This window comes from Magallana gigas, chromosome 3 (assembly GCF_963853765.1).
Source record: "Magallana gigas chromosome 3, xbMagGiga1.1, whole genome shotgun sequence".
NCBI lineage: Eukaryota > Metazoa > Mollusca > Bivalvia > Ostreida > Ostreidae > Magallana > Magallana gigas.
The window spans coordinates 29,176,584-29,320,762 of record NC_088855.1 but is presented as its reverse complement, the minus strand read 5'-3'; the positions used below and the strand labels follow the sequence as shown (position 1 = coordinate 29,320,762).

At 33.7% G+C, this 144,179-nt stretch overlaps 7 protein-coding genes, 1 long non-coding RNA gene and 4 other non-coding genes across 26 annotated transcripts; 8 read left to right on the top strand and 4 right to left on the bottom strand.

The window, feature by feature from the left end:
• Positions 1–5,740: 5,740 nt before the first annotated feature.
• LOC117693092 (uncharacterized) lies at positions 5,741–7,872 on the bottom strand. The gene is made up of 6 exons (XM_034483232.2): positions 7,755–7,872; positions 7,345–7,383; positions 7,149–7,223; positions 6,656–6,781; positions 6,493–6,522; positions 5,741–6,387 (listed from the first exon to the last, which is right to left on the bottom strand). Exons 1-6 carry the CDS (start codon positions 7,800–7,802, stop codon positions 6,337–6,339), a joined length of 369 nt encoding a protein of 122 aa, XP_034339123.2. The 5' UTR covers positions 7,803–7,872; the 3' UTR covers positions 5,741–6,336.
• Positions 7,873–36,225: 28,353 nt separating this feature from the next.
• Positions 36,226–39,948, bottom strand: LOC105329664 (uncharacterized). Its single transcript, XR_010712010.1, has 3 exons — positions 39,620–39,948; positions 38,013–38,218; positions 36,226–37,141 (listed from the first exon to the last, which is right to left on the bottom strand). It is a non-coding gene; the product is annotated as an uncharacterized lncRNA (long non-coding RNA).
• A 472-nt stretch (positions 39,949–40,420) lies between these two features.
• On the top strand, positions 40,421–56,285 carry LOC105329663 (AP-1 complex subunit gamma-1). 10 transcript variants are annotated; one of them, XM_034483226.2, is made up of 23 exons: positions 43,725–43,742; positions 43,867–44,056; positions 44,565–44,612; positions 45,907–46,117; positions 46,302–46,426; positions 47,144–47,285; positions 47,529–47,702; positions 48,030–48,125; positions 49,612–49,692; positions 49,806–49,904; positions 50,089–50,144; positions 50,462–50,575; positions 50,703–50,843; positions 51,069–51,123; positions 51,263–51,475; positions 51,912–52,039; positions 52,228–52,332; positions 52,594–52,750; positions 52,873–53,005; positions 53,092–53,184; positions 53,321–53,481; positions 53,691–53,789; positions 54,010–56,285. In XM_034483226.2, the coding sequence occupies exons 2-23, from the start codon at positions 44,049–44,051 to the stop codon at positions 54,109–54,111; spliced, it is 2,541 nt and encodes an 846-aa protein (XP_034339117.2). In that variant the 5' UTR covers positions 43,725–43,742; positions 43,867–44,048; the 3' UTR covers positions 54,112–56,285. The 10 variants fall into 10 exon arrangements, with proteins under 10 accessions (XP_065935239.1, XP_065935238.1, XP_034339120.2 ...); XM_066079167.1 differs by lacking the exons at positions 43,725–43,742; positions 43,867–44,056; positions 48,030–48,125 and adding exons at positions 40,421–40,464; positions 48,179–48,274; XM_066079166.1 differs by lacking the exons at positions 43,725–43,742; positions 43,867–44,056 and adding an exon at positions 40,421–40,464.
• Positions 56,286–57,785: 1,500 nt separating this feature from the next.
• LOC105329662 (E3 ubiquitin-protein ligase MIB2) lies at positions 57,786–70,436 on the top strand. 2 transcript variants are annotated; one of them, XM_011430995.4, is made up of 20 exons: positions 57,786–57,927; positions 58,790–59,032; positions 59,342–59,513; positions 62,019–62,128; positions 62,258–62,455; positions 63,578–63,720; positions 63,890–63,994; positions 64,159–64,263; positions 64,406–64,568; positions 64,936–65,096; positions 65,333–65,481; positions 65,574–65,730; positions 66,240–66,394; positions 67,397–67,526; positions 67,647–67,749; positions 67,843–67,922; positions 68,156–68,328; positions 68,631–68,857; positions 69,112–69,248; positions 70,298–70,436. In XM_011430995.4, exons 2-19 carry the CDS (start codon positions 58,828–58,830, stop codon positions 69,162–69,164), a joined length of 2,589 nt encoding a protein of 862 aa, XP_011429297.3. In that variant the 5' UTR covers positions 57,786–57,927; positions 58,790–58,827; the 3' UTR covers positions 69,165–69,248; positions 70,298–70,436. The 2 variants fall into 2 exon arrangements, with proteins under 2 accessions (XP_011429297.3, XP_019923358.3); XM_020067799.3 differs by having other exon boundaries at positions 57,801–57,927; positions 58,748–59,032.
• Positions 70,437–72,213: 1,777 nt separating this feature from the next.
• Positions 72,214–80,208, bottom strand: LOC105329659 (epimerase family protein SDR39U1). Of its 3 annotated transcripts, XM_066079165.1 has the most exons (7): positions 79,945–80,013; positions 78,700–78,777; positions 75,666–75,790; positions 75,330–75,415; positions 73,558–73,679; positions 73,140–73,292; positions 72,214–72,765 (listed from the first exon to the last, which is right to left on the bottom strand). In XM_066079165.1, the coding sequence occupies exons 3-7, from the start codon at positions 75,678–75,680 to the stop codon at positions 72,356–72,358; spliced, it is 786 nt and encodes a 261-aa protein (XP_065935237.1). In that variant the 5' UTR covers positions 75,681–75,790; positions 78,700–78,777; positions 79,945–80,013; the 3' UTR covers positions 72,214–72,355. The 3 variants fall into 3 exon arrangements, with proteins under 3 accessions (XP_065935237.1, XP_065935236.1, XP_011429294.3); XM_066079164.1 differs by lacking the exon at positions 78,700–78,777 and having other exon boundaries at positions 79,945–80,208; XM_011430992.4 differs by lacking the exons at positions 72,214–72,765; positions 73,140–73,292; positions 73,558–73,679; positions 75,330–75,415; positions 75,666–75,790 and adding an exon at positions 76,877–78,214 and having other exon boundaries at positions 79,945–80,068.
• A 42-nt stretch (positions 80,209–80,250) lies between these two features.
• Positions 80,251–116,254, top strand: LOC105329658 (E3 ubiquitin-protein ligase AMFR). Its single transcript, XM_011430991.4, has 13 exons — positions 80,251–80,671; positions 82,331–82,423; positions 82,712–82,876; positions 83,380–83,573; positions 83,809–83,941; positions 85,151–85,284; positions 86,301–86,411; positions 105,592–105,773; positions 106,718–106,827; positions 111,737–111,862; positions 112,122–112,339; positions 114,643–114,747; positions 114,845–116,254. The coding sequence occupies exons 1-13, from the start codon at positions 80,384–80,386 to the stop codon at positions 114,987–114,989; spliced, it is 2,004 nt and encodes a 667-aa protein (XP_011429293.3). The 5' UTR covers positions 80,251–80,383; the 3' UTR covers positions 114,990–116,254.
• On the bottom strand, positions 91,426–118,134 carry LOC105329656 (serine-rich adhesin for platelets). Of its 3 annotated transcripts, none has more exons than XM_011430988.4 (3): positions 118,004–118,134; positions 101,890–102,383; positions 91,426–99,243 (listed from the first exon to the last, which is right to left on the bottom strand). In XM_011430988.4, the coding sequence occupies exons 2-3, from the start codon at positions 102,335–102,337 to the stop codon at positions 91,556–91,558; spliced, it is 8,136 nt and encodes a 2,711-aa protein (XP_011429290.3). In that variant the 5' UTR covers positions 102,338–102,383; positions 118,004–118,134; the 3' UTR covers positions 91,426–91,555. The 3 variants fall into 3 exon arrangements, with proteins under 3 accessions (XP_011429290.3, XP_011429292.3, XP_011429291.3); XM_011430990.4 differs by lacking the exon at positions 118,004–118,134 and adding an exon at positions 110,354–110,478; XM_011430989.4 differs by lacking the exon at positions 118,004–118,134 and adding an exon at positions 102,783–103,005.
• Positions 118,135–124,129: 5,995 nt separating this feature from the next.
• On the top strand, positions 124,130–126,658 carry LOC105329655 (GPI mannosyltransferase 1). The gene is made up of 5 exons (XM_011430987.3): positions 124,130–124,352; positions 124,905–125,434; positions 125,653–125,911; positions 126,103–126,204; positions 126,349–126,658. Exons 1-5 carry the CDS (start codon positions 124,194–124,196, stop codon positions 126,517–126,519), a joined length of 1,221 nt encoding a protein of 406 aa, XP_011429289.3. The 5' UTR covers positions 124,130–124,193; the 3' UTR covers positions 126,520–126,658.
• Positions 126,659–128,460: 1,802 nt separating this feature from the next.
• Trnag-ucc (transfer RNA glycine (anticodon UCC)) lies at positions 128,461–128,532 on the top strand. Its single transcript has one exon. It is a non-coding gene; the product is annotated as a tRNA-Gly (tRNA).
• A 3,180-nt stretch (positions 128,533–131,712) lies between these two features.
• On the top strand, positions 131,713–131,784 carry Trnag-ucc (transfer RNA glycine (anticodon UCC)). Its single transcript has one exon. It is a non-coding gene; the product is annotated as a tRNA-Gly (tRNA).
• A 581-nt stretch (positions 131,785–132,365) lies between these two features.
• Positions 132,366–132,437, top strand: Trnag-ucc (transfer RNA glycine (anticodon UCC)). Its single transcript has one exon. It is a non-coding gene; the product is annotated as a tRNA-Gly (tRNA).
• A 1,153-nt stretch (positions 132,438–133,590) lies between these two features.
• On the top strand, positions 133,591–133,662 carry Trnag-ucc (transfer RNA glycine (anticodon UCC)). Its single transcript has one exon. It is a non-coding gene; the product is annotated as a tRNA-Gly (tRNA).
• The last annotated feature ends 10,517 nt before the right edge of the window (positions 133,663–144,179 follow it).

The following is a 144,179-nucleotide window of genomic DNA, read 5'->3' as shown; positions in this document are numbered from 1 at the left end:
ATTTACTGGTATATTGAATCTATGTAAACAAAAACAGGACACGAGCCTTGTTTACAAGACAAAAAATTGTGAGCCCATTATCTTGCATATAACTCAACGATTGACTCTCAAATTTCATTTGTTCATTAGAAATGCATTCCTATAGCATTGTAAATAATAAAATCAGAAAAATATAATTTGACCTAAATTGTGACCATGTCCGTTTAAGATTTAGCAATTAAAAAAAATTGGACACAGTAAAAATTTAAAAATTGAACTAAAAATATGGTTCTACATACATGTATTAAGCATTGTACCACTTTATTGTGTAAAGCGTTAAATCTCGCACTTGCGTGGGATATCATCTAAGTTCACTGAAAATGAAGGCATTTTTCAATTCCTCTGTGTGTGTGTGTGTGTGTGTGTGTGTGTGTGTGTGTGTGTGTGTGTGTGCGTGCGTGCGTGAAAATGACAATGTCGTGAGCCGAGAAGCCGTTAATTTAGACGTCTGCATGTCTACCTCCTGCTGCAGCTGGGCATCAAAGACGTCACCTGCACGTGGTAAAACACATTTGTCTGCTTGATTAGCGAGTCCATACCTGTTAACAAATGACATTTTGATTTTTTAACAAAGGCATGTTTGACCTATAAAAAAATTTCTACAGATATTGAATAAAATTAATTTGACATTTTTTTTTCAATGACTTACATGTACAAAGTACAGATTAAATATCATTTTCTGCAAAATACTTTTGAACTCGCCTTTGGTGAATTGTTTGTTTCAAATTCATTTTTATAGTTCTTTACATATTGCCATTTGATCGTTTTTTTAGCTCGCCTGATCCAAAGGCTCAAGTGAGCTTTTCTGATCAAGATTTGTCCATTGTCTTTTGGCGTTGTAGTTGTAAACTTTTCAACCTCTTCTCCAGGAACAATGGGTGGATTTCAACCAAACTTGAGGAGCTCAAATTTGTGTTGAAGCATCCTCAGGTAGTGTAGATTTAGATTTAAGTTTGTTCAAATCATGGTTCTTGGGGTAGGGTGGGGCTAGGATGGGGAAAAAGGTTTTACATAGGAATTTAAAGAGAAAAATCTTTAAAAAAAATCTTTTCAAAAACTATTAAGTCAGAAAAGATCGTGTGGAGGCATCCTCAGGTAGTGTTGAATCCAGTTTGTTCAAATCATGGTCCCTAGGGTAGGGTGGGGCCAAAATAGGGGAATCGAGCTTTGCACAGGAATATACAGAGATCACCTTTAAAATCTTTTTCTTTTTTCAAAACACATTAGGCCAGAAAAGTTCTTCGTGTGGAAGCATACTCATGTAGTGTAAATTCAGCTTTGTTCAAACCATGGTTTTCGAGGATAGGATGGGGCCACAATGTTGGTTGAAGTTGTACACTGGAATGAATAGAGAAAATCTTTAAAAATCTTCTCAAAAACCATTTGGCCAGAAGAGCTCAAATTTGTGTGGACGAATCCTCAGATAGTGTAGATTCACGTTTTTTTTTCAAATCATGATTCCCAGGGTATGGTGGGGCTACGAATCGTAGCCTACGTAGCCTATGATGGGGGGGGCTGTCAAATGTTTACATAGGTAGTTATAGAGAAAAATCTAAAGAAAAAAGCATTCAGCTAAAAAATCTGAAACTTTTGAAAAGGCACAAATTGTACAGATTAAAGTTTGATCAAACCATGATTCCTTGGAGAAAAGTGGGACCACAAAGGCGGAATTTTATAGAGGACTAGAGGAAATACAGATACTAGAACAACAAAAGGGCCTACCGTAAATAATTATGTGTGGAAAAAATAGAAAAATTTTTTCTTAACTTTTTGTGCAAGATCTACTGTACTTAATTGTCAAGATATTTTGATTTTTATACTGTAATATATTCAGAGTTTATAGTTATTGTTGTTCAGACGGAGGATTTATCATTAAAACAGTTTTTCGCCCTGTTTATACGATAACCTTTAGTGGTTCGGTGACATCAGTGTTTGAAATTACATGAGAATCACATGAGATTTTAGTGAGCGTGTTATTATGCACCACCACCCACTACCCTTTCGAAGAAGTGAGGGCATATTGCTTTGCTGCTGTCCGTCTGTCTCTCTGTCGGTCGGTCGGTTCACCAACAGTTTTCGTTCATTTTTTTCGCAGAGGTTGCACATGTTGTAATGAAATTTGGTATACAGATTTATCGTAATAATATCTAGATCAATTTCGATTTTGGGTACGATCGAGTAATTTTAGACAGCGTTATGCCCCTTAAACGTATACAGTTTTCGTTAATTTCCTTGTTAGGGTTGTACATATTCAAATGAAATCTGGTGTACATATTTATCATTTTAATATCTAGGTCATGCGTGATTTTGAGTACGATCGAGCAGTTTTCGACAGAGGTATGTCCCTTGAGCTTAGAAAAATTCCAAAATTCCAATTACATGTGTATTTGGGTCAATATAAAAAAGGCAGCTAAATAGTTCAGGTGAAAATCATAAAAAATAGTAGATTATTCTGGACCTTTATTGAACTAATAGTAATAATATAACACTGTATTTTTCAAAAAACATATTTTCCAAACAGTAGCTAATGTAGTTTGGTCAAAATGTTCTTTTGAAAATGAACAATAACTGTTTTTTGTCATTGGTGTTACTTGTAAACAATACACTGTACATAAAAAATAAGCAACTTTTGAAATGAAATTTGAAGGACAAATAAATGTGTAATAATGTGACTTAGCAAGAATAAAAATTCACAGCATTTATTTTTAATAGTAAGTTACTTTTTTCAGCTTTTTACATGAATATGAGACAATCTTGTAAGACATACCTGCTTTTATATGTTTTAACATAAAAATGGCAAAAATAATCAAAATTTCATAACATTCAATCCATCCAGAATTTCAATACATTTATTATCATGATTTACAAACCCCAAAATACATAAAATTAAGACGGAAGAACATTTATAAGACTGGTTACTCCAATGACTCGATAGTAATACCAATGACAGTTTTAGTAACGCCAATGACTTTTAAACTAAAATTTAAGTCTAAAACATCTCAAAGAATTAAAAAAAACCCCTTAATCTTTCTTACATTAACCTTTCTTAATTACAAAGATGAAAAAAATAATAAGTTTAACTCTTTAAATGGGTTTGCAAAAGTGAAAATTGACAAAGTAACACCAATGACATTTGGTTACCCCAATGACAAAATGCATTGGTTACGCCAATGACAAAATGCAAGCATACATAGATTTTAATTAACATTTTTCTTTCATATATTAAAGCTTAACAAATGCTTGAAAAAAAAAACCATTCAATTTGATATCTCCACCTACTAACTCAAATCATTACTCAGCATACATTTCAACGATTTTTGCTAATTTTTCACTTTCAACAACATACTTATATCCATGCAACTCTAATTGGATCTTTAAACAAACATCATTATATTATTGTTATTTATTATTAGTGATTATTTAAACTGACTTGGCAACTATCCTTTTACAATTTATACTAGCTTCATAAAATAATCAATATATTATAAAAGCAAACGTGTTTGTTTTAAATTGTTGCTAATGTAATTGGTACATATTACATGCACATGTCATTGGCGTTACCATGCACTTTTAAATTTCGTTTATGAAATAAAGAGAAAAAATGGATAAACTTTGAATATTTTAATTGGCATGTATATTATCCTTTTCTATTTACCAGTTTGATAAAATAAAAAGTTTATTATCGTACAAAGCAAAAATTCATTTTATTATACTTTTGTCATTGGTATTACATGCACATGTCATTGGCGTTACTATTGTTCTTAAAATTCTCTTTTTTGAGGTAAATAGCAAAAACATGATAATCTTTGAATATTTCAATTGACATGGATGTTATCCTTTTCTATCTACCAACTTAATAGAATAAACATTATGCTATTTTACAAACAAATGTTCATTTTATAATACTTTTGTCATTGGTGTTACATGCACATGTCAATAGCGTTACTATTGTACCTAAATTTGTTTTTAATTAGAAAAATTGTGTTTATAAATGAAATCAAATAATATTTATATTAAAATTTAAATTGATTAAAGTTGTAAATTAGAAAAGAAGATCAAAATATAAAAGAATGTATAATTAAATGTATACTTTCTGTCAGTGGTGTAACTTAACTCGTCACTGGTGTTATTTTGTAGCAGTTACACCAATGACAGTAACACCAATGACAAAAAGTACATAAATGGGCTGCTATACTTAGATACCCTATGAGAGTGAAAAAGGTCATTTGCACAGTGTGTTTAGTAAATATCTTGAAAATGTTTAGTATGATTATCAAACTTCTATCTACAATTGTTTTGACAAAATTGCTACAATACCAATGACAAAGCATTATTGTATTTCTTACCTTTTTGCCATCAGAAGCTCATTTTAATAACACAAACCACGAAACATACAAATGGCGTCTGCAGTTTTTTACAGGAAGTGATGTCTTGCATCTCAGGACTAGTTATGATGTCATTTATCAAGAATGACAACTCTTTTCCAACAAAGCAAATTCGGTTACGCCAATGACAAAGAATTTATGTACAGACATATTTAATATTGTATTGGTTTTAATGGGGGGTGGGTGGGTGCATCTTTTTTACTTTAAAAAACATTCCTTATGTGTCACATATATGTGTTTAATGTGTTTATACATCATATATTTTTGGGGGTAATATTTTAAATGATTTTATAAATATTTATCAATTAAACAGAAGTGTATTTCTATTGACAGAGTAAAAGTGGCAGATTTAGGGGTTTAAATTCTTATATTTATTAAGATACATTTGTTTTTTTTTACTTTTTTCTTATAGCAATAGAAAATATAAAGTCCATTATTTGTTATATGATAGTTAAATGATGGTTAGATAATAAAAATAAAATTAAACATAGCAGTGACATAAATAGCTGCCTTTTTTTACATTGACCCATTTGCAGTTTCCGTTGCGCCTATTGAAATGAAATATGGTGTACAGAATTATCATAATAATATCTATTGCAAGTCGATTTTGGGTACGATCGAGCAGGAGGGAGGAATAAATATTTCACAAACATCTCTTGTTCAATTAAAATCTTCATATTTGGCCAATTTTAAAGAAGATTTAATAAGTATACTTGTTTAGCACTGAACCACCTTAACCTTAGGCACAGGGGCATCTTATCTGCTCTCTGTGATATATATAGCAGAGCGGATAAGATGCCCCTGTATTGGACACTTCCATATTGTAGTTCTTACTTTCTCTCGAAATAAACAATAAAATCAAGTATCATATTAGTTACCTAACAGGGTGTTGCATTTGGTTATAGTGTAACTTTTGAATCTGTAAGTCACGAGGTTGAATATCAATAATGAAAATTCGAATGTTATTATAGGAAGAAAGCGAAAGTTTTTTTTATTTAAAAGCGGGGGTGGGAACATGTAGCAAGTGTTTGTTATGCTAATGTGGCGTTTAATGATCGAGAGTACTAACGCGTGCTTCCCCATTCTCCCATCATCCGAGCTTTACACTCAAACAGTAAAGCTTGCTCTAGTTGCAGAATAATGCTCCCGTAACAACTATCTGTATATGGTTCATGACATGAAACAAAAAAAAGTCGTTACCCGTAACAGTTATCTATATAACATGATCAAAAACGCATTCCAACGACTAATATAAGGCATACCTTATACCAAATAAAATGGGATAACATTATTTCTTGAAAATTAAGTTGATGCTTATTGTAATTATGATGAAAAAGAATTATTGTTTTAATTAATATACATTATATTATTACACGTATTACAATTGTGCAATATCGGTATATGCAATCGGTAATATTATAAAACAGCAAACATCTTAATATAAAATTTTATATTAATCTTATAAAATAGAAATTTTTTTAGAAAATAGTAAAAACATTTGGCACTCCATAATTCCATCATTGCCTTCATAACGAAGCAATTTTTCTCAACTTCATCATCGATATCATGGAAACTATGACATCATATTGTTCATCACAGCGTCATCATCATCATCATTTTTCGTCATCAACATGGCACGATTAAGGAGCAATCATGAATGTTTCTTAGGGTTTCAATTCGTTGTCATTTATCCATCCAGCACAGGAGAGATCGCAGGATTTAATTTACGTGCAATGTAGGAGTTCATTTGGCAGAGCAGTTCCTCGGGAATATATCAGCAGCACTTTCAGTTCACTGGTTGCAATTTTAAAATGGACAATTACTACCAAATGTATAGGAAACCAAAAAGCATTGCAAAATTATACGGATAGTTTTCAGTCGAGCAGTGGGCGGATGAATTCGATTTTCCACTTTAAAGAGAAAGACGGATGAAGATGCTGACAAGGTCGCGGTCCACATCTGTCTGTAAGAAAAAAATGAATTTATTTAATTTAAGGTTTATCAATTTCGAGATATTTGCGTCCAACTTTTTTTAATACAAATATGATTACAAAAATTGAATACTCACACATGTGTTCCCGATATCGTTGTTTTTGGTCTAAAACAAAAAAAGATAAGCAAAAATTAAGTTATAATAATAAATGATATCTGTTAAAAAGAAAATGATGCATATATGATGCATTAAAGATTCTGTCGACCGGTTTAACTAAACAACGCCCTATGTATCTTACCTTCTTTGCATGTGTAAGTACGTCATCGTCCATCTCGAGAGAGGAAGCGCTTCGCTTCTTTATCCAATTGGGCAGCACCATCATTGGAGCTGAAGGTTTTGTTTGTCTTTTTGCCTGTCCCCTCATCTGCAACAGACATACTTCTGATTTTAAAACGTCTTTGATATGAACAACTCATTTTAATAAACAACAGCCGAATGTAAATTTTAAAAAAAAATCAAATTTGACATTTTTCTGATATTCTGTTATTTTTCTGATATTCTGGTACACGAGAATACTTGTAATACTAAACAGTTAAGCGACCGAAACATGCATCTAAAATTTTATTTAAAAATAAATATTTGAGCTTTCTCCTTCCAAGATTTATCATATGTAGAAGGGGTTTTTTTCGGGGTAGAGGGTACAACTTGGGTTTTCTTATTTCTATGATCGATCCCTTAACGCAATATATACTTAATATGTGTGAGCGTATTGATAAACGCCAAACACTTACAGCTTTCAGGATGCTTCTGGTAGCCATTTTTTGGTTTCCATATATGTACCAACTGGTGTCAGTTTCAATATCCATCTGTAAAGTGATTTAATACGAACAATATTTTTAATTTATATGTAGGAAATAAATAAGGGCAACATGTAATGGGGGTAGAATTAAATAATAAATGTATGATAATAGAGGTACATGTACTGACCCGCTCAACTGATCTGCCGCAGGAATCAAGAGTTTTCGCCTTAAATTAAATTAAAAACAGAATTATCACTATTTCTGCACAGATTGCAACAATTTAACAATATGCAAAAGTTGATCAATCAATAAGATAACTAATTAGTATGGGACTGTAAATTTAACCCCCCCCCCCCCGAAAAAATCACCAAAAGAAGTTTTAGCTAAAGTATTTTAGAGTGAACTTAAAAGTATAAAGCAATTAAACTTTTCGTGTGTTTTGCAATAAAAACAAAAGTAGTCTATATGAATCAATCTATGGATGTTTTTGATCCGCTGTCATTTGCGTAGCAGTAGCTCACACGGGGACTCTAAATATTGAACTTTGATCAGATTTAGTGAACTATAAAATTAACAATAATTGTGAAGACAAAATACCTTTTTTGCTACAGGCTTGCAATTTGCTTGGCCTAGTGGTCGTTTCATTGTAAAGTTTTCTCTCCTCTTCACAATCAATATAGCATAGGTTGGTAACCGCAAAGGCTTATGACATATTATTGTCAACGTCATCTATTTATGACGTCATAATCAACATTCGGCAAATATAATTGTAACGGTATTTTCGCATTTTTCAACCTTGGAAATTTAGGCTTTGGCATTCTTATATTTTGAATAAAAATTCTTAGTTAATTGAATGAAATCAGACGCAAAATTCTGATTGATTATTGAAAATAATCGAACAATAATGACATTAATATCAAATTTGAAATTGTTGAGTGTATGTGTGGGTTTTTATATCAAAATTATGCCTGCTCCTTCTGTGAGTCTAGATTTAAATTCCAGTCAAATTTGTTAGTTTTCTCAGTGGATTTTTCCTTTTGAATGTTCCGAGTGTAATGTTTTTGGGGTTGTTTTTTTTTTGGGGGGGGGGTCGTTTCTGTAAATTGAATATTTTTGCATCCTTCTATACGTTTCTTTGCCGTTAAAGTTAATAGAACTTTGCTACTATCGATCTCAAATGATTTAAAATAGGATGGTGTCAACACACTATTCCTGATTACATGTATGAACAATTACATCTATAGTATATTTACAGCGTTAATTTCTAAGGAAAATAAGTTTAATAATTAATATTAAATTATTTGTTCTTTTAACTAGAAATTTTAATTGAGTTTTTTGCGAGGAAATTAAGAATAATCAAAACACATAACTAGTCTTATAAAAATTGATTTTAAATGTTGTTAGGCAAACTTTGATTGGTCAATTTCAACAAAAATGGGTCTCTGATTGTAACGCATCTAGTGAAGGATTGATTTATAATTTGTATACCAATAACATTTTTATACATGTACCTAGAAATTACACCAAGAAAACTATTGCTACATTACTGGTAAAGTTTGGGCATGTTCTTTTATAAATCAACACCATCATGCTGATATGCAATTTAAACCAGATTTTTTTTGTAAATCTGTTATTAACAGAAGAAAAAATACCGAGTTAAGTACCGAAGCTTCCTTAGGTTGACTTTTCCTGATCACGAGAAAGGTTCAATTTTTGTGTCAATGCCAGTCTGAGCGTACATTAATTATTTAAACAATAAAATGCTTTCTTTTATTATTCATTCGGGATATGAAGGTAGCGACATTGCAGGAAAAATACATAATCCGCGTTAGCGGGTTATGTAAATTTTTCCTGCAATGATCGCTACCTTCATAACCCGCATGAATCATCAAAGAAAGCATTTTATTGTTTATATTAACATTTTTCTTTAACTAATTAATAAACTGATTATGAAAAGTTAGTAAAATTCACTAAATTACTGTTAATGTACAAAAGTACGTTAGCTAAAAGAAACAGAAAAAATGGTCTCCTGTAAGACTTTGAGTCTGGCATCGTCATGATTATTTCGTGCAGTCTGGGATTTTACTAAGGTCGCTGTAGGTTCAGACCAATCGATAAACAGGGCGTGTCACTTTCAGTCGCTGTAGATTTCGACCAATCGATAAATAGGCCGTGTAGATTTCAGTCTGGCTGTTTCTATAGAGCTATGAATTAACTATAAGTCTCCGTAGGAAATAGAGGAAATTATGCTTGGTAGATGTAAATATATCGTACATGTATATATGTTTCTTAAAAGCAAAAAACGCAACAACATATCTAGGAAAGACAATTAAGGCTAATGGTCATTCGTACGTCTTAGGAAAGCTTTTACAGACAACCACGTGATAAATTATGAATTTGTAATATTCTGGAATGTGAACGATTTGAAAATGATATGGGAAAATGGCAGTTTTAGGAGAAAACATTATTTTCAAAATGTTTGCAACATTCAAGTTTTTAAATTTGTTATCAGAAGTCAAAAGCGCCACAGTACTTTCTACAAAGTTTGACAAATAAGTCGTTATTAGATATTTGATCCGCCGTGTTGTGACGTAGTGTCTTAAAATGTATAGGATACAGAACCAAATACGATAAGAATGAGTAATAAACACTCGATCACTTTTCATATTGTAAACAAAATTAACAAGTCGTTTTTAATTATTTAGCAAGACCTATCATGGGTTTATCTCAACATGGTGCGTATTTGACAAACAATTTACAATCAAATGCGCTAATATATTACACATTCATTGAACAATAAAATGAGAAAGTTTGTAATTATTTAAATTTATAATTATGTTGTGCTGATTGTAGTTGCTTAATGATCAGCATGTGTCTAGACAACTAACTATCAAACGCTCCAAATACGCCTCAATGTTCAAATTATTAATATTGGATTCAACTTCAAGTGAACTCCCACTAATTATGTGTATCAAGTATCTCTTCCAAATAAGGTTACGCAAATATGAAATAGAATTCAAATTTAAAGATACCGTTGGTTTTGTTTTTTGGGGGTTTTTTTTCTTTGTTTTAGATATTCTTTTTTTTTTCTTATTGAAGAAGTCATATCCACATCTACAAGTGTAGAAACAAAATGATAAAAAAAAGCAAACAAGTTTTTTTAAGTAAATGGAGAGCATACAGATGTTAATGGTTATTGATTCAAATTCGTTCAGATGTTGAATGCAAACATACGTCACGATTGTAAATTATTTGGGATAAAATATTGATTATTCATTCTAAATTTCATGTATTCATTTACCAGGTTATTTATAATTAAGAAGATTGTTTGATTTAATTCATAGCTTTTTAAGCAATCTTAATGAGCAATACAATCTGAATTTTTTCTTTCAAATATATAAAGTCTTGGGAATATTTCAAAGTCGTTTATTCTTGTATATATATATATATATATATATATATATATATATATATAACAAGCACAAACATTGCAATAACTCTCAAATTGACATATACCTGCCCATAGTGAATGATAAAGATATATATAAAGCACAGAGAAATTCACTTTTGTTGGAGCTCCACCATCCGCCCCGACCGAGGCTTGAACTCACGACCTCTGGAACCCATTCTCCTAGCAGTGAGCGGCCACCGCGCTCCCCACTCGGCTATCTAGGCAAGACAAAAATCTTGCTAGGTTCCGTTCGTTATCGAAAGCAAGATTTTTGTCTTGCCTAGATAGCCGAGTGGGGAGCGCGGTGGCCGCTCACTGCTAGGAGAATGGGTTCCAGAGGTCGTGAGTTCAAGCCTCGGTCGGGGCGGATGGTGGAGCTCCAACAAAAGTGAATTTCTCTGTGCTTTATATATATATATATATATATATATATATATATATAATCAAAAAAGAAAAAGAAAATGAACAGTTCCAAAGTTTCTATTCACTAGCGCTTTCTGGATTTACATCCTTCTTCAGGTGAATGTACATAACTTATGTACGTTCACCTGAAGAAGGATGTAAATCCAGAAAGCGCTAGTGAATAGAAACTTTGGAACTGTTCATTTTCTTTTTCTTTTTTGATTATTTATACTGTGTGATATCACCTTTCACTCATTTTGGATTATATATATATATATATATATATATATATATATATATATATATATATATATATATATATATATATATATATATATATATATATATATATATATATATTTGTTAATTCATTACAAACACAAAATGTTCTTATAGATTTTTTACTATTTCTACATATAATGAATTACGAATTTTATGATGCTGCATAATCTGCCAAGAAACAAACGCATAATTCACAGCAACAGTCATCATAAATATTGATGAAGAAGACTGCCATTCAACATAATGTGTGCAAGTGTACGTGTACTAGTAAGTTGTCATTGTAAGTAAACTTTAATAACAAAAAAAGATTTCTATCCATGAATGCCTTTTATTATTGATTTTAAAGTATCGATTTACCATGTGTGTAGGTAATCTTCGTACACGGAAATACTGTAAAAGAAAATTCACTGCGGGCTTTACTTATTTCCTTAATCAGTGAAATATTTTGTGTCCAATCAAAACTCTTTAAACTTTGGTCTAAGAACGATGAACTAAGAACTTATGCTCTTTTTTAAAATTGTTTTCATCACAAGTGACATTTACAGATCATGCAATTACAATTATATATAACATTTCATATATATATATATATATATATATATATATATATATATATATATATATATATATATATATATATATATATATATATATATATATATATATATATATATATATATATATAAATATATATATTTATATATATATATATATATATTTATATATATATATATATATATATATATATATATATATATATATATATATATATATATATATATATATATATATATATATATATATAATTTTATATATTCTCGTGATATCAATTATATCTTGTTTCCTCTTAGCAACAAAATTTATAGATTATTTAGATCAGTCCGTCTGTCCATTTTCCTTTCCCTTTGGGTGACTCAATTTAGACTCAAATTTCACCTATAGAGTGTCCATGGGTAGAGGGTGTGCAGTGATCATGAACTATTTTGTGTCTGTCCGATGCTGTAAAGAAGAAAAAAAAGGAAAAACTCGTTTTCCCCTTACTCCCTTATACTCTGAAGATAGCCTGTGTGTTGGGGGTAAATACATTTTTTAGTGCATTTATGCGTCTAGTGTGATGGGGATCAAAATATAGATCCTTTCATCCCTCCTCGTGGCAATGCACGGAAAATGGTACCTAGCGCCTTGGGCAAAATTAAAGGGGGTCCCGGAGCAGCAACCTAAAAGGCCCTAGAGATGCAGTATGTATGTGCACCGGCGTGTGGATATGCCCTAGCACTTATAATATTGAGAACTATGAGGCGGGAAAAAATCAGCCAGCATACATGTAGCGAAAGAGATGGAAAGATACAATCTTGAAGTTTTGTGTTTGTGTGCAACAAGATGGACACAGGCTGGAGAAATAAAAAAAATTCTGGTGAAACTATTATATATTCAGGCCATGAAGTAGAACATGCACCGCATACTGAGGGAGTTGCAATTATGCTGTCAAAACAAGCAGAGACAGAGAAGGCGTTGATTGGATGGGAACCAATAAATTCCAGAATAACAAGGGCTATGATTAGAACATCAAATAAAAGAATGAACTTCAATGTGATAATTTGCTACGCCCAAACCAACAATGTTGATGGGCAAAAGAAAGAACAGTAGATTTTATACGATACTACAAACAACTATGAGTCATAAAAAGGAAAGAGAATTGGCACTTTTGATTGGAGATTTAAATGCCAAAGTTGGTGCTGAAAACCTAAGATTTGAGAGAGTCACGGGACAACATAGAATGGGAAAGATGAAAAAAAAAATCAACTTTTTGTGGATTTTTGTGCAAAAAACAATTAACCTAATCATCGAAGGTACAGTCTTTCCACATACGAGTATCTATAAATCCACATTAGTATCTCATGGTCATCGTACAGAGAATCAGAAAAATCACATGTGTATCAGTGCCAAGTTTAAATATCTTTTTGAGATTAACGAGCAATGAGTGAAGAAGATGCTCCATATGATCATTTCCCGCTAGCTTGAAAACTCAAACTTGGATTCAAAAAATGTATGCAAAATAACAGCGAAATGAGATATGATATAGAAAAATTAAAAGATGGTAGTACTTCAAGCTTTTATCGCAAAACCAATATCAGATTTTGCAGGACCAACATACAGAAGATAATGCAGTTAAAAGTAGCTGAACAGGTATTTAGAAAATGATTAAAATAGTGTGTGAAGAGGAAATGGCTCTTTCTTTGTAGAATCGGATCCTTAATGTGGGCCACCCAACTCCTCAAGATTTTGATTTTAACGAATGTTCATCTACATTTTCTGTAGTTTCTTTAACTAAACTTACAGCTTTTCTAGGCAAATGGATTTCGTAAAATAAATCTTTATTTATATCCCATGTAAATATTCAACCCCTCATTGTGGCCCTACCCTACCTCCCCCTCTCGGGATCTTGGTTTGAACAAAATTGAATCTACCCTACCTGAGGATGTTTTAACACTTGTATCAGCTTTTTCACCAATCAGTTTTTGAGAAGAATGATTAAATATGTTTCTATTCCTATATAAAAATTTGACCCCCACCCCCCTACCCACAAGTTTTTTAAATTTTACTTACTCTCTCTCTCTCTCTCTCTCTCTCTCTCTCTCTCTCTCTCTCTCTCTCTCTCTCTCTCTATATATATATATATATTTACATTTTCCAGTGTCTTTGATAACACTGCGTATCGATTTTGTACTATATAACCCATAATACAAATGACGCCAAATTGAGGCGCCAGCGGGGTTTGCTTATTTATATCTAAATATTTATTCGTACGATGGCTTAAAATTATATAAATATAAGTAATAAGGAATCATTCTTTGAATATTATGAGGTGATAATTTCGGTCGGGGCGTGATCAAATCTATCATAAAGCCCCTTCAGGCTTTATCGGACTTTGTTGCATGTTAACAAAATACTAATGTCAGGTTTATTCCCTGATCTGTGGACAAAAAGTTGTATTGTACCAGTACACAAAAAAGGTGACATCGATGATGTAAGCAACTACAGGGGTATCTCTATTGTCAGTTGTTTTGAAAAACTATTTACAAGTGTTTTAAATAATAGAAGCCTAGAATGGGATAACAAATACGATATTTTTTGACTGATGCTCAGTTTGGGTTTCGACCAGGACTTAGTACAGTAGATGCTATATTTGTTTTACAATCACTTATTAACAAAACTCTATGTAACAAAAAACGTCTATATTGTTGTTTTGTGGATTTTCAAAAGGCATTTGACTCTATTAACAGATGCAAGTTATGGAATAAAATATATAAAGTTGGTATACGAAGGAAATGATTACAAGTTATACAATCACTTTATAATAATGTGAAGTCATGTGTCAAATATGGTGGTGTTTTAATTGATTACTTTAGTAATGACATGGGTCTTATGCAAGGTGAAGTGCTATCACCACTACTTTTTGCTTTTTATGTTAACGATTTGAGATAAACTTTATAAAAAACAATTGTCCATCCATTGAACTACAAATGATTAATATTTTCCTGCTAATGTTTGCAGATGACATGGTATTGATTGCTGAAACCCCTGCTGGGTTACAGAGTATGTTAAATACACTTAATGAATATACTATAGAATGGGATCTGAATGTAATTGTGTCTTAAACAAAGGTTGTCATTTTTAGAAATGGTGGGAAAATGTCAGATCTTGAAAGCTGGTCATACAATGAACAAAAACTAGAAGTTGTGAATACTTTTAAGTATCTTGGTAAGTTATTTAACTTCAATGGAAAATTTTTACAAACACAAAAATATGTAGCAGATCAAGGACGGAAAGCACTTTTTGCAATATTAAACACTATGAAAAATTATTCTTTTAATGTTGAAACTCAATGTTCTGTATTTGATACGTATGTACATGGTATTCTTTCATATGCCTGTGAAATTTGGGGTTTCCACAAAGCACCCGATATAGAAAAGGTACATGTCAATTTTTGTAAGAGAATTCTTGGGGTCAACAAAAAAACTACAAATAATTTATTGTATAATGAACTGGGTAGAGTTCCTTTGTATATTAGAAGAAAACTACGAATTTTCAAATACTGGTTAAAAATTAAAAATACAAATAACATTATCTTGAAGGAGGCATAACGATAACTGGATGGTTTCCATACAAAGCGAGTTATTAAGCATGGGTCTAAAATATTTGTTTGACGAAACTTGTTCGAATCAATGTAAAACCTACAAGATAATTGAGTGTAGAATATTAGATATTTATAAACAAAGTTTGATGTCATCTTTTTCGACATCTCCGAAGAGTAGGTTATATCAACATCTTGTGGATAATTTTTGTTTGCAAACTTATCTTAGAAGACCGATTAATTATACTTCAAAAAAATTTATAAGTATTTTTCGAACTTCATCACACTCTTTAAATATTGAAAAAGGTCGACACCACAAGGTGCCAAGAAATGAAAGATTTTGCAATCATTGTAATAAAAAAGATTTAGAAGATGAGTTCCACTTTATACTCATATGTCCTTTTTACGCCGAATTACGAAAGAAATATATAAAGAGTTTTTATTACAAAAAAACCAAGTGTTTTTAAGCTAGCTAAACTTTTAAGTGGTAACAATACAAAGGAACTCAATAATTTAGGAAAATATTTGTGTAGCGCTTCCAAAATGAGAGCGCAGCATTGTAATAATACATGTACTACAGTCTAAGCTACTTATCATACATTTATGTCTATTCATATCTTAAGATATGTACATGATTATATTGTCTTAATATGTCCACTCACTTACTGCACATTGCACATTTGTATATAATTTTATATGTATTATAATTTGTATTCCGATGAGTTGTAAAGCTCAAGGATAATAGATTGAATTGAATTGACATAACTATCTTGAATGTCAACATATTTATCTTGCATGTCGACATAATTAATAGAAAAATAACTTGCACAAAAGGGGCAGAGATATGTTAGAGAAAAAATATGTTTCGAATGTTATCACTCTAAAACGAGTAATCAACTGTACTATAAGATATTTTAGTCGAGGATCGTTGTAACAGAGTATGGTGGCATATTTCTGCCCCTTGTGTGCAAGTTATTTTTCTATCAAATAAGTCGACATGGAAGATAAATATGTTGACATGCAAGATAGTTATGTCGACATGTTGGTATGCAAGAAAAGGAAATAACAGAGTGATCGAGAGTCGAGTTCTCGAACACTCGTTGAAATTGTAAACCTATCATAATATATTTTATTCCAACATTTAAATTTGTTATATATATTAAGTCTTAACGCATAACCATTTATAAAGTAATATCTTATAATTTCATGACATGGAACGAAACAAGTGTTTGAGGAATAAGTAATTTGTTTACGTTTTATATAAAGTTTACAGACTATAGTCTGTCCCAAGATATTTATGCTGCACATTTGGATCATTTTTAATAAAAATACACATACCTATGAAAGAAGTGCAATTGAAATCGAAGAAAGGGAAAATTTTGAAGATAACCTCATTCACATATTATCATTTATCCCTCGTAAAAATTCAAAGGAACGAAAACAGATTTCCTACGGATATTCATAATGGGAAATGATGACATCTTTTCTCCATTCGGATGTCACTCGAAATACCTCGCACAGTTTTTCAACGTTATCATTGGTCGACAGTCAAGAAAGCACTGGAAGTACTTTATGAATTTCATCCTGGAAGTGGCCCTGGTCAATACATTTCTCCTTTGGAAGATGACCTCTGCTGTGGTGAAACCAAGGAAACATTATTCTTTAGGTGATCTTCATGTTGATGTTGCCATGAGTCTTATTGAAGATTTTTCTAACAGGAAGCAGCCTAGGCATTTAGGAAAACACCTGATCACAGCAGCAGGTTTGAGTGAGCATCACAGCATGAAGTTAGAACGACCTCGTGGACAGTGTAAATGGTGTGCAAAAGAGGACAAGAGGAAGGATGTTGTTTATGGATGTGACAAGTGTATGGTACATCTTTGTCAGGGTGCTTGTTTCCAAGCATATCATGTGCATAATCAGCTTCTAGTTTTGTAATGAATGCATATGATGATCAAAGTTTGCATATTACAGTATTCATTGTTACTGTCATTTGTATCTTTATTGTATGTCACATAAGTAACTGTATTTTTTATTTGTTATATTTCTCCTTTAGAAGCAATTTACTTATTAGAAATTAAGAGAGAGAAAGAAAGAGAGAAAAAGAGAGCGAGAGATTTTTGATTATAACTTCTAATCTGAAAATGTTAGAACATAATTTAGTGATACCATATAAAGCACATGTATTATATGGGATATACGGTAGTTGATTGGCAAATAAACAAGAATGTATTTTGAGGGAAATTGCTATTTTTGAATGGATTTTATAAAATCGAATTATCATAAACATTTCAAGATTTAGTACATTCATGTTAGGGTTACATTTTACTAAATATTACATGTACACATGTATATAAACATTTGAATACTTTAGATTTGGAGTCGCTGTGAATTTCAAACACATCAATGTATTTGTTTATTTTTTGTTTACTATCATTATACCATATCACATTTTTTTCTCATCAAATTTGTTTTAGTTGAATGTATCAATGTCTGCAAATTGTCCATGAAATACAGCATTATAATCATGAATGTATTTCAAAGGTTTCCTTTATTACTTAATAATTATTTGTCTGTCTTCTAAAGAATTACACTGGTATATCACTATATGCGTTTAGGCTCATACATTGACATAAATTTGAATTAGTGCTGGTATTTAATGTGTGTGTAATTTATTCCATTTACATGTAGTTAAGAAGTAATTTTTTTGCATATAAAGTGATCACACCTAATATAGAATTGATTAGACTAGTGTATACAATGATCTAACAGTTTTTATAGGTTTCCCAATGTTAATTCCTGCTTTGTTAGATACGCTTACTTTGACTGCATGAGCTTACTCTCCACATGAAACCACTGTCTATTCTTGTCCAAGCTAAGATACTTCAGGGGTTACCTTTGATGTTTTGTGACATGTAAACTGGTTTTCAATAAAATGTTGCCATCTTCTTGCTATTACCACCCTTTGTGTAAAGTTTGATGGCTGGCAAACAGTGTGTTCTTGAAATATTGTTCGTTATTTGATATGGACAGAACTATATGTAATAATGTAATAATACATAGAAATTAACCTTTGACCTTTTAAAATTAATGATATTTGGAGAGAGAAGGGGTATCAACTTATAATCGAAGTTTTATAATTATCAATAGAGTGCAAGATATCAGATGGTCAGTTAGATATATTTTACTATAACCATTTAGAATACATATTTCTGTTATCATTTTTAACGGCGCCAACGGTAAAAAAGGAGAGCATTTAGATGCTAAATGGGTAGATTCAAAGGTTAAAAAATACTATAACTAAATATTTTTAGCACACGACATGGATAATTGCATAAATAATTGATAAAGTTTCTTTTATAAAGTATTTAACATTAACGCATGTTTAATCATAAAAACACTCAAAATACATCAAATGTTGTGTTCGTGACCATATTGTGTTGCCATGGTTACCATAAGGTTGTGACACACAACATAGTATGAACCCTTGGTATCTGACCTTTCATAATATATATGGGATACCTTATGTAAAGTCTTTCAGAAAATGTCATAAATTTCATTTTAAAATTGTTTGCTAAATTCATGCAAAAACTGTCAAAACGGTGGCCGTTAAATGGTTAATGCAATGCAAAATCCGCGTAGACTATCTATTTTTAGCCGTGTATTGAAACCTGAGAAGCTAGAGAAGGCGTTTCAAAAGGGAAATCTTGGGATTTTTTCATAGTATTGAATGAACATCGTATGAATCAAAGGGTATTTATAAATAACGAATAATTTAAGAAAATTGCGGCAAAAATATCTTGGGACAGACTATAGATGACACACATACAATAGTGGTATAACACTTGAATTACCTTCAGTTGTTAACTTTTATTTAGGACATTTCTTTCGGCGACAAAAGCCGTTTGTCATTTAAACTCTGTGGTTTCATCATCTTTTCGTGCAAATTTCGTCACTTCCTGTTATCGATGTTTGCTAATTAAATGTTTTGATTAGTTAACTATTGTGCATGTTTATTTATCATCATGCGAAGTCTTAGGAATGAAAATTAAAGTTTATTTGTTGATTATCAGCTAATACTAAGTCTTACTCGTGGAACTATATTTGTTTACCCTATATTTGCTTAATTACTCGATAATAATAAATGCCTCGGGCTCAAATGATGTTCATTCATAAGTATGAAAAATTTCCAAAATTTCTCTTTTGAAACGCCCCTGTTAGATTATTAGGTTTCAATACACGGCTAAAAAATATGATGTCTATGGAAATTTTGTATTGCAGTAAGCCCGGATGATAACGTTGATGTATTGCGAATGACTTCCGAATGGAGAAAAGATGTAAGCATTCCCCAATTAGAAATCTCCGAAGAAAATTTGTTTTCTTTACTTTGAATTTTTACGAGGGAAATATGATACTGTGTGAATTTCATCGATTTCAATTGCACTTCTTTCAAAAGTACCATGTGTATTTTTGTTCAAAATCGTCGAAATGTGCAGCATAAATATCTTGGGACAGACTATAAGTGTTAACAAAGTCCAGTAAATTCTTAAATTCTTGTGTGTTTCCTTTAAAAAAAAATCTAGTTTAACATATCAAACATGGTTTCATATTTTAAATTTGAAGGAGTGTCATTTCCCGCGCTTGCATATCCTATGGGATATTATCTAGTATTACATTATTTTCCTAATTTCTAATTAAAACGCCTTCTCGGTATTCATACTGGTCTAGTCTACCATTAACACATTGATGTTACATTTTTCAATCAATATGTTTTCATAAACTTCATAGTTTTAATTGACATGTGATCGCCGCGTCTAGGGTTGAAAGTGAAAACAACATTAATGCGAAATTATTATAAACTATTTAAATAATGAATAATCACATTAACTCAACGAATAGACAAACATAAAAATAATATCAATAAATTGATGCTTCGCTGATTTAAAAAAACACTAATCAATTAAAAATTATACAATCTATTCCAGTGTATAAATAAATGGAGAAAACTATGATTAAGAAACAAAAAACAGTGACGAAGAGATAGATAGATAGATCGATCGATCGATCGATCGATCGATAGATAGATAGATAGATAATCTAACACATTATATTCCATGAGAAAATTACAGCACTTATTTACACTACTTTTTTTAAAAATTTCCGTGACGAGACGCCCTCCTAGTTTTCATGTTGGTCAGGACTATCTCATTATAAACACGTTTTTGGCATTCAATTTGATATTGTTATTTACTTTAGAAATAGGTTATTAGGTTATTAGGTTCGAGTATATTTAAAAGTGAAAATGTAATACTCCACTAATTGGTATTAACAAAGTTCAGTAAATTTCTTTTAAAATTCTCCTTGGTTCCTTCAAAAGAAAATCTAGGCTAGTTCAACATATCAAGCATCGAATCATATTAATTTGAAGAAATGTCATCTACCGCCCGTGCTTGATTTAGTCTTACATTATTCTTCCTTTTTTCGCTAATTAAAACTTCTCAGTATTCATACTGGTCTAGTCTACCCCTAACACATTGCTGACATTTTACAGAGCTCCATAATTGATAAAGTTTGCACGAGCAAATGAACCAATGAGATGGTTTTATTTATATTTTTGAAAGTGAAAACAACACTGATGCCAACTTGATATATTTACATCAATCGAGTATCGTTCCCTCTATTTCTTACGGAAATTTATATCTAATTCATAGCTCTATGAAACAGCCAGACTGAAATCTATACGCCCCGTTTATCGCTTGGTCAAAATCTACAGCGGCTGAAACTGACAAGAAACTGACAGGACAGAAATCGACACGCCCTGTTCATCGGTTGGTCGAAACCTACAGCGACCTAAGAAAATTCACGGACTGCACGAAATAATCATGATGTCAGACTAACAGGAGATGGTTTGGCTGTTTCTTTTGGCTAATGTACTATGTACTTGAACAGTATTTTAGTAAATTTTACTTACTTTTTATAATCAATTTATTAATTAGGAAGAAGAAAGATGTAAATATAAACAATAAAATGCTCTCTTTGATGATTCATGCGGGTTATGAAGGTAGCGATCGTTGCAGAAAAAAAAATTACATAACCCTTAACGCGGGTTATGTGTTTTTTGTATGTTTGTCTGTAAACTATTCACATTCTTTTTTAATACTTTTTTTCAGAAAAACTAGGCAAAATTTAATCAGACTTAGTGCAGAGCATTCTAATAAAAAGGGAATTCTTAATTTTTAAGATAAAGGACAAAACATCGTTTAAAAGGGAGATAATTGCGAAACAGTGAAAACAGAATGTGTGTCTTAAAAATCTTCCTCTCAAATAAAATGTTTCAGTGATACTCATTGAAATATGCATGGAAAAACAGTCAAATTTATAATAGATGTTTCCAGATGCAAAATTTCTGTTCATGTGTTTTGATTCGTGTTTGAAGATCTAAATCTTAATATAATTAAAAAGATAGATAGATAGATAGATAGATAGATAGATAGATAGATAGATAGATAGATAGATAGATAGATAGATAGATAGACCATTTTACTCTTAATATTTCACTTGGTGATAATATCATTCTCTTAATTAACACTCCTTATGATAGATTTTCATAATTTCGCTAAATTGTCTAGACTACCACTTAACACATTGCTGACCGTGATCAAAACCACGTAATTAAATAACAGAAAAATTCATACGATTGTTTGGTTTTTTGGGTTTTTTTTTTTTTATTTACATTTGTTCTTAATACATAATTTTTCAACATAGATGTATAGGATCTTTAAATATAAGTAGATATGCACATTTTCATACAAAGTATTCGACATAAGTCTTATAAGTAAAAAAAAAAGATATTTGAAAAAAAAAACAACATAAAAAAATGATTGACAAAAAGGTAATGAAAAAAGGTTTCAGAAATGTTCAAACATGTATATTTCACTTTTAGTACAGCAAGATATTGCCTATGCTAACATGAAGGGCCACAATCTACTAACTACAAGTCTCTAATGCCCCATGTTAGCAAGACAGCGACCACACCTGGTATGTGGACCTGTTGGCACCTATTTGTATAACAAAACAGATATAAAAAAGATATATAAATATATATATAATAAAAATAAATTATGTATCCTATTATATGAATTATAAACTGCTTCTTATACGCTTTAAAAGGATTGCAAAACTGCTTTGTGACAACGATTTGTAGACCTCAGAGAAAAAAGTTAGTACATATTTTATATGATTACATATTTCTTGAGGTTTTTCCTCTTTGTTTTCAATTCTACAATACATTTTATACTTATATATCTTACAGGCAATCAAAGAATCAAACTGTTAAGAAATAGTGTTTTCTCATTCTTTTCAAAATAAAAACCTATTACTACTGTTTTCCATGATACATCAAAATTTAAACATTTTTGAACAGTGTCCCATATTTGACTTACATTCTTACATCTCAGAATGAGATGCTCGTTGTTTTCCTTTACATCTTTTGCAAAAGACACACAGATCATTTTCAACAATTTTCCATCTTTTCATCATTTCTCTATTACATAATAAATTGTTTAGTAGTCTGTAATTAAAGTCAGATATTTTTTTGTCTTTAATGGCTAAGATTTTTTGTTCATAAATAGATTTCCATGATTCTTTGGAAATTTCAAAAACATTTTTATAGTAAAATTGATATGTCATAAATTAGCTTTGAATTAATATCACAGATGTATACATGGTTTTTAAAACACAGTTCAAAAGACGTTTTTCCGAATACAATGTTTTCATATTGAATATCTGAACAATCATATTTTTGAAAACATTTTGAAAAGATCGTTTTTATAATTACATATTCACATATCCAGTTTCTTTTACAGACAAGATGGTCACTAAACCATTCTGCAGGTTTCAAACCATTTTCGTTTACAATATCGTTTAAGTACTTAATACCACTTTTTAACCACTCTTTAAAAAATGCTGGTTTGTTTTTTAACACAAAAATTTTATTACACCATAGCGGTTCTTTTAATAGTGCGTTTAGACTCGTGTCTGATTTAAATTTCTTACATTCGTTAAAAAAGACAAAAGTTTCTTTGTAAAACAGGGGAAAATGTTCTATCATTTGATAATCATGTAAACATGTTACATCGGTTTTACAGAGATACTCAAAATCAAAAAACATTTCTTTACACAGACTGTCTACAAAAATTGATAAGGAACTGTTTTTTCTGGAAATGTGATTTATCCAGGACACTTTTATTGATTTAAGTTTCATCAGTATATCAACAATACCTATGCCTCCATCTTGAATTTTTCCTATCTGAGTATTTCTTTTGATTCTGTCTTTTTTATTCCAAATAAAATTATATAAAAGACTCTGTATTTTTTTCAGTATACCTTCATCTGGGAGGTTTAGAATTGATCCAGTAAATCGTCAACAATTTTTGTCCAATTTTTATTGTAACACATCTCTTTGTTTTGATCTATAAAGATTCCAAGAGTTTTTATACATGTCTTGTTTACTCTTACATTTTCTATTTTTTGTAAAAAAATTTCCAGGGACCTGTTGAGAGACATTCTGTTTTAGACATATTTAGTTTCATACCTGATACTTTACTAAAACTTTGTATTATCTCTAGGGAATTTTTCAATGAAGCTTCGTCTTTTAAAGGGAGAGTACAGTCATCTGCATGTTGTATAATCTTTATCCTCTGAATCATACGATTGGTTAATATTTCAAGATGGATGTATGTATCATAAGGTACATTTGACCCCACATCATAAATATTTTTATGTAGAAATTTTTCCTATTTTCTATATATTGTATCTTTATATTGTAATATTATTGTGTTTCAAACTATTTCTGGAACAAAATGCTCAGAGAGTAACTAAGATCTTTTTGTCACTATAAAACCCATTTCGCCGTAAGGAAATATTTTCTATCACTTGATTATCTATGGAGGATAATCGTGTTCAAAAATCCAGACATGTAAACTTGTAAATCCGAATATGCAATCGTGTTGATGTGCGAGCCTGAGTATGAATATGTGTAATTCTGATCGTGTAACCTATAAAACTCGGGCATATACACGTGTAAGAGTTGATTTAGTTCCTTCGTATAATGCTCATTTTGCAACTTTATTGTTTACATTAGTTAATTAAATCTTCAACCTTGCACACTTTCAGTCGTAGCTTCTGCATTTGTAACTTCAGGCTCGGCAATAGCAGATCAGACATGATGTAAAGTCTACAAGTTAGTCGAATTTTGACATGACCTTATATTGCAACTGCCTTGCTGCGGGAAAAGGCATGCCGTAATCGCCGGAATGGACAGAAATAAACATAATATTCAGCTAAACTGTTGCAATAAGCTTTTAATGAACCACACCTTTTCTATCGAAAATACCGGTATTATTTTTAGAAAAAAAATATAGAGGTATGATTGAAACTGGACCGAACAGGAAGAAGTTGCCGAGATGACGAATGCGCTAATTTCCGTAATATAATTCTCATTGTATTATAAAAGGAAATGCCTAATATCTTATTTCTCTAAAAAAAAAATTTGACATGTAATTTAAACTGGAATATAAGTTAATGCGTACTCTTTTCTAGAAATGAGACGGATCAAGAAAATTTCTAAGGGGGTAAATATATTTTGAGCGGCATGGGGTTCGAAGACCACCGTGAGGTCCCGTGTAACTCCATTGCTTCCGAATTCTTGCCATATATGAAGAATTTTGAGAGAGAATTTTTAACCGGGTTTCCAATTATTGAAATAGTAAAAATGGCGAGCGGGCGAGTGGCTTCCAAAAAGGTACCCTTATTGTACCGATAACTCCTCGAACAGTTTTCAAGATAGGAAGTTGTTCTTTTGCAGATCAATTATAAATATATCAGAGGTATGGAAATTGCTAGGATTTTGATTTCTGATAATTTATGAAAAAATATCAGCTGTTGAACTAAGTCATTTTTGGGCAAAAACATTGCATATAGAGTACCCCATTTCTTTGGATAGGTAGTATAAATTTATCAATTCAGGATTGACAAATGGATTATGGATACTGGTCACACAAAAGAAAACCCGGTTTGCTGTCACATTGACAGCTTTATTCTTTTTTTTTTCTAAATTAGTTAGAATAAACAACATGCAAAGATTTGGAAATTTTTTACGGAAAAATTTATGTTACTTTACATGTATTTATTGCTGTGCAAGTGAAAGATAAATAATAACACAATCTTTAAAAATAATAATAAAAAAAACCAGCGCATATTTTTGTGCGCCGTAAATTGAAGTTTTTACTATGGGAGGCACTGTAGCTCCCAGGTCGTCCATCCGAATTTTTTCAGACCGAGAGCTACATGTACAGACCTGTAGCTAGTTCACAAGTGGCTGTAAAGCTGTATTATGATAGCTCTCCGGAAATTTTTTATCAACCAACTTCACAAGGTTAGTCTGTACTGAACCGACATTCAGGACGTCATACTCATATCCCGTAATAATTGCTTGAAATAAAAAAAAATGACAATTTTTACCTGCATGATAGGCTTTTTTCTCTATATATTGCCGACAATGCAATGAAACATTTCTTCAAATAATTTATTCACATTTTAATTTCACGACAGTTAACCTTATCTTTGGCATTTTTATTTATTTTTTTAAAGAGGCAATCTCAAAACCAGTGTCTTTAAATAGTTTGTTTTTCTTATCGATAACTTTGCAAATCAGCTGGCCGCCCCGTGTAATTTTTCGCAGGGGGGGGGGGGTTCTTGTCCCAACTTTATGGTAGCGATAAGGATGCTTTTGGAGATATTTTCTTAATTCAGCCGATGCCGATATTTTAACAATTTGTTGCATGTACTCTAATTAACTTTATACACGTGTATTCAAACAAAGTCATTAAATGTAATTTTTTTCAGTTCTAAGAAGATATCTGAAGCCGATCAAATTCTTCACTCGCATCTTTTATACATTCTCTTGATGAAATGTACACCAATCTCAAATTTAATTTTCCAAAAATAATACTTTCTAAGAAATGTTGTTATCCAGAGATAATATGATTTTAGGCCTACCTAATATTTTTTTTTATTTACTCCGTCCCTATTCCGGCGATTACGGCATGCCTTTACCTGCAGCTAGCCTTTTTCTATCAGTGACGTCACTGTTTCCATATATGGTCATGTCAAAATTCGACAAACTTGTAGACTTTACATTTGTCAATTTGTAACATGTCAGCTGTGATATTTCAGAAACGGAAATAAAAATGCAGGGATTACAGATGGAAAGTGTGTATTATAGTAGCAAGTTACATGTAAATTACAAATAGCATTTACAGCTGCAATTAATAAAAAATAAGCATCTGTAGGAAAAATTAGATTGAAGGCCTGTGGGGTCAACTCTAAAGTGTTTATCCCTGAGTTGTTTAGGTTATACGATCAAAATTACACTCATTCATACTCGGGCTCACACATCAACACGATTGCATATTCGGATTTACAAGTTTACATGTCTGGATTTTTTAACACAATTACCCTCCATAATAATCTGCTGCATAAATATTCACACTTATCACGGCGATGAGCGAAATATCTATCTAGTTACTTTAAGGTCAAACAAATTTTACGTAACAAAACACTTTTCAATTAGAAACTTCTGTTGATGTACGAAGGAGATTACTGTATATCATTCTCTTTACGCTTCTGCATATTACATTAGTTTTCCTGCTTCTCTAACTAAAACGCCTTTTCAGTATTCATACTAGTCTAGCCTCCCTCTTAACATATTGCTGACCTTTCACCAAACTCCGTAATTGAAAAATTGAACAGGGCATTTGGTTTGATTATATTTGCATGTGCAAATGAAATAATTATATGGTTTTATCTATATTTTTTCTGTCCATATGTATTCGTAACCTGCTTACTTGTGCTTGACCAGTCATTGTCGCATCTTAGGTTGAAAGCGATAAAGAAAACCCATTGATGCCAAATTAACATTTATAAACTTTTTTTTTTTAAATGAACAGATGGGATCCTTCGAGTAATGTTCTCTCAAATTAAAAAAAATACTAACATCAGAAACTATAATAAATAATCCAATGTATAAGAAAAGGGGAAACGTAGACCTTGGAACGGAAAACAGCAGAGATGCATAGGTACCCCGAGGTAATGATAGACCTTCATTTTATATTGGGTTTTCTTAACTTCCGGGACTTAACGCTTTCTTAGTTTGAATATTGGTCAAGACTACCTCTTAATGAATACATTTTTGGCAATCAATATAAAATTTTTATTTTATTCAAAAATAGGTTATTTGATTCGTGTAAATATAATACTCTACCAATTGGTGTTAACAAAGTACAATAAATTCTCCTTGGTTCCTCGAAAATGTTATACTGTTTTGTATATACACAGAATAAATTATATATTACATACATAACTGCTTTACCCTCATCCGAAAGAGAGAAGATCTGAAAACTATACATTAAGCGCTTGTGTTACACTATTAACCAGCCTTTTCTTTAATACACTAATTAGTCATGGACTCATTGACAATTAAGAATTGTTAATTACTATAAGACACTACCATCAAGCCTTATTAGTACCCTATTATTGGAGACAAATGGATGCCCTTGACACCATGATGTATAAACAATTATTTTGTGTTGGTACGTGATCAAATCTTCTCAGAAGCCCTTGCTATTTATTTCTTAAATGTAAAACTTTAATTTTGGGAGCGAAAAATACATAAAAGCACGCATAGTCTTTTTGTCAAGATTAGTCAAGTACATGTATTTTCTGTGAGGGGCTAACTTTCAGAATTTATTACCCGTCATAATGAGAATTCAGTTTTAAGATACATTGTGCTCAGTATTGCAACACATTGCCGTGGAGATAACCTGGCTAACCTAGCTGGTTTGAACTTATTTTATTGTAATAAATTACAATGGGATTGGATACAATTTCTAAAACTGACGTAGCCCTCTCCCTATACAATAATTTGCATGAAAATTTTTCACATGCAAATAGAATGTCATAATTATATATGTGTACATAGATATAAAGATTCAAAATGATTTACAATAAAGTATCAGAAAGTACATTGTGGTGCAAATGTAAACAAGTGATCAAAATCTTTTGGAATTTTAAATAAAAATGAGAACTAACACTGTGCCGGATAATTATGCCAGTGCCAAGGTGGCATTTTTGCACCCGCTTACGATGTAGTTTCGGAAAAATCCATGTATACCAAATGATAGACCATTGTCTAGAGAGTATATAGCCATTTTTGTTTTTAGTGTGCTTCACCTGACAGGTGAGATATTTACCTTTAAAAATTAATATGCCATAGGAAAATGATAATTCCCACAGGAGAATTGATTCTCCTACAGGAAATATTGACAATCCTATAGAATTTTTAAAAGTCCTATAGGAATTACATTATATTCCCTATAGGAGAATGGTATTTCCTGTAGGAATTTGATTCAGACATGTAGTTTTCCTAAAGGATATTAATTTTTCCTATCGGATTTTATCAAATCCTATCGGAATTAAAATTCCTATAGGAAGTTCTTGTATTCTGATAGGAAATTTCAAATTACCTATAGGAATATTGTTTTTCCAATGGGAAAAATTATTTTCCTATGGGAAAAAATATTTTGCTATAGGAATTTATTTTTGAAAGGTAAATATCGCACCTGACAGGTGAGATACAATGATAACAAAGGTGGTTGTTAACTCTTTAAGCAATGGTCTATCATATGGCATGTTTGAATTTTTCGATATATGCAGCTTAAGCGGGTGCAAAAATGCCACCTTGGCACTGGCATAATCATCTGGCACAGTGTTAACTATTTGGTCTAAGGAAACCAATAGATCATTCACAGTCTACTAAGTTTGTCATCTCCGGCCCCAAGCAAAATATGAGTATTAACAATATTTAAATCACCAATGCTAAAAACATCATTAAATATTCGTCTCTGGCTTCAGCATTTTAGCACACGAGGAAAATAATGATATGCGTCTTCAACCTTTCAACATGTACATAAAGGACTTTCAATAATATTATATTTGAATAAGTTGCAATTTAGTACATGTATGCAGTTATGGCGTAGTTAAGTGTAAATTATTTTTTGAATCCTGTCTCCAAAAGAAAAATATGGTGGTGGGGTTTTTATTGCGTTTAAGATATCGTCACGTGTGATAGCATTAGTGAAGGTCTTGAGTAAATCAAGCTCCCTAATATTCAGAGGTAACAAAACAAAACAAAAACGGTTCAAAGCATTGATGTTAAAGCTGAAAAAAAAATTAAAACAATTAAACTGGCTTTCTCACTTCCGGTATTAATGAGCAGGTTTTCTAAATGGAAAGATGATTGTACAGTAGCCTTTTTCGAAGAGGAATAATCCCATAAATATATAGTTGGGGTTTTTTTTGGCTGAATTTTCTATGAAGCCAATATATACCGCAATATGCAATTTTATAAGGCGTTGTAAATGGGTCATTAAAAAAAACTTTGATATAAATTTTAATATTTGACCAAACCAGGTAAAGATGAGTTGACCATTTAGTTTTTATTTATTTTATTTCCAGTCTGTGTTAATAACCCATCAAAACATTAAGTTCGAACAAAAATTAATAAAATCCAAAGCACTGCGTTTTATAAGTACAGCCTCTTTCGATAACCTAGTTACTTCCCCTATTTGACTCTCCAATACTGAAGGTACTTACTTCCGGTAGGTAAAGTTGCTGGCGCCATTCAGTGTACGTGTATACAAAAAACAGAATATGGAGTCTTTTGATAAAATGACGAAAAAACAACTGATTGAATTTTTTTTAACAATGGTTGGCAGCCAACATTTGGAAATAAACCGGAACTTGTACGATGAGCTAGGGGGGCGAAGGAATTGGGATTGGGTCTAAACAACGATAGGCCTAGCGACAATTTGATAGTATCCCTAAAGGATAGAATAATCACGCCGCTCGGTGAAAACTTACCGGTTCCATCGCATCTAACAGAAGGTTGGGTAACGGACTGTGAGCATTTCCCTGACCTAACGGAAAACGAAGTTTACAACTGTCTTGTGTTAAGTAAACGTACCTTTGATTCAAACCAACAGTCTGTAAGGTGTCAATTAAAAGCCAGAGTTTTTTATGATGAAGGTCACGTTCAGAATATCGAACTTGATTTAGTTTTGAAAGACTCTTCACATTGCATTGTAAAATGTAACTGTTTACCATCAATTCCTACCGAAGATAAAAACAAGAAACCAGCATACAGAACCTGGGTGTGCTTGTCAAAAGTCACTGGTAGAGTCCCCACAGCGGAATGCAATTGTGTTGCAGGGTAAGTAAAACTAATAAAAGTAAAATTTCGAGTTTTCTTAGGAGTGTGCATAAACCAAGACTGCATGGTATATACTATAAAAGTATCTCATGGTTTATTTATATTTGTTGATTCAGTAAAACATTTAATTATAAAATAACTGTTTACAAGCATTTTTTTTAAATTTGACATGACACTGAGAATATAATTAAACAAACTTTCATCATATTTTTCATCTGGGATGAAATTTACCATTTTGAGACCGGGAAATAATAGCCCCGTAGGTCCCCTGCACTGCCCTGGTATCTGTTTGATGCACACTTCAAAGATAAAAGAGATAATGGTCCGCCCTTCACCCCTATATCATTGTGAAATGCTAAAATATGACAAAGTTTGGGTGAGCTAACTGAGCTAACTGAACCCTTGTAGGGGTCATAGGTGCCCTCTTACGCTTATTATGAATACCTCCTGAGGTCCTCTACCTAATCCTAGTGTTTCCAAGTTCTTGTGGTCAATCTCAAGTGAGATATAAACCCTGAAATGAGCCAGAGCCCCTGGGAGCCACTTGGTGGTAACCCTACAGCCCAAATTTGAGACCAGGAAATAATAGCCCAATAAGTCCCCTACACTGCCCTGGTATCCGTTTGATGCACACTTCAAAGATAAAAGAGATAATGAACCACTTTTCACCCCTATATCATTGTGAAATGCTAAAATATGCAACGTTCGGGTGAGCTAAATAATCTTTTGTTACTTTTCTCCAAGGTTCACGTCAACCCATGGCTGACACAAAATAATCCGAAATTCATTTTTGGATTTCTTACGTTTTGGTTTTCGATAGAGGGTAATTTTTTTATGAGAATAAAATCACAATGTAAGAAGTCTGACCGTCCCATTTTTGTAATAATACGAGGATTTTAATGATTTTCGATCATGTTATTTTTGGAGAAAAGTAAACAGACTTGGGGATAAATTTTTATGCATAAGAATAGACAAATACCAATATTCAATGGAATTCATTGGACACAAACGCATAAATATTTTTTCCAGGCGAGCTTTACTGCCTCTGATGTTGTCCATGCTCAGAGAAATAATTCATGCATAAATCTTCTTGATATTAATTGAAATATGCAGATAATAAAGTAAAATATAATTTTCTGTCCGAGTACTCTCAGTACTTTGATGAATTTCCTTATTGGCTGCTAGCTTCTACGGGCTTAGTGGCTGCTGTTGGTGGCTGCTAGCTGATAACATTCGGTTAATTAACTTATAACAAACATCCATGTATATTCATTCAAAAAGTAATAAACGTCGACCAACGCATTTTGTATTTGTAGAGGAAACTAATTATCAGGTAGGAAAAAACAGGTGTGTTTTTTACACAAGAGTTTTGATTTAAAGCCGGATATAACTATGACTTATTCTCGTGCATCTGATCTCTTAGTTAATGACCCACTTTCTGGTCTTTTTCTAGCCCACACATTTCTCTTCTTTTAATTCGGAATACTTTAGTTGTTGAAGATTGTAAATAGAGGTAAATTGATGAAAATTAAACACTTTTCATCAAGCTTTAATTTTTTTTTCTTTTGAAATAAAGAAGAATGTGTTGGGCATCTTTTTTCGCTTTTCTCTTTGAATAAGAAATGGTATTTCACATGATAGTCTAATCATAACTAATGTGCAAATAAGGTCTTCCAGCTAGAAGAATGACAAAAGCTTCGTTAGAATATTTTGTTTCCACGCAACCCGGGTGAAGTATTGATTATGTGATCATGGCTGCTCACAACATTCATAATGGTAAAACTTGTGGTGGACAGATTTTCCGCAATTGTCTTTGGTTATGAAAAGACGTATAAATTTATGTAATGTCAAAATCCAAGCCATGTGCAAATAAGGTCTGCCCGAAGAATGACAAACGCTTAGTAAGAATATTGTTGACGTTCGATGGTTTTTTGCAGTTTGTGTCAATGAATCAAGTTTGCTCACATAATACGTGTAGGTACATTCATTCATAATTTTAAAACTATTTAATTCTCAGCCAACGCATTTTGCTTTCTTGAGGGAAAATGTAATGCAATTGGTTATCTCTCAAATTTATCATGGTTTTTTTACTCTGCAATTCTTTCTAAACATAATGCAAAATTATAGATAGATATTTTCAAATTCATTTAACTTTTGACAGAATATTTATTGGACCTTACCACCAAGAACATGCTCACTCTTACATTCATTATTGATTCTCTCTCTCTCTCTCTCTCTCTCTCTCTCTCTCTCTCTCTCTCTCTCTCTCTCTCTCTCTCTCTCTCTCTCTCTCTCTGGGAACTTTATGTCTCTAGATCATGATCGTTTCACAAAAATAAAGATAATTTACTGTTTAAAAATCAATTTCCTCTTCATCAAAAAAAAGATGAAGGTGAGTTTCTATTCTGTTCAGTAACATAAAAAATAAAAATAGGGCAGCATAGTGTATGCAGACAATATTTGTTTTTTCTTTTACAATACCAGTCAGACCTTAAGGCCAAGTCACACCAAGTTGTGTTCCCACGGCGTGTTCACGGCGTTGTTAAATTCATGGAATCGCCGTAGGATCGCAAGGAAAATTCAGAAAAAATATACAATTTTATTTGAAAATTTTACAAATGAAGATGTCACGGCGACCGAGGCGTTCTTACGGAATTCCCACGGCGTGTAACTGCGTTTCCACAGAGTTCTACTTGGCGATTGACTGCGCTCTCGCTGAGTATCCGCCGAGCGCTCATGACGTGCTAGGAGTTTTTACCGCGCGTCCACGGCGTGCTCTGCGCGCTGACTGCGTCCACAAGACGTTCTTTACTTTTTGGTAGGTTAATGTTAATTTGTACAATTGTATGGGAAACAAACAAGAATTTACAACTAGTAAATAAATGATAAAAAAAATTGTTTGTTTTGATGAATAGGTAATTGAAACGTAACTACTTCTAAATATTTCGTGAAGGACTAGGACAAAACTCTTAGTAGTCAGGTCTACAAAAAAGTTCCGTTATTATTCTCTGTCCCGAGTTTTTGCTTCCACCACTTTTTGCTTGATATTTCAATAATAGTAAATACCTTTGGGCTTAAACAACGTTTATCCACTAATATGAAAAATGTCCAGATTATCTGTTTTGAAACGCCCCCTCTACCGCTTCAGGTTTCAATACACATCCCAAAATTGAAAGTCTACGGAGATTTTGCATTGCATCAGCCATAAATAAGCCCGGATGATAACGTTAAAAAATTGCTCATTGTATTCCGAGTGTATTTCGAATGGAGAAAAGATGTAAACATTTCCCATTATAAATCTCCGTAAGAAAATTGTTTTCGTTCCTGTGAAATTTTATGAGTGAAAAGGGATAACTGTTCAATGAATATATCTTGGATATATTCCCTTTCATCGATTTCAATTGTATTTCTTTCACAGGTATGTGTATTTTTATTAAAAATCATCAAAAATTGATGGAAGCAGAAACTTGGGACAGACTATAGTTGTTAGAAAACATACAAAGGATGTGAAAACACCAGAACCAAATGGCATAAATTTCATCTACGTCCTTTGATAGGTCCTGGAATATTAGCAAATACTAATATTTATATAATCATCCACATCCAGCTAGGCTGCGTTCAAGATCGTAGCTGCTACGTAGGGCTAGGTAGTTGAACGGTAGGGTAGCCTAGCCGCTACGTAGATATTAGTAGCCTAAATATTTTATGCTAAGCATCAAGTTCAAGATGGCCACCTTAGTTATCACTTTGTAACAAACATGAAATCTATTTACTTAGTGATAATTTGTTCATCCTTTAGGTTGAATTGAATATTAACATGTATATTTCCGCTTGAAATTAACAAATTATGTCGATATATTTAGTCTTTAGTTGAATATTTCCAACTTCAAATCTGAGACTTAGCGGCTAACCTAGCGGTCCGTTTAATAGACCTAGATATCTACGACCTAGCGGCTAGACTAGCTGCTACGATCTTGAACGCAGCCCAGTTTGATATTTACTACATCGCTTGCTGTTGAACAACAACCATTGTTCGAGTTTTCGTGGTCTTGATGACAACGCACTAGAAACGCACTGGGAGCGCGGTACAAACGCTAATAAACGCAGAAGAAACGTCAAGAGAGCGCGATGATCGCAGCAACAGCTATTTGGGGTCGTTGTGTGAACGCAACCAAATGAAAAACAACTTGTTCAAACGCTGTGGAGAGCGCGATAGAGACGCAGTGAGATTCCAATGGACTCCGAGAGGTCTCCGTGCAAGGCTCAATTGACTTATTACTGCGTCTACAGTGCGATTAGCTGCGTTCCTTGAGTGCACCGACGGAGCTGTCATGGCGCTGTTGGAGACCTTACAGCGCTGTCACGACGACCTCACTACGCTTCTACGGCGTGTTTATCAGAACGCAGAGCCACGGCGCGTACTTTGTGCATGTTCTAAGTGCGCGCCGTCGCATGGCGTTCTAAAATGTTCTGGGCGATCCCACCGTGACGAACGAAGATGCCGTTGCGTTGTTACGGCGCTGTAGGAGACTCTTCTGCGTTCATCTTGGCGTTTTACATTATTTAAGGACGCAGCGGAATCGCCGTGAGGATGCAGCTCCGGTGTGACAGGGGTTTTAAGTTGCATTAATAGCCAACAGTGTCAAATTAAGGTTCACAGATCCTCAGCCTCAAAGTATTTTTTCATCATAAAAATGTAATTTATCTTCAAACTTTATAATTGAAATAAAATAACAAGAATTTTTTTGATTGAAAAGTATCCATGCATTTTACGAGAAGTTATTGCAATTTGGCCATAATGGATATAATGGAATAAATACAATGTAACGTATACAAGTTGAGATCAAATAAGAAGAATAAAAAAAAAAACGGTTATACCGGTGCATCGGTGGCTTGAACCCGTTTAGCTCTAGGTACATTTAGTAGGTCTCCGTGAAGCCACTAAACAAAGTACCGGTATTTCATTGAATGACTTTGCGTAATGTTAACTAAAAGGCAGCTTTATGATATGAATAAAGAAAATCCGTATATTTTAGAGTTATCGAACATTGCTGAGGATCGGACATTGTTAAGGCTGATTTTTTAAAAAAAATCATCTTGAGACATGCTCTGTCATCCGTCAGTCCGCCAAGTAAGATGCGAATGGGACGAGCGAGGAAAGAAACCTGGACGTGATTAATTGCTGACGTGGTCACATTCAAATGACGAAAGTTGTACGTAAAAGAAAATCGATGCATCAAATACGCCTCTTCAATCGTTGAAAAGCCCTCGTGACTCATTTTTAACCGAGTGAGGTTTTAAAACAAGGGTCATTTTTAAAAAAAAAATCAATCACAATGTATATATATACATCTTCACTAGCCAAGGGTTTTCGGTCCACTCTGCTCCCCATAAACGGGAGCAAAGTGGACCGAAAACCCTTGGCTAGCGAAGATGATATATATAATACTTTAAAAAAAACTAAATCAGATTGAACATTAGGGGATTTTCTTTATTGAATAATAGGTTGTGGCTACAAAAATCAAATCTTACGGATGACTACTGGCGGTTACCCCGGAAAAGTCAAACTATTCCAATATGCTTTACGTTAGATAAACTAATTGATGTTGTGATTGTTGTTAGTGGTGATGTTGTTTTAATGGTGGTGATGTTGTTTCTGTGACATTGGTGTTGTTTTCAGTGGCGGTGGTGTTGTTTTCTCTGACATTGGTGTTATTTCATTGCGGTGGTGTTGTTTTCTGAAACGGTGGTGTTTTTTCTGTGATGGTGGTGGTGTTTTATGTGATGATACTGTTGTTTTCTGCTGCGGTGTTTATGTTTTTTGTTCTGGTGCTGTTTTAAGCTGCGGTGGCGTTGTTTTCTGTTGCAACATAGTGGTGGCGTGTTCAATGGCGACGGTGTTGTTTCAGTGGCGGTTGTGTTGTTTTTTTGTGGCGGTTGTGTTGTTTTATTGGCTATAGGTGCTGTTTTCAGTGGCGGTGATGTTGTTTTTTGTTGCGGTGTTTATTGTGATGTTTCAGTGGCTTTAGTTCTATTTTTAGTGGCGGTGGTGTTGTTTTTAGTGGCGTTGGTGTTGTTTTCAGTGCTGGAGATGTTGTTTCAAGTAGAGTTGTTTTCAGTGGCGGTAGTTTTTATTTCAGAGGCGAAAATTTTGTTTTCAGTGGCGGTGGTGTTATTTTCATTGACGGTTGAGTTATTTTCAATGGCGGTGATAGTATCGCTTTTAATGGCTGTGGTTGTGTCGTTTTCAGTGGCGGCGGTGTCCCTTTCAGTGGCGACTGTTTCCTTAATATCTATGTAATATCTGATGTTCCACTGGTATAGTAATGATTTGGAAGCATGGATTTCTATGGAAACTTTACTGTTCTTAGGTTCCAAACAAGTGCCTGCGAGATATATAAATTAAAACCCCAATGAATACTAGTATACTGTAGTAATTGAATTAATTTCATTTAATTACATTTATTAAATGTTGTGTGAAGTATTTACACATACACAACATACATGGTGCAACAATTTAACAAATCCCGGTCATTTTATATTTTTGACCATAATAAATTTCTGACGTTCAATAATAACATTGTTTTCATACCTCGCCTTTCCCTTATTGTTTTAAATAAATAATTCAGGATGTTTGATAGCCTTTGCAATATATTAAATAATTCAAATTTGAAATGCATCACGAGAAAAAAAATTATCCACCAGTTTTCCAAATATTTCTGTTTCGAAGAAGGGCGAATTGTTCCAATGATCTTTGGCTGTTGATTGACATGGAATGCAGAATTATTTTACTAATTCTGTTCAAATAAGGTCTGCTGGAAGTATGACTACGGCTCGTTATGTTAATGTCAAAGCATCTCATTATGAAAATAGGGTCAATTATCGAGTATATTATTAAGTTTTCTAGTAAGCTTACAAAACAAGGGTATGTTCATTTTTATTAATGATTTCAAATTTCTGACGTACGCATACACACACACACACAAAATCAGACAGCAGCATCGGGGGGGGGGGGGGTATGAAAGAAGTGAATTATCAGACCCTTATTAAACCCCATTCAATCCCTTCATCCCCATGGCTTAGGATTTTCACAGATTGAAGTTGTCAGTTCCTTTTGTTTTTGTGTGGATTTTTTTTTTTTTTTTTTTTGCTTTTCAGGATTTTTTGAATGCTTCCCCCCCCCCCCCTTCCACTTTCAAAAACGTTGCCAACTGCCTGAAAAGTATACTTTCTCCGTGTTTTTCAATAAAATCTTACCGTAGGTAATTGGCTGTCGAATCCCCCCTGTTATATCAAAAAGTTCGAATTTGTAAACACTTTTCCCGATGCAAACGAGGAAATTTTTCCCGGTGTTGGGCGAGAAGTGAACAATGGCATACTCCGTGGGGTAGTTCCAGCGAAGGGTCCCGTTGATGCAATCCCGAGGGACCGACACTTCGTCATATTCTCCGGGAGTTAGAAAACTGCAATTTTTAAACTTATATATTACAATACTTTTAGTTTGAATTAAGATTGCTTCGTGATCGTTATCAGTTTTAGACAAATTAAACCTCCTTTTCAAAAGAGTTTGACACCTTTATTTTCACTTTATCAATGTGTTTTTTTATGATTTTATATTTAATTTTTTTAGGCAGATATGATCGCTAGTATGCCTGACACCCCGCTTCCTTGACCTTTTCAAATGAACATATTAGGGATAAAAAAATTTGAAGATAAAAATTCGAAAAGGTACATTTTGCTAACAAAAAAATTATAGACTAATTTGATCTCCTTCTCCAAAGAGCAAATATAATATCTCAAAAGAGATATTGCCATGTAAGGTTGATTTCTTTACTTACTCAAAGGTATTTTGCAACATCCTATTTAAATGTTTAGGCGGATATGATTACTAGTTTAATTAACACCATGCCTTCAAAACATTTTTTTTTAATGAACATATTGAGAACAAGAAAATTAAAGATTTCAATTAACATCTGTTCAATACAACAAGAAAAGTATACAAAAACGAAAAGAAAAGTTCGCCATTTACTACATGCATTTCAAGTAATTAATTCCAGTATAGTTCTAAAGCTGTTGAAATACAACGCGGTGTAACAGGCAACTAATGCTTTTATGTGTTCTCATAATAAATAAAAAACATACCCCTACCTAGTTATCAGGTAGAGGGTATGTGTTTTTATTAAGATAAAAATATAGAACGGCAGATGCCTGTAAACGTTGTGTTTTGTTTGTACAAAAAAGGTGATTTCCGTAATGCAAATTAACAGTGTGTACGTCATCGGTCGACTTTTGATAAGGCCATTCCAAGTTTCATCTATGTTTTAAATTAGCGTTCACAAATGGATTGGTTTCATGAAGCATGGAACTAATAAGAAAACACACACATATATGCAAGTACCGATAAAACAGACATGCACTCTTTGCGTTTTGAAATATGTGCACTATAGGATTTTCGATTTGCTTTGTTTTACCATTTGAACTAAGGATTGGAATTTTTGTTACAGTATCAAGAAAATACTCAAATGATAAATTTTATTACTCTTCTAAATAACTACGTATGTTTTGTTGTTGTTGTTGATTTGGTTTTTCTGGATAACAATGATAGTTTTTGTTTTTGCTTGTATGTTTGTTTGTTTTTTTGTTTTGTTTTTTTGTTTTGTTTTGGTTTTTTTGTTTCTTTTTTTTTTTTTTTACTTTTGGGTGGACGTTAAACATAAAACAAACTTGGAATGGCTTTATTATTTAAACCGTGACAAAAAAGGTGAGAAAATAAAGAAGTCGAACAGAATTGCAAGTAAAAAAAATCAACATTCAATGGTAACTAGAGATAAGATATAAAAGTAATAAAAAATAGTTATACCTACCCTTTGAGTGATACAACACAAGCATGGTCTCCAAAAAACATTGAGAATGTAAGCGGAAGAAAACAAAGAATCGCTCCTAAAACAAAACACTTCATCCTGGCTTGTCAAGACGCTTCTGATGAATGAAAAAAGAAGTCTGTACTTTATGTTAATTTTGTTTTTATTCTGGGTTGAATTTTTTAAACTCAGGCGGAAAAGATGAATAATGTTTGCCTTCGAGCAATTTTTTTTGTGGTAGTAAATAAGTATCCTGCAGTTTATCATTTTGTCATCGCGTCTTATAACCTTTGAAATTAGAAATCGTGAGACAAATGCATGCAGCAGAAAGAAATATTAATCAATCAAGCGATTGATCAATATCTGGTAGGGGATGTGTCTTGTTTATCGTCTCCCGCGGGGGTAAGGGGGTCTATTTGCAAATTGCAATACACGGATATGTAACAGAAGAAAGATAACTCTCAGACATGTATACAAGTCTTTCGGATAAATAGGATAAAGGAATGGAAGCTCACATACAATTCTTTATTGTGTATTATTATAAAGGAAATAACTAAATTTCCAATGCGTTAAGTGTATTGTTACTTGAGGCTCAGTTGTTTGTTGTTCATACCGATCCTTGGGGAGATGACTTACACAAGCACTGCCTGATGCTTAATCCTTTTATAAATGTATCCATTTGCACAATAAAATATTTGTTAAATTAAAACCGGTCCCATAACAAAAATATTACGACCCCTTGCATCTTCATACGACAAGGATCTCCGATCAGTACTTTCTCTGTTGTAGTGCTCTACACGATTTTAAGATGAGATACCAATGTTTCGGAGTACACTTGTGATTGACAGGTAAATACATAAATATCGAAAATTGTAAAATGGAAGTAAGGCTCGTGCAAAATAAAACAACAGAAAACAAAAGAACAAAACGAGAGAAAATTTGACTTAATAAATAAAGTAAAAAAAACAACCCATGGGGATTCAGTAATAAAAGTGCATGGGCGTCGGAACCGGGGGGGGGGGGGGGGGGGGGCACTTTTGCAAAGTTAGACCTAACCATTAGGAACATTATCAGGGAGGGTTCAGCCCCCCCCCCCCACTTTTTCTCGCACCAAACAAAATTGTTCCTAAATATACCTTAAAAAGATCGAAATATTAATAGTGATATTGATAATTGGAGCCATAGTAGGTTTACTAGCCCCCCCCCCCCTCCCCCCCCCCCCCCCCCCCCATGGATTAGGAATGTCATGATTGGGGAAAAAATTGGGCCGGTAAGATTGGAATTATAAGTCTGCCCCCCCCCCCCCTCCCTGGATTAGGATTTACATGATTTTGGGAATTCTTACCAAGAGTGATTAGTCTAGCCCCCCCCCCCCCCCCCCCCACTTTCAATTTGCTTCCGACGCCACTGAAGTGACATGAATGCCTGCATTGTTTTGAAATACAGTGAACAGTAAATTTGAAGGGGCATTATTTTTTAATTAATAAATGCGCTCATATATCCCTCCCCCCCCCCCTCCTTTCCACACTTGCATACGGATTAGAAAATTGCAGTTTGACGAACCTGCTTGTCAAGAAAGATATCTAAGGGAGGTTTGGTCTGTTAACACCCCCCATGAAATGATGCAATATGTTTGATGTTACCTGCCCTCCCTCCTCATACTTTTTCTCGCCTCAAAATTTGTTTTTAATTTTTAGTCTATTTTATTTCTTTTTTAATTTTTGCTTCTCAAGATTTTTTTGCATGAGTCTGCCCCCACCCTTCACTTTTAAAAACGATGCTACAAGCCTGGGTTGAACCGTTCAACTCCAAACCACAAAAAGGCACACATGTCTTTGAAACAGAAATGCAATGCTTTTGATTTTGATCCATGACAGCCTATTTTACATACTAGTATCAGGCCTGTGATTGGTTTGATAATTTCATCGTTCAGATCACTCAAAAAACTTCATATTTTGTAGAATAGTATGTTCTGACAGACATAACAAAATCATGCACACAATTTACAGGACCCCGCCCAACACCCTTCCAACCCTCGCTACACCTCTTAAATACGAGTACACGTATACTTTTACTGGATATAAGGTGATAGTTAGTTGCACATGCGGGGAAAGGTGGGTCGCTCATGTCCAAGATAAAAAAAAACCTGACAAAATTCAATTCATATTTGTCTGGCCTATCGAACATTTACATACATGTAAATATGTGTATATAGCGATATATGTGTACCATCCCTGCGAAGTCTCTGTGACGATCAAATAAAAAGCACTTTGTATATCATCATGATTTTAAACTGTCATGTATTTTATCACACAGATGTTTTTTACAGATAAATGACCGATTTTTCGAAATGAGTCAGTAGTTGTGGTTTTTTTTCTCTCCAGAAAACCTTTCTCGCATACGCTTACCTACGCTTAGAAAACAAAAGATGGAATTCGAAATCCGCCCTCACATACATTGGATGTTCATGTTTATCAGTACATAATATCAGACCCAAGGAATCAAAGTTAATTAAAATTCTTACAGTAAACGAAGCATACATCGCAAGCTATCCTCAGGTGTTTGAAATGCAATCGTCTTTTGGGAACAAATCACAACATTGAGCCTTTTTTCCAGTGTTTATAATCACCACCACCCCCCCCCCCCCCCAATATACATACCCACTTTGCTTATAATTTCCCAATGAAAAGAAAAACAAAGGCCTTATGCATCTTATAGCATAGACACCCCTCCCAACCATACATACTCTCAATCTACTCTTATATCTGGGGAAAATTGGCCTGCGTTAGACTTTTCTCTCAAAACATATGTCTTGCATAGAATTCCCCTTCCAAAGAAGAATCTACCCGGACCGGGCCAAATCACCGTATCATTATATCGAAAGTTTAATACATGTATTTCGTAATGATCAGAAAAGTACATCTCAAAACTAAAATATTTTGTTATTAAAAGAATCAGTCACGTAAGCGCGAGATATCTATCTCAATATTTCTTTCATTCCGAGGGAGGGTGGTGGTGAAACGACTGGTAAAATTTTAGCCCCCCCCTCCCCCAAAAAAGAAAAAAATCATCAAAAGCAAACCAAAAAAAAAGTAAAGACATAAATAACATTCATTTATGTCTCTGGAAAAAGGAAGGGAGATAGGTATATAATGTATATATATATATATATATATATATATATATATATATATATATATATATATATATATATATATATATATATATATATATATATATATATATATATATATATATATATATAATCCCCCCCCCCCACCCAAAATAAGAAATAAATCATCAAAAGCAAACAAAAAAAATAAAGATATAAATAACTTTTATCTATGTCTCTGGAAAAAGGAAGGGATATATATATATATATATATATATATATATATATATATATATATATATATATATAATTAATATTTCTATACATATATATACATGTAAAAGTAGTTAAAGCAGTTATGGGTTATTGCAATTTTGTTTATAGTGATATTGTAAGTTGCTAAAATGACAAAAGAATATTTTTTTTTTTTAAATTCTTTTAGTCATGAAGTATTTGTTAAGAAAACTATCAAGCTCTGATCCAGCAAAATAAAATTACATTATCGACATGCATAAATCACCAGATATATATTCTAAAGTAGAGAAATTTTTCTTCTGATAAATTCCAATATACTATCACCAGATATATATTCTAAAGTAGAGAAATTTTTCTTCTGATAAATTCCAATATACTTTATACTTTATCGTATAAAAGTTAAAATTACATGCAGAATTGTCGTTATAACAGGTTTTGCAGCAAAATAAAATTTAAAAAATATCAGCTCATATCAGAAACATATTTGTCTCTGCTATCATTTTAATAATAGAACTACTGTAACATCTTTTTCAAACTTTTAAAATCTTCAGGTGTTTCTCATATTGAATGAATATATGAAGAAAAAAAATAGACGAAGAAGGGTTTAGTTATAATCACGTTGTCATTACAAAAAAGAAAAAAAGAAAAGAAGAGTTGTCTTTCCTACAGGAAGATGCACACTGTGGTGACGTCAAATGCCACGGAGAATCGGACTATTTTCTTCCGGAGTATATCATTAACATTTTCGTGCTGATCAGTGTATATTTTACTTATTTATCATTAAGCACGGTTAAACGGTCAAGTATAGTATTATATTTCACTCTTCTAACCCTACAATTGCTTGGCATATTATTTAAAAAGCACTTATTTCCCTCCGCGCTAGGTGTTGTTGGTTCGGAAGCCATATTGTTCGGTAAACGATGAGCATATCACCTGATGAAAAGAAAAAAATCGGCCTCTAATAGAACAAAAGCATAGGAGGAAACATAGACCGATGCCCGGTCTCATAGTTGATGTGTAGATATCCAGAATTGCAGACAAATTTATTTTTCTGAAGAGACGAAAATGATTCGGTAATAATCACCTGTCCACCTCCCACCTGCATGTTGTTTTCTATTTCATTGATCATTGCCAATTTCAGAAATGCCGGTTGAAGTTTTACAGTAGAAGTAGTCGGTGTCATCGTCTGAAAGTTTTGCTTTTCTATTTTTGTGACTCAACTAACGCTAAATCTTGTGAGTCTGACTATGTAGGTCGTGTTCCTGACAGATTTGTGTTGTGACTTTTGGGGGGAGGGGTCAAAGATTGATTGGGATTGATTCTATATGTAATTCATTACAAGGTTTGCAGCTTTGAATCACGGTTCAACTAAATGCTGTTAGATGTCTATGTTTTGATGTATCATTAGGATATATACTCTCTTGGTAAATGACCAGTTTTGTACTGTTTTAGCCTCATTTAAAAGACTTTATTTGATTCATGTTTTGATTCTCCTACAAATGATGAAGAAGCATCTTAAGTAGTGTATACATGAAGCTTTTAAGTGCTTTCGATAATTATGATATGTATGTTATGGCATAGGCACAATAGAATTACTAAAGCTACTGGAACCAAGATCTTAAAAGATAAGTAAGTTCTATAATAAGATATGTTTATACTAGCTTTGCAAGTTTTAATTTTTACTATAGATGAGTGTTTTTATAAAACTTATTACGTTTCCTGATTTTTACTTTTCTGAGAGAACTGAATGCATAAATTTTGGCAGTTTTGGCAGTTTTACAATTAGATACAAATGCTATATCAGTTTGATTTAGGCATGCTGCTTTCTTCAATACTGTATTTTTCTCAGTCTGAAAATATTTTTGGGCAATTAATGAAAAAGTTTGAGTTAAAATTGTATATAATCAAGTTATTTTAAAAAGATACCATACTACACATCAAAGTAGTGTAGAAACAGGCCGAGTTTCGAAAATAGAATGATATGTCAATTGTTCTGAGATCAAATTATCTCTATTTTGATGTTCGCAAAGGTCTTAATTTTAATTTTTAACGGTGCCAAGGCTAATGTTGTACAAATTTTACCAGGTGATATTCCCATGGTAATATGTGCATTTGTTTGATGTATATTTCATGGATAGGATGCATGAATGTAAGCATCCAGGCAATGGGGCTGTGTCAATGTAAACCACTGACCTTTTCTCGTATATGTATAATTATGTAGTTGGTGGCTGGGGTCAATATCGCATAACATCTGTGCATGTAAATAATGCAATATCCATGATCAATGGAGATAGGTATATTTATTTACCTTATATACTTCTACAGGAGTAAAGATAACTTGCATGGCAAATTTAGAAAATTAAACAAAATGCTTAAAGATACAAGGACTTTGAATCGTTCGATTGTTACAAACTCATGTGTATATCTTTATTTTCGACTATTATTCATAAGCATTTTGACAGTATGTATAACACATTTGCATAAATCTTGCATTGTTTTCATTGTTTAAATTTATATTTTTGCGGTCTCTGTTTTCATGTTTTGATCCCATATCAATGACTGCAAAACATTTATAAACTTTAGCCTATGATGAACGGTTTTGACCATATTCTTACTTGTTGAATTTTTTGTTGAATGTTTCAAGCTTCAAGCATTTTGTGAATTAGACGTGTCTATCTCTAACTGTAGAAAGTATATGCTCTTAAAATTTCCTGAAATGCATGTTCACTCTTTTGTGAATAAAATTTATAAAAGTTTTATAATTCTTATACATTATGTACAAAGAAGGCTTGAATTTAATCAACATTTTAACTAAAGTCTATAATGAAAGGTATCAATTGATATATATTTGGTGTTTTGATGTGGACAGAAAATGTTGTTGGGCTTTTTTTTTAGCATGTTGAAGAATTCAATATTATTGTAGGTCACTGACAATGACAACCCCTAAGAGACTCCGGGATCTCATCCGAGAAATCCGGTCAGCCAGAACAGCGGCGGATGAAAGGGCAGTGGTTCAGAAGGAGTGTGCATCCATCCGTGACTCTTTTAGGGATCAGGATAACACTTACAAATGTCGAAACTTGGCCAAGTTACTCTACATTCATATGCTGGGATATCCTGCCCACTTTGGTCAGGTAATAAATGTTCTTATTTTTGCTTTTGTTTCATTTTCGTATGCATTTAAAATGATTTTTGTTATGATTGTTCAGTGATACAAAGCTTTCTAATATGGCTTTCTTAATCAGATTTCCTGGCCCTACCATTCATAAGAACTTCTTAGTTTCTAAACCTGTATACATGTATTTAACTATTTTGCAGTTGGAGTGTTTAAAGCTGATTGCCTCTGCAAAGTTCACAGACAAGAGGATAGGATATCTGGGTGCTATGTTGTTGCTGGACGAAAGACAAGACGTCCATCTTCTGGTGACAAATTCATTGAAAAAGTAAGTTATTAAACACAAAACAAAATGTCTTTTGCAAATATGCAAATTACCTTGTACAGTTTTGCAAAATTAAATCATATATCTCTTTCCTTATTTGTTTTCTATTGATCAGGAAGTTTTATTTAAAGAAGTCATAGTTAATACTATCATATTCATATATTTATGCGTATTATCAACCGATGTTTGTAAAATGAAAAAATAAATTCCCGCCAGTCACATTGTGTTTGACATGTCCATCTGCTGTTTTTCTGTCTGTCCATCCATAAGACTTTGCACTTAGCTTAGTTTCAAAGAAACTGTTCCCAAGATGTTCATCATGTTAATAAATGAAATAATGAAAAGAAAATATATCTATAGGGAGAGGACTTCAAATGGTCACAATTTCCTGATCTTGACCTTCCCATTGACCTTGACTTAAATACCCCTCAATTTGTATTTCATTAGGTTAAAAAAAAACCGTTTAGATTTTCTGACTTTGACTTTCTTCGATCTTGAAAATTATACGAAGCCAATATGAATGAAATTATATGGTCAACATATGTTTATAATAAGATATAATTCATGTATTTTTTTCCAAAAAGTATGTTTGCCAGTTTGATTACCCGATAAAAGGAAAGAAAACATTATTAAAAGTATTTGTAAATATTAAATGAATCAAGTATTAGTATGTGGATTTTTGAATGTGTATGGTAGTTATTTTTTTCCTCCTTATTTCAGTGACTTAAATCACCAGACCCAGTACATTCAGAGTTTGGCCCTGTGTACACTAGGGACAATCTGCTCTGTGGAAATGAGCAGAGATCTGGCTGGAGAAATTGAAAAAATGATCAAGTCTTCAAATGCCTACATCAAGAAGAAGGTAATGTTATCACAAAATTTCATTGCATTCATAATCATGTCTTTATGATAATTGTTCTGTCAAAAATATTATTGAAACAATTAGTTCCAATCATTTATGTACATGTTCTTCTATTACATATTTGTTAGCATAGGGGGTCATGCAGTTTTAAAAATGTGGCCAGTTTACTTGTAATGAAAGTTATGGTACTTGAGAGGATTTTTTTTTTTTTTAGTCTTTTTAACTATGGACTATTTTTTTCAGGCTATCCTGTGTGCCTTCTGCATCATCCGCAAGGTGCCCGACCTGATGGAGATGTTTATCCCGGCCACCCGCTCCTTACTGAATGAGAAGAACCACGGCGTCTTGTTGACAGCCGTGTGTCTCATCACGGAAATGTGTGAGAAAAGTCCAGACACCCTGCATCATTTTAGAAAGGTAGGGCAGCAGAAATTTAGAAAAAAAAACTTTTGATTTTTGTACACATTTTTGACATACTTGACCTGTAAAATTAAAAAATGATAGAAAACTATTTTGTTTTATAAATATACTCTGTATTTGATTTTGACGGAGGAATCCAGACTATATCATGATTAATTTTTTTAATTTTTTTTGCGGAAAAACAGGTACCGGTATGTACTTTTGATTATCTGAAACTGTGATTCCCTATGTTTAAAATAAACCAGAAAAAAAAAATCTGAAACGGCACATGGCTTTTGTGTAATTTTCTTGTAGCAGAAATGCAGATAACTTATTCTACTGCAGGTGGTTCCTATGCTTGTACGCATCCTCAGAAATCTGATCATGGCCGGTTATTCTCCTGAACATGATGTTTTTGGTGTCAGTAATCCGTTTTTGCAGGTACAGACTTTGTTCATCCTCACTGCATGAGTGGTCTCCATTATTACTTTCAGGTGGTTCCCAATCTGGTCCGAGTTCTCAAGAACTTGATAATGGCTGGGTATTCCCCAGAACACGATGTGTCGGGGGTTAGCGACCCGTTTCTACAGGTATAGATCAGGCGGTGTTGTAGTTCATGCTTACCAGACTCCTGGCACACTCTCTCACCTAACCTATGCTATTGGAGCTCTTCTATGTGTGGAGTTTGTTTCACTAAAATCATCTCTCTCTCTCTCTCCTTCCTATTCTTATCTGCCATAAATCACATGATTTTAGTAGTAGAGTATGGGAAGAAGAACTGCAAAGGATGAATTTTATTTGATGGGAAACATATATATATTTACTTGTATATAGCTCTAAACATATTTATAAACATGTATGTTATTATGAGAGATTGGGATATTGTTTTTATAATGTCATCCATATGCACAATTTCTTGTATTGCATTACCTCAATGACACATTGGGTTCCAAAAGGTGAAAAGTATTAATATTGTTAAACATAAATTTCTGAGTGAATTGAATCTTGCAGTTTGATGATAGATTCAGAGAAACATTCCAGTTTGGCCATTTAAACAAAAAAGTAACTTAATGAAAAAGGCCCATGTCATTTAAGAAAAAGACTGATGTAAAATATTATTTGAAATTAAATTTTACTAGGTTTTTTCTTGGTTTGTTGGTTGGAGGGGGTAAATTTGTAGATCTTTGTAATTTGTACATCCATCTTTTTGCTTGTGTTTAATTTTGTTTGAGATTATTCCATATTAGTGTATTTGTTATAGAAGTTTATGATAAGGATAAAGTAACATATTAGTACATGCTAGGAGTTGAAATTTGCTACCAAAAAGTGATACATAGCGCCTTGGTACTTGATTATTCTACAAGTATTGCTAACAGTAAAGAATTGATATTGCCAATAATTATTCCAAATCCAGCTATGCTTGATTTGTTTTCCTACCGTTTGCCTTGATTGCTGTATTAGACATAGCATGATACATGTAATATTTTTGAATGCAGAAAAACACATGCATGTTCTTGTACTAACAATATTGTATTATTCTTAAAAGAATTTGGATAGCCTTTGTGCATGTTAAAATAAATTCTGGTAACTTTACTTCTTATTTTAAAAATTTTTCCTCTCTTCTCTTCTTGAAATATGTGTACGTGAACATTTAAAAAAAAAAATATGGGTAATTATCTAAACTTATAACCAATATTTAACTTTTTTTCATTTGCTATTTTGATCAAGTTTTTTGACTTGCTACACATTATTTTCATTTTCTTACTTTCAAACAAACTATTAGTTTTTGCATGATTAGTTTTAAGTTCAGGTATATACGCTGTACATGCCGTAGCAGAAGATATTATTCTCTGTTGTACAGTATAGTAGATATGGGTACTAGGTTCTTGTCTTTTACTGATATGATCACATTTATCTCACTGACCAGGTGAAGATCCTTCGCTTGCTCAGAATTCTAGGGAAGAACGACACTGATGCTAGCGAAACCATGAATGACATTTTAGCACAGGTTTGTATACCTTGGACTTTTTAGGAGGATGGGAGGGTCAGTTTTATTCTGTGTTCTGTAACAGGTGTTTTAATGATGGATTATTTGTATTTTATTATTCTTACTCTTTTTAGGTCGCTACCAACACCGACACCAGTAAAAATGTAGGGCATGCCATTCTGTATGAAATTGTTCTGACCATCATGGGAATCAAGTCAGAAGCTGGACTCAGGGTAGGAAGTTTTAAAACCAAAATAATTCTAGATGATGCACATTTTATGCATACATGTATTAAGTCAATAGTAACAGAAAAAAGATTAAGTGATTCAAATACGAAAAGAAGTCTGTTGTATTGATCAAAGAAAAGGAAATATTAGTTATTCACCATTGTCATTCGTCTCCATTGTATGATTGCAGGTTTTAGCAGTAAATATTCTTGGAAGATTTCTGCTGAATAATGACAAAAATATCAGGTATGAATTCAGTCTTCCATTTTTCTTTATCTCATTAACCTTTCAGAACGACTAGGCTTTATATTATGTATATGTTCTGTCTACTTTTATGGATGTACTCTTGTGTAATCCACATGATTTTACATTGTACATCAACATTGTCCAAACATACCATTCTCTCATAAGGAATGTGTAATATGGAATTTTACAAAAAGATAAAATTTAGTATTTTTTTCTGTAAATTGATCATCTAGAAATAGGGAACATTCATTACATTTCAAACACAAGTATCCAAGTTTTGTAGATGTCTTATTAAAACAAAATCTTCATTTTTCCAGATATGTGGCATTAAACACACTTTTGAGGGTTGTACAAGCAGATTACAATGCAGTCCAGAGACACAGGACAACCATTATTGACTGCCTTAAGGATGCTGATATTTCTATAAGAAGGTATAGTAAGAAAGGATGTTAATTAAAATTGCCAATTTGGATTTACTGGTGGTATTTTACTTGTATTAAGTCCGTGCAGTAATTATGATCGTTGCATAATTCGATAAAATTCTGTTGTTTTCCACAGGCGTGCCATGGAACTCTCTTTTGCCCTAGTGAACACGGGAAACATTAGAGGAATGATGAAAGAACTATTGGACTTCCTGGAAAACTGTGATCCAGAGTTCAAGGCAGATGTTTGTTCAAACATTGTCCAGTCAACAGAAAAGTAAGATTTTGAACATGGTCCTCATGTCTACTGAAGACATCACTGTGTGCTTTTTCAGGAGGCCTTCTAAGAGCAGTGGTAGTCAGTCACTGTCCTTGAGGAGGAAAATTTGAAAACTTTTTAGCCTCTGTTGTTAAGACCCAAATCTTTGTTATCAGTCTTGCCAGGAATTTTAAAAATATGAAAAATTAGAAATAATGACATTTGATGTCTAAAACCTTTTAGATACTCACCCACCAAGAGATGGCATATAGACACTGTGATGAAGATGCTACGTGTAGTAAGTATTCTTATATAACATGCTCAGAACTGGATTATAACTTTGCAAACCGTTTCAACAAAAAATGTACACTGGTACATTTAGGATATACATGTCACATTGTATGATATATTTGACAGACTGAGTTTTGTTTTTGCAGGCGGGGTCCTATGTGCGAGATGATATTGTGTCCATATTGATCCAGTTAATAGCGGAGACTTCCGAACTGCACAACTACACAGTACAACAACTGTTCCTGTTGATCAAAGATGACATTCACCAGCCGTCCCTGGTACAGGTGGCCCTGTGGTGTATCGGAGAGTACGGCGAGAAACTGATCTCCGGGGTCTGTGAGGAGGATGAACCCGTGCAGGTTTGTCACCAACCGATTTCAATCTGTTGACGAGGTTATTGGATGCCCATCATTTGAGGGGTTGTACTGTACTGAAGGCTTTCCTTTTCATCCCTTTATTTGTCTTAAGCTTTTCATAATTAGTGCTTACAATGTTGTTTTGTAATGCCCAAAAATCGGTTTATGATAACATATCTAGCATGCTGTTACATCTAAAACCATTGGAACTTGGTCAGTTAATGTGCATATATGTTGGCAAAATGTCTCATAGATGAAAGTAGGTCACTATGGCCTGATTAAGAAAATGGAGCTTTTTTATGAATTCTATGACCACTGATCATATAATGAACTGCATTCAGTAATTTAAAGCCGTAAAAGATGACAGGTTTATGTGTTTAAAGTTGTGATTTCAATACTTAACTGTTGAGTGCAAAATGGTTTTCTTTTTTGATTTCAGGTATCAGAAGACGAGGTGATAGATGTTTTAGAAAAGGTCTTAACTCATAACTACTCCACAGAAGTCAGTAAGGAGTATGCAATGACCAGTCTTATGAAGCTAACTTCTCGATTTAGAACCTCAGTAGGGTAGGTTTCACTGTGAAGTGTATAGAAAAAAATAAAAGTGAATTTCTGCATAAAACTGATTTTCCATAAAAAAAAAATTGTACATTTATTTTATGATTATTCATACTGTTGTCATGACTTTTGTTGATTTTATTCTGATTGCAAAGAAAACACGATAACTCAACTGTTGCATTCAAATCCATTTTTAGGAGGGTCAAAGCTGTGATAGATGCTTATGGCGGTTCAACACACGTAGAACTACAGCAGAGATCTGTAGAGTATTCTAATATCTTCACCAAATATGAAAATATGAGGTAAGATGATAGTTCTTGTATTCCTAACACTGATTTTTCCTCTCCTTTTGAAAAACATGTAATTCATTCTTTAAACGCCCAGCAAAAAAAGTTTTGGGTATTTTTTTTGTGTGTATGTATTTTTTTATAAGAAGATCAATTTTGCATTTTGGTAGAAAGGTTACATTTAACTTGTAAACTGATGACATTATATAGTTTTGTCTTTTCTATTTGTTTACATAGGGTTTCGGTCTCTAATGTTGTCTTTTCAAATCTTTACAGATCAGCTTTATTAGAGCCGATGCCATTAATAGAGGGTAGCAGAAGCAAAAATGTTTTAGCCAACTCTGAAAGTTCAACTGATTTACTTAATGAAGGAAATATTCCAAATGGTGAAAGTACAACATCAGTAAAAGCCAAAAATATCAACAATACAGAGGTCAGTGTAAGATCTCTTTTTCAATAAAAATGTGGAGATATATTTGTGTATGTACATGTTGTATATTGATCACTGAAACTTTGTGTATATGTGAGTATTAAAAGGTAATTTTCTTCCTTCAGAGTCAGAATATTTTAGATTTATTAGATGTAGTTCCCCCAGCGGGGACTTCTGCAAACCCAGTTCCACCCCCCTCCGGCGGTGCCAATGACCTTCTAGATCTCCTGGGAGATGTAGCCACGATATCAAATCCAGGTATTGTGCAAGCCTTTGAATACACTGTTGTTGGATGTGTGAAATATGAACTGGTAACCATTAAACTTTTCTGAAATTTTCTATAGCTCCACCTGTGAAGCCAACACCTGCCCCCAACTTACTTGATGATTTGATGGGAGGGGACACCACGCATAATAACCAAATGAATGGAAATGATGGTATGTTGACTGTTCTTCCCCATTATCTTAAACTGGAAAGGGAGCCATTTCAGTTTGATCAAAATCTTTGAAGGTGCAGATGTTGATGTGATTGGTGATTGTTTTGTCATTTTTATTTTTGGTCTTGATTTTTCAGGTCCATACAAGTTGACCGCATTTGACAAGAATGGTCTGAAGGTGGAATTAACCTGTGAGCGAGACAATGGACAGGCCAACGTGACCATCATCAACGTCAAGTCCACCAACTCCACAGCCACCACAATGTCAGACTACATATTCCAAGCCGCTGTTCCTAAGGTAACCAAATAATTACAGTCCAGTGGATTAGAGATTACTTCAGAGTTCTACATGTTCTTTCCAAAAGTCTTTATGGTAGATTATCTATGATCACAATTGTCAAGTCGTGGGATTGAACCTATGATACATTAGATTTGCATTTACATGAAGCAAATGTGTAGCAATTAAAAGGAAGTTTTATTTTATTAGTAACATTTATATTCTTGCAGTCATTCCAACTACAACTGCAGTCTCCATCAGGAAGTACATTACCACCAATGAACGATGGAGAAGTTACTCAAGTTATCAAAGTCAACAATCCACAGAAAGTAAGTCATCTGACTTATGTATTTATAGGTATCAAACTTTTACGAAAAATTCTGTGCTATATATGCATGAAAAAAAATGCATGGACCAGTTGACTTGATGATAAAAAGATTTGTGTTCTATATATTAGGTCTTTAAACAAAGATATGATGAAATTTGGAGATTTTGGTAATACCTAATCTGGCTTTGTAGATTTGTAAAAATGTTTAATTCTATTTACAGCAAGCTATTAGGTTAAGGATTAAAGTGAGCTATAAACAGAATGGAAACAATGTCACAGACATTGGTGAAGTGAGTTCTTTCCCGTCAACATTATGGCAGTGATGCTGATGGGACTTAAAACACGTGACATTCTTTGTAGATCAAGGATTTTCTATCGGGATCAAGGACTCGTCTTTTAAATGTCTGCACATAGGGTACTACTGCAGTGTAGCGGGGATTTTGAAAATGCAACCAACTGTGTAGACATAGATTTAATTTGATCATTTTTTGACTACATTTTGTGGTCACTCTTGAGTGCAATAGAGGGAAGTGCTCTTCAAGAACTACATGTATTTGAAGACTAAGGGTGCATGGTCCCGAAGCAAACACTGTCCTGTCCCGAGGCCCAAGGCCGAGTGCTCTTTCTGCAAAGTTGATCTGTTGATTGGAAGAGTGAGGAGATCCTGATTTTTACAGTGCTGTGAGACAGAAGTATATTGTCAAAAACAAAGTATAATGCTATTTATTTACTGTGTTATCATTCCAATGAAATCTTGTGATTGTTATTCAATTATTTTTGCTATGAGTGTAACTGACAAATCGTGGTTGAACTTGAACTTGGAAGTTGTGCTTAGAATGCTGCTCAGAATGTGCTTGAATTTTTTTTTTTTTTTAAATAACAAAATGGAGATCAATTCAGAGCACTTTATATTGCATGATTTTCTACATATTGGAGAGACATTTAATCGTGTAAAATGCTTAAAATACTTGTACAAAACTGGTAAAGGTGAATTAGAGATTCTGAACTGAGTAAAGGAAGTATATGTAGTAATCTTATGAAATTGAACAAAGAGCACATCAAAAACCACATCATTTTTGTGTGCTAGATCTGTCAAGCTTTTTATGGAATAATAGCCTGCAATTGCTGGTTTTCAGATTTCACTTTTTTGAAATAGCATTTAGGAATACAAGTTCTGCTGAAGTTAAACCTTTGAAGAATATTACCTGAGCTTTTGGCTGGCATAAAATTTATGCATGCAGTTCATTTATTTTTAGGGAAAAAATATTAATGATAATGTCCATCATATCCTGTTATGGTGCATTAGGTTAACTCTTTGTTAATTGTTGACTGATGACTTTAATAGAAAACGAAATGAAATCCTATTTATATTAACATGAAAATAATAAATATGTCTATAAACAGAAATATGAATCTTCAATGTTTATAAATACAGGCGTTATTACTTTTTCACGCAAAGTTCTTATTTCAAATCAACATAAAATCTAAAGTAAATGTAATTTATTTTTTCTTTTACAGAATGTAATAAGATTTTAAAGTTGATGTTAATAAGTTTTTGATGGAGGAAGAAATATTTTACAAATCTCATTTTAACAATGGAAATCTTTACTTTTGTTATGTTCAGCAACTTCACTGTGCTCTTGGTAGATAATGATATAAAAAAAATACCTGTACAAAATTATGCACATCTGTCATTCAGTAGCTGCGGTTCATAGTTAGACAGATGCTTAATCAGTCGAGTGTTTAACTGAATGTTAAAAAGTGCGTGGTCTAGTCTTCATTGCACTTGCATCATGAATAAACGTGTTCTAATGGTGGTCCAAAACTGTGACGTTCGAAATAGTGTCTAATGAACAGTATGTGAAAGCGATGTTTACTCTGGTTCAAAGCTATAAACAGATTGTTTTTGTTTTATAATTATGATCATTTGTTACAAAGTACATATACGAACTTGTTAAAGATTAGCTATCTTAACTATAAAGCTACTTTGGTATTAATGGAATTATAAGAAGGTGAACTTCCTGATCTCTTTCAAAATATTTATTATTGATGTATTTATTCTATTCTATCAAATTCTTGTATATATTCCTCCGTCCTGTCAATGTCAGTTTCACATATCTTTCTCAACAAATGTATTTCAAAAAACAATATTCCTGAATAGGCATGGACGCTATGTAATATTAGATGTATTATCTCACAAATTAAGGGTTTTTCTCTAATTCTGTCAAGGTTTTTTTTTTCCTAATTGCATGACTGAAGAGAGAGAAATGATTCACGAATTTGGCAATTCTTGAGGATGAATAAGATGTGTGTTTTAAACATCTTGTGTACAGTTTGACTGTAAGAGTGGACGTGGAACAAATTTTTCATGACTTGTCAATATTACCCCCCTGCAGGCTTCTAGAACTCATCTGAAATGAACTGAATATCCTGATCAAGTGGTATTACTTTGTATTTAGTCATACTCTCCAAAGTAATAAATCATACAAATGCAAAATGTGTTTTGTTTTATGCTGTCAGAAAATAATATTTGGAAGAGATCTGTTTTATTATTTTTCTATTCGAGAGAGAGGTAATATTAATAGTTCTTTGTTTCCTCTGTAATTTGGATACGTACATATTACTTTACTGATCAAAGACGGAGCCGCTTCCATATCGCTGTTTAAAAATTAATGTGAAAAATATGATCATTATTAATAAGGCAGACTGACAAAGTTTGAGGTGGAAAAACACATCACAAAATGGCTGACCGCTGATCGAAACGACATTTCGTTTTATTAAAAGGATTTTATCCAGTGCAATATGTAACTTGCACCATAGCCGAGTGGATATAGTGTCGGACTTGTGATCTGTACATCCCGAGTTCGAATCCCGCCTTCTGTTGTTACTTACTGAAATAATTATTTTAGACATTCATTTTTATCCCCAAACTGCAAATTTTTCGCTTATTTGACATTTGTACAGTTTATTTATTAGTATATCTTTCCTTATCAAAAACTTTCCCGTTAATTTGAGTGACTTTTTCCAGGTGTGTTATTCCACCTTTATAATATGAAAAGGGGAAAATTATTCAAATTACTTGTTAAAAGCTTTAAGGGGTATTATCCATTCGAAGAGAAGTGTGCATGTTAGGTACTGTTACGAGCGAAAAAGTTGATGTTTGGAAGAAAACCTTACAAATTTTAATTCAGTTTGGATTGATTAAGGTGGTACACGTTAATTTGTGACGCTTCCATATTGTAAACCACATCCTATCGAAATAAAAAATAAATCAAGATGTATAATTGTTTATTTTTTTCCTTTAAAAATTGTTACCTAACAGCAGAACACAATGGTTTAGAGTTTTTTTTAATGGTTTTTACATTTCCAACAAAATTTGAGATTTAATTTTGGTCAAATATTAAAAAAAAAAATGAAAATTCCGAAACGGTGAGAGTGTTTTGATCATGATATGTGATTTTATTCACATTAATACCAACAGCTGTCTCTTACCATCTTAATCTGGGCAGAGATTCGGCTTGATTAAAGTGGGATAATAAACAACTTGTGTTTATTAGCATGTCAAGGATGAATCTTGTAATAATCTTTCTATAAATTAATAATTTGGGGAATTGTAGGTTTTTTACCTAAGGGAGAGTTACGAGGCCATAAAGGATTCCCAGGTTATACGCATAATCATATAAATGATATTTTGTATTTAACGCACATTTTACCAAAAAACATGGTTTTTATTAGTGGATGTTTTGTTTGTTTTTATTGTAATACATAAATACAAAATATTCGTTAATTAATAAGAATTTAGATTACCATACAATGTTCGCAATAAACAGAATTACCCCCCCCCCCTCCCCAAAAAAAAGAGGAAAAAATCAAAACATATTCCTTTGTCCCCCCCCCCCCCTTCAGGAAACCTGGAAAAATCTGGATCCGCGCATGAATAGTAATTAGTACTACGTATTGAATGCACCTTATCATCTTTAAAAAGCTCATGAAAACCTTGATCCTATCGATCGATAAGCGATACACCACGCATGCTCGATTGGTTTTGGGTTTACCTGGAAAATTTTCTTCCGGATAGACTGGAAATCATCGGTTTTACGGAACGCAACAAATACATGTGAAGACTTTTCATTACAAAGGTAAGAAATGGAAAGTGGGTGCAAATTAAATAAAATAAAATGTGTCATACTATATGCATAGTGTATTTTTTGGTTAACTTTCAGTTTGAATGAGTTATTTAAATGCAACATGCATAAAGAATTGGAAAACATCCAATGAAAAAAAAAAAACCAACAACATAGAACAATACATTCCTTGAATGACTTTTTTTTCAAAGTTCCATTTTTATTAAGATGGAATAACACACCTGGAAAAAGTCAATCAAACTAATATTAAATTATTTGATTATGAAAGATTTAATCATAAATAAACTGTACATATATGTCAAATGATAAAAAATGAATATCTAAAAAGTAACAACAAAAGCCCCTTCGGGTTACGAACTAGGGATGTACGGATCACAAGTCCGACACTTTATCCACTCGACTATGGAGTAAGTGACATGTTATTGTCGATAAAATCCTTTTGATAAAACGAAATGTCGTTTCGATCAGAGGTCAGCCATTTTGTGATGATGTGTTATTCCACCTTAATACATTGTATTTACAAAATTAAAAGTATATAGACATTATATGACATTTTTTAACTTTCATTTTTAATAAAGTATATAACTATAAAGAAAAGAATTGGTAAATTTCCAATTGATGGAAAACAAAGAACAAACACTCCTCTATATCACATGTTTGTTGATTATCTGAATTACGATGGGGTGGATAGGGCAATACATGATTTTCAGTCCTTTAATAGCGTTTCTGAAAGAGGGGGGATGTGGGCTGATAACTTTCCTGTAGAAAGATAGATACATAAAACGGAATAACAAATAATATGATTATCGACTAGGGAAGCTTTGCACCATCCTTTTACGACCTGTAATCTTAGCAGCACACAGAGCAAAAACATCTCAGCCGCTATTCTGTCTCATGGCGGCGGGACTGCGCGTGGTCCGAGGCCCAGACTGGACCCTGGGGGACAGCGACGGTGGGGAGGGGCACCTTGGGACGGTGGTGGATGTCCGTGAGAAGGACGGGATGGTTGGTGTGGCGTGGGACGTCGGAAACACCACGACCTGTCGTATCGGAAAGGACCAGAAATACGATCTACGAGTGTTCGATAATGCGACCATCGGTAAGAAGTCGGAGTGTTACTATATTTAAGATAGTGCAGTTCAGTGTGGTGAAATTAACGATTGAAAAAAGTCCATCCATAAATCTAAACTTAGATGAAGTGTCTTTTGGATGATGCAAGCTTGATCTAAATCATGAGAAACTTTTGAAAAGTTATAATAGCAGTTGTGGGTTTTTTTTTTCGAAAGGGGAAAATCAAAGGTTAAGTGTCGACTCTGCATTAGAGTTTTGAAGGAAAAACATGTACTTACAAAGTGTATCTGATAGTGATTGCCTCAATGCCTCAATGAATGCCATTTTCTTTCTTCAGGAATTTTATTTAGGGACAAGAAATGTTCGGAGTGTAGAGCAGAACCAATTTATGGGATGTGTTGGAACTGTACGAGCTGCGGTGATGTCTGTATCTGCTCCGTCTGCTACTTCAGAGACAAACACAGCGCTGATCATTCGTTCATCAGATACACAACACCAAACAGTGAGGGGTCAGTGGATTTTACCAAATTTTGTTACGTAATTAATCCGGATTTGACATTTTCCTTCTTCCTTCTGTTTTTTATTTAATTGGTTTTGTTTTCTTTTTGTTTTTTGTTTGTTTTTGTTTGTTTGTTTGTTTGTTTTCCTTTGTTTTTGTTTTTTGTTGTTGTTGTTGTTGTTTTTTTTTTGGGGGGGGGAGGGTGAAGGGGGGGGGGGTTGTAGGGTAACGAACAAATTGTGGGGGGAGTGGGTTCCAGATTTTTTTTTTTGAAGGAAGATGTTAATTTTTTAGCTCAGCTGAACCGAAGATTCAATTGAGCTTTTATGATCACCCGTTGTGCGTCATCCATCTGTCCATTTGTAAAGTTTTCACATTTTTGACTTATTATCTAATACCACTGGGTCAAATTTAACCAAACTTGGCATAAAGCATTTTTAAGGAAAGGAAATTTGAAATTGTGAAAATAAACGGCACAACCCTTTTTAAAATGGGGATAGTTGCGAAACAGTGATAATAGAAAAAAAAAATTCTTCTCAAGAACCACTGCACCAGAAATGCCAATATTTACACCAAAGTTTTCATACATATATTTACTGAAGACTTTAAATTTTGAAAAAGTGTGACCCTCGATTTAAAACTGGAGCTCCAAAAGGGGTTAAAAGTTTAAAGGGACCTAGACACGATTTCAGATTAAAATTTTATTTTTGATTTTTATGTATAAAATAGTTTCTCTTTGTATTTTGAATAATTTGCCAAAATTTGAATGCTAGAAGTCATGTTACAGGCAAAATACAGAGGAAAGAAGTAAGTAGGTAAACAAGAAGTAAGTAGGTAAACAAAGTCCGAGTCTAATATATGTTGACAAATCAACGTAAGGAAAAAAAAATTCTTTGACAAAATTACTTGTGGAAACGAGATAAACTGATTCAATGTGTTCATTGATAATTTCATTAACAACAAAAAGCAACATTAGATCGAAACTTATACCAATACAACACACATGTAAACAATAACAGGGCTGGAGCTTTGTTTACAAAACAAAAAAATTCTAACCTCTGTTACAGTAACTAGCTAACATCCGTGCCAACGAGAGATATTAATATAAGTTGTAGAACTTGTTTATCAATCGTTGTAAAATAGATAAAGTTCAGTTCAGTTCAGTTCAGTAACTAGCTTGTATCATATATTTGACTTTCAAATTTTGTCACATCATCAAAAACATCCATATTGAGAATTCCAGACATTAAAATTGATAAAAATAAATTTTGAAAAATTTGAGCTCAATTTGTGTCTAAGTCCCTTTAACATAAAAATATATATGGAAAATGTTTAAAAATCTTCCTCTCACGAACTTCAATACTGCAATTAGTTAGATTACTGTGGAAGCATCTTCTTATAATATAGATTTCAAATTGTTAAAATAGTGACCCCCGGACCAATACTGGAGCCGCAAGAGGGGTTCAAAGTTTAACATAGAAATCTGTAGGAAAAATGGTTAAAAGAATTACAATTCTACAATTTGTGATATTCTTGAGCAAGCACCCTCATATAATGTAAAATTTATATTAATATAATATTGACCCCCGGACCAAAACTGGGGCCCCAAGAATGGTTTTAAGCTTAGCAAAGAAATATATAGGGAAAATGTTTAAAAAATCATCTTCTCAAGAATTACAATGATACACTTGGTGAGATTACTATGCAAGTATCTTTAAAAATGTAGATTATAACTTGTTGAAACTGTTACATCCCCCTTCCGACAAAAACTCCGGCCCTAATTTGGGTTCAAAATGTAGCATACAAATATATTGGGAAATTGTTTAAAAATCATCTTCTCAAGAACTGCAAGCTACAATTTTGACATTATTATGCAAGCATCCTCAAATAATTAGATTCGTTACTGTTAAAATCGTGATTCCCTGCTCTTATACTGGGGGCCCCCAAGAGGGGTTCAAAATTTTAACATGCAGTACAAGGAAAAATACAGAGATAATGTTTAAAAATCTTATCAAGAACTACAATGCTACAATGCTACAACTGTTTTAGATTACTGTGCAACCATCTTCAAATAATGTAGATTCTAGATTGCTGAAATTGTAAACCCCGGACTAATACTTTGGGTCCCAAGAGGGGTTCAAATTATTTCAAAGAAATATATAGCGAATATGTTTAAAAATGTTATCCTCAAGAGCTACGATGCCACAATTACTGTCTATGCAAGCATTCTTAGAAAGGTTAGATTCTAAATTGTTTAAATTGTGATCCAAGACAAGTTGGGCCCAAAGAGGGGTTCAATGTTTACCTATGAAAAATATTAAAAAACAAATATAAAATGATACAATGAACGGTTGCTCAGGTGAGCGATTTGACCCATGGGTCTCTTTTTTTTTGTATGAATAGAAAAACTGGTGATAAAAAGAGTTATACATGTATGTATATTTATGTTGTACGGCTAAAAAAGAATCTTTTTTATGGAAAAGGATGAAGGTTACATGAATGTTATCGTTCATAGAGTGGAAGTTAAGAAGCGTTTCTCTAGCATGTCTTTGAGGTCCCTGGGAATGTACCCTGGTGCAATGGTTACTCGGAGAAAGGCTGACTGGGAATATGGAGACCAAGATGGTAACCGTATTTGTCAACAAATTAAAATCTTAACCTACATGTGTTTTGTTAAATGGTAACTATTACCCCCCCCCCCACCCCCCCCCCTCTCCCTTTTTGAGTTTTTTTTTGCGATTGAAACTTTTGAAGGTGGAGACGGTACAGTGGGAACCGTTCGGGACATCCGAAGTTTTAAGAAAGACATGTCTCATCGCAATGCTGTGGCAGTCACGTGGCCATCCGGAAAATCGTACGTCTACCGCGTTGGATACAACGGGAAGATGGACCTTGTATGCAAAGAAGTGGCGAGAGGGTTTGAGTATTATCGTGAACATCTTCCTGTTTTAGGCAAGACACTATTTTTTTTAAATATTATAATTTATGTTAAATCTATAAATTGAGTAGTCTATTTCATATTGCATATCGCCCGCAATCCAAAGTGAATCTCACTTATATTGGATAAGTGTTGTCATATGTATTTTGTATACATTAAGGAAAAGCTTTTCAAAAGAGTACTGTTACTCAATACTGTTTACAGGGAAATATTCGCCCCCGTTTTATTTTCACCCCTTACACCCTCGTTTTTATCGGGCGAATTAAAGATTGGGCGAATTGCAATGTCTCAAATTATCTCTCTTATAACACAACTTTGTCTGGGCGAATTCAAGGCAGGGCGAAACCGCTTGCAAGCTTAGAAGGACGAAAAAAACACGTGGCGAAAATAACCCTGTATACTAGTAAACAGTATGTTGTTTAGCACAAATATTTAACCATCAACGAAGGTTTTGCCACAGAGTCATTTATAGGGTGGAATTTAATTAAGGAATAAAGAATCTTTCTTTGAGTATTATGAGGTGATAATTCTGGTCGGGGCGTGATCAAATCCAATAAAGCCCGAAGGGCTTTATGATAGATTTGAGCACGCCCCGACCGAAATTATCACCTCATCATATTCAAAGAAATAGTATATTTATATAGTTTTAAACCATCGTACGATTAAATATTGAAACTATATAGTAAGCAAACTCCGCTGGCGCCTCAATTTGGCGTCAGTCGAAGTTATGTGTTATATAGTACAAAATCGGTACGTCGTGTTATCACAGGCAAAGACACTGGAAAATGTAAAAATAAGTGTTTTTACAGCGCCCCTCTTTGAGATATATATGGTTTGACTGACTGACACTGGGTTAGCAAATTTGCACATTATAACGTAATTTTTCTTATATGTTTGCTCAATATGATCGGTTATATACTGGAATATACCAGATGTTGTTTAATTCCAAGTAAAGTTCTTTATGGCATCTGTAAATTGTCCGGAAGACCCTATAATGTAATCTGAATAGTTTTTTTCTGGACTTAAGCGAGTCGCTACAAACCTACATGCGAATCCTATTATGTTGACGGATGAGCTATGGTTTATGATACGGTTTGATCTTATCGCTTGCAAGAGAATCGTCTTTATCGTCACAGATTCCAGTATGATTCAGGATCTACCCAAGATGGCGTCTACTACACGCGTCAAAATCGGGGACGAAGTTTGTATCACACTGTCTGTCAGAGAACTGAGAGAAGCACAGCAAAACTTTGGGGGGTATCAGGACGAAATGGAAAGTGTATGTTCATTTCAGCAAAGAGAGTGTTGCACAAAATGTTAAAAATCATAAAATCAAAATGTCTCTTGTACTATAGTGTCCGTCTCAAGACATTTCAACTAGTACTAGTATTTTGTTGATGAGAACAATTATATTTAAATTGCATTTAGTTGCTGTTGCTTTTCTTTAGGTTATTGGTAAACGAGGGGTGATCGACGGATTCACTGATAGCGGCGGGATCCTTGTTAAATACCAAGAAAACCGATGGGTCTTTAACCCTAGAGCTCTCAGCAAAGTACGTTAGAGCCAGAACTGACAGAAAGATATCTTAATCATATTAAGAAGCATTTAAACAAAATTATTTACGTAAAAGTATTTGAAGTGAAAAAAAAGAAACGATTTTGTTAAAATGTGGCAACCTTACTGATGAAATGAAAATAGGAACACTCTTTGCTTTAGATTTGGCATGCCACTGTTGGTGAAACTGTTCGTGTAAAGGATGAACAGCAAAAAGTTGAAGCCTTGCAGAAAGGGCATGGGGAATGGAACCCTAAAATGGCAAAGGTAAGTCCTAATTTTATTTAAAGTATACACATTAAAACCACTCACTTTAAGAGCCGAAATTTAAAATCTGTTTGGTGTACTCTAGTTTTAACGTTAAGACATCTATTATTTGAAATTCTTACTTTGTTGTCTGTGATTAAAGGTTTTGGGCAAAGTCGGAAGAATTGCGAGAATCACTCCGAAAAAGGATGTAGTTGTCTCGTTTGGAAGGAAACACTGGGTGTTTAATATTGCTTGCTTGAGGCCGTGCCCCGGGGCCGAGGTTGACCAAATAGAGGAAGAAGATGATCTGTCCTTGTCCATTGGTACGAAAAAAAATTTAAACTTAGACTAGTACTATTATGTTACTCTTTTCTTTGTACTTTTTTAAAAATCTTTAATCTGTGATTTGTGACATTGGAGGCTGTTAAAAGGATTATACGCAGTTACATCGATTGACTTAAAAGATGTTTAGAATTGAGGGTGTTAGTTTGGGCATTACAAAAACAAGGGATTCGTTTTATTTAATTTTAATTTCAAAGTGCACGTTATGAAAGGGAGATTCAAACACTTGAAAGGTTGATTGCAGAAGATTGAAAAACAAACAATATCTCTCTGCAATTCATGGGGTATTCGTGCAAAGTGGTAATTATTTTTTAAAGAATTTAAGTTAAGAGGTTTTTTGGTCTACAGCTACTGCTGGATTGACAAACGGGTTGGGGTTGCTCTTAGAACAACTACGGATCCTGGCAGCAGCTCAGTCGACCAAGTTTTCACCCGAAAAGTTTCTTAAACTGGCGTCTGATGGAAACGACAAACTGGTTTTACAAATGGTGAAAGGTGAACCAAACTTGGTAAGCTACGCAAAATATCCTTTAAAATTTTTGCACGATTTATGATGAAAAAATAAAAATTCGAACAATAGTTCGAATTTTTATTTTTTCATCATAAATTTTTGAAAATCATCGAAGGACATGATAATTTTATTTCTGTTATAACGCGCACCAATCGATAAGTCAATGAACGTAAATGTATTAATGATATGGCACGTAATCTATTTCTTTTAAAACACGACCATTTGATTTATTAGTGTAACATGCGAATAAAAGGAACCACGGCATTGATTGTTGCTGCTTTTGAGGGTCAGAACGATGTTGTCAAGGTTTTGTTATCTAATGGAGCGAACCCAAACCTTACGGATGATAGCGGAAACACAGCACTTGTTGCATCTGTTTCAGCGTGAGTGCATGTGGGTTTTTTTTCGAAATCTACAAGAAAATCTTCAATATGATATTAAACCATAAAAACCCTCAATTTCAACTTTATTGCAGAGATAAAATCAGTATCGTTCGAATCTTATTGCAAACCGGATGTGACGTAAACGCCGCAAACAAAGACGGAAGAACAGCCATTCACGTTGCAGCCAAGGCTGGATTTGGAGAAGCCGCAAAACTTTTGTTAGCAAATAATTGTAGCGTAAACGTCAAGGTATTAATAAGTATGCAAATCAAATAATCAATAACTAAGGACGAATTTAGATTGAACAATAATGTACAATTCGTGAACTTATTTATTGTTTTTGGTTGTTTTAAGTTATTGCCTCCATTTGACATATACAATTCTCATATTAACCCGAAAAGAAAAGGTTTTGAAGTGATTTTTGTATTATTGGTATTATCTTGTGTTGTGGTCTGATTATCAATATTACTCATTCATAATACTTAGTGATTGATAGGAGTGATTGTTTAATATTCATCAAGCTACATACCAACAAATATAATTTATGAATATTTTGCACTTTGCGATCTGCAGATTTTTCATATCCCCCAAATACTGCAGAAAATAAACAACCACAGAAAATATTCGTTGTACGGTATACAAACCACAGACAAAAACAACAATGAAGGATATACATTGTATCTATGTATTGTTGTAAAAAAAAAGTTATTCTTTTATCGCCATATTTTCCTCTCCACTCAGTCCAATATTTCATGTAGGACGCTGCAGAGAACACCCCCCTCCATGAGGCGATTGAGAACAGCCAGGATGCCATCATAGTTCTTCTTGCTGATGCTAAAGGCATTGATTTCAGGATTGTCAACAAGCTGGGTTTCAATGCTCTCATATTTGCCGCGCTCAAGGGAAATAAAACGTATGTAAAATGTATAATGATAGGTCGGTTAATTTGCAAGACATACTATAAAATGCCCCGAGTTTTTGCTTCCACCACTTTTTGCTTGATATTTCAATAATAGTAAATACCTTTGTGCTCAAACTACGTTCATCCACTAATAAAAAAAATGTCCAGATTATCTGTTTTGAAACGCCCCCTCTACCGCTTCAGGTTTCAATACATATCCCAAAATTGAAAGTCTACGGAGATTTTGCATTGCATCAGCCATTGGTAAGCCCGGATGATAACGTTAAAAAATTGCGCGATGTATTCCGAGTGTATTCCGAATGGAGAAAAGATGTAAACATTTCCCATTATAAATCTCCGTAAGAAAATTGTTTTTGTTCCTGTGGAATTTTATGAGTGAAAAGGGATAATTGTTCAATGAAGATATCTTGGATATATTCCCTTTCATCGGTATCAGTTGTATTTCTTTCACAGGTATGTGTATTTTTATTAAAAATCATCAAAAATTGATGGAAGCAATAGCTTGGGACAGACTTTTTTACATAAGTATACATCAAACTTGATACACATGTATCACGAAGGAACTATATGCCCCCTTCGATTTTCAGATCATTAAGTCGTTCTAACAAAAAAAACATGGTAGACTCGATTAGTGTGACCCCTCGCTATCGGACGAATTCTTTGCTTAAATTGACAGACTGACATCAAACATCAGTGGCATCGGAAGCAAATTGAAAGGGGGGGGGGGGCTAAAATCTTCACAAGAAAAAAAAGAAGGATAATGGTTATTGTTTTGTTTATTTTGGCAAAAAAGCCCCCCCCCCCTCCCTCAGTTCCGACGCCTCTGAAACTTGTAACACTGGAAATCATGTTGGGAGGCAATGCCCTTATAATATTGATTTTGAAATCATTTGGCTCAAGTTAAAAGTCATAGAAAAAGTGTTGCGCCATACTAAATAGGGTTTTGGATAATGTCTTCACCATGACGTCAGAATAAATGCGTTGTTTTTCTAGTGCAGCAAATAAAGTTACAGCAAAATGCCCAGAATTGACTGATGAACCGGACTCGAAGAGCAACAACACAGCCCTCCATGTTGCTGCTTTGAACAACAGGACGGAAATAGCAACGATTCTGCTTGTGCAGGTAAGTTTCTCTTTATAGTTTTTAAAAGTCACGAGATCAAAAATCCACCAATCGAATGAAAGACAATTTGTAGAAAGAAATCATGCTTCTACTCATTCAAGACTTTTCAAAACTCAATAGGGAAGAGCAGATACAGAAAAGACAAACAAAGATGGCCGTACACCCCTACACTTGGCTTGCATTGAGGCTTACTACGATATGGTCAAAATTCTCCTAGATCATAGTAAGTTTTATTTCTTTCTTTGAATTTAAAATTTCAATTAAATCTGCTTTTCTCTGTGCTCATTAATCGTATATTCGTTATATTTTCGTCAAGATGCTCGCGTTTCTCCCGCTGACAATGACGGCAACACTCCAATGCATTGCGCTCTTGGAGGTTCCAGATCCCAACCTTTGGTAATCACTTATCCATCAACAATAATCTTTATATATCTGTATAAGCAGTGAAAAACATATTTTGCAACATGCAATCAATGCTCGCGGATTGATAGTGAAATGTGATGCGAAATTTTAGCATTTTTGAGAGACCATTACCAGATTTATTTATTATAAACAACTTAGATATTTATATTTTTGTATTTTTTAATAGACAAAATCGATGAAAATCATATTGTGTGATCATATTTCAGATTCTGATCTTGATGGGCCATCGCGTTCAGACGAAGACGGAGAGAGTCAAGATTGCGTGCATGCTGCTTGAATTTGGCGCCAAACTCGACCAGAGAAACAAAAAAGGCCAGCAGGCAATCGATCTTGCAGAAACTGACGTCAAATCAGCAGTACAACAACACGCTAATGACGTGTGAGTATTTGCAAAGGTTTGTAAAGGGGTTGTGGATTTAAGAATGAATTCGGGGATGGAGGGAACTCTTTTTTGCAAAAGTATTCATTCAATTGAGGTAATTTTTATCTTCAGTGCTGATCGTTAAGGGATGGTCGTTTTGATGGAACGATAAATATTTTTGGCTTAATAGGAACGTCAAGCTGCAATTCAATCAAAGTAAACCAGATTAAAAAAAAATCATTTAAATATACCAAGCATAGCAAATTAATACAGTAGCTAATTTTAAACATTGACAAGTAAATTTTAATGTTTTCCGAAAGATCCCAGAGGAGGAATAGAAGCCAAGGTCGCCAGAGACCCAGTTCTGGAAGACAGGAACGAGAAATGTTTAAACAGGAAATGGTCGTTCCCTGTTTCGTCTGCTTTCGTCAGACTGGAAGTGTTACCACAGCGCCGTGTGGACATAGATGTTTATGTCCGAACTGTAGTTTCCAGGTCGAGGAGTGTCCTGTTTGCTTGCAGACTATCGAGCGACGCTTGGACCCGCGTAAGTAATGCAAAAAAGATAAAGGACCGAAACTTGTATTTATGACAGATATAAATATTAAACAATAAACGATAATTTGTAGGAAAAAACTCGTTAGCTCTAATATCAGTAACACCAAGTTGGTGTTTGTTTTTTTAAGGGGAAATTAAATTTGAAAAATGTCACTGAAACTATAGGTGAAAATGTTGAAATGTTAATTAAATGTATTCACGTTAAATGTTAATTGTTTTTTCTTTTTAATATTTATTGTGCAGAGGGAAAGGATGTTCAGGTATTGAAATTGGATGACCTTTGCAAGGTTCAATGATTCATTAACCAGGGCGTTTCCATATCAGCGTTTCCTTAAACACATGACTGATGGCCGTTTTATTGGGATGCCGAATTGATACCGGTACTATCCGGACTGATTATATATATATATATATATATATATATATATATATATATATATATATATATATATATATATATGCATACTGCAGATCTACAAAATGTGATGAAAATATTTTTTCTTGTATTTCATTTGTGTGATTTTGATACGCCAAGATATAAATATAAAAAGGATGTAAAATAAACAATTTACATTCGATATGGCAATTTCATATTGTATATATTATGTATCACTATATATGGTGCAAGCGTACTAAAACTATAGTATTGTATTGACAGTTTTGTATTGTAATACCGGTATGTATGTTTTGTACAGTTTGTCTCAGTTCTTGTCGGTTGTTTATTTTGTTAAGTTTTCATTAACAATTATGATTTTAACTAAAATGAATTGCTATGTTGGCAGATTTATTGAATAAATCTTCTTCAAACCTGTCGAGTTCTTAAGCGCGCAATATTACATTTGTTATCAATACAATATATAGATATGACATTCCTTCTTGGGTCGGACATGGGGCTGCCACATGCTTATATTCTTGTCGTAACAGGTAATGAATATCGATTGATCTTTAAATTAAGTCAATTTTATTCAAAGTCTTAGTGTGTTCTATAAGCAAGTCGGCAGCATTTACGACGTTAACCATTCCGCTAGATATTACGACACACTTGTTCTTCGTGACATTGAAATAATTTTTGATTTTGTTTATTTCTGCATGATAAGAATTAATACGTAATAGTATATATATGTATGAAAATAGAAGACAACTTACGCACCTGTTCATTGTACATTGTAAACATAGCGAAGTATTTTGACGAATTCCGCGATTGGGTCATTAAGAGGCCCAATTTCTATAGTAAAGTAAATTTTAGTTAATGCAAGGCATCAGTTTGATGAAATATAAATAGAGGAGTTGAAATATTTGGAAACTCGCTCTAAAACTCAGGATCCGCTGATCCCAAAGATGTGAATCATTCAACTATACTTTCATTTCTACATGGAAAAAAAAACATAATACTGCAACATTTGCAAATGCTGATGACTTGTACCTGTAGGTTTAGCGACCGCGACAGCCTATGTATCGGAGAGTGAGCTTTCTCAGTTCATGACCAACCTCTGGAACCAAGATGACAACCGAGCGAGTTCTCATTACGTCAGATACGACCTCCAAGGTCATTCTCATACAGGGCATTCGGGGGTCGATAACGCCCCAAATAAGTGAGTCACATTTTTCTTCAATTAAACCCAAACTAGTCTGAAATATCTGACCTTTTACTGACTGTTTTAAAAACATTTTGATATCAAAATCGTTAAAAATTGATATTACGCTTATGCAAACATTTTATTTAAGATATAAAAATTTAAAAACCCAGTTTTATCAGTGAGTTACTTATTTAAAAAGTTGAGGGTGAAAGCATTTTCATTGTTTTTTTTAGTTTTTTTTTTAAATTAAATCATTTAAGGTTTTTTGATTACGTAAACGAGGCTCACTTGTTCCATAAACCGACCTATTCTACGTTCATATCCCTGCTGAATAACTACCATTACATGACTGGGACCAGCGAATACCAGACGTCATCAGAGGATACTGAAGTCACGAGTTTTCTCTCTCAAATCTCGCAGACGAATGTCATCAAGCTAACACAACAGTTCTTGCATTCTAAAGGTCGCTATTTCTAGTTAGATATCTTAGTTTAGTTCTATCCTTCATTACAATACATAATGATACGGGTAATACCATTTCAGGACTTCGTTGTGTGAATTAAGTTCTGGTCTTCATTTATAATACATGTACATGATGATACGGGTAACCATATTTGAGGACTTAACTGCGTAAATGTTCATTCTGACACATCGCCTCCATTTATCTCCTTCTTTTATAGGGTATATCACAGGATCTATGTCGGATTTCTTGACCACTCTAAGAAAAATCTGGTTTGATTTTTACCCACGTTCCTCTCATACTACTCACTTGGACACAAGTGGGTTCGAACACGTATTTGTTGGTGAAACCACTAGTACAAAAGTAGACGGTTTCCACAACTGGATTCAATATTATCTGGAAGAAAAACGAGGAAATCTCAACTATCTCGGTTTTGTGTATACGAAACAGGTACTCAAAATGAAAACTGTAGTATGTCTTATTATTGACGATTTATTATGCATGGCTGTAATAACGTATAAATAATTTGACCTAAAATGATGAAAAATTAGAGCATTGTGGAACCGTAAATCTTTTTTCCAAAATTTCAGTTTTCGTTGCATTCATGGGCATCCCTAGTTGACCAGTTTACATTCTCAACTTCTTTTTTTGAATTTTTTTTCCATCAACAGTTCACTAATTTTCAGATAATACTTTTTAGTGATGAATCAATGGATATTTTAAAAACTTTTAATTACACAGCCCAGTATTGTGGGGACCCACTTCCTATGGCACAACAAAATTAAGAGCCTGAGTTCATTCATCGTTGGCTCTAGCCCAGAGTTTGACCTCGCTATGTACACCGCCTGCTTTTTCGCGCGCCGAGACGTTGATTGCAGATTTTCAATGGCAGGACACAACATGGACATCAAAAGCTACACTGTCCCGTTTGGTACCTACCATGATCTTGTAGCCACGGCGTATATTAATTAATTTATTCACTATCTTTTTTAAAAATGTTTTATTAACCCTGTGTTGCATCTTTACTTTGGTTAAAATAAAAATTGGTGTATGTGTACATGAATTTCAATTTGTATTTAAAGTCTCTTTCAAATTTACTATGCAAACGTGTACTGAAAGATACAGCCAAACTTCGTTATCTCGAACTAGATGGGACTGTTTAAAAACTTCGAGATATTTAAGATATCGAGGGTAAAATACTTTAAAATAAGTGGTTGGGACATAAATTACATCGACATATTGAAGTTCAACTGTATTTAAAATTCTTTCATAATGTTGGTCCTAATTTGCAGGTCAACGTGTCAAGAAGTAGGTTTAATATATTTATTTCAAAAAGCATTGCAACACAATACATACTTAGTATATATCAAATGCCATTTAATTTAACAATATTTATGATAATAAAGTTTATCAGCACACAATCTCAAAGACAATATATTGTGTAAATAAATCATTTACAACACTGCTCCAAAGCCTTCTTTATGGTGGGATACTTAAACTGAAACCCCATTTCTAATGTTCTTTTTGGAATAACTTTCTGTCCCTCTAAGATAACCACAGATCGTTCGCTTCCAAATGCTAATTTCATCATTAGGCTAGGAGTAGGTAATATCGCTGGTCTGCCGAGTGCAGCCCCAAAAGCTTTTGCGAATTGTTCATTTGTGACGGATTCAGGGGCCACTGCATTCAACACACCCCTCACGTGGTCATTGAAAATGGAGAAATGAATTAATCCAGCGAGATCGCTTATATGTATCCATGGTAACCACTGTGTTCCTTTTCCGATGGGTCCGCCAAGTCCGAAGAAGAATTGCCAGTACTGGTTTTGTACCAGGCCACCATCTCGACCAAGAACCACCCCTAGTGATAAAGTAAACAGCTGTTTTAATGAACAACTGATGTGATAAGAAATGATACTAGAAACAAGAATTATTTTGTTTAGGTAATCAATGTGCTGATATTTGATAAAATGACATCAACCATTCACTGTTTTCAAATCTGACCCATGCCATGAAATCTTTTCAAAATACAATCATTTGCCATCAATATTGATTTTTTCGTTGAATTCAATCCAAATTTACCAGTACAGAGTTACATGTAATTGTATACAGTTCTGTAGCTATTTGTGTATATGTATTTATCACCAACTGCTGCGGAAATCGGTTAAGGGATTTCTATCTCTTAAATGCTTTAAAAATTAACTTTTGACCACTATTTGTTGTTTGGACCCTGACCTGATCTGAGGATGACCTGGCGACATCTTTCCTGTACGTCGTCATGGATTCTGGCCGCAAACTCCCAGTCCTTGACCAGATTAGACATGTAATCGTACGGCTTAACGGGTGAATCTTCCGTGTACTCTATCTCTGGGTCAGGCTTATAGATGGCTACAAAATACAGGAGAGAGTTTATTTACAGTTGGATTATCATTGGAATTACACAATCTTCAAAATTAAGATTCTTTTTCATTCCAAATGCATTATCATCTAAATTACACTATCAATAGAGATTCACAATTTTCTTTTTAAAGTGAAGATCTTCATTTTGAAAAATTTTTATCACCCTTAAATCAAATATGTATGAATATGACACTGAAGAACAAGCACTTTAACATTATCAGTGATTACCGGTATTTTTTGTAAGTTCACATACCTACTCCAGACATGTTTATAAATGCTTTAGGTGTACGTGGATTGGAATCACAATAATCAGCCAGAATTTTGGAGGTCTCTATGCGACTATTCTCTACATCCTCTTTGTAACTGGCACCAAATCTGTCAAACAAAATTAGAGACTTGTCACTGAGAATAAGTAAATAAGTTTTACCGGTAAATTGCACTGAAACAACCACAAAGTGGTTTGCCACATTTCAAATTTATGTGCTTTCCATATAACTTTTGTACATCGTTTCATGTATGAACAGTACCTTAATGCAAGGTCCAAGAGTCAAATGTACTTGTTTTACCGAAGACTCAAATCTTATCCCTTCCCAATTTTAAACGTACAAGTTATATGTAACATACTCAATAAAAGCTACCCTCCGATCCTCAGCAATGTTCAATACATTATCCAGAAATTTTTTTATTCGTACCATAAATCTGCCTTTTATATAGACAACTTTAATTAGTCTTCAAGTGTTAATATTATGCAAAGACATTCAACAAACTGCTTGGCTTAGTGGTTCCATGGAGACTTACTACCTAGAGATAAAGGGGTTTGAGCCACCGATGTATCGGTACAACCATCATTTTATCAATTTGATCTCAACTTGTATACGTTATTTATTCCATTATAATCATAGTGGTCAAAATTGCAATAACTTTGTAAAATGCAAGGATACCTTGAATTATTTCATAGTAATTTAATTCATCTGTAAATTTTGAAGGATAAATAACATTTTTATGATGAAATACCGTATAACGGGTATTTTCTGCGGCTTGAAATTTTTGCGGTTTAACCCCTAAAAAGTATCAAATTATATTTTGCGTTTTCAATTTCTGCGGTTACATTAGACTGCAAAAAAAAAAAAATACATATGTTTACCGGATTTGCCTTAGGGAATGTAAACTAGAGAACCAAACTTACACTATTGTAGTGTTTTTATTTCCGTATTAATACAAAATACTATTGTAAAATATTAGTATTCATACAAGCATGCAAATTCTTTTATAACTATTAAAATGACAAGATACAAATACTTCAGTAGATAACTCCATTTAAAAGGAGATCAGTTTCATGCACAATGTAATTATAATCAACGGACACTATACATATAGACACCCTTATGTTACACTCTTGGATTGATCTAGGGGATAAACTTGCCGATAACTGTCCGTTAGGATTTGGAAGAATACTTCCGTGCTTTACATATCTTAAAATGATTATCCAACTCTCAAATGTTTTACAAGTCTACTAAATACTGCTTGTGAACTTTTCTCAGATCATTTTTATTTCATACTCGACTAAACACACAGTCCTTATATCTGTTCAGCTATAACTGATACCGCACAGGTAACATGAGATAATTAGGCGTGAAATACGACGCAGAGCCCCCTAATAACGGACTGATCATGTTTGAAAATTATAGCTTGTATTTTAAATAGTGTCAAAATTAGTGATTTTTTTAAAAGAATATTTTGCAATTTGAATTTTTGCGGATTTTTCTTATCCGCAAAATACCACGGAAAATAAACAACCACAGAAAATACCCGTTCTACGGTAAATACTTAGAGGCTGAGGATCGGAGCACCTTAAGGTGAAATGGTCAAGGGGGGGGGAGGGGGGGTCAAAAATCAATTTCTGAGAGTTCAATTTCAAATAACAAGAAGTTTATAAATAGGTTAATGTAAAAAAAAATGTGGGTAAGTTAAACATTTTGTTAATTGATGATTATATAGCTACACTGATGATGGATGTCTTTTTACCTTTTAAATGGTTGAAGAATATTGTAACCACACAGATTGACGATAACATCAAGATCATTTGGAAATCCAACATCATTGACCTGTCTCTGAAAGTCAAAATACAATAAACTGTACAACTGATATATTTGTATTATTGTTTTTTTTAATGTTTATAAATATATCCAAAAACTTTAGTCTTTTTTTGATGTTTGAAAACTGAACGTGTAATGTGAAGTTTGTCTTAGCCTCGTATTGTGGCTGGTAATGTGAAGTTTGTCTTACCCTTGCAACGTAAAGTTTGCCTTACCCTTATAATGTGAAGTTTGTCTTACCCTTGTAATGTAAAGTTTGCCTTACCCATGTGATTTCCATGGCCTTCTTGTTGCGGGAGGGCTTGGTCCGCCTGTTGAGGTGAATGACCTGACATTCCGATTTGTATAGGTACTGGACCAGGTGTCGTCCAACAAATCCACTGGAACCAGCTTAAAAAAAGAAAACTCTCCGATGTTAAAACAACATTTCTCAAAGTATTGGGTATAAGAGTAATTAAGTTAATGACACATACATGTTGGTATAAGGTACTTATAATTGTACTCTGCATCAATCATTATCATTAACGTCTCTTGTGAAGATATAGAAAAACTTATATATGTGTAACAACACAAAATACATTAACCTTTATCTTACAATTGTGTTTCTTTTCAAGTAGGAAAATAAACATATTAAGGCCATCTTCAAAAGTTCAAACTCAGTCTAAGCCTTTCATTGTGGATTTCTTTTCAGTTGAGATTAATGAAAAATTCATTTTTAAAATTTATTTTGAAACTGTATTGCAGTCATGTGTGGATCTATAAGGGGAGGGGGTGTCAGGGCCCCTTTCCCTGAAAAATTCAAACTTATTTAATTTACTATTATATTAAGATAAATTCCCAAAAGAGGCCCCACTCTCTTCCACCAAACAATATTTTTCTCAGACCTCGCAACTTTTTTTTTATATGGAGATTTTTTTTAAACCAATTTTTAATTACCATATATAATTAAACTTCAAGATTGAAAAATACAAAAAAATTCCCTCTCTTCCTCCCTCCTGGGTCTAGAAACACCAAGGCGGCAATCCAAACAATCATTCTTTTAAGGATGGCCTAACTCTATTTCCAACATTTTACCAATAGGTAATAAAATGAAAACTATGCATGAATTCTTTCACATTTTTATTCCTCAACAATATTCACAATCCAAAAAAAAAAAATTAAGCACCATATATACCGGTAATCCATACTTGTAAACTCCTACATAACATTTCTGCAATAATTTACTAAGTTTTTTCACAGACAATCATTCTAAGAAAAATTCATTGATTTCCAACATCCCTTGATGTACTTGAACCTTATCATCCCTAAACTCAATAAAAGACTAGATGTTAGAGTATCTACACAAAAAAATAGATTGTCCATGTATAAGCAAAAAAGCAGTTCAATGCCACTTAATAAAAATAAAATATACTAACAAAGAAAATAATTGCACAATATAATCTGTTTAATAAAACACTGAGCTTTTTCAAACAATGGCAGTTCAAAAGTACACATAACTGAATCCTTTTTTACGGTTTCTCTTTGAGTGCAAACAAGTCAGCAAACTGCAGGAAATCACAAATTGAAGATGGCAATTCCTCTGATAATGTAGCAAAGACTTTGGGACCGGGCAGGCTCATAAATCGCCTTATACAAATCCTACAGGTATTCAGCAGACTCATTGGAGTATTCAAGGCGACTGTAAGATGACTGTCAATGAGAGAATACTCTAATGGGTCGAAGTGCTCTCTGTATCGGAGCAAGTTCTGCCTTAATGCACTGTCAACCTTCAGCCCTGCAAGCATGAAACATTTCAAGATCAAAAGTTTCATTTCAGTTGTGCAGCAAGACTTGATGACACATGCGTCAAGGGGAGAGAATCCATGTTTATTAGTACTGTTAACATTTGCACCAAATTTCAGCAGTAAAACCACTTTTTGAACATTTCCTTTCTGACAGGCATAATGCAGAGGTGTTTCTTGAGTTTTGCTCTTTACATTTGGATTAGCACCATGAGTCAGTAAGATTTCCACAATTTCAGGGCTAACCACTGGAGACATGCAAGCCTGATGCAGAGGCGTCAATTCAAACAGAGAGTAAGTTCTATTAATGTTGTTCTGATGGTCCATCAAAAGTTTCACCATATCAGGATTAGAAGTCAAAACAGCATCAGTCAAAAAATTCTCATTTTCAGACAAAAGCTCTTTGTCGATTAAATACTGAACAGCTTCCAGATTTTTGTTTTGAATAAGTAGCCTTACTGGGTGGATATTTTGCATGCCATCTGAATTATTTAAATCTGCTCCATTGTCAATTAAAAACTTGATGATGGACAAACTCCGTACATTCTTCTGTCTCGAGCATGCCAACGATAACGGAGACTTTCCATCCAAGTTCACACAGTTGATATCTGCCCCACTCTGAACTAAACACTCTACCACAGGCGGATTATTAAACTCGCAAGCAAAATGCAGGGCTTTCTCAAAATCGAATGTCTCTTGCTCCAAATTAGCACCAGCATCAAGCAGAAGTTCAACAATCTGAGCTGAATCTGCATGACAGTTCTCACAAGCAAAATGCAAAGCGGCTTTGTTTCGATGAACACACGTGCATGCAACGCTTGGCTTAGCCCCATTTTGCAACAGATATTCCACTATTTCGAGATTTCCCAGTTTTGCTGCTAAGCATAGAGGAGTCATTCGCTCTCCTCTGTTGATGGAGTCCAATGAAAACAAACGGTCTTCTTTGGACTCTGTGTCGTATATCTTTTTAAGAGACAACAAGTCTCTGTTGTGAATGGCAGTCATTAGCAGGTCAGAAGACATGATTGACTCCCTGAAAAAGGTAAATTTACCTATATAATAAAGTGTTTTTATTGATTCACTTGCTTACTGGAGATAAAAATATCAACAAAATGTTTTTTGCTCTAGGTAGCAAATTACTACGCGGCTTGCCAAGTGAAAGCATGGGAGTAAAGTTCTACAAGATACATGTACAGTAAAAAAATTATGGCAAAGTGCCAGGAACGGCTGATTTTGCTTCGTTATAAGTGTAACTTGTTATATCCATCAAGTTTACAACATGTTATAGTTACAGGGAATGAAAATCACTTCGCTGTATGCATTAATTCATAATAAGCATGTTCTCTATAACCATGTTTTACTGTAATGACACTATTTACATATAGCTTAAATTTATAAATGATACAAACATTATGACAAGAATTCTTCACAAGACTGAATATTATCTCTTCCCAAGTTCCCATTATGAGATTTAGTTATATTTCAAAATGCAACCAAAAAAAAAAAAAAAAAGCTTACCTTAATTCAAATCGTTTTCAAAATGTCTTCACTGAATGAGGTAAAATCGCAGTTTCTCCGGTAGAATTTACAAAATATCTACAACAAACAAGCTTAAGAATAGTCTGAAAAATCCATGAAATTCCCTACATGTACAACATACAAGTATAATGGGAAAACTCTTTCATTACTTATTCTTTGCTAATTAAGTTATTAGTCCCTCAATGATAAGTTTTTTTGGAGACAACAGAATTAATCATATTATAACATCATTTAAGGAAGTACCGGTAGTTTATAATTAATAAAAAGGTTGACCTTGATTCATTTTATTTTTCAGACTACCATAAGCATGTTTCATCTCAAAATAAAGTTGTTAAAACTTTACAAAAATTCATTGTTCAGGGAACATAAAGTATCTAGAATTATGTACATGTTCAATAAAGTAGACTTGAAAGACAATATTTACAAAACCATGCATGCACATATAATACTGTACATGTAATTTTTTAAACCAAAATATTTTACCTAAAGTATACATCTACTCAAAGAACAAAACTAGCTGAAATCCATAGCAAAATATATGCATTTAACAGATATTCATGACTGTCTAGTGAATTGAACAAGTTACAAATTCTCAATTGTGAAGTACGAGACATATAGACCTCTTCACGATAACTCCGGTACTGCTATCTTTCAGGGCATATTGATGGATATACTTTGCCTACGTTTTAGATAATAAAATGACATAAATAAAACAATTGACCTTACGTCATATTTCACCAAACTTTGTCATTTTTGCTCTGCAAAAGAACAGTACCTCGCAGAGGCCTGTTCAGCAGAGCGAGCTAGCACTCGCCAAATTTCCCCATACCTGCAACACAAATTTTGGTGAACGCTCATGAGCGCTCACTCTCCTGACCAGGCCTCAGTTACCGTGAAGGGGTCGATTCTTTAAGTTCATTATTTATAATCAGTCTTACTACAGATTCAACTATAATGTTAAATAAAAAAAACATGCATTTAAGATGTAATCATTGGATCTAGGGACATAGATAAAATGCATGTATATGTAGGCGTGTGATGTTCTGCATCTGATAGTCGGTGCTTGTTTGGCTGGTTGTATAAGTTTACATAATAAGTTAAATTGTTTCATAACCTTGATTTGCACGTAAAAGTCTATATTTATAAAAATACAATCGGGTGTGATTGGCGTGCTGAAAATTTTAAAACATGATCTTAAAAAGAAAGACAAGAAACATTTCTTACCAACAAGAACTTTTAAAGGTGCCATCAGATCAACCAGACAACCTCCACAACCGGTTATTTTCTATTTTAAACGCATGCGCAACACTACTTTCATTTTAACCCAAAACACTTTTGCCAATTAAAATGATAATTCAGTGAATATTTTCATTAGTTGTTTCACAAAAAACTTTTATTCTTGTATGAAAATTGTTTTTAATTAGCTCCCTCAGCACAAAGCTTAATTGTTGGCTTTTCTGAACACTGTTGCTTTTAAATAGGCAACATGTAAATTTGTCACTTTTAATCTTCCATACTTCTTCGACTCCCGGAAGTTTCGTCATTGTCAACCATAATAGACGAAAAGTGTAAACACCTTTCCATAGGGAAAGAAGATTTTAAGCTATTGTGTACCTTTTTCGACGAATTTCCCGATTTTGGTGGGTCATATAAAGCACTAAATATGCCGGTGATCTTACTGGAAAGGATACCGCTGCCGAGCCTTCAGACTTACACGTCTGTATCCGTCCTAGTTTTATCTGTTGCGTTGTACTATGCCTATCACACTGTCACCACAGTGGACATTAACTCTATACATGAACTGGATTTCGGAGATGGTGTCACAGTAGAACCAGTAGCAGACGACGAAGTCTTGAATGAGCATCATGATATGGTCAATATCAGCCTCCCCTATGACAGTGTGGGGTGGAACATGTTTCATATTCTGACCAGTGAGGTCTGGTGTGTATGGGTAGGTAACACATGTATTTATAGGTCAACAAATTCTTAGTTCAGAGGAACAATGAAAATGTATGAATATGAAGGTAATTTTATTTTAAAATTAGGGGGCACCTGCAAATCTGCACGGAGTCCATATAGCTTCAAACTATGTAATTTAAGTCAACAAACTCATTATTTAAAATAACAAAAGTGAGTAGGGACATATATGCTAATACATTAGTATATGCATCCCTGAAATGAGTGATGCCAGATATATTGGTACCGAAATCATGAAGCACCTGCAATTCTTAGCATATTACATGAAATCTCTAAATTTTAAAACTGATTTATTTATAACCATAATACAACATAGCTTAAATTAGCTACTATGAATTGATAAAGCTATAATTATTAGCTTGATTCAGCTATCAAAAGCTTGATTCAGCTATTTTGACAGAGATTATATGGAAGATGGGTCATGTCTGACCTTAACTGTACACATCATTGTGTGCTGCTTTGAGACGAAGACTCTGAGATTTGTCTGCGTCTATTAAGAGGCTGAATCTCTTTTGTTTACAGCACCTAAATGGAACATTTTTAAAAACATCTGAATGAATTGCAGAAAATATATTATGAGCTTTGAATATATCTTATTTTATCACTATTTTGTATAGCTCTATTAAGCTATACAATGTATGTAGGCCTATAGCTAGAATAAGATATTGTGTCTGAACTGTTCATACTCATCAGATATGCCCAAAGTCTAGTACTATACAACCTTTGTTCTCACTTGGATAACTTCCAAGGCTTCTATATGTAGCGGTATATAATTCTAATATAAAACTCAGGTTAAATTAATGCATTACAAACAATAACATTCTTATTTTAAGTTATGGTCACTAAGGTTGATGAACTTATATAAATCATGCAACCACTGTCCACATTAAATTCTATAGGTATGATATTCTATATATATTTATATATATATATATTATGAATATGATATTCTAGTAAATGAAGGCACTGGGATATGAATTGTTTAAAGAAGAACAACCATGCATTCTTCTTATTATTCACGATCATGACTCTGGTTCATTATTGGAGTGTCAAGTGTAATATAATATGCAGTGATAAATAAACACAGGCAGGTCTGATGCAGTTGAAGTAATATATCATAAAAAATACAGATAAAACCATAATAGCTACATGTAGCATGATGGTGTAGTTGAATTAAGTGACGAAAGTATTAACTTGTGGTATATTGCAATGAACAGATTTTACATGAATGTCAGATTTATTTGAATGTTGAATGTAGAGGTAGTATATGATGTACTTGGACATCTATACATCCTTGAGTATGTTATATAAATTTTAAATGTAGATTCTAATTCAATAGTGAAATCAAGGCTATTGGATAGGACAAAGTTTGAAAATATTGACACAGTTCATTAAGAGAAGAGGTGAATTACTCTCTTTTTATAAAAACTTGAAAATTCACTGTTCCATTTGACTATAATCCTGCAAAAAGAAAAACTGTCCAAAAGAAAAATATGATCCTTGGAAGTGCCATCCTTGACCATTGTCAAATTTGACTACAGAGGAACGAATATATGTATACATGTATATTTATATACTTATTTTCATGGCTACATTTTTAACACTAAGTTACATTTTATTTCTTATTTTCAAGATCCTGGTCAATTCGGCATATTGCTGTTTGATACTTCTTGGAAAAGCTATCCAGAAACTTGTGTTTGGGGAACTTAGAGTGTCAGAGGAACAGGTATGTATAAATGAATATTAAATAGTTAAAATATTATTGTTAAGTCTTTTAATCTGTAATTAAGAATTTTACTAATATATTCAAAAAGACATTTATATAATTGAAAATGTCTAATTAATACATGATGTTCACTTTGATTAGTGCTATGTAGACCTGCAGTTATTGTGTTATTTTAAGTGAAAAATCAATGCATTTTTACAACCAATGTTTCAAACTGAAAAAAGTCAAAATGCACAAATTATCCTCAACCATTCATCTTGCCTTCTTTTCTTTCTTTTTTTCTTTCAGCATTTGAGAGACAAGTTTTGGAACTTCCTGTTCTACAAATTTATATTCATTTTCGGAGTGATGAATGTTCAGACGCTGGAGGAGGTTGTATCTTGGGTCGCCTGGTTCACCATTCTTGGCTTCTTCACCCTTCTGACTCAGCTGTCCAAGGACAGATTTGAATATGTAAGTGGATAGTTGTACATATGTAAGTAAAAGATGCTTAAATACCAATTCTATTAATTTAAGAGAACTCCAGTGTTGTGTTGTTTTATGTTTGAACTGTAATTGTCACAACTTATTAAGTTCAAAAATATATATACTGTATATAGGGAAATATTTGCCCCCCATTTAATTTTTGCCTCTTTTGCCCTCGTCAGCAGGCAAATTTAAGACTAGGTGAATCTGATGTCTCCAATTATCTCTCTTAAAGCACAACTTTGTCTTGGCAAATTCAAAACCATTTGCAAGTGAAGAAGGGCAAAAATAACACAGGGTGAAAATAACCCTGTATAGTACATGTATAAGAAAGATGTTTAGCAACAACACTGGCTAAATTAAAGTTCTTATTAAATTGAAAAACAATTCAATTTATGTCCAAAAATTATACTTTTAATTCTCATGCTGATTTTGGGGGTATGATGAAATATGATGGTTTTGTTTTTACATATACAATTGTACTGTTGCAGCTATCCTTCTCCCCGATCGCAGCCCGAGGAGTCCATGTCAAACTTCTGTGCCTCTTGTTTGTAATCCTGCTGTGTAGCTTTGCCTTACTCTTCCTCAGTGGATATGTGGGCCTCCAGGCAGGCCCCACTATTTTTGCCTTCCTAGCTGCAGAGTGCCTTCTGTTGGGAATCAGGGCTCTGTATGTTGTTGTAAGGTATGTCTGATGAACTGACTTAAGTTCTGAGATAAGGTATAGTCCTTTCTAGATCATCCAGTAATTTATTTGATTCATGAAATGTTTTCCTAAAGTGATATTCAGATAATAATTATACATCCAAAATTTAGAATGGAAATTACCTGGTAAATTGATTTGTAAGCTAGTTAATCCATATTAAAGAATTTCTCAAATGAATAAGTACTCACTAACAGAATTGACATTTTGGCTGTAGATATGTAATCCATTTGTGGGATATGACAGTGTCCAGTGTTTGGGAGAACAAGTCTATGTACATCTACTACACAGAGCTGACCTTTGAACTGTCTGCTTTAGCTGTAGACTTTGCTCATCACCTCCACATGTTGGTAAGGCTAAGCTGACAGAATTTCTTATCAAAATTAATAGCCAATGCTAGTGGATATTGTGGTATTATTTGTGGCATACCATTTTTGGGAGTTGATTTTAATCAACTCTCCTATGCAGTTACTCTGGCAAACCGAAAGTGAAACAGTGTTTGGACCTAAGCACAAATCATCACCGCTGACAAGACGTAGATCTTGAAAATAATAGATAAATTCGGTGTACTGTATGCTGTACCATTGTTTTTCAAAAGAAAAGTATCTATAAATACTTGAAAATAGTCAGATTTTATATAGTACGAACAATTCAGTTGTTTTTTGTAGTTGGATGTATTCCTACGCTAGAGTTCAATACAGTCTCGTTCAACCCGACACTCGGCTGTCTCCGTAAATATGCGACAAACAAAGAGTCTCTCTTGGTAGACGGAGACTAATAGAGACAGCTGAGCGTCTGGTTGAACGAGACTAGAGGTCAATATTGCTTGGATCCAGACGTGTACAATTTTTAGAAACATTTCGATTACTGATACACAGTTTGATAGAATTAATTTTATTTTTAAATAGTACACAACATGATTCATGTGGGGTTTTCTCGAAATTCTTGTCGGAAAAGTTCGAGAATTCATATTATAAAAATTTGCATAACATATCGTTGATTTTAAAATTGATAATAATCAATAAAATCAACTCCCGACAGTACTTTAATTACAATTATGACCATGCATTTCCCCCAGCCACTTTATATATGATAAAGATGTATGGTATTGAAATGTCAGATACTGTGGAATCAACAAAGTTCGTGGGGGCCAATTCTTGTGGATTGCTGAAATTTTATAGGTTTGTGGGGACGTAATTTCGTATATTATCTTATACCTAAAAGAGGAAATGTACTTTACAACCCTAATTTATTGTTTCGTGGAGGATGTTAATTCATCAATGAGAGGTACCCATGAATTCTACAAAAAATTTAGCCACCATGAAATCTAATGATTCAACAGTATATTGTGATGTACAGTAAGGTTATCTGAGAGAAACTGATACAATAAAGAGAAAATAAGATATACCATATATACTTTTCCAGAAGATTCTTTCTAATTCTTTTTGAAGTGCAGATGATACTTTATATGTATATCATACTTAACTTTATCCGAGATACTGCCAACTTTATATTAAATCTAATCATTCCAAATATCAATTGATCTTTTCTACTTTCAGCTGTGGGGAAATATTTTTCTGAGTATGGCTAGCCTAGTAATCTGTATGCAGCTGAGGTACTTGTTCTATGAATTTAAGAGAAGAATCAACCGCCATAAGAACTACAGAAGAGTGGTCCAGAACATGGAAGCAAGGTATTTGCATTTCTTATTGTGGTAAAGGTAAATTAAGTGTGTCGTGAACCTGCAGTTTTAAGGGTTGTAAAAAAGACAGTTGGAATTTTAAAAATCCATTGTTTATAGCTTGTTTTTTTTTTGGGGGGGGGGGGGGTGTTATAATTTCAAAGTACTGTGGATATAAGCCACAATGAAATCTAATGATTCCACAGTATCAAATAATTCTTCATGTATATTAAAAGGCATTAAACTTCAACAAGTTATACTAGCGGAATGGTCCTTTTTTTAAAGATATGATAATTGATTTAAATCTGAATAATATTTGGGGGGTTATGAGAATTTCCACCATGTTCATGTGCAGTGAAAGTGTAAACGGAAATAATTTGTTCAGTTTTTTCTCATACTTATATTAAATTTATGTGAATGGACAAGAAACAGGCAAGATGATAGTGTACACATGGATTTTTTTTTTATAGACTGAATGCTTTAATAAGTTAATTAACATGATTGTTGGAAAATGATAATATTTATCATTAGGATACATTTCTCAACATTGGGAGCTGAGGATCTTGACAAGTAGAAAATTGCTCTTTACCCTTTTAAGAATTTCAAGAATTCCTTCCAGAAATTTTAGTTTTGTAAATAAATTCTGAACCTCATTTTTTGCTTCAATGGTCGAGAAAACTTGCTTTTTGCTTATCTTTATGTATTTACAATAACATCATTATCAAACAACCAAACTCAATCCACTCTTCGCCGTTTGGTGCTCAAATCGACTGCAAGGGATATCCACCTGGCTCTTTTTGTAGCCTCGAGTGATCTAGAGAAGCTGTATTCCTGGCTAAATCTCTGATTTTCATACACTATTCTAAATCAAACCATTGTAAACAAAGTTGTCATTAAGATATGCTAGTCTTAATCCAACTAACCAGTCCATGTCACCGAATGCAGATTGTCATGATATGAGTAGCGATAGAGATTTTTGTTATGAATACATGTATAGGCATTACAACACATTTCATGTACTTTTCAAGATTTCCTATGGCAACTAAGGAAGAACTACAGATTCACAATGACAACTGTGCTGTGTGCTGGGAAAGGATGGACTCTGCAAGAAAACTACCCTGTGGCCATTTTTTTCATAAGTATGTACTACTTAATTCTCAGTACCACCTATTTATCGCTGTAAACATATTATGTTAGACTGAGTACTTTATTTACCGGGTATGTAGTGTTTTAGCACTAAACCAAACACATGACTAAATGTGAATTATACATGTATATATGCACTATATACATATTTTAAATCTAACCTAACTTACCTTGAAAAATAAATTTCCACCAGGTTACATACACTCTCATAATATACTATTATAATAATATTTTAATTGTCCCCCGCCGCAACACGGAGCGGGGACATAGAAATGCCGGGCATCCGTCCGTTTGGTGTCCGTGTTTCTGTCCGTCAAATTCGAAAATCAGCATTGGTCGATACGTTTTGTTGGAGTTATGGGACATTGACCACAATAATGACTCCGTTTTATCCAAAAAGTGACCTTGTAAGCGCTCTCATGCCTACAAATTTTGACGGATTTACATGAAATTTATACCAAATGTTTATACCTCTAATACCTTGGTCAAGTTCCTATATCAGCCTTAGTCGATGCTTTTTGTTGGAGTTATGGGACTTTGACCACATTAATTACTTCATTATTATCTCAAAAATTGACCTTGAAAGTGCTTTCATGCCTACAAATTTTAAGATATTCATATAATTTATACCAAATGTTTTATGCTCACACAAAGACGAGCTGGAGGGGGCATATTGTTTTACTCCTTTCCGTCTGTAATTCAGTACAAACGTGCATCTGTTTGTCCATCTGTATACTGTTATATCGCGCTCAGCCCCATCATCGAATATATTGCTAGTTTATTAACATCTGAAGACATCAGAGAGATTGTAGTATTTTGGATATATTTGCGACAGGAAAAATAGAAAATAAAAATGGGTGGTGGGGGTAAAAAAAATGTTTCTCCCAATCTCCCCACACATTTAATTCTGGAACAGCCCAGAATGTTTAAAAATATTGCAATTTCATATACAGTATACTAGTATACTGCTTGACTGGCGGAAGACCCAGGAATTCTATTCTTGTTCTGATTGTTACGCCTCATTTGATTGGCTAAACAAACTCATATATATCGTATAACATAACTTGCCTACATCACAATAAGACGCACATGTGAAACATATTAATCCGCTTGACGTTACGTTTAAATTTTGTACAAATTTACATATTTTAACTAATTAATGGGCCTTATTGTCTAATTTAAATAATTATAAAATTTATAAATTTAATTTTCACCTATGTTATAACATAACATGGAACAGTTTACGCTTTTTTATAAACTGCTTCGCGGTTTATAACGCGTAAACTGCCCCAAGTTATGTTATATTGTATAACATAGGTAGAAATTAAATTCATTCCTTAAGTAATATGTGGACAGTTCATGTATTTTTAAGCCCCCCTTCGAAAAAGGGAGAGCATATTGCTTTGCTGTTGTCCATCTGTTTGTCAGTTGGTTGGTCTGTCAGTCAATCCACCATAGTGTCTGTTCATTTTCTTTGCAGAGGTTGCACATATTGAAATGAAATGTTTGATTTTGGTACGATCATGCAATTTTTGACAGAGTTATGCCCCTTGGACTTAGAAGAATTCCAATTATTTGCAGTTTCTATTCATTTTCTTTGCAGAAGTTGCACATATTGAAATGGAATTTAGTATACAGATTTATCAAAATAATATCTAGGTAAAGTTCGATTTTTGGTACAATTAAGCAAAAAGAGTTATGCCCACTGGACTTGGAAAAATTCTATCTTCATGCAGTTTCTGTTCATTTTCTTAGCAGAAGTTGCACATATTGAAATGAAATTTAGTATACACATTTACAATAATAATACCTAGGTCAAATTTGATTTTTGGTACAATCGTGCAATCTTTGACAGAGTTATGACCCTTAGACTTAGAAAAATTCCAATTATTTGCAATTTTCGTTCATTTTCTTCCTGGATATTTCAAGGATAAGTGTTTCACAAACATCTCTTATCTTATTTGAATTCATTTATGTGATATTCAAAATCAATGCATGTAGCAGACAAGTAAAATAACTCAAAAAAAGTTCATTTTGTTTATTTTTTGTCTACAGTATAAAACTTACTGAAGGAGTGCTTGTAAGATCAGATATTTTTGTTATGTTATAAAATTTTGTTCATTAGTAAAAAGTTAGCCTCCTTAATTAAAATTAATCCAGTAATGCATGGTGCATGGTAAAACTAGTGAAAATCAGAAACTGTTGGCATATAACAAATAAGGGAGTCAACATTTGCATTATTTGAAATGTTAGAATAAATGTATGCAAAAATTCTGGTTTTCCTTATCTGCCTCACTCTAGGTTAGACAATGACAATACAGGTATTTGCTGAGAGTATGATTCTTTTGTAATAAAACTACATATTAACATTTTTCATTTTTAATGGCTCAATAAATTGATGATCTCCAATTATAAGTACAATGTACACTTGTATATGATGTTTTATGAGGCTTCATTTCTGATAAAGAGTTTCAATGTTTGACCTTTAAATGTTAGATTTGTTTATTGCTCCAAGCCATCGATCAGCATCTTAGAAAATTTATACCATCTAAACAGCATCAGCAACATTTTGAATCTAATGTATTAATAAGTTTTCAGCATATACCTACAAGCTTACGACAACTATAGAACCAATTATACTTTTACTCATGCAAAAACTGGCCCTGGTACCATAAAGCTTAGATGAGCTCACTTTTGATCTCTCACTTTTCCACTGTATAGTCCTTTTGTATAAATGAGACTTGGATCAAAAGTAAGCCTGTCTGAGTTATATGACCCCTGGGCCAGATACCAGCATGGTTGCGCTAGAGTTTTCCAACAACTCACGAAAATCTCTTGTCACTTGATCTGTACGTAACTTTAATACTTTATCAATCTAATGTATCTAAAATATAGGTGAATTTATACATAATGTTGGTGAGACGGTATATCTGATTGACTTTAACAATATTTCTCCCCATAAGTGATCACAGGTGTTCACATTTCAGAAATGCACTAAGTTTCCTAAATCAGCAACAGAGCTGTCAAAAGTGTCCTTCATAATCAGAAAGTTAATCTGGGAATAAATGCACAACTGACCTGGGAGTAGGCTTGCATATCTCACATGATACATACATGACTTGGTGGTGAAAGAGAATCTAATTTAGTGATGCAGGTTTGATACTAATAAACATACATAAGGTCGCATGAAACATGCAGGTTTGTAAGTAATTTACAACAGCAGGAGTCACTTGATAAGGTGGTATTAAATACACCTGCATATATGATAGCATAGAGACTTTTGCTATGCATTAAAATTCTGAATTGATTTAAAACATCACGATTTATCAAGGTCACAGTGTAGCTATCTGATTACAGTCAACTGATTGACTAGTGGTTCCAATTATTGGTCCGAGTAATATTGCACAATTGTTTGTCATTTCACATCAATTTGAGAATCTTCTTCATTAAAAGACATCACTAGATCCAGAGAATGACTCCAAGTTAGGTTTTGGCTTGGTGCTCAAAGCATGTTGTTACATGACCTTGTTTTACAAGGATTCTTCTGAAAGACCTACCATTTTAAATCTAATCCTGATTGCTCATGACAGCAACATTTGTTACCATCTAATTTGGAATATCAAGTTTTTTTCTGCGAGGATCAACTTAGGATGAGATTGCACTGTTTGCACATGTTCATTGACCTGAAGCCTGTCTTGATTTCACATACAACCATGTTTGATTTGTGTTTGAAAAATTCCTAATATATAAGTATGGACATTTTGCAAAATGATATGAAACTATCATAATAAAGAAATTTCAAAGTAAAATTTTCTAATATTTAAAAATCTTGATGATTAAACCAAATACAAGTAATTCACCACAGAACTTTGAATTTAAGAGGGCTGGATGGTCTTGGTCATTTTTAGACCATAAAAATCTCCATGAAAAGGAGAGCTTTGTATGAATATATTGGAAATACTGTTGAATCATTAGATTTTGTGGTGGCTCAATTTTTGTGGACTTCATGGCTACCTCTCTACAATGAATATTTACATTCAGTGTATATATTTCCCCTTGTATTTGAATTGGAAATCTGCAACTTTCAATTTCCTTTGAAGACTTAGTTTATTAATGCACAATGAGCACAAATATAAATGTCATCACGCATTTTGAGTATATTCATTATTCACGATTAAATGAAACGTCCAAAATTACATAGCCAATTTGATATGTACTTAAGAAAATTAATCATTAAATCATATCTACTCTTTGATAAAAAAAGATTTTTCTCTACAAAGTTTCTTGCACTATAATTTTAGTCGTGGAAGCAAACTAAAAACATGCAAATATGGCTGCTCCATGTGTTTCAATTCCCTGACTAAGAGCGTTTATAATGGCTTTAAAGTAACGTACGATACATACATGTAAATACTTTATCCAAATAAACAACAATACAAATACAAATGTAAGAATTGAATGCTTATTTTTAGATGTTGTTGGTTCTATAACACACCAAGGCTGTGCAGACAAATTATCATACTTACCGCACTAACGCACTGTATTTTATTTTTCTGCTCAACCATGGTGTATCATAGGACCGACAACATCCAAAAATGAGGATTCAAGCTTAAATTCACATTCTCCACTAATTAATAAATTAGGGTTATAAAGTCATATTCCGTTTGTAGGTGTAAGAAAATATATGAAATTATGTCCTCAGGAACCTATAAAATTTCAGCAATTAATCTATGAAAATTGGCCCTAATGAATATTAATGATTCCACAGTATTAAAATTTTAGAGATATAAAATATTGGGAGTTTTTCTTTACTAAATAATAAATATAAAATATTTTGGTACATCTTATGGTGAAATTGTTGACCATCCAGCCTCCCTAATACTTCAAGTGATTGTTCTCTATATTCATTAATACAACTATAGTACACAAACATGGGAACTATGATTTTTGTCAGTGTATCAAGACTTTTGACTGAATCCTTTGTGGAATATGATCAAATGAACACTCTTGAGACTTTACTTGGTCTTTATATTAACAAAAGTTGCTAACAGAATTTAAAGTACACTTTTAATTATTCATTATATGTGAACAAAATGGGCATAAATTTGTTATTTATAAGCTAAAATAGCTAGGAAATTCAAAACTGAACATCCTCAGAATAGTCATATAAATAATGTCTTTCATAATGTGGGTAAGGATAATCCCAGGGGTCATCAAAACCAGGATATAAGTATGACAACCCTACATTCTCAGTGTAGTCTGATCTCCAGTATAATCTGTTTGAATTGTATCTATTGGGATAGAAATCGGATTCATCATAATGTCTTGTGGGACGGTCATTTCTCCAGGTCGGTGTTCTGTAACCTCTTGATCTCTTGGGTCTTGTATACACAGAGGAGGATTGCAGTTTCCTTTTTTTGCTAGCGGGAAGATCTGGGTTTTCTATGACTTTGGAAGATGAAATGTTTGACTTTTCAGTGTCTTTTGTGCAAGATGTTGGCAAGACTGGCGCAGAGTTGATTGATTTATGTTCACTTATAGAGTCCCTATCTGCTGAATCAATGTTTTCAGATGATTTTGATGTTGTTTCATTCGATTCAACAAGTGCAGATTTGTTTTCATCTTTGGTTTCTGCTGTAGAGTTTGACTCAGATTTGTCATCCTTTTTCTGAATTTCAGATTGTTTCTTTGACCCAAAAGCACTTGTTTTATCTGAGATATTGATATTGCTAAATTTCTGAACTTTCTTCCTTTTGCCCAAGTCGCTTTTTTCTGGTGTCTTTATGTTACAGTTTTCCTCTATACATGCCGCCAGCTGTTCTGCAGTGGCAGTATTCTTTTTTCTTTCTTCCAATTTCCTCTTTAATGTCTTTGGTGATGCCTTTGTCATCAATTGTCTTTGTGGAAATGATTTCATCGACCTTTTTCTATCAAGAGGTTGAATATGTGCAAATGGGCAGTTCCACCTGGTGCAACCTCTAGGAGTATTAAAAAATCTGCATGGCTTACGATGAGGCTTTATGTTCACAACTGGGACAAGATCATTATCAGTTTCAACAGACGTAGGAAGCGTTGTTTTTGGTTTACAAGTACTTTCATCCCCTTCTGATTTCGAATCTTTTTCCTGTGTCTTGTATTTTGACAACTTCTTATCTTCCTTGTTTCCACTATTTTTTGAGTTTTCATCCTTGGAAGTTTCAGGCTTCATAGGAAAAACTTTCATTTGAAATTCCTTGGTTCCAGTTTCTTTGGTTTGGCCAGTGTCAACTGAACCCTCCTCTTTAAGTCTAAGGGAGTTTGTACCAACATTTAGATGTTCTTTTTCTGACTTATCATCTGGCATTGTAAATTCCCTTGTTCTTAGTGATGTCATCTGTTGTCCTTGTGGAAGTGATTTCATTGACCTTTTTCTAACAAGTGGTGGAATATGTCTAAATGGGCAGTTCATCCTCCTGCAACCCCTAGCAGTATTAAAAAATCGGCATAGTGTACGTTGCAGAGGCTTTATTTCCACAACTTGAACGAGATCATTTTGAGTTTCTACAGACGTATGAAGTGTTGTTTTGGGTTTACATGTACTGTCACCCCCTTCTGATTTTGAATCTTTTTTCTGTGTCTTATGTTTTGACGACTTCTGTTCTTCCATGTTTCCACTATTTGAGTTCTCATCTTTTGAAGTTTCAGGCTTCATAGGTGATATTATAATTGGAAATTCTTTGGTTCCTATTACATTGGTTTGGTCAGTATCACCTGAACCCTTTTCTAGATTTGTAAGGGAGTTTGAACAAACATCTACAGGTATTTTGTCTGACTTATTAGCAAGCATAGTAACTTTGCTTTTTATTTCTTCATCCGTCTGTTCTTTGGGTTCCTTAGAGGAAGTTGTCTCATCCATATTTATGGAATGTTGCTTGTTTTTAACTGAAGCAGTTTTGTATTTCAGTTTCCTTTCAAAGTAGGAATTAAAAGTGTCATAGAAAGATGTATGGGTCATCATGCAGTTGTTATTTTTGCAACCGTCTTCTGAGTTAAAATTGTTGCATATCATTTTCTGTGCCAGATTAAAAAAGAAAGCATATCCTTTCTTGTCTCTCAGTACTTCGATTTTATCAGTCTGAGGAACACTCATATTGGTTTTTGTAAGGGGATCATACAAAGGCAATGATAGATGAAGATGACCACAAGTTCCAGGACAACCAATATTTGTGAATTTTGACATATTAAATGAATTGCAGACTTGTTCACCATCACTTGTATAGATGTGAGTCATATTTTTTAAGTTTATATCAACATATTTACTGATGATTGCAGGGTGATGGCATTCCTCTAGTGGCTTTGGAGTAGCATTGTCTTCTGTTTTCTGGACAGGAATTTCTTGGTGCTTTTCACACTTTTGATAACTTTTCCCTGAGTCTTTAATATCATTTTCATCCATTTCTTCTTGTTTCTTTGATGATGAAATTGCCTTTTCTTTCTCTGCACATTGAAAAGTTGTCAAATGTTTCTTGTCTTGTTTTCCACTTTCATTTTGAGAGAGGTTTGCTGATGAACTTCTGTATCTATTCCCTCTTGTTTTCTCACACTTTTCATCACTTTTACCCGATTCTTTGATATTTATATCTATATTTCCATCCATTTTTGGTTGTTTCTTGGATGATAACATTGCTTTTTCTTCCTCTGCATATTGAGAAGTTGTCAAATTTTTCTTGTCTTGTTTTCCACTTTCATTTTGAGAAAGGTTTACTGATGAACTTCTGGCTCTATTTGCTCTTGTTTCCTTTGCTGCCACAATTTGGATTTTCTCTTCCTTGAGACAGTTGGTCACAATCATTTCCTTTTTAACTGTTGGTTCAGAAGAAGATTTCTCTATTTGAACACCTGCTATACTTGTATTCAAAAGTTTCTCATTTGTCCCTTTGCCATTGTTCTCTTTGTTTCCTTCAGCATTGATCATCGTTTTAAGATTGGTTTTATTAACACATCTATCCTTATTTCTGTCTTTCTGTTTATTTTCTTCAATCATCACATTTTGTCTCTCAGAAGACTTTGCTTCCTCATACTTTTTATTTTCTTTTTTTCTTGATTTGCCCACAGCTTCGTTCACTTGGAAATCTGCTTTAGCTAAAGTGTTGATACTTTCTTTATTTTCATTGAATGAAGTTGTAGGAATCTGTATAAGGTTAGATACACAGATCACTGGGCTGTTGGCTCCTGTCTCTACATTGGTGTTTTCCTTATTATACTTTTCTTTTCCTGTCACAGAATTAGTGTCTTGAGATTTTTTCAAGGAAGTTAGTTCACTTTTTCCTTTGCTCTTCATGTCATGTGACAAAGTTTGTGGCTTTTTGCTGCCAGACTTTGTAATTTCTCTAAAATTTTCTTCAACAGTTTTAGCAGTATAGTTCTTCCACCAAGTTGTTTTTGCAGACTGGTCTATAAAGTCAGTGGGTTTGGTTTGATCTGGCATGTCTTTTGGGGATTGAGATCTGCATTTCGGTGACTTTTGTCTCAAATATGGTGACCCCGATTGTTGTGATGATGACCTTGACCTGCAGTATGGAGAACTAGATTTGTTAGAGGGAGATCTAGACTTATGAACAGGTGAGTTTGTTCTTCTGTATGGTGATCTACGTCTGTACGGAGATGACCTTGTATTTGAAGACCAAGATCTGTTGCATGGTGATTCTGATCTTTTGTATAAAGGTCTGTATCCAGGTGATTCTGACCTTTGATGCTGTGATCTGTAAGTTGGAGATCTAGATCTTTGATATGAAGATATAAAAGGCGGTGACCTTGATCTTGATAATGGAGATCTTGACCGTCTTGCATATCTGTTTGGTGGAGTCAATGATCGGTTTCTTGGTGATCCCCGTCGATAACTTGGTGATGGGGATCTACTCTGGTAAGAATATCCTTTCCAATAGGAATGACCATAGAAATTCCAACTATCTCTATCCCACGAAGAAGAGGACTGCGTTGGAGACATCCAAGAATCATTGTAAAATGAATAATCTCTGGAAGGATTTCTTGAGTCTCTTGACCTGTTTTGGTCATATGATCTGTTATTTCTTTCATATCCATAGTCAGGGGAATTTTCTCTATATTTGTTGAAATATTTCATGGAATTTCTCTCCCTCTGGTATTCATATTGTGGATCAGTGGATCTCTCATTCCCTCTTTGAATATATTTACTTCCTACATGTGTGTCAGATTCATATTTTCTTGAGTTTGGATCCTGTTGCATTCCTCTCTTCAAATACTGCTCTGTTTGGTTGCTATCTTTTCTAGAAGAAGTCTTTTTATCATCAGCTGTGTTTTCTTTGTTAGACTTTCTTGACACTGTAAGCTTGGATGTTGACTTGATTGACCTGGCTGGTGTTGCACGGACACCGATACTCTTTTTAACAATTTGGCGAGCAACAGACTGCTCTCTTGTCTGTCTGAAATTTGTCCTCATTTTCTCTTTCACAACTTTGACAACACTACTAACCTCTTTGCTCGCTCTTGTAAGGGGTTTGATCAAACTCTTTGGTGGTAATTTTCTGACATCACTTTTAACTTCAGGAAATTTCTTGTCATTCTCTGATTTTTCATTTGAATCAATATGTGTTGGTACATTTTCGCTGGTTCCATTGTTATTCATGGGTTTCTTAGCCGAGTCTATCTGTACTTTTTTAAGAGGTTGAGGTCCAGAAGGTTTCTGAGGAAACTTGGAGAGAAAAGAGTCTGTGAGGATAACAGTTCGTTTGTTAGATGCAGGTTTTTTGATCATCGGTTTAATTACTTCGCACTGAAAGTCCATTGACGAATTACTTTCGATTTGCTGATCTGTGTTATTCTTTTTCTGTGCATGATTGTCCACTGGAATTCCCTCTGCTCCTGTGTTGCTGGTGCTATTTTTGGAGGTGTTTGATTCTACAGTTGTTTGTAACACTGTTGACTCATGCTCCTGTGTTTTTGATATGTACCGTATAGGAGATATTGCTGGTTTACTTCTTATGGTTTCTTTGTTCATAGCTTTATCACACGTCAATTCTGATCCAGCTTGTTGATACACATTTTTATGAATTTCTGGCAGCTTCCTGATATTTCCAACTGTTTTTGACTTTTCAACTTCTGTTGCATGTGTGTCATTCCCGGTTTCAATGGTTGAATATTGGTTAGAGACTTCAACAGTGTCAACACCTTCTTTGTTTGTTAACTTCTTTTCCAAAGCACTTGGTTTGATAGCATCTGTGTTTTTGGAATCATTCCTCATAACTTGATCATTCAATGGTTCCTGTTTTATATATGGAGTAATATCAAGTTGCTTTTGTTGAAAAGGTGATGCAACTGATTTTTCAACTGGAACATCATTGATTTTATTATCTATTTGCTCTTGTTTTATCTGTGTTTGCAGAACTTCTTGAATGGCCAACTCACTTTGTTGAGGGTTTGGTTCCTTAACATCCTGAGGGCATTGATTTAAATCAGTAGAAGAATTAGGAGGGGAAACAGGTTCAGTTTTAATTGTTGTGAGGATCAATGGAATTTCTAAATGAAGAGGCTCTTGCATTGGTTTTAGTAATTCTTGCCATGTTTTTCTTGCTCCAATTGAATTTATATGCCCTTTGTCCATCTTCTGTGCTGATGCTTCACTAGACTTCTTTTTGGTTTGTGGTGCTTCTGTTGAAGGACTTTTCACTTGTTCCTTTGCAAGAGAAACTGCTTTCTCCCCAAATTGTAAATCATCCCACAAATTTCTGCTACTGTCCTCTGTGTTGTTTACTTTATCACTACCATCGTTGTTTGATATCTTTGGTGAGGACCCCCATGGTTCAATGTCATTCAACTCCCATTCTGGTTCACTTTTTAAATTTCGCAATGCCTCTGTTATTATTTCATCTGAATCTTTTGCTGAAATTTCTCCAGTTTTGTTAGCTGATTCATGCTTTTCCACATCTTCTCTGGGATTATCAGATTGTTTGCTTGCTGGTTTTATACTGTCTTTGGATTTCATTTCTGAGTCTTTGTCACATGATAAGGTGTCTCTGCTTTCAACTGTTTCTAAGACATTAGAATATGTAGGTATGGGTTCAGGTGTATTGTTCTCTTTCACATTTTGTGGTAAAGGGAGAAAGTTCAGAAATTTACATTTAACAGTTGTTGGACTACCATCAGTTGAATTTTCTTTCTTCAGATGGCCTTCATTTTTTTCCTTGATGTCTGTGTCTTTGGCGTCATGGACTCTATCAACAAAAGTCTCATCTTCCATTGTTCTGTTTGTATTACATGTATTTTCAAACACTGGTTTGTCAGCAGAGTTGTTTTCTGAAGAGATTGAATCAGCACGGCAATCTTGATTTGAATTTTCTGTAGCAGTTAAATCATTATTTGCATGTCCTTTCTTTGGTGATTTTTCTTGAGGGCTTATTTGTATGTTTCCTTGTGTAAGACTTGGATGCTGCTGTTTTTCTGAGCGCCTTCTGCTTCTGACAAGAATAGGTAAATCCTCATCTAATCCAGGTTTCATGACTGGGGATGTTTGGACTTGATCATTAGATTGGTTACAGCTTTGATTGTCATTCATTTTGCCATTCATTTTCTCCTGCTGTTCATTTTGAGATACAATGTCTTCAAGTGAAAATCTTCTTTCAGAAACGCTTGAATTCCCAAAAGTAAATGGTTTTAATGGTTCACTTAAAACATCTTTGGAATTGGATCCAGTTTTTTGCACTCTTTTGAGTTTTTTATCATCTGCTGTACCTTTCCTTATATCTTTCGATATTTTTGCTTCTCTTGGTACGTTTTGCATGTCTTTCTTCTGACTGTGTTTTTGTAAAGTGTGACTTTTACTAGACTTTTTCTCTTTCTGGGGAGTTTTGGATACAGAATCTAGTTTTGACTCGCTAATCAATTCTGTCAAGGATACATTTGTCCTCGTTGTTTCTTTCATTTTGGATTTCAGCTGTTTTTCTTTGGATGATGAAGCATCTTTTCCCTCTTTCATTGTTAACTTATCGGCGATTGTTTGTAAGGTTTTTTCTATTCCAGGTGGATATCTGGTACTTCTTTTTGATTCTTTATTCCTATTTGAAGCACCACTGAGTGACATTGTTTCCTCTGCTAAGTTAGCACTACTACTAGCTAGTGGGTTTTTTGATTCAGAACTTTCCTTGTTCTTTGTAGCACTAGACTTTGAAAGACCTACTTTTGATTTTGTATGCTGTGGTTTTGTAAATGATTGACTGTTTGACTGTTTTTCTTTCAGCGAGGAGTTACTTTGCTCCTTCTTGTTAATTGTTTTTGATGGATGCTTGTGTTGTGAATGTTTCCTGTCTGTTGTACCTGTTTGAAGTTGACTTGTGCCTATGTCTGTTGTCTGTCTATCACCCTTAACAAATGTATTTTGTGTTGAAGTACTGGGATGTTCAGACTTATCAGACCTATCATTTAACTTCTTATCAATATTCACATGTTGTGATCGACTACTAGAACTAGAAGACCTAGAACTACTTTGAGTGGCTGATGCCTTAGACCTATGAGCTCTAGAATCAGTAACCTTAGAATGTCTAACAGCGCTCTCTAGCTTATCTCTGGAAGTCAGTGCTTTGAATGGTTTAGCACCATACTTGGTGTCTCTACATTGAGAAGAATTCTTATACTGTTTAACACCGGGCATATCAGATGCCTTGGTGAGGGTTCTTTCACAAGTATCACTTTGAGGTCCCTTGGAATCACTAGGTCTGCGTCTTTGATGGTTTGCTGAGTGATGCACTGTGGAGTCTTTGGTTCCTGGTTGTGCTTTCTGTCTTTGATGGTGATCCCTTCTTCTTGATTGATGACCTGGAAGAAAAAGCAATCATATGTATTACATTTTCAATCATATTGTGTGTCAAAGACTGGGACCCCGTGGTTTTTTTCCTTAATGTAATTTACTGAATTGTTTCAAAACAGACAATATTTAAACCTATTTGCCAGGCTCTCTGATGCAAAAGACAAAAACTCTGGAATTTCTTTACAATTTTTCTATGAATCAAAGCATTAGCAAACAGGTTTAAAACAATCTATAGCACTAAAAAGGAATCTGTAATCTATCATCTAATAGAAGGATAAAATAAGCATTTTTTAAAATATGTTTTAGACAGGGATGGACAATTCTGATTAGTAAAGGTCATATTTCCTCCACAAGCAATCATGAGTGAATTCATTCCAGAGTTGTGCTTTTGTTTCCTAAATTGGCATCACAGCTGTCAAAACTTTCTATCATAATATGGGTGATGCAGGTAGTATGCATCAAACTATTTTCAAGGTTAAAAAAAAACATGTGACCTTTGTGTACAACTTATCACAGCTCATATTTTTTACGAGTTGGTACCAAATATACCAGTCTCACCACAGATACCAAAAAATGAAATATTAATAAAATATATTGATGATCAAGGTAAGCACAGTATATACAATAATAAATAAAACATATCAAGGTCACTGCATAACTATATGTGTACAAAAAATAATAAACCTAAACCACAGTTCAATATATTTCATTGCATCATAGTGTTAGTTACAATCATAAAATAGGCTGTCCAGAAATAATTCTATTTTTAATGATGCCCATGCATGAAGGTTTGAAAAAGCAAACCTCTATTTTTAATATTACCCTTTCCAGTTAAGTTTCACTTTTAGCATTTTCCAATCTGTAATATGTATAACTATTGCACAATATGGATTATATATATATATATATATATATATATATGATAATACTGAGATTATAATTATGACTGATCAGCTAGATCATAAAACAGCTACGGTAGTCTAGCTAGTATACACTGAATGAAAGTTCTTAGTGTTCACCCGGCAGTATAATGCTTTTAAATTTACTATATGATGGGGGTTAATAACTGATTGCCACTTAACTTTCAAGTAGTTATAAGAATGATGTATTGATGTTGACCTCTGTTGCGACATGAGACCTTGACCTTTGCTAAATATCACGAACACGTCCAGTATGATTGAATTTCACCCACAATTTCACCCACAGTTTTTGGATTGTTATAGATTGACAATGGAAATGACATCACACTTAATAATTACATTTTCAATCATCTTTGTCTGTTATAACATTACGAATTAATTTTGAAGCCTATAGCTAGCCCAATAATTTCATAACAGATGAGTGACACAAAATGGGCGTATCTTATAGCATAACCGAAAACGGTATTGGCTGCGCAGTGTAGTAATACATAGCATGTGCTAGTGGTTTTAAAATGTTATTTTAAAGTGTAAAAAATTGGAAATAATATGAATATAAATAATAAGGAATTATTCTTTGAATATTATGAGGTGATAATTTCTGTCGGGGCGTGATCAAATCTATCATAAAGCTCTTTGGGCTTTATTGGATTTGACCTAGCCCCGATGGAAATTATCACCTCATAATACTCAAAGAATGATTCCTTATTCCTTAAAGAAAGAAAAATTATTTCACACATTTAAAACAATGTCAGGACAAAATAAGTAGCAAATTGAAAATGAGTACAACCTAGCTGTGATATTTTGTCTGTGCTGTTGATGAGAAATTATCACTCACAAAATGTTAAAAATTTCACATTATTCAATCTCGCAATTTTCAAATTATTCTAATTTTAAGGGTGAACAATAAAAAGTTTTGTTAATTGCACATATTACTCGAAAACTTACTGTGTTTGTATTTATTGGTATGTAAATGAATGAAAATGACTTAAATTGTTTGAAAAGTTTTTTTAAAAGCTTAAGTTTTAAAACTTAAATTTATTCAGCCTTCCTTGCAGGTTTTACAGTGATTAAAAGAAATATAATTTATTTATAGTCCTTGTTTTTAGAGCTATATGATGTATTGGTATGCATTTTCAGTTTCTCCAATTACACACACATGTACCAGCATAATTGTTTCTCCAACTTTAATCATTTTTAAATCTGACCAGGATGGTGCATTAAATGGATGGCTGGTAAAGTTGTAACTGGGAAATGTTTTGTTAATGTTCTCTATTTAGTTTCACATTTCTACAGACTGATAACTACAATAACAGTCAGTCCTGTGTTCAATTCCCTTGGGGCTTTGGTAATTAGTTGACAGTATGAAAAGTGGATTTTCCCACTATGCAGTCATAACACATTAGAAAAGCATTTTAGACCCATATTGTGAAGTACATGTATACTCAATCTAATTAATTGATGTATACTGACTTTTACTATAGTAAAGAGAAAATAGTTCCAAGACAGTTATAAGCTGTCTGCTTATATATTATATAATGATGACTGAATCATAACAGGTAAGTTTTTGTTAGCCTATTAATGGCACATAAAGATGGATACCAGTGTAAACATGCATGTACACAACTTGACCAAAATGCTAGGACACATACTGGTACATGTACTACGGTCATTGTCAATATTTATACTGGTCATAAATAAAAGTAATTAAATCCTCCAGATGAAATGTAGACGTACCACTATCGTCTGCTTGGTTGCAAACATGGACACACACACCTTGTTGATGGACATCTTGTTTACGACAGATCTGGCAGGCACCACTGCCAGCGTTATATGTGTTGTTTATTACTGGACCATCCTGCATGGTTCTGTTTGATGAGGCGTGTGTCTGAGGCATTTTCTCTGCAGTTCTAGCTACAGAGAAAGCATCTCTAGACACATGTTGTTCTTGAGGAATGTAGCTTGATTGTCCATTTCCAATTTGCTGTGTTCCTGAATAGTTGTTATTCGACAGTGAATTGGGCTCCAGCTGACTTGATTTCTCTGTTACGTTTTTTTGAGGAGACATATTCTGTAACATTTGAGCTAGATTTAAGAGGTTCACAAGTGTGTCCCCAATGATGTCTGCAGGGTTTTGTCCATCTTCATATGTTGGAATCTGGTTGTGTTTTTCAAAATCGTCCATCTTTTTCTAGCAGGCTCAACTCAACGTTGATATTATAACAGTTGCTCTGAAAAATAAGCATTATGAAAATATTTATCATATATAAGAAGTGTATTTCTTTCCTGTTTACTTCATTAAATCTTAAAAAGCAATTCAGACATTTATTAAAAATCTAAATATTAACACTTTTAGGTTCAAAGAGGCCCGGCACAATAATATTCATGTACTTTAAATTGTAACAAAATCTTAGCTGTACAGTTTTACTTTTAATAAAAGTTTTCAAATCGTTCAAATATTTCTCCTTCATTTATCTCTAATAATAAATAATGCTCATCATCTAAATAAGTTTTACATGATATCAACACATCGAGATCGAGAGAGAGAGAGAGAGTTTTATAATCTAATGCATTGATCAAGATGCTGATTAAAAAATTTTAGCAGATCAAACATTGTTAAACCTCATTACCTGTTTAGAAAAAAATATAATCCATCAAATACATAGATGATACTGTTACAATTTCCAGCAGTATATAGTGACCAGTGCATGAGTCATAACAACTGAGAACTGGTAGGTCAGAACTTAATTAATAGCCTGTGTTCACACAGCCAGAAATACTATAAATAGCAAATGTGACCTCTGACCCCAGTGGGTCAGTGTTAATAGAGTTGGCAGGGGTGTGTCAGTAATCTGGGAAGCTCTAACCTTATCTCCTAGAGACATGATTGTCTCACTGAAGTGATATGTTAACAATAATACTCAATTAAAACAGCTTGAGAAATTGATAATTACTTAATTGACAAGCTTACGCTTATTACCCTGTTAAAACACTTCTTGTTCAAAATGGTGCTAATATGCTGTTGTTTTAGTAGATTAAATTAATTGTTTGTGAATGACTGCATTGACACAATTAAAAAAATTGCCATGCTCCAGAATTAATCGGTGTGTTCCCGTTTTGCACACATTTGATAATTGGGTATAGAACAATAGGTGTGAATTGTGTTGTGATAGCAATTATAGTCTGCTTTCAGTCAAAGATTTTACCTGGATTTTTACCTGTGTTTTATCAGCGCCTTTACGATGAAACAAGAAGAATATAGATATTTTGTTGTGTTTTAGGTATAATAACAAATAACTATCACCATTTTTTCATTTGATAAAATAAAGATAATGATATGTTTAGTCTTAAATTTCCACTCGCTGAACATCTTCACAACGTCAAGACGTTGTGAAGATGATGTGGTACACCGTGCCTCTTATTACATCTTGGTTGCAAAATATGTAAAACGCATGTTTATAATAAGTTGATTGGTATCAACAAAAAGAATATTATGAAAGGAAACAGATCTTTATCACAAAATATTCCAAACTTTGAAGTAGCGGCTTTAACAGTAGTTCTTATGACATCACCGCTTTAGTATATATTGCGGATCACTTTCTGATTTTTCACTAGCTAAATACATGAAGGACAAATATTTCCGACAAAAATAATAATTTTAATATTGATTCTTATGACGTCACCGCTTCAGTATATATTGCGGGTCACTTTACTTGTTTTTTTCCAAATCGGTAGCTAAAAATACGGAGCACAAAAATTCCGACAAAAATAATAATCCTAATATGGATTCGATATACTTCAATCTGAGGAAGGTTGAACATGCATGAATAAGGTCTACATTTGATAGGTTTTGTGAAAATATCTTTACAGTTTTTGAAGCATATAAAATTGCCTATTTGTTATCATATCATCATACAGTTTGTCTATTGTCTTCGAATATTCAAGCCACAGCATAAATGAAAAATATTTAGCAGCGTTTCCACTAGACACATTTCCTCAATTTATGTCAGCAATAATTGAATATTAAAATATATTTTCTCTTCAAACTTGTAACATGTACATGTACTTCCTATAGACAGAGTAAAAAAAACATTACATATCCAACATTTTTGCAATAACCTTCCTTGTTTAAATAAATTAATGAAATTGTTCATGACCAGATTGATGTTTGAAATTAAATTCAAGAACATGCATGTCAATTGTTATGTAAATGTGCTGTTATGCAATTTATATTGTAACATAAAATATATGTAAATATCAATTGGGAGTACATATGTTTTACTTATTTCATTGTCAATAGCCCTCACAGGAACTGTGATATAGACTATAGCAATTAAGCAATTATCTCACCTGGTCAAATTCCCGTTTCGCACACATTTTTTCGATACCTAATTTTCAAATGTGTGCAAAACGGGAACAAACCAATTAATCCACCTTTTCCTCCCATTTTTAATTTCAATTCAATTTTGAATTCATTTACTCTTGAATCACGTAAATGGTTAAAAAGGTACAATATATATTAACATATTTACATATATAACAGCCTGATTGAGCGAAGCTGGCTCATTTTGCTCTTGGAGAACAAAGATCTCATTAATTTTGGTTATAAAAATACATTTTTTTTTTAAATGAATTAAGTTTTCAAGATGGTATTTGTCAAAGGATTACAGAGCTGAATAATATTTGATTGGATAAAGTATTTTCTTAAATCTTCATTAAAAAAGTCTTTTCTATGAATTAAAGGTAAGTTGCATTCTAACATAAAATGAAACTTGCTCCTAATTTGGTTATTTATTGAAAAATTGTCTTGATCAAAACTGAAAGTTGGATCAACAGCATATTTACATTATTATACTATAGTAAGGTTGAGACAGGAACTTCATTATTACACATACAGAGCAATTTGCAAGGTAGATAGAATATTAGCAAGATCAGAATTGACCTAATAACTCATTATTTATTTGTATGGGTAAAGTTATTTCCTCCAAATCTTATCATGCAAGTTCCTTGTATGATTAAAAACTTCAAACATTACGTTAGTCACTGATAAATGTTAAATAACACTCTTCCATATTCAGGTATAAAGACATCCATTCATTTAATGTTATTTTTGTAGAGAAAGGCTCTATTATATTAATATTCATGAAACCTGTTCAATATCAATACAAAGATATGATTTAAAGTTTATTACTGGTACTATCGCAATTTCATCAATTTTTTTTTTTAAATTAAATGTTTTACAATTTATTGGTCTATTATCGCAAAGCTTGAAGCACTCAGGTTTTGGATAAACTCTGCAACAGTTCTACATATATCTCTATTCGTAATAAAAGAAATACTGTCAATAGAGTAATACAATCAAATCAATTCAAAGTCAATAAGCTTATATATTAATTGGAGAATATCCTAAAAGTTTTTCCACCCCTCTCTATTTGACAGTTCTTGTTTGACGTCGTGGCTGGAGCAGGACACTTCCTGTCCGACTTGCCGGACCTCCCTGAGTGAGGGACAGCAGGTGGACCCCAACAGCAATGTCCCCGACGAGCGGGGAGCTGCACCCCCTCAACCACCCCAGCAGCAGCCCCAGAACATGTTCACTAATCACTTTTTCCATTTTGATGGTAAGTAATTTTTCTTCCCTTATTATATACCGGTACTGTATAAACCAAATTTTATTCCTGTGACTTTATTTTTCAAATTTACCAAAGATAAACTGACTTTTAGTTACTCATATTCACGATCAAGATGAAGATTATCTGGGTAAAAATAATGCAGCAAGAAATATCCACACAATAACCTTGTGAAAAATTTCAGGCACACAAATTTAATATATAGTATTTTGCAATTGGTAACGATCAATTTAAGAGTTGTATAGTTGGTTAATAATAATGACCAATACGAATGTTTCTCATAAACTTGTGCAATTTATACAAAGCGTTTTTTGCTTTAGCTCAGAAAACAGTATTCATTTAAAAATGTTTTTCTTTTAGTTCTCTCAAATATTTTGTTGCAATTGTGAATTTTTTGTTTAATATCACTTGTCTACTTCATATATTCTGGAATTGAACAGTAATCCTCATTATGGTCAATGAATTGCTCCACCTCAGATGATGGGATATCTTGCCCGATAAGACAGTGACAGGTGCAGGGAGGGGGTCTCTTAGAATGCTGCTTAACAAGATTATCTCCTGTCCATTATATAATGCCATAATAGATTAATGGGCAGCAAGTGCTAGAATGTAAAGTGTGGGTTCCTACACTGTTGGGTGTGAGAGAGGTTTGCATAAGAAGTCTGACACTCAGACATTATGTAAACTTTTCATTGATATAGCTTTTTAAAAGTTGAAATATCTGTAGCTCTATGTAATAAATAAGTTTGACATTATGTTCAAAACTTCCTGTAGAGCTACATGTATTTATTTGCAGCCATTTTTTAAAAAATGTATAGGAAGTACAAAAAAATATTAATGTTTTTATAATTGTATTACGTACGTTAAAATGATATTTATAAAAGAAACACAAAACAAGTTTTGAGAGATCTTTGCATTGCCTTGATAAATTTCAGGATCTCGATACGTTAGCTGGTTCCCGAGTTTCTCGGTGGAGGTGACACACACCCAACTTTTACCTGGAGGCAGACAAAGGCCCATACAAACCTCGCAGTTAGATAGCATGGTAGATATCTTTAATACATTTAAAGCTGCTTGGTCTGATTTTATATCTTACTGTAAACTGATGGGTTAAGTATATTATATCAATAAACATTGCAGTAGTTCTCCCTGTCATCTTAGCAGTTAAGCTATATTTCAATATGAAAATGACATTCAAAGTATGTTTACAAATTCAACAAACTTCAATTTACTTAAAAGGGTAACACTTTATTTTGTCCTTTATTAAGATTTGCCCAAGACTTGAGGTTGAAGTGTGTGATTGTATTACAACCTAGGCATTTGTTTAAAACAATTTGAAAGTAAAATTAGATTTTAAACAAATTTTGGCAATGTGAGCTTTTTTTTATGCTAATCTTTCAGAATTTTGTTGCATTTACTATCAATGCGAAAAAATCCTAGCAAGTAGCAATCTGGGGACAAAACCAAATGGTTCCCATTTGTTAGCATTAGCTTTAGGATGTTTTTTACTATCATCATACAGAATGTTATTTTCAATTCAGATATTTCTATCTTTGAAAAGCAATAGATTGTACTGGTGTAAATACGTGATTGAGCACATAACTTGAGGTTTAAATGGAAAACTATTTAATTTGATACTGTATTAGCCAAAAAATTTAACCAACTTTATTGATTTTAAATACTGTAGATTCCTTATTTTATGTGAATACTTAATTTCTGATTAAGCTTTGTGCAGTGGAGAGAGAGAGAGAGAGAGCACAAACATATTTCAAAGAAGAGAAAATAACTTTTCAGGCATTTTCTGGTATTTCAAACTTTAACATTTCTCCACTTAGACTTTTTGAATTTCAGTTGAATACCAATTATATTAATCTTTTGCAATTTTTCTCTTTTTAAAATTCATCTCCATATGGTCAAATCCTTCTGCTGCATGCATCTACACAAAGTTCTCATTACTTTCATTTTAAGGGAACATGTATGTTATAACTGAAGTTTGGTAGACCAGCTTTAGGTCAAGCAGTCAATCATTCCTTCAATATTAATAATTTGTACTCTAAAATTACTTGTTTGGTGAATATAATAAGTAATTAAAAGCTTTAATTATTTTGATATCACAATAACAATATTCAGAACATAATAATATCAAGCTCATACCCAACCAGGAGATATCCTCTAGCCTCTTTAGTTAGAAGCCATAGAAAGATAGAGTTATTTTACACATATTTCAGGATACTGGATTAGTAATTTTAATCTGCTTAGTTGCCGTTGATCCAAGATTACAGGAAAGTTATATATTTAGTACATGTACATATAATTTGTTGCTGGTAAAATTGAAGGAAACCCTGATCACGCTGCATTATTGATACATATGTAATATACATGTACCAAGTACCTACATTTATTTGTCCCAATGTATGGATGGATGGATAGGGAGGTGTTGTGTATTTGACAGCAACCACAGTGACACACTATATTCATATTGATTTGGCCATTAATTTTCCCATTAATTAATACATAATTGTAATAAATGTACTGAAAATTGATCAATTACCCGGTAATATACTACTAGGCCAGTGTTGAGCATTGCTTAGATGTCTCCTTGATGATATTAAATTACCACATAAACCTATGTTACAGCTAGATGAAATAATGACCATTAATATTATTTTGTGCAGATGCACAGGGATTAATGTAGGTTTTGGGGGACACTACCCTTTCTTGAGAAGTTGAAAAATTAGCCAGGGGTCAAAGCCATGCTGAGGGAAGGGGGGAAGAGGAGAAGGTGCTGAGATGGGGGAAGCACATGAGCCAAAATTAAATTTCAAGAATTTATTACCATAAAATAAAATGCTCACAAAATTTTAATGCTTACAAATTTATGTATTTATCCCCATTTGAGAGTAGCTTACATAAGTACAATAAATAGTGGAAAAAATGTTGGACCTTATATAATTATGTATACAAGAGATATTATTCTCATCAATATGGGAAAATGGGATATTCATGAGAAATTTTGGTAGCATATAATAGTTATGCCCTAGTTAATAACCTCTGATGCAATAAATCATGTTCCTGACTATTAAGTAGATTAGGAATAGCCTAGAGCAAGAGAGTTAAACTGTTTTCTTGGTCAAACTGACCTGACCTACTCCCTGCCTATCTACCAATAATCCTATGGATATGTTCCAAGCTAGCTACAGTGGCTGGCAAATCTTGCATACACTATCACTGGAGGAACACAATATCTATTGTGCAATTTTAAAAAGAATTTTGTAATAAAAATGCTCACTTGAGCAACAATAGCTATAACTTTGATCAAATCAGCATTTAATTCAAAATGTCTTTTAAAGATCTTAAAGATATTTCTCTATAATTACTATGTAAAAAATTCAATCCACCCACCTCCATTGTGGCTCACCCTACCCCATGGGGCTATGATTTGAACAAATTTAAATCTACATGAAATGAGGATAGCTACTGACGAGTTTAAGTTTTTTTGGCCAGTATGAGTGTAAGAAAGAGTTTTTAAAGGATTTTTCTCTCTTTTTTTTTCTTTAAAATTTGACCCATTCATGGCCCCACCCTACCCCCTGGGATCATCATATGAACATGATCATGATTTGAATAAACTGGAATCTACACTTCCTGAGGATGCTTCCACACAAGTTTAAGCTTTTCAAGTAAAATGATTTTTCAGTAAAAGTTTTTTTTTAAAGATTTTCTCTATGTAAAAATTCGACAATAATGGTGGCCCTACCCTACCCCCTGAGATATATGATTGAACATACTTGAATCTACACATGAAGATGCTTCCAAAAATATTCCACGTTTTCTGGCCGATTGGTTTTTGAGAAGAAGATTTTAAAGATTTCCTCTATATATTCGTAAGTAAAACTTCATCCCACCATTGTGGCACATCCCTACACCCGGAGACCATGATTTGAAGAAACTTAAATCTACACAACCTGAGGATGCTTTAACACAAATTTGAGCTTTGGGTTAATAGTTTTTGAGAAAATGTTTTTGAAAAATACCAAAAAAATTTCAATAATTCTAAATTATTTCCCCTTTGAAGAAGGCAAGGCCCTTCATTTGAATAAACTTTCACCTTTTTCCTAATGATGCTTTTTGTAAAGTTTGGTTGAAATCGGCCCACTGTTTCTGGAGAAGATGAAAATGTAAAAAAGTTTACGACAACGGACAAATCTTGATCAGAAAAGCTCACTGAGCCTGGTGAGCTAAAAACTATCCGTGTTTTAAATTAAAAGTTTTAAATTCTTTTTTTAAAAACCTCCACACCCTTTGGAGAAGTCTTAGATCAGCTTAAACTGATTGATGTATTCATATATTAAATTATATGAATCTTTCATGGATAATCAAAAAAGACAAAATATACCTGAAGCAATTGAAGGGGGGATGTGTGATTTTCATAGAAATTATAGCAAATGTTATTGGAGAATAAGGGGGACTCTTGACTCTTCAATTTCTAAGTTCAATTTGTACTTTTTTAAAACTTGAAAAAAATTAATTTCTAAGTGAAAAGAATGGAATTTTATAAAAAGACCACTAACCTCCTCTGTTAGGCAAAGATACACTCTCGTAATGATATCAGCCCAGACAGTGCATATACCAGGACCAGTCATTTAATGAGACAAGGAAGAGAACAATAAGTCATATAGATTACTGATATAGCTTTTAAACACAGAGAAAGCCGTTGGTGGGGTGTAGATAGATGTGCCCCAAAGACACATGTTAATTGATGTACACTACATATCTGGCCAATGAAAATGTCAGCTGATACATGCATGACCATTGGCCAATTATTTTGGGTAAAAAAAAAAAGTCATTGTAACCAGATAGCTATTCATAGATATAATATTGATGATTTCATTTTGATATTAATTCCATTAACTTCTTGCTTATTATTTTTTATTTGATTCTTTATTATACTGATGCAAAGGAAAAAACACTTATGATAATTTAGGGAACAGTGATACTTATTAACTCAATTGTACTGACCAGGAAGAATAATTTAAGTGACAAAGATCATATTTATAGTGCCATTGAAATGACCTGGGAAATTAAAACTCAAATGAGGATTGTTCTCTGGACAGCAATCAACGGAAACAAGAATTGTTATTTGAACCTTAACAATGAACTTTTATTATGATTCACGTAGAACTGTGGTCAGTGAGGATATATTACTAATTGCTAATTCTGTAGACAACATGTACATACTTATGATCTTTGCTTGAGGGAGTACTTTATACCACTAAACAATCATTATGAAATTCCTGCTTGCTTAATTAATATAGTAATACACAAGCAGACTTGATTATAATTTCAGAAGTCTAAGAATGACAGCAGGGCCACATCATGTATATTCTTACCCTGCTTTCAACCAGATTTAAATAGAATAAAAATTTTCATGATCAGACATCTCTCATGACAGTAGTAGAAAGATTACTTATAGAGACTAGTTACAATTTTATATTAAATCATATCTGCATGTCCACTCTTGATTTGTTGCCTAGAAAGATTTCAAGGCAATGAGCCTTATGAGGGTATATTTTCAGATCCCCTCAACATACTCTAAATTCCTTATTTTACGCGAGTACTTAATTCCGCGATTCCGCTGTCAAATCACAAGAAAATAAAATCGCGATCACCAATTTTTTGTTAAAATTTTCTATAGTTCAAATCTGTCAAAAAAATAAAAACAAGATTTTAAAATCTGCGTGGATTGCTTATTGCAATTTTGCGTGAAAATTAATTCCTCGCGTTTAATTAGTTATCTACAGTAGTGGTCTATGCATTTTCAGAAAATTACACTTTAGTTATAAGAGCCATGAAACATTAATCATCGCTTTTAGATAAACATTGAATGCCAAATATGTCTTTGAGTCATTGAAGATGAAAACCATTCCATGAAAGTATATTCATTTCATCCATAGGCTCGCCAAGTCCAGTCTGTTTTCCCTCACATTCCCACAAATGTCATCCTTGAGGACCTGAGGAATACCAGATCTGTGGACTTCACTATAGAAAACATACTGGAGGGCAGAGTTCAAGTGCCACCTGTAAGTATCACTGAGGTCAAGGATACACAAACAACTTTACAGGGTTGGCAACTGCAAAATTATAAACAACCTTTTCCTTCACTGGCTAAGTTACAACATTGTTAGTTCATTTTCAAACTTCCATGATGCATTGTAATTGCATGAACACAGTAATATCTGTAAACTTAAGCTAGTTCTTCTTTGAAAGAAATGCCCCTTTTTTATTTTCAAGAAAAAATCAGATTCCAATTCACAAAATTAAGTTTGCTCCACATTACAGCCTGGGTTAACCACAATGGCTGCCTTGACGGACTCGGAGGAAGGAAGTGATGACAGCGACTCTCCGTCCACTCCCTCCCAGCCCTCCCCCCGGGCTCTACAGCTGGCCCGATCAGAGGAGGGGGATGAGAGAGTCGGAACCAGTGAGGGGGCTGGAGGGGTCAGCAGCATAATGGACGACAATGTCCCATTCCTAATGGAAACAGTTCCACAACCAAGGTAAATGTACTGTGTAAATACATGTACCTTTCTCTCAAAAACAAAAGACTGAATCAGAAAAGTATATATCCCATGTCAAAGTGGAAGGCAGTTCTTAAGCAGTTTCTTAGCCTTACCATTTTAAAAAAAAAACAAAAAAACCCACTTTTTTAGCAGCTGTCCACATCCTGCTGAGCAGTCTCATTCCTATTCATAATATCATTTGTACATTTTATTGTACAGTTCACTTCATTTTGAAAAATTGCATTTAGCTCTGAAATTCTTTAATTAACTGAAAGAATTGTTTAACTGAAAGGTGGCAGGGGACAATTTTTTATACATTTCACTGTTGGGGATGTTTGTCTTCAGAAGTCTGTATAACCACAGAATTTCCTCAGTTCCGATTCTGCACAAATACCTTCAATTCACTCTTATAAATTACAAGTCGGAATGTGTAAAATTTTCTACATATTGTTTTTCAGCATTTTTGACCTTCCCAAGCTAATTCCCTGCAAAGGGTTGACCATCCGTAACATTTATCTAAAACTGTCCCTTGCTACTTAAAAGCTGCTTTATAAATTGTACAGTACTGATTGCTTTTCCCACATCTGTGCTATACCCATATGAAGCCATTGTATATCCACTTTATCATAATTCTGATTAGTATTTAGTAAAACCCCTGTCACACCGGAGCTGTGCCCTCAAGGCGATCCCGCTGCGTCCTTAAATAATGTAAAACGTCAAGGTAGGCGCACTAGAGTCTCCTACAGCGCCGTAACAACGCAACGGCATCTTCGTCCGTCGCGGTGGGATCGCCTTGAACATTTAAGAACACCATGCGACGGCACGCACTTTGAACATGCACAAAGTACGCGCCGTGATTCTGCGTTCTGATAAACACGCCGTGGAAGTGAGTGAGGTCGCCATGACAGCGCCGTAAGATCTCCAACAGCGCCACGAGAGCTCTGTCGATGCGCTCAAGGAATGCAGCTAATCCCAGTGTAGACGCAGCGATAAGTCAATTGCGCTTGCACGGAGAACTCACGGAGTCCTTTGGGATCTCCCTGCGTCTCTATTGCACTCTCACTGCGCATCCACAGTTTTTGAACAAGTTGTTTTTCATTTGTCTGCGTTCACACAGCGACCCCAAAGAACTGTTGCTGCGTTCATCGCGCTCTTGTGACGTTTCCACTGCATTTATACCGCACTCCCACGGCGTTTCTAGTGCGTTGTCATGAACATCACGAAAAATCGAAAAATAGCTGTTGTATAATACCATTCGATGTAATAATTTTCAAATTGGATGTAGATGACTATGTAAAAAGTAGCATTTGCTAATAAATATTCCAAGACCTATCAATGGATGTAGATGGAATTCATGCCATTTGGTTCACATCTTTTCTATGTTTTCTAACAACTAATAATGGATCTTTTTTGTAGACCTGACTACTAAGAGTTTTGTCCTAGTCCTTCACAAATTGTTTTAAAGTAACTATGTTTCAATTACAATGTACCTTTTCATAAAATCAAAACAATTTTTTAATCATTTTTTTTCTAGTTGTAAATTCTTGTTTGTTGTACAAATCAATTTTAACATATCAAGAAGTAAAGAACGTCTTGTGTCAGCGCACAGAGCACACCGTGGGCACGCGGTAAAAACTCCTAGCACGTCATGAGCGCTCGGCGGAGACTCAGCAAGAGCGCAGTTAATCGCCAAGTAGAACTCCGTGGAAACGCAGTTACACCCTGTGGGAGCTCCGTAAGAACGCCTTGGTCGCCATGACATCTCCACTTTCAAATAAAACTGTACATTTTTTCTGAATTTTCCTTGCGATCCTACGGCGATTCCATGAATTTTACAACGCCGTGTGGACGCAGCTTGGTGTGACGGCCTTAAATAACCACCTCTAAAATAATTCAATCATGTTTGGCCATTTTTCAAGTACATGTACTCAAATAAACCAGAAATTGGTTTAAATATCTCCTCATAGCCATTTACTTTTGCACTCATAGAATAAACTGATGTAAAATTAGTGCATGGCGAAAATCATTCTCAACAAGTCCCATTTCATTCAGTAATTGATACATTTTACAAATTTTAAATTTTAAAAGAGAATTCCAACATGTTCACCTCTGTATAGCTGTGCACTATTTACAGCCAAAACATTGCTGTTGATTGATTAACAACAATAAAAAGCTGTCATTAATGATTATTCACACATTCTTTACCATGTCATAATACATGTAGTAATTATATTATGTATAGCTGTCAGATGATTGATAATGAAACAATGCAGAATACAAATTATTCATCCATTCTTCAGTGATGAAGCTCACTTCACAACGGGTAGCCGATTCTCAAAGTCAACAACCGAGAGAGAATCCATGTTACAGAGTAGGAAAGAACAAATGTTACAGAATGCAAGAAAGTAGGTCACTGGTCAAAATAAATTTATACATAAATTCTGTACTTGTGCGTTTCCCAACCATCCCTGTATTATGCATTTGATCATGTGTGTTTTATAGGAAATACTTAAACCGACAAACAAATTCATCAAAGGAGGCAGCATCTCAAATTGATGACACCGGAGTGACATCAGAAACAAATGCAGCAGACCAGGTGCAGCTTCGTCACAGAAACGAGAGCACATTTCAAGAGACTCAGCGGTGATACCTCAATAGTTCCAGAAGCCCTAAATAACCACTAATTAACCAACTTGTTGGTGTTGTGATGTGTTTATTATTTGACAATGCAATGATTTGTTGATTTTGTTGACTTTTTGGATATTTTTTTTTTTGTACATTTCACTCTTATTTTGAGATGGCTACCTGTATTTAAGGATGGCAAAATATGCTTCTTGTTTGATGTCATTTTTTTGTATATGAGGGACATTCACGTTTACTTTCAGGTTCACAGAAAGCATATTTCATCAAGAACCAAGAACTTGATACGTAAAACTTAAATGTTTTACAGTCTTTGATACCATTTGCAAAGATTTTCCCAAATTCCACATTGACAATTTTTGCTGTATTATATTGCTTTAGATTTGTTAAATAATAGGAAACCGGCATGAAATAATTGAAATATCTCAGTCTTAATATGTCTATTATTTTTACAAACAATTAAAGAGATTTAACTTTATCAAAACAAGCTAAGATTTTGAAACCTTCTTACTCACCCCCAAGAGTACTTTGTTTCACAATTTGGAAATTGTGAAACAAAGTACTCTTGGGGGCTAGTCAGTCTGTTAGTCGGTCCACCATAGTTTCCGCTCATTTTCTTTGCAGATGTTGCACGTACTGAAATGAAATTTGGTATACAAATTTATCATAGTAATATCTAGGTTAGGTTTCATTTTGGGTACGATCGAGCTATTTTCATGCCCCTTTGACTTAGAAAATTTTATTTGCAGTTTCCGTTCATTTTCTTAGTTGATGTGTCCAAGGGAGGGGGCATAAGTGTTTCACAAACATGTCTTGTTTTAACTAAAAATTATGTTCAATTAATCCATGTTTGTTTCATTATGCATAGCTACTTTTAAAATGGATCATACAAATATCCAAGTAATTATTTCAAAATGTAATTTTTGTTACAGTAACTTTTGTATATGGGAGATGTCAGGTATTTCTATTTGTACATACAAGGTTTCAAATTGCTTTAGTTACAAAACCAGTTTATACTTTGTATCAATATACATTTGTAAATAGTCATCAGAAAAAATAAGTTTTATTTATTTTTGTTCAAGAATTTAAGTTGTAATATAATGCAATTTTAAATGTTTGCATGCAGAATTTTAAAAAAAGTGGCATTATAAATATTCCATAGTTAAAATCATACTGGAATGTTCTGAAACTGGAATTCCTATACACAGGAACAAAAGAAAATTCCAGATATATAACCAAAAATAAAATGGAAAATAAAAGTTATGACGCTGAGTGAGTCTTCATCTATTTTTAATTAATTCTTCTCTGTGTAGTAAAAGTCAATCTAATTAGAAATAAGATCTTTGATCCACTTCAACTAGATTGCTACACTTTGCTTTGTAATACTAGCATTGATCTGTATTTACATTGCTACACAAAGTGTACATACTAAATTTTGGAGTGGATAAAGGATCTAATTTTGATACGACTTGCTAAAAGTTAAAAGGCAAGATCCTGAGCAGAATTTCAGCTTTGTACAGATTTTATACAGATACATTTTTGTAATTATAAGCTCAAAGTATATTTGTATAGAGTATTTTAAAAAATTTTATTGAGCGGTTTTGCATCAAGATTACATCACTCATGTTGACTTAATATGACCTTTTCTGATGAAAATTTGGGCTGTGCTTTGGGCCATTATCCACATAGTTAACTTGTTGTGTATGTAACTCAAACTGTCATGATTAAAAATACTTTCAATGCATAATGCTTACTCACTGGTGCATGTGTGCATACCAAACAAATGGTAATGCTGAACTGGATACTGCCAATTTTAAATTTGAATCAAAAGATTAAAGATCGAGACACATATCTTATAATGGTAAAATTATGAAATACATCATCTATTGATATTAAAGTAAACTGTGCTTACCACAAATAAGGAAGTTCTAGGAGTATATAATTTTCAACAGCTGAGCTTTTTCAAATTTATCAAATACAAAGGATCTGACTTGTTGTACATGTACAATGTATTAGTATGAAGGATGTTTGAAAATATATAACTTCCTTATAATCAAGATTTCTTAAAGCTTTACATAAATATTTGCCTTGTTTTCCCTTTATATATAAGCAATTTTTAGTAAACTCTTTTCCAAAATAGGCTAAAAATGGAACTTAGAATTAGATAATATGTAGGTCTATTACAATTTTGTTCGCAAATTCCTTCAGAGTATAACTATTTTAATGGTACATGAATATAATACTAAACATCACTGTTCATATATCTCATGCATTTTGTTGCAGACAGATGCAAACTTAGAATAATTTATGTATCCAGATTAAGTTCATTTTAAGTTGCTAAGATCATTAAATGTTAGTCCCCTCTTTTTTTTTTATTTCTAACTGACATACATAACAATTTATCAGTAAACAACCAGTCACAGAAAAACAACCCATATGTTTTAGCTATTAGGTGCATGATGAAATTGGAATGAAAGATCAAACGGACTCTGAATTAAGACTGACACACCAAGCTCCACCCCCTCCAGTCTGGACCCTCCGAAGTGTCGGATCCATCGTCAGCATTTTACCCAAGCCCAGACAAATATGATAAAAGTGTCCTCGTGGGTCAATTTGAAGTACAACTTTTTATTACACACTGAAATAGTTTTTGACAACTTCGGTTGCATGCGTGGAAAGGTTTATAAGGTTTATAGGTATAGCTTTCTTGGCGGGAAATAGTAACAAACCTTACTCTTAAAAGACGATAATGACAAGTGCCATTGAGTAGCAGACAATTACAACATTATAGATGGTTATTTTTAAACACTAAACCAGAGACATAAATAACATTATTTATGTCTCTGACTAAACTTACTAATATTATATCCTGGATTTTCCACATTTGTAACAGTTGTAATAATTTATCAAAGTTTCAAAAAGTTATGTATTATATTCTATTCATGAATAACAAATAAGAATATTGAATATGGCTGTGAATAACACATTTCTGCCACCCGATTGAATGCAAAGTCGACTTACCCGGCAAAAACCGTTTCCTCTGTACAGCATGTTCAGTGAGCACTTGTCACAAGTAAACTGTATCTGCCTCGTGCCGTAAACAGTTTTTGCTCGTGGAAAGTAAGCAGCACGTATTTTTAAAGGCACCTGTGTAAGGGGTACTAATCGCGCCAAAATTTATTGAAATACCCCGATTGGCGAAGCATGCAGCACGTCGTTTTGTTGATGAAACTGATATATGTCTTGCCGCATTCACAATATTTTGCTATGTAAACTGTTTGATAAACTTATTTTTATCTGTTTATATGTTTGTCGACTGTAACCTCCTGTTGAGGGTTAATATGTGTTTTTCTTCATTTCTAAAACAATTTTACCTGGTTATTTTTTACTTGGTTAAATTTTCCACTATTAAAAATCTGAAATTTACAATCTCAAAAATTGTTATATCTATAGGCGTGTACATAAGAATCTTTTGAAACGGTTGTCAATAAAGAAAGTCTTTATTCTGTAGATATAAACTTAAAAGTATCATCACATTCACTGAACGTTGAAAACAGAAGGTTTAAAAACAGAAATGAAGAGAAATGTACTTTGTGAATTTCCAAGAGATAGAAGACGAATTTCATTTTTTTTCTTGTTTGCCCTGCATTTTTAAATAATCGAGAAAAATACATAAAACCTTAATACTACAAAAAAACCTTCCTATTTCAAATTTATAGTTGTTAAGGCCACACCAATTTGATTTTTTGGTCTTCGGGTTCTAGGCAAAAAAAAAAAAAAATATATATATATATATATATATATATATATATATATATATATATATATATATATATATATATATATATATATATATATATATATATATATTGCCCAAGCGAGCGGACGATTTATTAATTTTGAAATTAAAATCAAGAACTGAAATTGGACATTTTTTGGGCGGCATCAAAAAATTTAAAAAAAAAAAAAAAGCGGCGAGCAATTACATTTTATTTTTAAAAAGTCATTTTTTCCTTTGAAATACATGGAAAAAGCAGCAAAATAGTTCGTGACTGTATTCGCCATTATATTAGACCCCTCCTGATCGCTTATTCTATTCACACATAGAGGTATCATTCACTTGTAAACCTTGCTGACAATCTACAGACAAATTTTTGGTATGATCAATGTAAAAAAAAAAGTGCAATCATGAAGAATAAAAAAATAAAAGAACCAAAAATGGAGCGGGAAATGGAATGAAAATTTGCGGGTGCGGGATTTATTTTTTAATTCATTTATAATTTTTTGGGAACGCCCTTACGCCCGTGCTCGCGGATCCGTAGAGAAGAGAGAAGAGCGTACAATGCAGGCACGTAGCATCAACGGCGGCCGGGGGGGGGGGGGTTATGGAGTTGGCCTCCCCCACTTTTTTGGAGCATGTAAAAATATAGGAATGAAAATAAAGATTTTACGAGTAAAATTTTGAATTTAAAGATATACTACGCCAGCCCCCCCCCCCCCCCCCCCCCGATTAGGTTTTGAAGATTTTGAGAAGTTTTTCTTTCTTTTTTTTCTTATTTTTTTTGCTCGTCAAGATTTTTTGGATGGGTCTGCCCCCTTTCAAAAACGATGCTACGTGCCTGCAATGCCTGTCGAATCCCCCGCACCTAGGATATTTAAACGACTTATAGTACATCACAAATAATAAAAGGAGTTTTACATTTGAAATTGTGCATAAGAACATGTATAAAACAGAAATGTATTACCCGGCCATTAAAAATCATACATTTATAATTTATGCTTAACTCCACAGTTTTATTTCTATGCCCCCCCCCCTTTAACATTACAACGTGACATGAAACAATCTCTGTGCTAGCGCATTTGTTTATTTTACATCATTTGGACTAGGCAAGAACATTATGTATTTTTTTTTGTAATAATCTAAAGCGTTTTCCAAATAATCCCATTGAAAATTCGAAGAAAAAAATTGTACCTAAAAGGAAGCAAAAGCGCAGAAATTAAAACAAAGAAAATGCCCCTTAAGATTCGAACTCCCTCTCAGCCGAGAGGCATTTTCTATAATCCCATGCCTATCACACTGAACTACGTTGACACATATCAAACCCTTTGGATAACCTTTACAGTTTAAGAATTATAAAATAAAGGTTTTAAGTATTTGTAAATTTTGAACCATAATAGGCGTAGACTCCACTGTAATATACATGTATCGATAATAATAATAATAATAATAAAACTGATCCTTTTAATAAAAATACTATTACGATGGAGTCTAGATCCATTCATACCCCAAAATTTGCAATTTAGCACAAGTGGTGTCAAGATTTAGACATAAAACGTCGTGTGGCTTTATTTGGTAATCTACTAAGTATATCACTTGTGTTTACAGAAGGAGAGTACGTTATTGGCATTCATCATGTCATATAAACATTGTATACAGGTCAAAAATAGATATCTTAACAACATTTGATCAAGTTCTTTTTAATTGTTCTTAGTGAGGGATATATATAACGCCTTGTGCGCCCTTGTCCTTTATTCATAAACTTTGTCAATATTTATTGAAAGCTTCGAAGCTGAGTGATAATTGGATATGACAATCCTACATGTATATATGGTATGTTCTGTGTCTTATGTATATAATATAGAATTTTTAGTATTGTTTTCAATTGTTTTCAATTGTTGTTGTAATTTAATAATGTCTATTAGTTGTAAGTGTGGAATCTTTCTACTTGATTTCTACTCGATCAGTGCAAGGTCAGTTTTAAGATTACTTACTTAGTATTTATTGCTGACAGATTGTAAACATACTTCGTAACTTTTGTTTACAAATTGTGTATTCGGTCCAGGCACTGAGGTAATGATCAATAGATCAAATATATCACGTGAGTGATGAATGTTCTCCAGGGATAACAGTGTTGATTTTGGTTAAGCTTATTGACTTTAAACACGTCTTAAATTAAACTTATATAATGCGGAATTCTAAATTTGGCAATGGTTAATTTTCACTTAGAATTAAGAAACCCGATCACATGCTGACCACATGCGGTCATCATATCGATACTGTGCCCAATCGGGAATTCTCTCTGGACATTCTTATCTAAACGGGCAATAATATCGTGAAAGATACTCTTCGTATGGCACAAGATTTGTACGATTTATACGATTGTACGATATAAAATTTAAACAGACTGGATCAGAATCTGCTAGAATCAATCCCTTATATGGTTTTATACAAGGTTTTAGAATATGCCAATCTTTTCATATCAAAGCTGAACAAATCGCACAAGGACGTATCGACTCGCGTCACCTCGTATTTAACCCTAAAACTATTATATAAAAGGTCCCATGAACAGTAACGATTTGTCAATCATGGTGTTCGTATAACAAAAATCGCACAACATTGCGAACTTGCATTGTAGCTTATATACAGTATGGTTTTGAGGAAAAAATGACCATTGAGATATGTTGACTTGGTTAAGTATGTGCTTAGTACTTCGAGCTAAACAAGTATCATTTATATACATAAGCCCCGCGAAGGATCCCGCCTGGGTCATCCTCACAATGTCAGGGGTCCTGAGTCCACTCTTTACTTTCAATTTCAAATCAATCCCACGGCCATGAGTGGACATAGGGCCCCTGAAATCGTGAAGATGCGACAAGGCCTTCGTGCTCTTTACCAAGATTAAGTATTCATCATAATTTGGTGTTCATTAAGTTTGTTGGAGGGCTGAGCAAAATTGAACTACATGTGCTGTCATCATGTTCAGCCTTCCAATTCTGACTCCTAAGTTGGCGACAATTTTGTCATCGCGAACAGTTAGTAGATTTTAGTGCAACAATTATTGTTCATCATAATTTTACAGCATAGCTATCTGGTAACACTAAAATTCGAAAACGTTTAGCTCCATATAAAATGTTTCGGCAATGTTTACATGTATTGGCAAAAGTTGAGAAAATGTAACAAAATAGCCAAGCCATGACCTTGATAGTACTATTTGTTGATATGACAAATCAGTCATGGGTTACTTTGATGTATATATACATTTTGCTCCATAATTATTTAGGTATAAAGCGATAGAATGAACTTTGTTAATTGATAATGACTATTTCGTGCAGTCGAATTTTAATGCAAAATGGATATAATTATTTTGAACGTTGCTATGCATCCAGGTGCAGGGATGTAGGCACGAAGAGTTATTATCCAGGGTCATATTCTACAACCCCGTATCCGCTTTCGGTGGCATATAATTAGTCGTGCTCTCAATATTCCTGTTTAACAGGCAGACTCATCCAAAATAATTTTGACAAGCAAAAAAAAAAAAAATCTCAAATTCTAATCCGTGTTGGTGGGAGGGGGATAGCGTCTAAAAGTACCTATAACTTCAATTTCACTGTTAAATTAATTTCCTTCTTTTCACTTATTTTTTAAATCACTTTTTAAAATTAATTTTTAAATGCTTCCTAAAAAGTTGGGGGGGGGGGGGTTCTCCATGATAACTCACTTTTTATTTGTAAATTTCCTGCAAAAAGGGGGCCTCCTGCCCCCCCCCCCCTTTTTGATGACACGTGTCTAGATAACCTTTGTAACCTTTAAAATTATGTTCTCATGTGTGTCACTGTATAACTTTCTCAAATTGTACATAATCAAGACAGGAGGCTCCAAACCCGCATCCCCCGGCTTTATGATGGACAGTTTTGACAAATCTGTTGCCGCATTTAGAAATAATTGTAACGTTGGAATCAATGTAGGCGACATTTGTTCACTTATAATCACCACAGGTGGACAGAGCCAATCGAAACAGTTTGTCATCGGACAATATTAATGTAAATATAAAGTAACTCGTGTAAAATGTTCTTTAAAAGATTTTTGTTGTTGTTGAGGAGATTGAGATTTGATTTTATTCTTGTGAAACTAAGCTTTTCTAAAAAAAAAACTAAATCGGACTTGGTCATTTTCTGACCCAGATCACAAGGATAACTAGGTTAACGTTTATAGTAATAAATCAAATACTGTTTATTTTAAAATCAGGACATATGTGTATTTTACTTACATTGTGGGCAAACTTTAAAGTACTAAGCTTATAATTATAATAGAAAATGTCTAATACAATTCAATTTTTAAAAAGCATATACGTTTTATGAAGTCTTTTGGTTTATTCAACCTTGAAATGTACATCATCAATACATGTAGTTTGATTTGCCGAGAAAATTAAATGTTAAACAGTAATATTTAAAAAAAAAACAATAAACTTTTTTGACGATAGCTGTGTCATGTAAATTTTGTATTTACTGCCACCCGATAATTTCAAAATTTACAACATGACAGCTGCCGTAACAATTTGAAATCAATCCGAGTATTTTTAAGGAGAGCGTAATAAAATTTTCAAAACACACAAGTGTATACATGGAAATACTAATTTGAGGAAAGATGCAACTCGATAAGTACACTAGAATCGGAGCCGTTTTTGATAGTTACAGCAATTATTGTACATGTATTATAACTGCCGATATAAAACTAGAAAAGAAAACAAATAAAAGTATGGGGATTGAAGCTGTGTCATGTGTTGATTAATAAAAAAAAAAAAAAAAAATTTTGATCTAAAATCGTGTCCAAGTCCCATTAAATGTCAACTGGGCTTAGTTTGTATATTTACATCAGAGCGGGGTATCACTAATGACCATTGGCTCGTAGATATCTTGTTTCGTTATTTTTTTTGCAAAATGAATTGAACGTTCGAGCATTCAATATTGCAACCACATGTGGATATATGGTAGATCCGTGCCTCTGACCGCTGACAGCCGAGTTGTTCGTAACTCTATATAATTGACTTTTGTATCGATAACCGTTTACTATAGTGCTTTTATTGGAAATGAAGCTGGTTATGAAAACAACCTAAAGAGTTGTTAAATATAATATTTATTATTTGATTTGGTCACTTTCTTCTCTCTTTTTTATATTAAAACACAGACCTTCATCAATCTTAATTATTGTTTTTAAAAGAAAATGATTTTTTTCATCGAGTTATGACAAAATTAATATATTGGCCCGATATAAATTCATTACTGTACAACAGATCATTCGGAAATATGCGTCAGACCATTCCATACAAAATCCGGATCATGAACGTGAGTGTGTTCACTTTTACACATCAAAAGCGCTACTTTCGATTTGTCGAGGAAGCGACAAGAAAGAAGTACCGGTAGGGATGTGGAGATGGCGTTGCAGTGGGAAATAAAGACTGCCCTGGTCCTGGCATTATTGATCAGGACAGGGGTGGTTTTATACGGAGAATGGCAAGACAGAAATTCCATTGTAAAGTTTACAGACGTGGATTACAATGTGTTCACAGACGCAGCAGAGTATATGACTCAGGTAATTTAGCTATTTTCTTTTGTCCACTTCTCAAAAGAGAATAGTAATTTAACAGGTAATAGTAGATTAATATTACTTATAAGTTTCACTGTACAGGTTTACACCTACAGAACGGGAGCTCCAGACAGGCAGCAGTTTACTGTCCACTTCTCAAAAGAGAATAGTGTTTACCCGTGTTTTGTAATTATTCGCATATCATTGATGTTTTGAAAGTACTTTTAAAATAAAAAATGTTGCGTGATTGCACACCCAACACCAGGTGCTAAATAAAAACTCCCTGTAAAATTTGTTATAAAATGAAACAAAACAAATTCAAGAGTAGTGTGTATACAATCGGCTTGTCATTATTTACTTTTTTCTTAGTATGAAAATACTAGGGAATTGTTCAAAGTAAATATTACAGAACATCAGATATTTTTTTTAAAAAATCAACCCAGAGGGCTACATTATTGCAGCTAATTAATAGTGTATCATCCAAAAATTTCAGAGCTCTGGGAATTGTAAGTCATGTACTATCCTGTGACTGATATAAATTCTCTTTTTCTATTTTAGGGAGTTTCACCTTACAATAGATCCACATATCGATACACTCCAATTTTAGCATGGATGTTGCAGCCCAATATCACAATCTCGCCTCTATTTGGAAAGGTCTTATTTGTTCTGTTCGATGTTCTGAGTGGTTACCTCATCTATGTAATGTTGATGTCGGAGAAAACTGGCCAAGTCCGCTCTCTCCAATGTGCCTTCATGTGGCTGTTAAACCCTTTACCGATTGTCGTTTCATGCAGAGGAAATGCAGAGTCCATCATGTCATTTCTGGTACTACTCTCTCTAAGACTGTTCCAACAGAATCGGATCATTCTCGGAGCTTTTGTGTATGCACTCTCTGTCCATGTAAAGATATACCCTCTGACTTACTGCGTGGCACTGTATTTGTACTACAGCAGAAATAATGAGGAGGGTGGACAGAGTTTAACACTACAATGGATACAGGAGAAGTTACGGCCTTCTAAGGAGAATGCAACTTTGGTTGGGGTATCTTTGTTCACCTTTGTCATTTTAACAGGAAAATGTTATCAAAGGTAAGTACCGTTTATCATTAGTTTCTTGTGAATCATGTTAAATTTTAGATTGGTATTCATGAAATTTCAATATAGAACATGTTTGGATATGTTTACATTTCCAGAGTACATATAGTTATTTCATTCATGAGCAACTGAAATAAATGAACAAATAACTCTGCCAAGTAATTGAAATAAATTGGTGAAGCTCTTTATCCTTCTTTTTAAATCTCATTCAGATATGGCTGGAACTTCCTACAAGAAACCTATCTCTACCACATCGTCCGGCGAGACATTCGACACAATTTCTCCGTCTACTTCTACATGCTGTACCTGACAGCTGGCTCCCCCTATGCGGGAATCATTGGCCTGGCAGCATTCCTACCTCAACTCATTCTGATTGTCGTCTGCTCCCTGAAGTTTCACAAAGATCCACCCATGGCTTTCTTTCTCAATACATTCATCTTTGTGACTTTCAACAAAGTTTGTACCTCTCAGGTAAATGGCATTACTTTTTACACCTTTTTTTCAGAATTGTTACACAAGGTTTTTTTTATACCATGTTGGGAATTGCTAACTCTAAAAAAATCTTATTGCATTTGTATTCACTGTTTTACTATGTTGTATGGCTCTCATATATGACTCTTTCTCAGAGTGTATTTGACTTTTCTTTTTTTGTTTTCTTTTAGTACTTTCTTTGGTACCTGTGTTTGCTGCCTTTAGTGTTGCCCAGTTTAACTATGTCCATTTCAAAAGGAATCACACTCATTGTAGCCTGGCTTCTTGGACAGGTAAGCTGTTTAATTATACAACTGAATTATGTATGAAACATTGCATAATATTTTGGACCTAATTTGTTAAGGGGTATAGTATGCATTGACCTTTTAGTATGCATTTTGTTATAAATGGAAATCTTATATTGTTCAAACTTTTAGGGAATTTGGCTGATGCCAGCATATTATCTGGAGTTTGAAGGGATGAACACTTTCTTCTGGATCTGGTGTGCAGGACTGCTGTTTTTTCTGATCAATATCGTAGTGATTGCATCTATTCTGGATAGCTATGTGTACACACCCTGGGGAAGAGGTATTCAGAAACAGGAATAACCAATCTTGATCTCAAACTCGCAGTGACTGGTATTTGCTGGTGACAAAAGACTTGTTAAACATGAGTGATGTTCGAGGAAGACTATCATGACAACATTTTTTCATATTTTTTTTTTTACTTTGATTCATGATTATCATTAAACTCAAAAGAAAACGAAAAATATTAGATGAATTTTGTTTGCTGCTATGATAAGGTCTCTCCTTGATATATAGGGGCTAAAAATCTATAATATCTACATAATGTATACAAAGAAATACGAAATCTATTTCTCATTAAAAAAAATAAAATAAAAAGAGGCATTAGGAAATTCAAAGATTTAAAGCAATTAAAAATGAAATCTATTTTGTAGCCATTCATGATAAAAAATATATAAATATAGTTGAACTTCGGTATCTCGGAACACCTATATCTCGAATACAATGGATATGTCGAAGTGATTTGTAAGACACAACCATTTTAAGTATTTTACCCTAGATATCTCCAGTACTCGGATATCTCGAAGTTTTTAACCAGTCCCATCTAGTTCGAGAAAATGACGTTTGACTGTATTAATAACAGTTTCACATTGATTCGGAAAAGATACGCGTTATACTACAATAGTTTAGCATGAATTCGCATTCTGCGAAAGGTACGCATTATATTGCGAAAGATTTGCATTTATTCAAGAAAGTGTTGCTTTGATTTGAGATAATACCACTCAAGCCTCGCGTTCATTTGCAAAAGTGGCACGTTTATTCGCGAACAATTGAAAATAAAGCTACTACATGTAAATGCGGCCCCAAAAATGAGCGAAATTGTCTTTCATTTTAAAAGTTTTTTAATGACCTTTGTAAATACAATTTTCAATTTGAAGTTGAGGAACGCAATTATGCTTAACACACAAAACTATTATTAACCTGTGAAAAATTCTGGTTAATCATTAGAACTGAAGTACTAAAACATTATAAACAATAGAAATTGAAAAATAAAATTTTGATCAAAATCGTAACCATGCCTTTTTAGATGATAAAACGCTTTCGATTCATACGGGTATGAAGATAGCACGCATTGCAGAAAATGCATTGTAAAATTGCAAATACATAACCCGCGTTATGTTACATATAAAATGTGATTTTTTTCTACAATGATTGCTCCCTTCATAGCCCGCATGAATCATCAAATAAAGCATTTTATCCATCTGATTAAAATACTGAACTCTACACAAACGCAGAGAGATGCATGCATAGATTTCTACATAAATGCACAGCGCAGAGAGATGCACAGATCTCTACATATGCGCACAATGCGCTGTGCGCTTATGTATAGATATCCGTATTTTAATCAGATTGGCATTTCACTGCATGTTTAAATTTAAAAATCTTTCTTTTAATGAGTTATCAAATTAAACATAAAGAGTAAGTAAAAGTAACTTGATTATTGTATATTGTTAACGACAGATATGAGAGTTTGAGTTCGACATCATCGTGATCTGATCCATGCAGTCCCTGACTTTTTAGGTGAACGAAGAAGCGTTCATGCGTCGCTAACATGTAGCAAGAATTATTTACAGTACATGCCACTTAAAGTCCTCAAGAAAATTTATTTCTTCTATTTAATTACTGTTTAACAAAATGACTGTGAAAAAAGGTTTGAGAAACAAATCTCTATTTTCTATTTTTACTTGTCTGTCACAGCTACCGGTATAGTATACATTTATACCGGTAAACCATATTCATTCACGGATGCCCGGACCCTCAACTCTAAAAAAAAAAATGAAATTTCTCTCTTAAATACAAAGTAAAATTGCCCCAAAAATGTCTCGGTTATCCCCCCTCCGGAAATTTTTTTAGTACATAATTCAAAGGAAAGAAAATTTTATGTATGCGCTTGTCACAATGAAGCCTGAGGGAATGTAGTGATTTTTAATCTTTTATAGATATATCATTCAAAAGAAAAAAAATGCGTCGGTGGTGTAATGGTCAGCATGGTTGCCTTCCAAGCAGTCGATCCGGGTTCAATTCCCGGCCGACGCACTTTTAGCTCACCTGACTTGCTCAGATGAAATATATTGCTTTCTGATTTTTTTTTTTGTCCATGATCATGCGTAGGTCGGTTGACAATCGTAACTTATGAACAATGTTAGCTAGCTTCTCATGAAATCTGAGCTAATCTGGACCAAAATTTTGTTTTTATTATTGAGTTTAGAACACTTGTAGCAGGAGATAACATATTGCGGATTCCATGACCAGGCAGTTGCTGAGAAAACTGATGAAATTTATTGGAAATTCTCGAATCTAGGATAACTAGGTGACCAGATTTCTTAAATTTACATAAATTACTTAAAAAATACTTCGGACGCCCTTCCCCCGGATAACTACATGTAAGTTACTCCTCAGACACCCCCTTGAATTTTTACATAGGAATATATAAGATAAATCTTTTAAAATTTTCTTCTAAAAAAAACCATTTGCTTAGAAAAGCTGTTACTTTAGTAAATGCAAACTTGGACAGTGTAGATTCAAATTCGTCAAAATCTTCAGGAGTTGGGTGGAGCCCTATGGGGGGTTCAATTTTACAAAGGAAAGAATTATCTTATAAAAACCTCAAATGTTGTAATGTAACGTGCAAGGGGGTCACTGCCTGTGATCCCCGCGGGCCCGTACCCGAGATAGAATCGGATAGCCCTGATTGCTGCCAATATTTACAAGTGCAGACTTTAATCACCACTCCTGCACATATATAGGGACTCAACGTTACGCAGGCAGGGATGACCGCACACCTACGCAACTGAACAGGTACCAACGTTAACGCAAGCAGGGATGACCGCACACTTGCGCCAACAACGCAACCTAACGCAAGCAGGGAGTGCCGCACACTTGCGCTAGAAAGGCCAGAACACCAGCAGGGATGACCACACACTAGTGCTCCGCCGCAACCACCACCAATACAAGCAGGGATGACCGCACACTTGTATTGATGCGACACAGAGCAGGGATGACCGCACACTCTGTATCGTAGGTTAGATAACACGAAGATTAGATAGAGCAGGGATGTCCACACACTCAATCTAGCCGTACCTGTTCAAGTTTAACCCCAAACAGTCGTTCCTAAACCACAATAGAAACTGTCCCTATGTATGTGCCGGCCTAATAATAATTTGTAGTATCTAAAAACGCGAAATCAAAAATAAACACACTTATCCAACCTAACCCAAAACTACATATGCACAACACCTTAGTTACATTAAATATTTATTATTGTATAAAAATAATTAGCAAACTCATTCGTCATTATAAGGAACATTAATTAAATCATCAAAAATCAATAAATCAAGGGCAATAACTCAATACAGTAATACATGTACAAAAAGACTAATGAAAAATAGCTGCCTGCTTCAGTAATATATGTTTATATTATCGAATATGATTATAAATTCTTTGAAATTGTTTAGAGTTTGGCCTCTGGACTATTCCTTGGCCTCGCAAGGAGTTCAAAGTTTGATTTAATTATAGGTTTATACAGTATATCTTATATGTAAACATTTTTTAAGATCCTCTTAAGACCCGCAATGCTCAATATGTGATATAACTATAAAATCACCCTGTTACATGGGGTCTTGATAAAAATCATTACGATATCCAGGGGGAGGGGGATTTGAACTTCTTTATACAGAATATTTTCAAATACATTGTCCAGATAATTTGTATATGACTCCATAAAGCTAATTTTATTATGGCTAGTATTGCTCAGATGAGCGATGTGGCCCGTGGGCCTCTTGTTTAAGGTGGCTCTATACACCCACAGTTTATTCCAACAATAGCAGACCACAAAACATATACTTATCAAATATTAAAATGATGATAGGGATACTATAGGTAATTTTAAAGAATTTTTTAATGTTTTTTCGTGTTTTTGTAAAATATTTTTTAAAAAGACAGCTATCAACAAATTGAGAGAAATTATTTTGTCATATGATGGATATTTCCTTCGGACACATAAAAAAAATATAACACTTCTTAACATTCAAAAATGTTATTATTGCAATTTTTTTTAGTATTTCCCCAAAACATGATTTTTCATTTTTTCTTACTCTGTTGACAAATCATCTGAAAAAGTTGCTTAATGTTATAAGAAAATGTATTTTAATAAATGTGACATAAAAAATTGAATGAAAACCATTGCAAATAAACACAAATTTTTTTTTAAATTTTATTTGGTATGAAAGTTCCTCATGTAAGGGTTAACGTTCCTAAGTCCCAAGGCCCAAACACCTTGGGGACTTTTCATTTCTGAGTTGAAGAAAATTTCCTAAATATAATGTTGGAATGATAAATACATACATATTTCATTATAGACTTTGCCCTGTATAAGTGAATAAATTCGCTTTAATGCAAAACTAAGTTAAATAAATAAAGGGGAACATTGACTAGGCTAATAGGATTTATGTATCCCAACCTGAGAGAAATTCAAAGCAACCCTCTCATCCCCGTTAGGTGTCGATATTAATGAGCATTAAAGTATATTATAATTGAAATATTTTCACCTGTTTAGAATTTTCTCTCACGGTATTCAACCAAAAAATACGTTTTAGAAATTTTTGGAAAGTTAAAAAATTTATTGTACTCAACGGGAATCGAACTCATGACCTACTGGTTTGTAGTGAACCCACTAAACCACTGCGCTACGGTGTAACATATCGATGATGCTAAAGAAACTTTTTAAAAATTTATACTTGATTTTATTGTTTATTTCGATAAATAATACCACACAACGTGAAGGTGTCACATACCACATTACTTGTAAGTAATGAATTTTCCAATTATCAAATTAAATCTATCCATTTAACAAATTTTTCAAAATAGCGGTTCCCATACAATTCACCTCAGTTTAAATCAGCCAGTACCGGAAATGCATGTTTCCAGATTTACTTTGTTGCGTACTGCGTCATCAAAAAGTGGTGTATAGAGCCACCTTAACCTATTATCAGCATTCGCTTTTATAGTTGAGTTGTAAACCGTAGTTTACAACTCTTAAAACCGTATTAATTATATAGAAATCGCTTTCCTCTATATTTTATGTGTTCCTAGTACTTGTATAGAGATACATGTATATACCGCATTATAGCGCATACATACACGCTTGTCACAGAAAAGCCTTAGGGAATGTACTATAATTTTTTTTTATCTTGCGTACAATGAACCTGTCAGTTATAAGCGTCGGTGGTGTAATGGTCAGCATGGTTGCCTTCCAAGCAGTCGATCCGGGTTCAATTCCCGGCCGACGCATTTTTAGCTCACCTGACTCACTCATATGACATTTGATTCACGGCCTACCGTTTTTGTTCATGTGTGTTAGCAAGTCGTAGACTTTTGATTATTGTTCTTATAAACGTTTGAGTCAATTTTGACCAAATTAGTTTTGGTGCAGAGGTAACATGTATTATCATCTTTCGAAGGGGGGAAATGCATTTGGAATTTATTGATCACGTACACCTTTCGGTTTCCAATAATTTGTAGTAGTTACTGTAAAAATTAATTTGAAATATTCGTATACGCTCCTTGATTTCTTACAGGCAAATATAATATAACAATTATGGACTTCATTAAACGATCAATATGTGGCTATATGGACCCATGTCAAGTAATATCGACCTCAAACACCGAAGTTACTCCTTGACCCCTCTCCACCCTTGAATTTTTTTTCTAGATCCGTGCATAGCACTGAAAAGCTTAGTTACATATGTACTTCTTACAAGGAAGAAGTTTTTATGCAATCGTTTGTCACAGAAAAGCCTGAGGGAAATTTAGAAGTGATTTTTTATAGCATCTTTTGGACCTACATTACTTGGAAATGTATGAAAATATATGCGTCGGTGGTGTAATGGTCAGCATGGTTGCCTTCCAAGCAGTCGATCCGGGTTCAATTCCCGGCCGACGCACTTTTGACTCACCTAACTCACTCAGATGGCAATCTCCGCCTCATGTTTTTTTGGTTCATGATCGTGCCTACGTTGGTTGACAATCGTAAACTTTTGAACACTAGTAGCATTTTTTCATAAACTCTGAGCTAATCTTGACCACATTTTGGTTTTTTTTATTATTTGGGTTTAGAACATTTGTAGAAGGAGATAACATACTTCGTGTTCGGTGACCCCCTCCTCCAAGATCCAATAATTTTTTTATAGTTTCTGTGAAAATTGATGTGATTTAAAAAAAACAACAAATATTTGTATCTAGGATATCTGGTTGACAGATTTTATAAAGTACATGGTAGATTGGTAGTTGTAGAACTCCCAGAATGTAATAGTCTTGTTCCGAGGATTAGGGATTCTAGTGGTAGGGTCGGGGCCAAATTGGTTATATATTTACAATATACATATCGACATATTTACTTTAGTTGAATTGTTCCACTGAATCAAACAAATCTCTTTTATTAGATGTGCACAAAGCAATTTCTGGATGGTGTTGAGTCTATTTTTCAACATGTTAAACTAACGTGTATTTTTGGATAGTATCAATTTTGTCTCTTAGAAGCCGCTTAAGCATTATTTATCGAATCTCAAAATTTCTCCAAGCATTTAAGGATATTTTCTTTTTCTTTAATATTATGTTGAGAGTCTAGTTAATTAATAAATGATTAAAGCTATATAGATCAAAAATTTAGAGTCAAATTGATTCCTTGTGCGTAACCAACTTTGATCCCTGTTATATAAAATACTATATAAAATTCGTGCAAATCACATTTTTGTGAATTACCTTAAAGTTCGGAAAATACGGGAAATAAATGATATTATTTGTAGACTTTTATTCAAATACGAGCGCGCGGGGTCCGACAAACAAGAAATTATATTGGTTTGGCTTTAGTTCGTATTTTTAAAAAATAATCATCATTTGCTGAATTTAGTTTTTTTAAATCTTTAAAACCGTATCTATCAGATAGACATCGTTTTTTATCAGTTTCAAATACTTGTTTAAAGATATAAACCACATTTTAGCGCATACATTCGTACACGCTTATCACAAAGAATCCTGAGGAAATGTATCATGATTTTTAAATCCTTGCTTCAATATCATTCCCTTGTAATATATCAAGCGTCGGTGGTGTAATGGTCAGCATGGTTGCCTTCCAAGCAGTCGATCCGGGTTCAATTCCCGGCCGACGCATTTTTAGCTCACCTGACTCACTCATATGGCATCTGCTGCTTCCTGTTTTTGTCCATGTTTGTCAGTACGTCGATAGGCGATCGGAGACTTCTGATCATGGTTGGCATTCTTCTCGCGAAACTTTCGAGTCAAATTAGTTTTGGTGCAGAAGCGAGGTGCATTAGCATCAAAATACATTTCATTGGCGGATCCAGAGGGGAGGTTCCGGGGGTCGGAACCCCCCCTTTCTCTGGGACATAAATTTTATTGAAAACTTGTAATGCCTATTTAAAGGCAATTGTCCCCATTTATAGTATAAATACTGCAATTATTTCAAATAAATGCTTTTAAAATTGCTAAGAATTTTTTACAACGCACCGTAATTTACATGAACATGTATTTCTTATATGAAAAACCCTAACGATTTTTTTTAATCGAAAAAGGTACTCCCCATCAGCATCCGGTGCTCACATCTGTGAGTAAACATGTGGAAATTTTTTTAAAAATTAACTAAGCAGTGTCGCTAAAAACACAGATTTATAATAACATCTACAATGTATTGTCTACTCTATTTCTTTGAAAAATCGATTATAGTTAATTTTATGCAAGTTATGCTATTTTTCTGGAATGCTAGCTATACCGTACCTTCATACCCACATGAAACACAAAAGAAAGCCCTTTTTTGTTTTGTTTCCAAGAATCGGAAATTATGTTACAAAATACCGTGTAAGGGGTTTATATATACATGTAAACCATTATGAAAATGCACAACTTTTCCAAACTTTCCTGAATAAGATCGCATCTGTACTAGTGCCGGGTGATGTGGCGCACCCATTATACAAAGGTCACATCAAGTTCCCTGGGACGACTATTGCTTGTACAATTGTATTTCACATGTTCCATCTATTCAGCAAATAAACTATCCCCATTTTTGTCATATCCTATCATTTAGATCTTTATTTAAGAAGGCAACCGATAGAAATCAAAGTCAATTAATAGTTCAGAATTTAAACATTAAAGACATATTTTTTTTTTTTTTTTTTTTTACCAAAAATTCATTTTCATAATAGCTTGTCGTAATAAGTCTGAATTATTTTTGGTTTCTTAGTGTTTCTTTCTATTAAGCATAGCATAGACGCACGTTCTCATTGCTGGATTTTTTTTAAAGGCTGGAAATTATGCAAATCTTCCTTATCTAAACCAAAACGCTCAATAATGCAGTGCACTCTGATATTAAAATAAATTTGAAATAGATATTGATGAGATAAATGTTCATTAAATTTACGCACGGAAAACGTTCAAAAGGCCTTGTTTATTGACAAATAATGTATTTTGCACGTATCGATTTTCATCAATTGGAACCCCCCCTTTTCAAAATTGCCGGATCCGCCTCTGCATTTGAAATGTATTCATCACCACCTTTTGGTTTCAAATAACTTTGTAGTTATTGTGAAAATTGATTTAAAAGAAATACACGAATTCGCATGTACTCCTTGATTGCTTACAGGCAAATATAATATAAAATTATGGACTTCTCATTGAACAGTCAAGATGTGGTTGTATGGACTTATGTCAAGTAATATCGACCTCAGACACCAAAAAAAAAGATATTGACCGAGCTTGCAAAGCACTTTGTATGTCTTTGCTTTATATCAATTGACATGGCAATCTAAAGGTGCGGTCAGACGATACTATTTTCCATCAGGTTTTCCATTAGATTTTCTCATCCGATTCGCTTTCGACTATAATCATACCATGTGACCTCTTAAGTCGACAGCAAAGTCCGATTTTCAATCGACTCTCTGGTGAGAATCGTGACAATACCATGACTTTTCCCCGTTCAACAAAAATATTGAATAGGTTTTATAAATTGTAAATCGACTGTAAAATCGTATTGTGTGAGACCACTTTAAAAAATCCACTCCGATCGACTTATCTGGGCAAATCGATTGAAAATCTGATGGAAAATCGCATCGTGTGGCCGCATCTAATTAAAATCAATTGTTGACATGGGTCCATATCACCACATATCGACCAACGTTAAAGGCTATAATCGTATAATATATAATGAGCTTTTCTATTGTTTTTCTTAATACACTGTTTTTTATTTAACTTTGATTGGAAAAATAAAAACTTAAATATTTATGGTTTAGAGTGTGAACATCGTATATAAAAAGAAACAGATCACGAAGTTTTAAATATTAAGGCCAGTATTTGGTAACTCTTTTGCTATTGTTTTGGGTGTTATACTTGGTGAACGTGCAGAGATGCAGGCATATTGAAATGGAAACTAATAATTTGTAAACAACTTGCCATCATAATATCATCATATTTTGTAATCTCAGTAGCCACATTAACAACAATTCGATGGTTCTGCCACTGCACTGCCTGGTATTCTAAACGTGAACACTACAAAATTGGAACATGAACACAGTTTTTAATACTCACTTCCAAATGGACAGAAATCAGTGGTGGATTGGGGCAAAGCCCCAGAAGCCTCCAGGTTTTGGAGCTTATTTTTACACTTAAGGTAGCTCCATACTCGTAAAATTCTCTGAGGAAAGTTGAAAAACCGAACTGATTTTGACTTAATAGACTTAAATGTCATCAATTGTTAGAAAAAATATACATGTCATCACACTTTTTGAGATGCCAGATAAACAAAAACTAAAGCATATTTTAGCATTAGAAAAATGTATTTTTTTTTCTGTTAAAAGTAAAATCTTGTAGGCAGAAATTTGTTTTTCTTGTTTAATTTTAATGTCAACTTTATCAGAAAACTAAAATTACAAAAATATTTTAAAATTAATCGTTGGAATAAGAAAAACTATAGCATTTAGACATACAACTGAGAGAAAGGTCAGAAAAAGAGTTATTTCCCCTTTGCATAGATAAAATATATAAAAATTTGGAAATTTAGAATAAAATTAAGTGCGAAAATATCTTTAACCTACCAATAATTCTAATTACATCCATGTGATTATATTCACATAAAATAAATAAAACTATCTTGCACAATTTTTAAAGAATTCAAAGTTTTACAAAAAAGTGTGACGTCACAGAACACTGGATCTACTTTAATTTAGTTATTCTTGCTATACATGACATATTATTAAATCAATGAATATCAACAAAACTTATTTTCTGTAGTTCTACTTATTAAAAAAGATTGGTCATCATCCACCAAATCCCCCAAATTCGCCACTGAGAACTAATCGAAATAATTTGCCCTCTATATAAAACATTAAAAAGTTGCATGTCAGTTTGTGGTTAATTACACCCTTTTATTAAAAATACTGAACCAAGATATATATTGATTACAAAAAACAAATAAATAATTTAAATAAATAAATGTTTAGTCAACAATCATTCAGATCACGCTCGCCTTTTTCCGTAACCAGGTTTTAATTTGTCAGATCTTCTTGATCGATTTTGCTATCATGATGTTATGTCAGCTCCCTGCATCATCCACACTCTGTTGATGAACATGTCTCATTTTGAAATTTTTTCCTAACATGTGGCTCAATTCAGTTTTTTAATCCGTTGGGTTGGCCCAGAGTTTGGGCAAAACCAGGGATGTTAGCCACTGGTACCACAATTCAAAATTGTTTCAGAATGAGAGTCTTGTTCATGCAGCAAAGTACACGTTTCTCTTTGATCACCACGAAACTGACTGCTAACTTTAATCTGCAATCATCCATACTATGATGAACAAGTCTCATTCTAGAATTCTTTCCTAACATATGGCTCAAATCAGTTTTTTAATCCGTTGGGTTGGCCCACAGTTTGGGCAAAACCAGGGATTTTATCAACTGGTACCACAATTCAATAAGGTTTCAGAATGAGAGTCTTGTTCATACAGGAAAATACATTTTTCTTGTTGACCACCACGACACTGGTTTCTAAATGTAATCTGAAATAAATTGAACGAAGGGTCACAAATCAAATCTTTAACACTACTACAACTGATAATCTTATTCATAACTATTTAAAAGTACTTAGTAAATGTACTCACATTTCAAATTTGTCATATTATGTTGATCCATTTTGTTATCATGATGTTATATCAGCTCCCGGCATCATCAAGACTCTGCTGATGAACATGCCTCATTCTGAAATTCTTTTCTACCTGTGGCTCTCTTCAGTTTTTTAATCCGTTGGGTTGGCCCAGAGTTTGGGCAAAACCAGGGATGTTTGCAACTGGTACCACAATTCAAAATAGTTTCAGAATGAGAGTCTTGTTCATGCAGCAAAGTACACTTTTTCCTTTGCACACCACAACACTGACTGCTAACTTTCATCTGCAACTGATAATCCAAATCTTTAACAATGTCATAGTTACTATCTTTGTCGCCTCTCAACTATATCTAAAAGAACATAGTAAATGTACTCACATTTTAACTTTGTCAGATTGTGTTGATCCATTTTGTTGTCACTGTGGTACATCAGCTCAATGCATTATCCATACTATGATGAACAAGTCTCATTCTAGAATTCTTTTCTAACATATAGCTCAAATCAGTTTTTTAATCCGTTGGGTTGGTCCACAGTTTGGGCAAAACCAGGGATGTTAGCAACTGGTACCACAATTCAATAAGGTTTCAGAATGAGAGTCTTGTTCATACAGGAAAATACATTTTTCTTGTTGACCACCACGACACTGGTTTCAAAATGTAATCTGAAATAAATTGAACGAAGGGTCACAAAGCAAATCTTTAACAATACTACAACTGATAATCTTGTTCATAACTATTTCAAAGTACTTAGTAAATGTACTCACATTTCAAATTTGTCATATTATGTTGATCCATTTTGTTATCATGATGTTATATCAGCTCCCGGCATCATCAAAACTCTGCTGATGAACATGCCTCATTCTGAAATTCCTTTCTACCTGTGGCTCTCTTCAGTTTTTTAATCCGTTGGGTTGGCCCAGAGTTTGGGCAAAACCAGGGATGTTAGCAACTGGTACCACAATTCAAAATTGTTTCAGAATAAGAGTCTTGTTCATGCAGCAAAGTACACTTTTTCCTTTGAACACCAAGACACTGACTGCTAACTTTAATCTGCAATCAATTGAACAAATGGTAAAACAAATCTTTAACAATGTCATAGTTACTACCTTTGCCGTCTATCAACTATTTCTAAAAGAACTTAGTAAATGTACTCATATTTTAACTTCATCAGTGTTAAACCATTTTGTTGTCACCGTGGTACTGCAGCTCACTGCATCATCCATACTATGATGAACAAGTCTCATTCTAGAGTTTTTCCTAACATATGGCTCAAATCAGTTTTTTAATCCGTTGGGTTGGCCCAGAGTTTGGGCAAAACCAGGGATGTTAGCAACTGGTACCACAATTCAAAATTGTTTCAGAATGAAAGTCTTGTTCATGCAGCAAAGTACACTTTTTCCTTTGAAAAACCACCACAATGACTGCTAACTTTAATCTGCAATCATCCATACTATGATGAACAAGTTTCATTCTAGAATTCTTTCCTAACATATGGCTCAAATCAGTTTTTTAATCCGTTGGGTTGGCCCACAGTTTGGGCAAAACCAGGGATTTTATCAACTGGTACCACAATTCAATAAGGTTTCAGAATGAAAGTCTTGTTCATACAGGAAAATACATTTTTCTTGTTGAACACCACGACACTGGTTTCTAAATGTAATCTGAAATAAATTGAACGAAGGGTCACAAATCAAATCTTTAACAATACTACAACTGATAATCTTGTTCATAACTATTTCAAAGTACTTAGTAAATGTACTCACATTTCAAATTTGTCATATTATGTTGATCCATTTTGTTATCATGATGTTATATCAGCTCCCTGCATCATCAAAACTCTGCTGATGAACATGCCTCATTCTGAAATTCTTTTCTACCTGTGGCTCTCTTCAGTTTTTTAATCCGTTGGGTTGGCCCAGAGTTTGGGCAAAACCAGGGATGTTAGCAACTGGTACCACAATTCAAAATTGTTTCAGAATGAGAGTCTTGTTCATGCAGCAAAGTACACTTTTTCCTTTGAACACCAAGACACTGACTGCTAACTTTAATCTGCAATCAATTGAACAAATGGTAAAACAAATCTTTAACAATGTCATAGTTACTGCCTTTGCCGTCTTTCAACTATTTCTAAAAGAACTTAGTAAATGTACTCATATTTTAACTTCATCAGTGTTAAACCATTTTGTTGTCACCGTGGTACTGCAGCTCACTGCATCATCCATACTATGATGAACAAGTCTCATTCTAGAGTTTTTCCTAACATATGGCTCAAATCAGTTTTTTAATCCGTTGGGTTGGCCCAGAGTTTGGGCAAAACCAGGGATGTTAGCAACTGGTACCACAATTCAAAATTGTTTCAGAATGAGAGTCTTGTTCATGCAGCAAAGTACACTTTTTCCTTTGAAAAACCACCACAATGACTGCTAACTTTAATCTGCAATCATCCATACTATGATGAACAAGTTTCATTCTAGAATTCTTTCCTAACGTATGGCTCAAATCAGTTTTTTAATCCGTTGGGTTGGCCCACAGTTTGGGCAAAACCAGGGATTTTATCAACTGGTACCACAATTCAATAAGGTTTCAGAATGAAAGTCTTGTTCATACAGGAAAATACATTTTTCTTGTTGAACACCACGACACTGGTTTCTAAATGTAATCTGAAATAAATTGAACGAAGGGTCACAAATCAAATCTTTAACAATACTACAACTGATAATCTTGTTCATAACTATTTAAAAGTACTTAGTAAATGTACTCACATTTCAAATTTGTCATATTATGTTGATCCATTTTGTTATCATGATGTTATATCAGCTCCCGGCATCATCAAGACTCTGCTGATGAACATGCCTCATTCTGAAATTCTTTTCTACCTGTGGCTCTCTTCAGTTTTTTAATCCGTTGGGTTGGCCCAGAGTTTGGGCAAAACCAGGGATGTTAGCAACTGGTACCGCAATTCAAAATAGTTTCAGAATGAGAGTCTTGTTCATGCAGCAAAGTACACTTTTTCCTTTGCACACTACAACACTGACTGCTAACTTTCATCTGCAACTGATAATCCAAATCTTTAACAATGTCATAGTTACTATCTTTGTCGCCTCTCAACTATATCTAAAAGAACATAGTAAATGTACTCACATTTTAACTTTGTCAGATTGTGTTGATCCATTTTGTTGTCACTGTGGTACATCAGCTCAATGCATTATCCATACTATGATGAACAAGTCTCATTCTAGAATTCTTTCCTAACATATGGCTCAAATCAGTTTTTTAATCCGTTGGGTTGGTCCACAGTTTGGGCAAAACCAGGGATGTTAGCAACTGGTACCACAATTCAATAAGGTTTCAGAATGAGAGTCTTGTTCATACAGGAAAATACATTTTTCTTGTTGACCACCACGACACTGGTTTCAAAATGTAATCTGAAATAAATTGAACGAAGGGTCACAAAGCAAATCTTTAACAATACTACAACTGATAATCTTGTTCATAACTATTTCAAAGTACTTAGTAAATGTACTCAAATTTCAAATTTGTCATATTATGTTGATCCATTTTGTTATCATGATGTTATATCAGCTCCCGGCATCATCAAAACTCTGCTGATGAACATGCCTCATTCTGAAATTCCTTTCTACCTGTGGCTCTCTTCAGTTTTTTAATCCGTTGGGTTGGCCCAGAGTTTGGGCAAAACCAGGGATGTTAGCAACTGGTACCACAATTCAAAATTGTTTCAGAATAAGAGTCTTGTTCATGCAGCAAAGTACACTTTTTCCTTTGAACACCAAGACACTGACTGCTAACTTTAATCTGCAATCAATTGAACAAATGGTAAAACAAATCTTTAACAATGTCATAGTTACTACCTTTGCCGTCTATCAACTATTTCTAAAAGAACTTAGTAAATGTACTCATATTTTAACTTCATCAGTGTTAAACCATTTTGTTGTCACCGTGGTACTGCAGCTCACTGCATCATCCATACTATGATGAACAAGTCTCATTCTAGAGTTTTTCCTAACATATAGCTCAAATCAGTTTTTTAATCCGTTGGGTTGGCCCAGAGTTTGGGCAAAACCAGGGATGTTAGCAACTGGTACCACAATTCAAAATTGTTTCAGAATGAGAGTCTTGTTCATGCAGCAAAGTACTCCTTTTCCTTTGAAAAACCACCACAATGACTGCTAACTTTAATCTGCAATCATCCATACTATGATGAACAAGTTTCATTCTAGAATTCTTTCCTAACATATGGCTCAAATCAGTTTTTTAATCCGTTGGGTTGGCCCACAGTTTGGGCAAAACCAGGGATTTTATCAACTGGTACCACAATTCAATAAGGTTTCAGAATGAGAGTCTTGTTCATACAGGAAAATACATTTTCCTTGTTGAACACCACGACACTGGTTTCTAAATGTAATCTGAAATAAATTGAACGAAGGGTCACAAATCAAATCTTTAACAATACTACAACTGATAATCTTGTTCATAACTATTTCAAAGTACTTAGTAAATGTACTCACATTTCAAATTTGTCATATTATGTTGATCCATTTTGTTATCATGATGTTATATCAGCTCCTTGCATCATCAAAACTCTGCTGATGAACATGCCTCATTCTGAAATTCTTTTCTACCTGTGGCTCTCTTCAGTTTTTTAATCCGTTGGGTTGGCCCAGAGTTTGGGCAAAACCAGGGATGATAGCAACTGGTACCACAATTCAAAATTGTTTCAGAATAAGAGTCTTGTTCATGCAGCAAAGTACACTTTTTCCTTTGAACACCAAGACACTGACTGCTAACTTTAATCTGCAATCAATTGAACAAATGGTAAAACAAATCTTTAACAATGTCATAGTTACTACCTTTGCCGTCTATCAACTATTTCTAAAAGAACTTAGTAAATGTACTCATATTTTAACTTCATCAGTGTTAAACCATTTTGTTGTCACCGTGGTACTGCAGCTCACTGCATCATCCATACTATGATGAACAAGTCTCATTCTAGAGTTTTTCCTAACATATGGCTCAAATCAGTTTTTTAATCCGTTGGGTTGGCCCAGAGTTTGGGCAAAACCAGGGATGTTAGCAACTGGTACCACAATTCAAAATTGTTTCAGAATGAGAGTCTTGTTCATGCAGCAAAGTACACTTTTTCCTTTGAAAAACCACCACAATGACTGCTAACTTTAATCTGCAATCAATCATCCATACTATGATGAACAAGTTTCATTCTAGAATTCTTTCCTAACATATGGCTCAAATCAGTTTTTTAATCCGTTGGGTTGGCCCACAGTTTGGGCAAAACCAGGGATTTTATCAACTGGTACCACAATTCAATAAGGTTTCAGAATGAAAGTCTTGTTCATACAGGAAAATACATTTTTCTTGTTGAACACCACGACACTGGTTTCTAAATGTAATCTGAAATAAATTGAACGAAGGGTCACAAATCAAATCTTTAACAATACTACAACTGATAATCTTGTTCATAACTATTTCAAAGTACTTAGTAAATGTACTCACATTTCAAATTTGTCATATTATGTTGATCCATTTTGTTATCATGATGTTATATCAGCTCCCTGCATCATCAAAACTCTGCTGATGAACATGCCTCATTCTGAAATTCTTTTCTACCTGTGGCTCTCTTCAGTTTTTTAATCCGTTGGGTTGGCCCAGAGTTTGGGCAAAACCAGGGATGTTAGCAACTGGTACCACAATTCAAAATTGTTTCAGAATGAGAGTCTTGTTCATGCAGCAAAGTACACTTTTTCCTTTGAACACCAAGACACTGACTGCTAACTTTAATCTGCAATCAATTGAACAAATGGTAAAACAAATCTTTAACAATGTCATAGTTACTGCCTTTGCCGTCTATCAACTATTTCTAAAAGAACTTAGTAAATGTACTCATATTTTAACTTCGTCAGTGTTAAACCATTTTGTTGTCACCGTGGTACTGCAGCTCACTGCATCATCCATACTATGATGAACAAGTCTCATTCTAGAGTTTTTCCTAACATATGGCTCAAATCAGTTTTTTAATCCGTCGGGTTGGCCCAGAGTTTGGGCAAAACCAGGGATGTTAGCAACTGGTACCACAATTCAAAATTGTTTCAGAATGAGAGTCTTGTTCATGCAGCAAAGTACACTTTTTCCTTTGATCACCACGAAACTGACTGCTAACTTTAATCTGCAATCATCCATACTATGATGAACAAGTTTCATTCTAGAATTCTTTCCTAACATATGGCTCAAATCAGTTTTTTAATCCGTTGGGTTGGCCCACAGTTTGGGCAAAACCAGGGATTTTATCAACTGGTACCACAATTCAATAAGGTTTCAGAATGAAAGTCTTGTTCATACATGAAAATACATTTTTCTTGTTGAACACCACGACACCGGTTTCTAAATGTAATCTGAAATAAATTGAACGAAGGGTTACAAATCAAATCTTTAACAATACTACAACTGATAATCTTGTTCATAACTATTTCAAAGTACTTAGTAAATGTA

Excerpts from the sequence above, each read along its gene's own strand:
- LOC117693092 (XM_034483232.2), bottom strand. The coding sequence starts at position 7,802 with ATGAAACGACCACTAGGCCAAGCAAATTGCAAGCCTGTAGCAAAAAAG. Across the intron at positions 6,782-7,148 it reads CCAGAAGCATCCTGAAAGCT|ATGAGGGGACAGGCAAAAAG; the intron begins GTAAGTGTTTGG and ends TGTCTGTTGCAG. Across the intron at positions 6,388-6,492 it reads ACGATATCGGGAACACATGT|ACAGATGTGGACCGCGACCT; the intron begins GTGAGTATTCAA and ends TTTTTCTTACAG.
- LOC105329663 (XM_066079167.1), top strand. The coding sequence starts at position 40,436 with ATGTTTCGGAGTACACTTGTGATTGACAG. Across the intron at positions 44,613-45,906 it reads ACCAAGATCTTAAAAGATAA|GTCACTGACAATGACAACCC; the intron begins GTAAGTTCTATA and ends ATATTATTGTAG. Across the intron at positions 50,145-50,461 it reads AATAATGACAAAAATATCAG|ATATGTGGCATTAAACACAC; the intron begins GTATGAATTCAG and ends TCATTTTTCCAG.
- LOC105329662 (XM_011430995.4), top strand. The coding sequence starts at position 58,828 with ATGGCGGCGGGACTGCGCGTGGTCCGAGGCCCAGACTGGACCCTGGGG. Across the intron at positions 66,395-67,396 it reads GCGCTCAAGGGAAATAAAAC|TGCAGCAAATAAAGTTACAG; the intron begins GTATGTAAAATG and ends TTGTTTTTCTAG. Across the intron at positions 67,750-67,842 it reads CAAAATTCTCCTAGATCATA|ATGCTCGCGTTTCTCCCGCT; the intron begins GTAAGTTTTATT and ends ATTTTCGTCAAG.
- LOC105329659 (XM_011430992.4), bottom strand. The coding sequence starts at position 78,204 with ATGTCTTCTGACCTGCTAATGACTGCCATTCACAACAGAGACTTGTTG.
- LOC105329658 (XM_011430991.4), top strand. The coding sequence starts at position 80,384 with ATGCCGGTGATCTTACTGGAAAGGATACCGCTGCCGAGCCTTCAGACT. Across the intron at positions 80,672-82,330 it reads GTGAGGTCTGGTGTGTATGG|ATCCTGGTCAATTCGGCATA; the intron begins GTAGGTAACACA and ends CTTATTTTCAAG. Across the intron at positions 106,828-111,736 it reads CCTCGCAGTTAGATAGCATG|GCTCGCCAAGTCCAGTCTGT; the intron begins GTAGATATCTTT and ends TTTCATCCATAG.
- LOC105329656 (XM_011430988.4), bottom strand. The coding sequence starts at position 102,337 with ATGGACGATTTTGAAAAACACAACCAGATTCCAACATATGAAGATGGA. Across the intron at positions 99,244-101,889 it reads CAACCAAGCAGACGATAGTG|GTCATCAATCAAGAAGAAGG; the intron begins GTACGTCTACAT and ends TTTTTCTTCCAG.
- LOC105329655 (XM_011430987.3), top strand. The coding sequence starts at position 124,194 with ATGGCGTTGCAGTGGGAAATAAAGACTGCCCTGGTCCTGGCATTATTG. Across the intron at positions 125,435-125,652 it reads ACAGGAAAATGTTATCAAAG|ATATGGCTGGAACTTCCTAC; the intron begins GTAAGTACCGTT and ends AATCTCATTCAG. Across the intron at positions 125,912-126,102 it reads ACAAAGTTTGTACCTCTCAG|TACTTTCTTTGGTACCTGTG; the intron begins GTAAATGGCATT and ends GTTTTCTTTTAG.